This window comes from Anoplophora glabripennis, unplaced genomic scaffold (genome assembly GCF_000390285.2).
Source record: "Anoplophora glabripennis isolate ALB-LARVAE unplaced genomic scaffold, Agla_2.0 scaffold504, whole genome shotgun sequence".
Lineage (NCBI taxonomy): Eukaryota > Metazoa > Arthropoda > Insecta > Coleoptera > Cerambycidae > Anoplophora > Anoplophora glabripennis.
Window position 1 is genome coordinate 33117 of NW_019416583.1, and position 115585 is coordinate 148701.

Consider the following 115585-nt stretch of genomic DNA (forward strand, 5'->3'; position numbering starts at 1 on the left):
ACTGTTCGTTTTGCAAAGAGATCCTTTCAATTTTTGTTTCAAATTGCTAGTATATTGCTTTAGATCACGAAAAATTTATTTAATATTAATTATTACTACATATATTTTCGACTGGAATAATTTTATAATCTATAATTGAGCTATTCAAATATAACGCATCAGTCGAAGCATTAAATACAGCGTACAATGTTGCCATATTTCCTTTCATTGGATCAGATGTTTGTTCAAATTTGTCAAAACGTTATCTATTCATTATCTCAATAATTACATTGTAAGTGCATATGTTTAGTAATATTTAATTCTTTAATTACAATTTTATTTTCTCGATCCTAACCATTTTTAAGAGCAATATTCACGTTTGATTAAAGTTTTTTCCCAACTCCCATAAGAGCCTGTGTAAAAGAGCATAATTTTTAAATTCATTTTTCAAAAAAACTACGTTGTCAATCGATCTGATATTTTTACACAAGTCAGTTTGCATATTTATTAACAGATTTCAATTGCTTTGAAAACATTCTTACCATTTTTCTTTTGGTATCGAACCTCCTTAACCGAGACTCAAAGTACTGGGCCTAAACATTTTCAATTCAATTAAAATATACTCAGAAACTTTTTATTTTATCACAACTTTGCGAGAGCAGTTGCTTGTTTTAAAATTGATCAGCGACGTCAAAAATGTCAAGAAATTTCCAACCTAAACCTAAACCTGAAAATTGTATCTATAGTTGAGTATTTCTGTCCGGGGTCTAGTTATAGCGATTGTGATACGTGGAGCTTTTTTTCGCATCGGGACGTTCCCTTGCCACTTTGCAAATTCAGCAGGACGTCGCCGACGCGACGTCTCAATTTCGAAACTTCGACGCCGCCGACGCCGGCTGACAGGCGAGGACGGCCGTGAGGGACCCCCGACATTATCGCCCCCGCGACCCGGCAGTCGCGCGGGCGGACGTTGACGAAGGTGGACCCAGTTCCACGGGAAGAGGACGACCGACAAGCGCGGCACCGGGGGGGCCATTGTGACGCCAGGACTTGTTATGCGGATCACGGATTTCGTTGGGATGCATCACGGCGACATCTGCGTAATTTATCGGCCGAGTTCGCATTGTAATTTCTGGCGGGTCAAAGTCCGGCGCGGGAGGGGGACGCTCGGGGCAGGTACGGCACGTTCCGCGGTCCATTGTTGGCGCGGGGAAGTACGGCTCTTCCCATAAGAATATGCGGAGAAGAAACATGTTTATGAGGCTTTTAAAAAGCGTCAAAGATCAAAGTCGTTTTGGGGTAAAATAGAAGTTGGAAATCTTAAAATATAAAACAGAATTTTCAGTATACGTAAGTCACAAAAATTAAAGGACACAAAAGAAATCCTAAACTTTTAGGTGATTTTCAAAAGGCTGTAACTTGGTAAAAAATGGTCGTAGATCAATAAAAAAGAAAGCAAATTGAAGCTTGAAGTTCAGGATCTGAAAGTCAAAAATTTTTATCGTTGACCGAAATTATAGACATTCGCGGACTTCGGTATTTTTTTGATAAACCCTAACGGCTCTTTTAGTTTGATTCATCCTCTTTAATTTCGTAGTTAAAAGCAAAAATTGCCTTTATGGTTTGAATTTTGAATTATTTTTAATGTTTTGGCTGGAAATACCAGCCAAATCTAGTTTACTACCAAGTCAAACACATAATTTTTTGCCGATCAATTTTAATTTTATCATAATAGCAATTAAAGCTGCTTATTTTATATTATTAAAATTGAATATGATTGAATTGAATAATAATTTCATCAGGTCGTCTGTGACTGCCATGGGCGTAGCTAGGGAGGAGCAGGGGTGTTCCGTACCCCAGAGAACCCGATGACTGCGCGGGTTTTTTTTAGAAGCCATACAGCTTGCAGGCCTGGGCACCCCAAGCAAAAGTTGTAGCTGCGCCCATGGTGGTTGCTATGAGACGAGCGTTATTAAGTAAATGACTTAGGAACACAGTAATCGCCATATTGTTCCTATTTAAATCCATAAAAATAACTATTTATTATTTGAAATGGAACAATTCAGATTAACTTCGCCAGAAATTATTTGAAAAACTTTTTGTTTTTTTTTTCTTTTTTCGATATTAGACGAGTATTTAACCCAAAATTGTGATAAAAATAACGCAAAAATTTTTTTCAGCATTGATGTTTAAAGGATAATAAATCTGCTTCTTTAATTTTTTTATAAAACTGACAATTTAGGAAAGGAAAACGGTTTGACCGATCTATTTCAAAATTTACAGGCCTCATGGGCATGTGTTGAGCTAAAAGAAACCCTACAAACATTGGTACTTTTCCCAATACATATTTGCAAAGTAGTCGTTGATTTTCCAAAAAAGCAGAAAATATTTTTTGTATTTTTTTTCAAATTAAAAAAATTTTTTCTCAAACTTACCTAAATGTCCTTGAAGAGGATTGATTCAAGCTTCCAAAACCCACCTTTCGTTCGCTGTACGATCATTAGTTGATGAGATGTCGATGGTCAAAAGAAAAAGGTGACTTTTCACTCAACAGCCTATGTATCAATGAAAAATAATCGTACAGAAAATAAAGAAAAACAAATTGAAACTGAGGAATCAGGTTAAATGACCATGGTAATGATTAAGCCAGAAAAAAATTGTCTGAGCCCATTGAAAATTTTTTTTTTAATTTTTGCCTTGCATTATTTCTTTGTTGTTTCGAGTGATGCTCAGAAACATTTTTCATCTCAAGATTTCAAAACTAGAATCTTCAAGAAGCTTCTTTTTTTTCTCAATACGAAGTTACAGCTTTTCAAAAATCATTAAAAAAAATTTGGAAATTTTTCTGCTCCCTTAATTTTTTTGCCAAGTCTATAATTTCATATTATTCAGTGCGCATGTCAAACTGACGATTTGAGGATAGTCAGCCAATTGTCCTAGTCCCCCTAGTCAGCAAACCGTTTGAAATCGGTTTGAAATTCTGCAAGAACATCGAACTATCATCAGAGTTTGAGATTGCTCCCGACAGCCACAAACTACTGCAGAAACAAACCTATTGTATTCCGACATCGCACGGCGTACGAATAAATCGCGCTGTATTCACCTCACGCGCCAATACAGAGACCTGCCTGCAGTTCGTACCTACAAATCTCCATCCTCTGCAGACGACCTGCTCCGGCCGGACAACCCGCCTCAAGAAACTCACTTTCAACGGTGGTAAAAATAGAAATAGTTGCTGGCAGACGCTTATACATTCATAAGAGGCGGCCGTGCATCATCTGCCACTGACGGGGCTAACAAAAAACAAACGCGAAGCACCGGAGCGTTCTGATACCGCCCGGCACTTTGGCTCTCGTGGAGTGGCTGGCGGCCTTTGTTGTTTTTTGAGAGACGCGCCGCTCCTAAGAATTCGATTAGTCGTGTCGGTAATTGATGCCCCAGTGGCGTGCCCGAAAATTTCGTCCACACGAGAAGGGCTTGAATAGATACGTGATACCAGCAAGAAACCAATTGTCAATTTGACAAGACACAGAACTAGGAAAAGCAGTAAAATTTGCGAAGAGAGCAAGGCTTCTTCCAAACAGAAATATAATATATTTTTTTTGGGACCTACATCCTCTCAGTCCTAAGATAATAATACATTTCCACGTCAATGATTTTTTATACTTTTGATTTGATCTAGTTAACTTTGCTTAATTTGAATTTAAGAATACAGAGTGTAAGTTTAAGTAGAGGTCATTTTTTAAAGGATAATAGTTTCTAACAAAAAGTAGTTGTTACTATTTTTTAGCACTGTTTTAGTCTGAGAATCTCAGTGTCAATAACCTCTAACATTGACAAAGTGAACTACATAATATCAATACACCTGATTTGATATGACAACAGGGCGCTAGACGGACAAAAAACAAACGGCCACATTAATTCGCCGAAACGAAAATGGCCGAATAAGTCATGGCTTTCTGTGTGAAGTATCAGTTTTTACTGAGATCGAAAAACAATATGTATATTGCAATGTTATGTTTTATTAAGCTAAATTTTATAGTAAAATTTAAAACAGTGTCTTGTGTAGTGTAAGTGTATTATTTATAGTTATTTATTCAAGTGTTTAGTGACGGTAGTGTGTTTATGTGTCCTCACTGTAAAATTTCTGTGACATTATAAAAAAAACGTAGACACGAAAACAGGAACGAAGCAAGAGAGATTAATTTGACAGCAATACATGCTATAGCTCCCAAAATTATGCAAAGTTTAAAAAAAATCAATTTCCCTAGCAGAATTTGAGATATACTTAATAAAATGAAAGACGCATGTACTTATCCATTTTCCCAAATACTTCGGACCACCGTTTTTTAACAGCTGGCATTTCTCAGTAAGCTGCCGAGGGTTCCCTCACCACGATAATTCCTTGTATAACGCAAACAGTCGAGCCGTATAGTCTTTCCGATCTCAATTGAAGAATCAAGAGGTTGGCGGTATGCAGCAGGCTTGGCATTTTGGAGACCTTTTGAAACGGAACAAAACGAAATTGACCATCAATATAATAAAATTGTTTGAGGTCATAAATAATTATATGTTGTTGGTCAAATGAACATATAGTAGAAATTTTCTACACATTATATACAAATTATTATAATTTTTACCTTTAACAGAAAACTTTTTTAGGGTCGCCTATGACACTCATTAAATTTTATTGCTAGGCGTTTATATACATGTTCAGCTGACTTCGGAAAGACTATACCACAGCTGACCTCAGTCTGTTATTGTCGGCCGAACCAAAAGTCTGAAAGTCGGATCGGTGCGAATTCGCACTAGTGTGACTTTAGTGTGGGCAAAAGTGTGACTGAATTTCCATTCATTCATAATTCATTCATTCATTTCATAATTATTCTACCGTAAGGCGTAGTCGACGATAGCCGCTGCGGTTTTTTAGAAAAAGAGCCAAAAATCACAACTTCAAAAAATGCCTATATTCGAGAAACCGAAAAAAATCGATATCATTTTATCAAAATGGGGTATTTTATATATTTTATATTTCTTAAAAATACACTTTGAACTTCAAAAATCCTATTTTTACTTTGTCTCTAACCATTATCTATAAATACAAATACGAATTTAAAGACATTTTTCGAAAAATGTTTTTCTTTCAATCGAATTTTTTACTAACAAATTATTTCTTTTCAAAATAATAATTACATCATTCGATTTCTCGGAAAATTTTACCCCAGTTTTGATATAAATACGTTATGTTTTCGTTAACACATAAAGAAGACACAAAGTTGGCAAAATCCCAATTCGCACTAGTGTGACCTTTAAGGTCGTCCACCCCAAGTGAGACCTTTGAGGGTTAATCACATTGTCAGCAGTACCTACGCCTCTGGTTGACATATATGTAAACTAAATCAATACATTTTTACTTCTAATTAAACAAATTGTTTATCCAATTTTCATCTACCAAGGTCATTCATCAGAGATATTTAAATGAATGTGATATTTTTATCTTGCACTGTGCTGTATCTCAAAAATTTTGCAGTTTTGCAGTTAGGTTTGAAATGATTCTCTGCAGTTATAACACGGACTTAAAAATCGCCCTGTATATAACACATAGAAAAATAATATATGAAACACTACTTAAGGGTATTTTAACAACAAATATATGTAAAACATGTTAACGTTACCTTTCAGGAAATATTAAAATTCCATTCAGTATTTGAATTGCATTTCCATAAGTTGTATTTGAATTTTAGAATATTTCTAGTTGTATTATTATGGTAAACGCGATGGTGATTTCACAGGAAATGCATCAAAGAAGTTAATACATACTTGACCATTTAAAGAATACCATAATATAACACTATGTGTAAGTTAAAAACACACACAGTATCCATAATCAATAGATTTCATGACAAAATGTTACGTTCCAAAATAAAAAAAGAAGTTGTAATAAGCGTTCAATATCTCCGAAACTTGTAGGAACAAATATATTTTTTTTCTACTACTTAACTATTTTATCAACCATTCCAAAAGTTGATTTGGAAATCGATCAGAATTTACCATCCGCAAAATATTTATTTATCAAATTAATCAAATTTCAATGCGGTACAAACATTGTCTTTAGAAACGTACCAAGTTTCATTAAGAAATATATTTCCCATAGTCATTGTTTAGGCACTTCTAATTTTATAGTATTTTTTCTAAAACACCCCCATAAAAATGTAATGATTTAAATAATTTTTTAGTTTGTTTTAAATATAAAAGTATTTAAATACAATTGTAACAAGAAAAAAGTTTCTGACAAGGCGGTATTTACATGAAACTCCCCCAACAATGGAAAACTTTTTTTTTCTTTTTTGGTAGGTAAACAAGTGTCGCATATGGTATAGTCTTTCCGAAGTCAGTTGAACATGTAAAAAACACCTGGCAATAAAATTGAATGACTTTCATAGGCGTCGCTAAAAAAGTTTTCTGCTAAAGGTAAAAAATTATAATAATTTGTTTATAATGTGCAGAAAATTTCTATTATATGTTCATTTGGCCAACAACATATTTTAATTATGTATGTTCTCAAACAATTTTATTAATTGTAATAATATTATTTCTCCCTTTCCCAATTGTAATATCAATGCTTATAAATTAAAATTACCTGAATCACACCAAATTCCGCATTGCTGCACTGCACTGCTGGGCAATTTATCAACCACTTGTCAACAGCTTTATTGCCCAGTGGCCCAATGCAGCTGTGTTTGTATTTCATTTGCCCGAGCTCGCATTCTTCAACTGGGCGTATACATTTCTACCACGTTCGACCAGACCTGTATATGGGTATGGCTAAATAAATATAGGAACAATTTTTTCAAATATTTCAATGCCGAGTTGCTGCGTCAGCGACTGAACCTGGTACATACCGTCAACCTCTTGTTGGTTGGTTCTTCAATCGTGTCATATAGCATATAGCCTACTTTATGGCTGTCTTTTTAGGTTTTTATTCGATTTTCGGGAATTTTATTGTCATTGCGAAATAAGTGTAAATTAATGATATAATTGACGGTAGACAGCTGTATTAACAGTTGATTTAAAATGCGAAATTTTTCTGTTGTAGTGAAATATTTATGCGATGCTCTTCTATGGTACGGTAAATTCAATTCATTGGAGGATATACTAACAAAATAGGGGGAAAATATTCACTTTCAAACACTTTCAAGATAAAAAAATCGATACTAAAATTCGTATGTCGGCCGTTTTCTTTCTTTCCGAGTTTTTATTGATTTTATTATCCTCCAACTGCGAACATATTTAAGAAAAAATTTTTGATTTTTCATTTAAAATGAAATTTAAGGCTTCTACAGCTTACACAAAGTGGACCTTTTTTTTTAAGGTGATGATGGCATATGACATATAACCACCACGATTTTATCAACATTTTTTTTAACTACTTAATAAATACGTAGCAAAAAATTCCCAGTATTGTGTTTGTAAATTCTGTAAATTATCTTATTTTTTTATTAACTAGATGTAGATACCCCCTTAATGCTGCCATAAGTTATTTAGGATGAACTTTTTATTGTCCACAGCTGTACCACCATTTACGATTACCACTTGGATACATTCTAAAAGAAGTAATAATAGAATAAGCACCATTTGATATCACAAACAAAAGCAAACAAATTTAAACTGTCGACAATAATTAAAATTGAAAAACAACCTTTTAAAGCGCGTGACATACAGCGATGAATATTTTTTGTATTTGTCTGCTTTTTTCGGTGCGAGATTTTTTGTTAGACGAATCTATTTTCATAAAAATAACACCTGATTTTTTTTCACAGGTGGCAAGAACCCAATAGATAAAGAAAAAACGAAAACTATGGCACAAATGAACAACTTCGGACAATATCTGTTAATTGTAGTAGAAAACATAGTCATTTTACATTAGTTCCTATTTGGCAAATCGTAGTGTATTTTCTTTGTTCTGTGTCTCCCTCATCTGTGTGTTTTTCTTTGTTCTGTGTCTCATCTATATAAATAAAAATTAAAAGCTGTTTCGTTTTTAGGGAAAGAAAAATTGCAAAAGTTGCCCGGAAAATTGGCAATTTCGGGAAAAACTGAAAGTGCTTATCACTAACAAATTTATTTAAATTTGAACAGGAAACGTCTGTTGGGTCAGCTAGTCTTGTAATGAATATTAATATGTATTGAATGTTGTAAAATAAAATAAGTTAATAAAAATATTTTGTACTAGAGTTTCCCGGTCCTTAATCCTGTCGTTGATCCAACAAGTTCAAAAAGTTAATTCCGAAAGTAAAATTGAGGTACCCAACGGGCCTATTATAACACCCTGTATAAGTAAGTAAAAAACAATTTTTTCCAACAAACCTCCACAGGCCTCCTTGAAGTCCGGACAGCAGTCCCCTAGCTTAAGACAAGCGTGATCGCAGTAGCAGGGCTTGTCGCTGAGGTCCTCGATGATGGCGTTGATCGGCGCCTTCTGGACAACACAGGACGAATCCCTGCCGGTGCAGCAGAGCTTCGCCTCCCTGCAACTGCCACTGAGAACAACCCCAACACACCAGAGCGCGAAGGACACGAGTAGAACCAGGGTACGCGAACCGCACGGGGTCATTTTTCAGCCGGTAGCCGTGTCCGGTCGACAATGGGGACAATTGCGGAGAACACGTGAGGAGGTTGGTAGCCGGGAAACGGACGACGGAGCTCTCCAAGCCGAAGCGGGCGATGGAATGAGTCGGTTTCGACGGGAACGGAGCGTCGCGGCCTGCTAGACGGGACGCGAAGAACCGGCGAGTCGACAACTGACGCTGCCGTGGTGGAGGAGGTCGGGTGGGGGCGACGACAGTGCCTTTGTTGGCGGACGGGGTCCGCGGGCATCGGCGCCATGGGCGCGTGCCGTGTCCGTGCGGGGATCCCGTTGGTCAAAAGCAGTGGTTGAAAGATTCCACATTCAGTAGGTAGTATTTAATTTATTAATTGGTTTTACGTTTTCCGTAAGTACTTAACTTCCTAAATAGGCTGTTGAATATAGGATTTTAAAAGGTAGTATGACGTTCAAGATATTTTATTATATGAATCGTTCAAATGGTCATTTTAGATGAAAAAACCGCAGAGTGCTATTACATAAGAGGGTGAAAATTGGAGATTTTCACCCCTTACAGTTTTTATGCAAAAAATCGTTAACAAAGAATTTGAAAAAAGCAAAAAATTCGATTTTCTAATTTTTTTTACTTTTTTGCCTCTAGTTTTTTTTTGAGCAAATATAGGTATAGGCATTGCTTCATAGAAAAAAAAGTAGATAAAATTTCCTTCAAAACAAGAGGTCGTAAAGTATTTTTGAATGAAAATTGACTGATATATGGCCGCTCAAATTTAGCCAATTTTTCGATTTTCGTCGCGTTTACCCTTATACGTTTTAGGTTTTAATTCTCTTTTTTCTGCAAAAAAGGAAGGCAATAAGACGTTCAAGAATTTTCATAACATGACTTGTTCGAAGGGTCATTAAAATTGAAAAAACCACGGGGTGCTATATAATTAGAGGGTTGAAATTGAAGACAGGGGTGAAAAAGCACTTTTGCTGTTTTTTAAATATAGCACGAAAACGAAGCAAAATTTCGGTATAGTTCATAGGAAAAATTTTGTAGAGAATCGAATTTCTCATCGAAATGGCTTATTTAAAAAATGTAAAAGGAAAATTTTATGCAAAAAAAATCAACAATAAACAATTTTAAAGAAAGCAAAAAATAAGATTTTTTAAATTTCTTTTACTTTTTTAATAAAATAATTTAGTAAAAACTTGAGAATTTAAGTACAATAAAGATTAATTCATAATGTATATACAGTGTGTCCACGGATGGAGGATGGAGTTGACAAGAGGAGAAACTTTTTTGTTTTTTGACTTTATCGAAAAATGTCACTCCTTATAAAAAGTTCTGCCCCTCGAAAAAATTAGACTGTCATACAAACATCTTAGATTAGATATACAGAGTGCTCATAAATTAAAAAAACACGAAAATACTCAAGAGAGAACTACCATTGTTTGTTATTTTACACAACATTTTTACAAAACAAATCTGTTTATAACCTCAAACAATGTCTAATACAAATTTTAAAAATAAAATTTTAAATTTTTGAGGTACGAAGTAGCTATACATATAAAGTATTAGGACATTATTTGAGGTTATAAACAGATTTGTTTTATAAAATGTTGTGTAAAATAATAAATAATGGTACTTCTCTCTTGAGTATTTTCGTGTTTTTTTAATTTATGATATAAGATGTTTGTATGACAGTCTCATTTTTTCGAGGGGCAGGACTTTTTATAAAGAGTGACATTTTTCGATGAAGTCAAAAACAAGAAAGTTTCAACTCTTTCAACTCAACTCAACTCTCAAGAGTCTCAACTCAAGAGTTGCCAACTCCATCCTCCATCCGTGGACACACTGTATATACATTTTTAATTAAACTTTATTGTACTTAAATTCTCAAGTTTTTACTAAATTATTTTATTAAAAAAGTAAAATAAATCAAAAAAATTTATTTTTTGCTTTAAAATTGTTTATTAACGATTTTTTGCATAAAATTTTCGTTTTACATTTTTTAAATGAGCCACTCGATGAGAAATTCAATTCTCTACAAAATTTTTCCTATGAACTATGTATACCGAAATTTTGCTTCGTTTTCGTGCCATATTTAAAAAACTGTAAAAATGCTTTTTCACCCCTATCTTCAATTTCAACCCTCTAATTTAATAGCACCCCGTGGTTTTTTCATTTTTAATGACCCTTCGAACAAGTCATGTGATGAAAACCTTTGAACGTCTTATTGCCTTCCTTATTTGCAGAAAATGAGAATGAAAACGTATAAGGGGTAAACACGACGAAAATCGAAAAATTGGTTAAGTTTGAGAGGCCATATATCAGTCAATTTTCATTCAAAAATACTTTACAACTTGTTGTTTTGAAGGAAATTTTATCTACTTTTTTTTCTATGAAGCATTGCCTATACCTATCTTCACTCAAAAAAAAAACTAGAGGCAAAAAAGAAAAAAAAAACAGAAAACCGAATTTTTTGCTTTTTTTCAAATTGTTAACGATTTGTTTGCATAAAATTTTCCTTTTAAATTTTTTAAATAAGCTACTTCGATGGAAAATTCAATTCTCTAAATAATTTTCCCTATGAACTATAGCGAAATTTTGCTTCATTTTCGAGCTACAATTGAAAAACTGAAAGGGGTGCATTTTCACCCCTATCTCCAATTTCCACCCTCTAATTTAATAGCACTACGCGGTTTTTTCATCTAAAATGACCCTTTGAACGATTCATGCAATAACATTGCTTGAACGCCATAGTTCCTTTTAACACCGTTTTTTTGGATATAATCAATAGCCTATAAACATGTGGTGAAAAAATCAGGACGATACCTTCAATATGAACCGTGATAAATAATTTCTAACTTGTGCGATATTTGAAAGGGTCCAGGCTATTAGCAAAACATTTGTGACGTCACACCGTTCGATTGTGTCGACCCGACACATTACAGACAGCGCCATTAGCTGCTGTCTCAAGTTACTTATTTGTAGTACAATTTCAATTTTTCCTTTTATTTGTTATATAGTTTGTTTTATCCATGTTTATTGATATTTTTCCCATCTGTGAAATAAAATAATGTGCCAAAAGAATCAGTTACGGTTTATTTTTATGAACTATTTTTGAAAATAATCCATGAAAATAGCATCATTCTATCATACACTTCATTTGAGAATTCTGGTGGAAGAAATGTACAAATTTTTTTGAAATATGATATGCAGATATAGGTTTAACAATGTACTAATCGGGTGCAAATATGGAATCTGTAGAGTAATCAGAATCTGAAGTATAAGCAGTGACAGATCTTCACTTCCATACCAGGTAGGGCGGAAAAATTTAGGTACAAAATATTGAAAAAAGATCGAATATAATCGGTAAGTAGTTTTATTTTAAGTACCTACTATTGAAATATATGATAAATGTGCTCAACATTATTTTTTATAGTGAAAGTCCATTCTTTTGCTTCTACTACTAAAAGATCCAATATCGTCTTTCTGATAGTGCGGTAAATCGCTGATAGTGTTTATTTAGAATCAAACCAAAAAGTGTTTCGGTTTTGAAATTTTATATCGGTAAGTCCGATAAGTCGGTGATTGCGTGACCTTTTTTTAAAATCAAACGAAAGTGTTTAGGTTTTGAATCGGTAAGTCACTGATTGTGTGAAGTGACCATTTTTTTTAAAGGCCTCCATACAGCTTGCAGTCCCAGGCCCCACCTTAGGCTAATACGGCCCTGAGCCCATCCCAAACCTACCTACGCCCATGTTTCTCACATTGATTTTATAATAGATAACAATCTTAAAAACACACGAAACAATACGTAAGTAAAAATGACACTTTTATAGAGCAGCCATATTCAACCCTTTTGTGGGTTTGGGGAATACACAGCATTCATGGGTTTTATGAACTACTTGGTTTATTATTTTCTTTTTAGTGCATTTTAATAAAAGCTTAGTCTTTCCGATCTCAATTGAAGACCAAAGAGCTAGGCAGTACGTATCAGGTTCGGTCACAAAGTAGCAACTCGGCATTGAAATATTTGAAAAACTTGTTCACATAATATGAAATGATAGAAATGTATAGAGCAGTTGAAGAATTCGCGCGTGGGCAAACACCGCACAAACACAGTCGCACTGGGCGACTGGGCCATAAATTTCAGTTGTTGGCAAATTGCCTAGCAGTGCAGTACAGCAATGAGGAATTACTTTATTGTTGATTATTTTTATTTAATAACTAACCTAAACTGACAACCTTTCCTCATCCTTTCTTGGCAAGGATATGTACCTTCCCGTTGGTTCTTGGCGAGCATATTTTTTGATACGTCATAACCAAAATTTACCTCAATATAATAAAATTGTTTGAGGGCATAAATAATTAAAATATGTTGTTGGCCAAATGAACATATAACAGAAATTTTCTACACATTATATACAAATTAATATTATTTTGTACCTTTAGCAGAAAACTTTTTTTAGGGACGCCTATGAAACTCATTAAATTTTATTGCTAGGCGTTTTTATACATGTTCAACTGACTTCAGAAAGACTATACTGTGAAGATATGTTGTTTCTAACTTGCTTAGATTTTCTAAAACCGTCGTCAAAATACTGTTATAAATTCACTGAAAGTCACGCATCATAAAAACGCCCTCAAGGTATAAATTCGCTTTTGTTTCGATTTTAAAAATCAAAGAACTGGCGTTAATGGCTAAAAAATACTATCGTTATTTTCAACGTAATGAAAGGTATACTTTTTTTATTTCATACGGTATTGATTTTTTTTTTAATCCAATGATATGTGATAAACAGACTCCAACAAAATTGTCAAGTGTACTATGATAACTATTTTCATTAAAAAAAAATTAAATCAACACATGTCACGCGCATGTTCAAATTGACGGAACAGTTTAAAGCAGTAATAGCAGTCCATATTCTAACAGAGGTCACTAAAAATCCCTTCCTGTAACGACGCCAATATTCTATACTATTTTAATATGTATTATTTTGAGGAATTACAATGAAACACGATAAACAAAATGCAATACATTTTTAAGAGAATGAATATATGTAAGTCATTTTAAAAATATTTCTTTTACTTATTTTTAAAGCGTAATTTTAACATTTTTTACAGAAAAGGTCAAGGTCTTAAATGATACTGATAAAGCATAAGTAGAGATGCTCCAAACACGCTGTTGTAGAAAATGTACAAGCTGTAACAAAAATGTTATATATTTTGGGAGAGTTACAATTTGTTAAAATACAAATAAAAGTTGACTAAGCTTAGTCGTCTCTTTAAGAGATATCCTTTATAACTTTGGAAATTTTTATTCAACTCGGACAAAATTTGGATGTTACATTATTTGCGATATGCTGAAAATTTAATTTTTTTTAGACAAAACAGTAGCACCGATGCATATAGAAATATCTCGATAAATTAATATTTTCCTCAAAGGTCATTTTTTCCGGCCACCCTGTATGCGGGAAAAAGATTTTAAGCAGGATTCCCTCTGATATTCTTGTTTCCTTTTAAAATAAATTACGTCGTCCTCCAATTACTTCTCAAAATATTTATTTGTATAAAAAAATGCGAAAAAAGGAGATGAAATGTCGGTATTGTATTGCAGAGAACTGTTTGTAGGTCGAAGTTGAGTGATATATGTGATATTCACAAAGAACAGATTTAAAATAAAGAAATAAAGTGTTTCAAAGTACATTTGTTTGTAAATCAATATTTCTGACAACTTCTGTTGAAAAAGACATAATTAATATTCTAAAATTAACTTTATTTATAAGTTACATAAAATGGGCAGTCGGGTCAACAGGCATACAGGGTGTCCAGAAGCGAATAAGCCATACTTCAAGTTGCCTTTTACTTTGAAAAGTTACGAGCTTTCAAGGAAAATTTGCTTAATTTTATTATAATAGTCATATTTCAATGAAAGATGATAACGTGGGGTTTCATAAAACCCGTTTTCTGAAAATCCCTACCAATAAAAAAATGTGGCAAAAAAACAAAACACTGTTTAAGGTGTTCCTAGCGACCTCTATGTTTTGGGTTAAAAATAAGCTGATCCATATCAAATTTCATTGAAATAATGCAGTTATGCTAAAGAAAATAAATACCTTTCTTTTTTTTAAAGCTGATAACTTTTTACTGAAGCAAAATTGTATTGAGGTAACGTTAAATCGATTTATTTTTACCCAAAGAAACTGCTACTGAGACATACCCATTCGGTCCAGACACCCTGTATTGTATACATTTAGAGGAAATTTTAACTGTCAACAAGGAGCCTATGCACGTGCTATTCTTTAATCACCCCAGGAATGCATCCAAAAGAGACGGCAATATCTTACACCAAAATCTTTTCCAAATAAAAAGACTGCAAACAAAAGGCGTAGTGGGTAGTACCCTCCCTTTACAAGTGGTCTATTGTTCCATCTTTGAGGTGTAAAAGGCACTTGTTTGCAACCTCCGTGGGGGGTATTTGGATGGGTTGCAGTCTGCCCTTACCTGCCTGTTTGATGTCAAGTGCTTTTTTACACAAGGGCAGGTCGATAAGGGATAAAAGTAAACACAGGCTGGGGAAATCTCTTTAAAATTAGACAGAGATTTGTGTTTAAAATGGTTTGGCGCTGGTACTTGAAAAGAAACAATAAAAAGGTAATTTTCTATACATGCTGCATATTTTCTGTAATGTTGGCATTAGAAATGGCAGTGTGAAGCGGGCGGAAATACCTACTACAAACTTGAAATTAGTTCTGTTGTCCACACGTTGTTGTAATTATGATTTTTATTAAAAGGATAAAAAACCGTCTTGGCAAAAACGATTTAATCTCTCTAAACTTCTAGCTGCAAAACACAGGAAGGGATAATTAAAGTAAATAACGACTTTTCTTTAGTTTGATGGAAAACCCTAACGAACCTCTGTTCATAATTAAAATTTAACTGCGCCGTGCTCTGGCCAAGCACGGATTATAAATGGTACGACGGCTGTAATTTTTCAGAACGGCGTTTCCCGAAAAGTCTGTGGAGTTAATGTACCGACTTTTCTTCTGTTTGACATTCCCATTAATAAAATAATTTACAAATAAGTACAAGATATGTCTTTACGAAAATTTCTCAATGTGCTCCTTCTACAATTTTCGTGCTTGTTTCGTAGTAAGCGTCATTGTTTTTCACTGCCGAAACACTTTCAATCTGCAACTAAATAAACTTTGAATAAAACTAATGAAAATATAAACTTAAATTATCTTTAACTTACCAAGTATTTGTGCAGCGTCTTCTATTATACAAGTGAGAACACAGAAAAATAAACAATTTTCTAACAATTCAGGATTTTATAAGTTGTTTTTGTTTTCAAGCAGCTCCTGTCACCTATCGCACGATAGCGTTACTAGTCAGAAGCTTGAGCGAGTTGTCAATTTCTACTGCGTTGGCTGCGTTCCCTATGACACATTTTGCTGTTGATTGCGTTACAGGGAAAATTGATTTGAAATAAAATACGTGTCTATTAAAATAACATTAAGAGGAATAGAATACCTCTGCACTGTACAGAAAGTTTTGTGATTTGGGCAATTGTTGCGTGGAGAAATTTTGTAAAAGCTTAACTTGCTATATATTCGACATTATTCGCGAATGCAGCTAAGAGCTCGCTCTCTGGCGGTGACAAGTGATACTAGCGAAGCAAGGTAAACATTTCTTCTGTGTGTGACATTTCGTTTTGTATTTTATTTAAAACTGTATTTAGTGTTCGTTTTTTGAACACTGTTATTTAAAAAAAATAGTGTGAGGAAAATTTCAGCAATTATGGATAGAAAGAAGAAACTGTCAAACTATTATTGTTCAGTTCAAGGTTGCTCTTCATGGTCCAAGAAAAATCCAGAATTAAGTTTTCATCAAACCATTGAAGAAATTTTCAAAATAATATTCCCTAATAGCACAAACATATCCATTGGACGTCCTACGGACATATAGATATTGGTACCCTGTACGTCCATAGGATATCCGTTTATGGAACAAGGATGTCCACTGGACATTCATTGGATCATACAGTGGCTACATTTTTGGACAACCATAAGTTGTCCAGCTACCAGTGTCCATAGTACTTCCATGATGGACATCCATTAGCTGTCCAAAATATTAACAATAATGGATGTTTTAAACATTTAAATCCAGTTATCCAAGAAATGGTTGCTCAAACATTTACCAGGTATACTTTCTTTGTATAAAAAACGTCAGAGAATAAGAATTTTGGATTAAAAATTCAAAACACCATGGCACAAAAAGTTATAACAATTTCAATGCATGTAAAGTATTCTAGGTGGTGCCCTCTATAATTTACAGCAAATTCGAGTCCATATTTCAGTTTCTCATGCCAGAAAACTCCCCCATATCAACTTTTACGTATTTACTACAATTAATAAAAAAGTTATTGAAGAAAAAAATAAAATTGTAACTTCAGTACCCCGTATCTCGGAAACTATCAAATTTTGAACTAAGGTAAGTTGGGTTAGATAATAATTTGGCCCCAAGAATATGTGGTAGGACGTTGTTCAGACCTTTTAGAGACACCCTGTAGATAAGACTTCATCAAGTTGTATGTAATTCATACGAGTGGTCGTCTGTCTAAAACTTGCTTTTACCATTACAAATCAGCATAAACTTTATAGCTCCTATATTAAACATCGACTTAATTTTGAATACCTTATATAAATTGTACTGTCATTCTGTCGATAAAACAAAGCAAAAATAGAGCACACAATACAGTTCTGTATGAAGCTAATTTTCTTTTTACCTTAATCATTTTATATACAATCTTTAATAAAAAATTAGGGTACAATTATATTAAAAATAAAACAAAATCAGTTTTGCATGAATGTTTAATAGTTCATTACTAAGTGGTATATTTTTTATTTTCGAAAACGGCCCTTTCCTTGGCCCGTCGCAAATATTTTTTTACAGCTTCTTCCACCAACTTCCGGTCTCCAATATCGCATTTTCCTGCAGCTTCTAAAAAGATAACCATTATTAGTTTCATATGTCTTTGACTGTCTTTTCAAAAATACATAAGTTTGTTTTTGTCTAAAACAATAGATACCAATTGATTTATTCGCCCTTCCGTTATAAATTATAAAAAAATATATTGAGACCCAAATTTTTTGTTTTTTTTTAAATGGTTATCTAGTTCAACTTACCAATAATAACTTCAGATATTTTTAGCTTCTGAAATGCTTTTTTTTCCTTTGTTCCGAACCATGTAAAATTTTGGGCCAAATTATTTGTTATAATGACAGATAAAACTCTTCTTATGAAGTCGTATGTGTTGCTTCCTCCAATTTTTGAAAATTCATATACCTAAAAATAAACGTAAAACTAAAAATCTTAAGAATATTATTTCAACCCATTGATATGTTTTATCTAAATGACAGGAGGAAACATATTCGTACTTCACACGGAAACTGCAAACATGATCTCACTGATTTAACCCAAAAATGTGACAGTTTAAATTCGGTTCCATACAGTCCGAATCGCTGCAATGTCAGAACATGTCTCTTATTTTTCAAAGTATCTTTCAACTTACAGATTTTTTAAAATTATCCTCCACTTCTAAAAATTCTTCAAGTTTATAGAAGTCTTCAATAGATGTAATGGGTACATTAAACTTATTCAAGACTGATTCTGTTTCATCGTCCTTACTAGTGTTATTTAAATGTTTTTTCACGTTCTTCAATTCGTCTAGGGTGTCAGTAGTAATATTTAATAATAAATTAAATTTTCTAACCAAGGAATTCATATTTTCTAGCATAGATACGATATCCTTCTGTCCCAAAATATCTAAAAAGGAATATACAAATTTAAACAAAACGATAGTAAAAAATACACTTCTATTTATCATATAGAAATTGACTGACTTAAAAATAGGAATATGTCTCCATATTATTTACACATACCTTTTTTGTGCAAAGGACAACAAATGCAGCTAATCTGATTATTGGTATTACTCCGTATGTGATTATCGGTGTTACTCTGCATGTGGTTATCAGTATTACTCCGCATGCGATTATCGATATTACTCCGCACATCTGTAAAAATAATAAAAATTTTATATTTATATACCTAGGTACTTTAAACTAATAAGGCATATGCAACATGAATTCCTCTCATAAGAAACTTGTATATTGTTAACAGAGTTAAATTAATTTACTATTTAGGTTTAATCATTTGGACTTCAACACATAAAATAAACTGAACCGTACTACCTAATTGTGTTTTTGATCGCCTACCCGGAGGTTCTGGGATGGTTTGTATTTCGTCTTCTGAACTTGTCTCGGATGATGACTGTCCTTTCCTACATCTAATTTTTCGGCTAGATATTTCTTCGTTTAAATCGCTGGAATATTCAGCAATTTTGGTTTTTTGTCGTGCTTCTGTGTAATTATCTAAAAATAATGTACACAACATTTATACCTTCTACAGAAATTATATAATTTTTACTTCATAATCTAAGATTAGTAATACTAATTTAATAAACACAGAAGGCAAAACGATTTTGATGTTAACATTAACAAAAGCAGTAAAAATTCTTACCAAAAACAGCATTTTTTAATAGACTAATTTTGTGTTGGGGCCAGCACGTACTCGGGATATCATGTCTCCGAATAGCAGACGTTATCCTTTCTTGGTTTGTGGTAGGTGGCCAATAACATGAGTTACCTACAATCCATGTACTGGGAACAGCTTCAACACTATCTTCCTGGTCAAATTTTACTATTGTCCAACTAGTCTTGTCCATTGTTATAAAGACGCACGTAACCACAAATTACTATTTATGCAACACCCTGTATAAATATAGCTATAAATTTTATTTAGTATGCAACATTGGAATTATAACATGTCTGTTTTCAAATTCTAATTTGAAGCATTTACAGGAAATTGTTTTTATATTCCAAGACTGTAAAGGGCCACTATTGCTAACAATATATATTCCTAATTCAGATGACCTGCATGGTTTCAAATATAAATCTTCAAGTGTAAGATAACTTTGTCCTATAAGTATAACTTCACTGTTAAGAGAAACAATATTTTTGATACTAATAACACTTGCATCGTTAACAATACAACAATTATCTGGTTCAGACGTAGTTAACAAAAAATTCTTAAATTCTATTTTTTTGTATTGTTTACTGAATTGCAAATTTAGTGATGGTCCTTCAAAATGCTCATTTAGCAGTTTAGGAAATATCTCTTCTTGCACTTCAATTGTACTGAACATATCATATTCATTTACTCTATTTACAATTTGTTGAAGAGGCTGGTTACCTTTTCTAACGTATTTTTTAAAAAACATCATGTGATTTTCAAATGGAAAAGCACTGAAATTTTCCAAACTACCAAAATCTTCAACATCATTACAAAGATGAAGTAAATTGTGAACATTGTGTGACACATTTTCAGCACCATATAAAATAATAAATGTTTCAACGAAGTATTTTAATAAGGAGCGTGCATAATCAATATCTTCACGGCTTTTACATTTTGATAATAGAATCATTGCTACGTGTAAACACAAAAAATTTAAATATCTATCAGCATCTAATATCAATTTTAAAATTAAAGGACCAGTATAGAATAAAAATAACCTAAATTCTGTCGCTTTCCATCTTCTAGCTTCTTTTAAAGATCTTGGTTTACGTGAAAATTCTTTAGGAATATTTTTTACATATTTTAATTGCAAATTTGAAATATCTGTAACTTGTTGATAAGATAATTTTGAAGGTGGCTTTCCAGACAGCCATAAATTTACTATTAATTTTTTCATTACACCTAGACACACAAGATGCATGTAATCTAATGGAAAATGATTAATCATGTCAACATCTGGAAGCATCTCCAATAATGAAGTACCAGTATGATGATTGTCCTGTTCTTTAGATCTGAACTGCAAATCATTTCTTAAAATTAAATTATTAATATTCGGAAAACATATTCGATGATCTTTAAAAGTACCCTCAATCTGACATTTAGAACAAGACATATAACCGCTATGTCCTCTTGTATATTTGATAAAACACTTTGCTGGGACATCACATATGAAAGCTTTAATGTGTACTTCATATTTATAACCGTTAAAAGTAAAACCATTAGTTAGGATATCTACTGCTTCTGTCACAAATTCTTGTAGAAATTCATTAGCATTTTCAGGTTTTTCATTTCCCTGATAAATTGCAATTACATTAACAATATTTTTATTATTGAATAAATTGCACATTATAGGCCACAGTTGGCTACCAGAACTGTGGGATAACGGTAAACCATCAATGTTTATACAAATATTTAATGATTTGGAATTAAGCAAAACACTTTTGGAACACATAATAAGCTTCTCGAGACATTTTTTAAGGCCAAAATGATAATATACACCAGGTTCAACTATTCTTAAAGATTTTCCAATATTTCTAGGAGTATGTAATAAAGTACGTGAATCCTTGGGAAGTTTAGCATCTACATTAGTTACTAAATTCTTGGACAAGATACGAAGCAACTCGTTTACTGCTGTATGGGGAATATTATAATTGACGGCCCAAGCACCTATTTCTACTGATAAAGCAGTACTACTCGTAGTTTCATTTTTAATTTCATTTAAATCTGTTAAAATTTCGTGGGAAAGAATGGTGTAATCATCACTCTGAAGATGGTCAGCTTCTTTCGTTACGCTACTATTGCTTGAGCTTGAGTTAGCTGAAAAAAGGTTTTCTTCAACTGCTAAATTCATAAAGTTGTCGCCCCCTTCGCAGTCAGAATCAGAACTAGAAAATTCATCTGTCCCTTTATTAATATTCAATGTATTTCTAGGTCTATTAACAAATTCTTTCCTAGTTCTTTTATAATACTTATTTAAAAGTTTCCTTTTATTATTTTGTCCATTCATGGTGAAATAAATAAATACTTATCTGAACGATCCACTAAACTAGCACTTTGTAAACGTTACTTTTGTTTTATTTTTGGAAGGAAATACTTTAATTATTATTAATCCACAAATATTTATTAACAACGGCCACTTACAATCGACAAGAGTAAAAACGAGGGAAAACGGAAAGGAAAAACATTGCGAATTATTTGACATTTGACAATAATTCGATGTGGTCATTACTGCCAACTGCGCCAAACTTAAGATAGATTATACTACCAACTCAGAAATATACAAAACTTTAGTAATAATTTCATTGTATGAATATATCGAATATACATCTTTTACTATTTGAGTATATTTTATCTATATATGTTCATTTTACATTCAAGTGAGATTCATATGGACCTAGTGTCCAGAAGTAGACATAAAATGGACAGCTAATGTACACACATTAATGGATATCCATTGTATGATTTTTTGTGTAAATTCCATGGACATCCATTTTAAGTCCATGGACGACCGGATTAAAAATGGACATAAAATGGACGTACAATGGATATTGTGTGTTATCTGGGTTGCCGATAGATAATACTCCCTGAATTTCATGAGGGTTGTTAGTAAGTAAGGGCACTAGTTTTCAGACATAATATAAATTTCTAAATTTAAATAACTTTGCCCAATTTTCCCATATAGTACCACATGATCAGTCTTAAAAACCGCCTCTCCTTGTGATATACAACGAGAGTTTTCGTTGGCATATATGTAAATAGGAAATGTATTCCACAACGGATAAGTTCATAGTTATAACTTAATAAAATGTACATTAAATTGTAATGCTAGAGACAAATAAAGTAGACATAAATACTTGCCTTAAAATTTATTTATGAAATATTTGAAACCTATAAAATAACACAAAAGTNGTGGTCTATTGTTCCATCTTTGAGGTGTAAAAGGCACTTGTTTGCAACCTCCGTGGGGGGTATTTGGATGGGTTGCAGTCTGCCCTTACCTGCCTGTTTGATGTCAAGTGCTTTTTTACACAAGGGCAGGTCGATAAGGGATAAAAGTAAACACAGGCTGGGGAAATCTCTTTAAAATTAGACAGAGATTTGTGTTTAAAATGGTTTGGCGCTGGTACTTGAAAAGAAACAATAAAAAGGTAATTTTCTATAGGTGCTGCATATTTTCTGTGATGTTGGCATTAGAAATGGCAGTGTGAAGCGGGCGGAAATACCTACTACAAACTTGAAATTAGTTCTGTTGTCCACACGTTGTTGCAATTATGATTTTTATCAAAAGGGTAAAAAACCGTCTTGGCAAAAACGATTTAATCTCTCTAAACTTCTAGCTGCAAAACACAGGAAGGGATAATTAAAGTAAATAACGACTTTTCTTTAGTTTGATGGAAAACCCTAACGAACCTCTGTTCATAATTAAAATTTAACTGCGCCGTGCTCTGGCCAAGCACGGATTATAAATGGTACGACGGCTGTAATTTTTCAGAACGGCGTTTCCCGAAAAGTCTGTGGAGTTAATGTACCGACTTTTCTTCTGTTTGACATTCCCATTAATAAAATAATTTACAAATAAGTACAAGATATGTCTTTACGAAAATTTCTCAATGTGCTCCTTCTACAATTTTCGTGCTTGTTTCGTAGTAAGCGTCATTGTTTTTCACTGCCGAAACACTTTCAATCTGCAACTAAATAAACTTTGAATAAAACTAATGAAAATATAAACTTAAATTATCTTTAACTTACCAAGTATTTGTGCAGCGTCTGCTATTAGACAAGTGAGAACAAAACACGGGAAAATAAACAATTTTCTAACAATTCAGGATTTTATAGGTTGTTTTTGTTTTCAAGCAGCTTCCGTCACCTATCGCACGATAGCGTTACTAGTCAGAAGCTTGAGCGAGTTGTCAATTTCTACTGCGTTGGCTGCGTTCCCTATGACACATTTTGCTGTTGATTGCGTTACAGGGAAAATTGATTCGAAATAAAATGCGTGGCTATTAAAATAACATTAAGAGGAATAGAATACCTCAGCACTGTACAGAAAGTTTTGTGATTTGGGCAATTGTTGCGTGGAGAAATTTTGTAAAAGCTTAACTTGCTATATTCGACATTATATAGGTAAATATGTTAACAGACATTTTTTTAACGAAGTATTAGATAATTGCAGTTTTCAACTAAAAATTTGTAACATTAATAACGATTTGAAGTGTTATTAAAATTGAATTCTAATCGAAGTTTTCGTTTTTGAAAGATATATAGACATTTTTGGACAATTTTCAACAATAAAGCGCAAATGATTATATCCTCGTCAATTATTATCATCCATTAGAATAGCGGCCAAACTTACCTGATTTAGCACACCCCCTTATTAGAGTGCACATTAAAAAATACTGAAACGTCTCATTTATTTTAAAAAATGTAATTAAAATGTCAAGCAACAAGTTATTTCTTATATTACCTATCTATCCTATGTCTTCACCTTATTTAGGGAATTAAAGATATTTATGTTATTTTTACATTGTCCTTCGGTAATATTTTTTTTACGCAACTGCTAATACAATCTGATTCATGTTAGACATTTAAAAACTACCAGTAAACTTAACGGTAGGTATATACGGACATTTGCACGTTCGGGATAACTTAATTGAAAAGTCATGTAACTACGTCCAGAAATTATTCTTTAATAAAAGTCAATATGACTCAAATCTGGACCTTCAGTCGGCGCCAATCTTAAAAATTCTCGTCCTGGTAATTCGGAAGAAGTTCTCCACTGTGAAGAAGGTAATTCCAAGCTATCCTCGTTGAAGTCTTCAAAGTTAAAGTCCATGTTGCTTGTCATATCAGCAGTCGAACACACTGGACAGATTCACAAAAAGGCTGTACTTTTTTTCTTTAGACAATTATAGTTTCCAACTAAAGTAAAACTGGAAAGTGAAGTTTTATAGAAACTGAAATCAATGTAACTTAAATTTGGAATCGGGCAAATTAAACAGTTTTAAAAAAATATATGAATTTTGGGTCTATATTTGTTTTTTTAGGTAACTTTTGACGACCTTTAAAGCATTTTCGACCAAACGTATGTCCAGGAACCATTCTTAAATAAGTCGATATGAATCAAATCTGGACCTGCAATCGGCGCCAAACTTAGTAACCCTCATTCAGGTAATTCAGATGTTTTCCACGGAAGAGAAAATATTGTCTAACTCCAGGCTATCCCCGTTGAAGTCCTCAACGCTACACTCCATGTGGTATAAGTTAGATCATCATTCGAACAGTCTGGACAGATTCACAAAAAAGCTGTACTTTTTTTCTTTAGAGACAATTAGTTTCCAACTAAAAAAGTATAAAATAACTGGGAAGGAAAATGTTATTGAAACTGAAACCATTGTGAATTGAATTTGGAACTGAACAGGCTAATCCAAGTCCATCTTTCAGAAAACGAGGCTTTTAAGAGAAATGAAGATTTTAAGCCAATATTTGTTTTTTTTTTGACGACCTTCAAAGTGTTTTCAACCAATTTAAAGTGGACATCCATTACAGTAGCCACCAAACTTACCTGATTTAGCACCCATTCATAGCAGCGAATAAAAAAAATAATATTGATATGCCTCATTTATTTAGAAAAATGTAATAAAAAAGTAAAGCAACAAAAACTATTTCTTAACTTAACCTATAAGTCTTCACATTATGTTTAAGGAACTAAAGATATTTACATCATTTTTACAATGTCCTTAACGCTATTTTTTTACACAACTGCTAATACAATCACAGATCCGCGTTAGACTTTTAAAAACTAACAGTAAACTTAACATATTTACACAAGTTTAGAGAAAACTCGTTCGGAATAACTCAAAAATCAAAAAGTCATGTGATCACTTATCCAGGAACGCTTTTTAAACAAAAGTCAATATGACTCAAACCTGGACCTACAGTCGGCGACCAACCTTAAAAATCCTCGCTCTGGTAATTCTCGAACGTCTTTAGGAGGTTCTCCACCGAGGAGAAGATATTGTCTAACTCTAGGCTGTCCTCGTTGAAGTCCTCGAAGTTGAACTCCATGTGGCTTAAGTCAGGTCAAGAGTCAAACACGCTGGACAGGTTCACCGAGAGGTTGCAGTCCTCTAGGGCCACAACAACGTTCAGATCGAAGATCTTGGCCAGCCTCTCTGCCGACATGTTAAGGTGCATGCCGTTCACCTCCACCGAGGTCATGATCTTGCTCAGATCCACCTCCTCGGGCTGGTTACCGTAGAAAGTGTACTCCTGCGCGCCGCTCGACGTTTGCGGTGTCGACGTGGATTTCTTCGCCGTATTCTTTACCTCCGGCTCCCTGGCAACCTCGACGGCGGACGCGATTATGCCAGCCATGGTGGAGTTATAGTTATCCACCAGCTGCATGTCCTGCTCTACCCTCGGGTCCTGCACTTCGGGGTGCTCCTTAGAGAAGTGCAACAGGACGTCCGCCCTGGTCTTGTACTTGGTGGTGTAACAGATCCCGCACATGAAGGCTTTGAAATGCTGCTTGACGTGCTGCCGGATGTTGTTCACTGCGTTGGGCTTGAAATTCCTCACGTACGGGCAGATGGGGCACTTGTACGTCTTCATTCCCCCGGCGGCCTTCCCGCCGGTGTTGCAGCCGTATATGGACGTGTACTGCATCGGGGCCCCCTGGTGCACCCTGTTGAAGTGCACCTTCAGCCCCATGAACTTCAGGAATTTCTTCCGTTGGGGACACAACGCGCACTGGTACCTGTAGAGGTACAGGGGCAGTCTATCGTGCTTCTCCATATGATGCAGGCGGATCTTCACCTCGGAACCGACCTCCGAGCACAAGGAACACCCCACGTGCTCTTTGGGGTCCTCACACCTCGCCCTGTTCAGCTTCTTGAAATTGATGTGCATGTGCTCGTGCAAGCCGCTGATGTGGCTTATGACCTGCACCTCGGAGTTGGTCATGAAGGCGCAGTACTCGCAGCAGTAGACGTCGCCCTCCGTCGGCACGTCGGCGCTGTCGGTTTTCGTGACGATGATCAGGTCGCTGTCGCTCAGCGCCGCGTCCTCTTCTTTATTTCCTAACTCTTCGTCGCAAATCAAAGACACCGGGACGTCCAGAGGGTCTTTGACTGGATCGTCCACGGGAATGTCGGCCAAGGGGTCCTGGACGTTCTTGGTAATGGGCACCAGCACTGGAACGTCGGTCACCTTCGGAAGCAGCCTGGCCTGGGCCTCCTGCTCGTGTTGCTCGTCGGAAATCTTCAACAACCTCTCCACGGTGGGTCCCCCGGTGACCATCATTTCGCTCTCCTTTGTTTTCGAAGCGTCTTTCTCGTGGCTCGACCTGAAGTGTTTCAGGACGTCTTGCTGTAGGTATGAACTGTACGAGCACGAGGAGCAGTTGTAGGGCTTCGCGGTCCAATGGCTCACGCAGTGCTCGTTCTTCTCCTGCTCGTTCCGGAATCTGAAACGAAAATTAGGTCATATAAACCATAGCCTCGCAACAGGCACATCATCGCCAGGTGACGTCAGTATTAGTGGTTAAGTCGCATAATACAAAGAAGTTATGAAATTCCGGTGAGCTAAAACCGTTTCGGTCGGCGCATGTCGTTACGTGGAGAATGATTTAAGTGATTTATTAATAAAGTTTAAGCTAACTGTTCACGTTTACATACCTAATAAATAAAAACTGGTTTCAATATCACGTAAATTAATTAAGTACATGCCATTCAGTATTATCAACATTATCCGGTAATTCTTCTGCAACTTTTTAGAATTTATAGCTCATATTTTTTAATTTAGTAACATATAGAGAGAGGAAAGCTTATTATTAATAGCACTGTCCGTCAGTCCTATAGGGACAATATTCACAAATCGGTTTGGTCGCCATGTGACGTCATAATATGGCCGCGGATGTGCGCAATTTCATACCTACCGGCTTCACAGAACTAAAACTGTCGCCGCCGCCGGCGATACTCCCCTTCACTTGTATTTTCAAGTGTCGACAGGAACCAAAACAAACATAACATGTCAATAGTGTCAATTTTGTTATTTAGAAGAAATTCATGAAATTCAGGAATACATTGGATATGGCGGCGAAAGTTGCATAATAAAAACAATAATGTAGTAAGTTAAATTGATTTTTTTATTTGAGGTAATCATATACATTTCTAGAAATCATAGTATTTGGGTGTGACGTTTATTTAGTCAAGAATTAAGATGACACTTAGATGCTGGTAATAAAATAAATAAAAACAAAAAAAATAAAAATGGTCAGATCTTTCCATATACAACAAAAGTAATAAAACATAACCTTATAAATTAGGAAATTTGAACTTCACAAGATAGCAGCCAGCGACAGTAAAGAGGGAGATACGAAGAGGAGTACAAGTAGTTGATTGGTGAAAATTGCTGTAGCTAGCGACAATCGTAGTTCTATAAAGCCGACTTTAGTCTTTGTATTATGGTGTAGTCGTGGTCGTAACTGATAGGCGTCGGCAAGCGCATTGCTGCCAGTTTAATTTAATAATTTCGGCAACTATTACCTTTTAACTTAAAAAATTAAGCTAATTTAAATCAAATCAAATTTTCATTAAAGTATTAAAGTTAAATAGAAGTAGGTACAAGAGCTATTATTAAAAAGGTATAATTAAAAAAAATATATAAAAAGACTATTACCACTGTTAACGGCGATACGTGTTTATTGCGAATACTTCCGTTGTGTGAATAAAAAAGCAGTGTTTCTTTCTCCGGGTATTTACATAATAATAATTAATAACCATTTATAAATATGAAATTTTTGGAGTGAAAAAATTAAATTTCATCACGATTATTGATTTATTGATTTTTTTTATAATTTGCGGACATTAAATCGTCGGACACTTACATCACTATTTTGTACAGTAAATTTAAAAGTGGAAAAAATGAAAATTAGATATGTGGTAATCGGTTTATCATACCCCGTGAAAATTCCGATTTCCAGCTGTCGGACTGAAAAAAAGGCGGCTTGAAATTTGTCGGACAACAATACTTTTTGAGTGAATTAATTATTTACAATTAATTTTACTAAAAATTACCCATGTGGTAATTGATTTTCAATACCCGGACAAATTTAAATCGGTATTTGCAACAAAATTTCCAGTAACTTAAGCTAAAAAAAAGATATGGTCTTGCCTTTTCAAGACCGCGGGAAATTGGCATGTCTTTGGACATTTCCGAGTGGAAAAGCGGAGGAATCGAGAAAAGTCGCAGAGGAAAAGTGTGGTAGACTCGTCAAAACGAAGCTTCACACGAGTTATAAAGTATGTGGTAATCAACTTTCCAGGGGGCCTGTGCTGTGGACTATTCTTATCTCCAAAAATTTTAAATTGTACATAATGAATATCAAATGTGCACAAATATTTTAACTGCGAGTATAATTCGCGATGTAAACAAGTCCAGTGAGTCATTTTTCAAAATTACGAACATTTAGGGGGATACCAACGAGTTTTCCAAGTCATACAGATAAGAAAAATGAGATTCAACAATTTAAAAAGTAAAAATCAGTTTTCACGGCGGCATTTGAGAAAACAAATTATGCATTTCTGATGGTCACAGGTAGCCTCCGTAGAAATTCAAAGTTACACGGTGAATAGTTGTTTTTTTTTTTTGTTCATAGTTAAACCTATAACGTGTAATTTATTCGATTTCACAGAAATTTTAATAACAAACAGTCGAAGTTTCATTTCGTGGTTTCAAATCAAGGCATCCCGTCACCACTGCAGTGACGTCACGTCTAGATGGTAATTTACACACCCACCCCGATTTTTTTTTCATTACTTACTTTGAGCTGCAGAAGTCGCACTGAACGGGGTCCTGGTCTCCGGCGGCCGCGGGCTGTGGGGACTTCGGGTAGTTCTGCGTGATGATGACGCTCTGCTCCCTGATGACCATCTGCAGCCAGGCCAGCAACTTCTCGTTAGGCGGCAAAAAAACTATCTCATCCTTGCTGATCCTTTCCTGGTGGTGGTCACTGACGTGTTTGTGCATGTAGCGGTAAGTTATGCTCTCGTCGGTGCACACCTTGCACTTGAACCTGAGAACCAAATAACAAATTTAGAAAAAAACGGACTCATAATATCGGACCAACCCCTACCTGAACACCTTCATCTCCTTGAAGAGGTGGAAGACAAAGTCGGATATCCTCTTGGACTTGAACATGTTGCACATGGGACATTTGAACTGCTTCCAGAGCGGCATTCCGAATCCGCCGAAGCGCAACTTCAGATTCCTTTCGCTGAATTCGTCCTGTTCCGAGTCGCTGCCGCTGCTCTCCAGGTCAATGATCTCGTCGCTGATCTTGGCGATTTTGCTGACGCCCGCCACATCCGCGCCCTTCCTCTTCGTCGCCCTGTTCTTCGCCACGGGCGCGTCCTTGTTATCCTTGTTCTTCGCGATTGGCTCGTCCTCGTCTTCGATTACGATCACCATGCTGTCTCTCGCCTTGGCTATGTCCTCGTTCGATTCCCTCATTATCTTGTTGACGGTGTGAAAGAAGTCATCGGAGATGCTGGAATCCTTCAAGATTTCCGCGGTGCCGTTGACCACCGACTCGATGGATATGTCCAGGTTGCTTGTCGCCTCGGGAGGTGTTGAGCTATTCGCGGCGCTGGATCCAGGGGTGGGCGTTGGAGCTTTCACTCCGCTAGGTCCCGGAGAAGGCGCCACAGCTCTCGCCCCGCTCGGTCCAGGCATCGGCGTTGCGGATTTCGACTTCTTCGGAGATTTAACGGGCGCGGGAGAGGCTTCGTCGAAGAGTATGCCGCGAATATGTCGCACCCTCGGCCTATCCCTCTGCCACAGCGGCGTGGTGTCGAATGTCTCCGATTCCTTCTCCTTATCCTCTTCCATCTTCCGATAAGCGTATATGATATCTATGCCCTGATTGTCGTGGGTGTCCTTGAAGTGATCGGTGAAGGTCTCTTTATCGTTCGTCTTGTACGTGCAGAGGGCGCACTTGAATTGAGAATCGACCTCGTGCTTCTCCAGGACGTGGTTCTGTATGCCCTCCTGGGTGCCGCTCTTGTACTTGCACATGCAACACCTCCAGGGTTTGTAGAGCTTGGTAGCGGCCGGCGGGACAGGAGTACTTTGCGCGCTCGACGTCGACGGCTCCTGGGCGTTGTCCTTGGGTTCGGCCTCCATGAACCTCACCGTGATGATTTTGATTGGGAGATCAAGGTGGCCGTCGGAGATGTGTTTCTCGATCTTGTGCTTCAGGTTGTGCACGAAGGAGCAGTACTGACACTTATACAGCTGCAGGCCGTGGAATTTGAAGTGCTTGATGAGGCTGTCGGCGTCGGTGGGGGTCAGATCGGCTTTGCAGTGGACGCACGTGAAGGAGGTCTCGCTGTCGTGCAGAGCTATGAGGTGGTGGCGGAGGTTCCCCTCCTCCGGGCAGATATAACTGCAGCCGTGTGCGCAGCACACGTAGCGGCAGTGAGACGGGACGAATTCCGGATAGTTCTCGGTTTCTTTTTCTAAAAAGAAGAAGTAATTCTAAAAACTTCAAAATTAAAAAATGACCCATGCTAAATTGCCCCAAAGACAACTGTATTTATATGGGGAGAAAAATATATTTTCGTGTCAAATGGAACATTAAGTTCTCCAAATGACCCCACTCAAGAATTGTAAAGTAAAATGTTAGTAAATGCCTTAAAACTATTTATTGTTTTTTCTTTAAGTTGTAAGTTGTACCGTGTTGACATCTAATTTTGAAAATTTGATTGGTTAAAGAAATTCAATAAACAATTACATATAATTTATCCACATTCATTTAATAAAGCTTAAGTATGCGGTTATTAACCTAGGTACCATTTTTTGAATCATAAATCGGCGAAAAATTCTAAAATTGGAAATATTTCCTTTCTGGTGTTCATTTCTTCCAAAAATATTCCCAAATTTTATCAAATGATCAAATTTTTCGTGTGCCCAGCCTTAAGTCTGAACACATTCAATATAATTTATCTTGGACTTCGCCATGTACATTTCTATACCATCTGATACCTACAGTATCAACTGTAACTGTTCAGGACAAAATAAATTTTTCCGTCTCGCATAAAACATCTAGACAGTCATATTTTCTATTGTAAGACGCTTAGAATGAACGCTTTACTTAAAGTGCCTATAACGCACGCACTTCGTTTTATTAGTACGAGGTTTGATCAAAAAGTAACGCGAATTTTCAAACTGCGTGTGTTGTATTTTGTCTATCGAGTTGATTTGAGGAAATTTGTGTGTGGTAATGGATTTTGCACCATGCCATTCACAGGCGCATACCGTTTTGCTTATCCAACAGTTATTGGCGAAAGACTACACCGCTGTGACACTACAACCGCCCTATTCTCCGGACATGACCCCTGTAACTTTTCCCTATCTCCCAAACTCAAAAGGATACTCAAAGAATAACGTTTTTCAATAAGAGATAAAGGCAAAATCGCAAACCGTGTTCAAGACGATACCTAAAGAGGCGTTCCCCCAGTGTTTCTCAAACTGGAAACTACGTCGTCAGAAGTATATAATATCACAAGGATGCTACTTTGAAAAGGATGGAATAAAAATTCAAGATTAAATAAGTACTTTGAGAAAATTAACAATTCCCATTACTTTTTGAAAAAACCTCGTATATGTAATCAGTGTGGTGCACATAATTTCTAGAACCGATATTTCTCGTATAAAATGCTATTAATTTATTTTTTTTTAATTTCATTAATTTAATGCATAACATGTAATAAAACAATAACATTTTTACAATGAAGGAACCTTCACTGAACCTCGAAGATCCATTGTTTATCCTTGTCTTGTACGTATGTGTAGATTTATAGCTAAGTGATTATACGCGCGCTCTTAACGGCAGAAATTTAGCTGTCAATTGCTTTATGATCACTGCATTAATTTATATGAAATACCAGTGGTCCTGTGGTCGTTAAATATGATTTTGTGCAAGTGAAAATTTTGTATTATATGAATAACATTGTCAATTATTTTATGATAATGTTAATCTATATTTAATTCGTGAAAGTTCATTAAGTTATTATAAAGCTTTTGCTTTAAAAATGAGCAATGGAACTTTTAAAACGGGCCAAGAACATTGAAAAAAAAAATTATATGGTATGGTTTACAGATAAAGTTTTATTACTAACAAATATGATATAATACTGTAAACTATTACAGTCAGAGATCATTCAAGTAGAGACCGACCGAATGTGATTTTTTTGGTCGAAGCCGAAGCCGAACTTCGGTTTATGGGTCACCTTCGGCCGAAGCCGATGATATTTTATTAACTTGAAAATTTTAATAAATAACAAAAATATGATAAGATAACATAAATGTAAGTAGTTTACAACAAACTGAAACTTAAAATAAATTAAAATTTTTTTTTTAGTTAAAATGTTTTATAATTTAACTGTTTCATGTGATACGTAAAAAATTAAAATTATAGTCTTAAATACAAATACTGTTGGTAGCTAAATATCTTCAGCTCATTCAATGGTAAGGTCCTCTTCCAATTTAATATTTTGTTAATGTCCTTGTGCAGCTTTGTGAGCTAAAAAAAGCAACTTAATTTTTCTCGAAAATGGTACATGTTACCGAATTTCGACAAGTATACCTTTTTTTTGTAGTATCCTTTAGAGTTTACAGAACCGTTTAGAAATGTAATAAATTTTGACTTTTAACATACTTTTTCTTTGATTGTACCGCTTTAATTACCTGTATCGGCGACACAGTTTTTCAGAAAGAAACCGTTTGCACATTACTCTTAACGCATAGTTGATGTTTACTCGTGTACAAATTTTGTCATCTTTATCTTTAGCCGATTTAAAAATAATTATGGAAAACCATTTGGAAAGTAACAACTTCAACACACTGTATCTCGAAAATAGAGCGTCTAAGAAAAAAACTTTACATGAAGTACCCCAATTATTTTCCCATAAGGAACTAGCACACAAGTTTTTTTTGAAACATGAACGGGACACCCTGTATATAGGGTGTTAATTAAGTATGTACAATAAATTCAACAAACGATTATTTGAATGATTTTAATACAAAAAGTTCATATAAACATTGGTCCGCAGATGCTTCGTTTTCAAAACACAGGGTGTTAATCTTTTGTAAAAAAAATGCTACTTGGTAAATATCTTAAACATCTTTTACCCAATTTTGTTGTAATTTGGCAGTCATTTGTAGTGTTAAGGGGCTAATTTAATCCTAATTTGATTAAATTTGTTAAGTCAGCGGCGTCCCGAACGGTACCTTCGGCTTCGGCGAAAAGTTCGGTTTAATTTTGGCCGAAGCCGATTCTTGGCCGAAGGCTTAAATAATGGCCGAATGTGGCCGAAGCCGATGCCGATTAATCGGTCGGTCTCTACATTCAATCTTTAAGCATTTTTATATGGACTTTGGATGAATAAACACGTCTAAGCGCGTTATTTGTATAACTGTAAACATATAAAGTAAAGTGTATAACTATACAAAAACCAACAAATTATTATTAATTCTTATTATTCCTATTATCATTATCCTTATAATTTTGTAGTAAATGGGCATTTCCAACAATGTCACTTGCATTTGTTTAATTGTATTATAGTACAATTTATTTAAAAAATTGAGTTGTATTTATTTTTACCTGTTTCCTATAATTATATTTTCGTCTTGTTGGAAATATACACGTTAATTATTATTTCTTAGTTCCAGTTTCTCCAGGTTTAAGATCATACAGCGTGTATTAGCGAAGTTGTAAGAATCATGCTTTTTGGATGTTTCAGTGTGGATGTTTATTTGAATATACAGGTTCAGTCATAATGTCATTAATTTTAACCACGTATTCGAAAGGTATAGTAAAGACAGAAAATCAAAATGAAATTGTATTAAACTTTTAAAAAATAGGCAAATTACCCCTTAACTCTCGTTAATTTGGCGCCCTACATCGCAACACATTTTCTGACAGGGAACGCGCCGGCGGACTACAGAGCGTTCGAACGTTGAAAAGAAACAGCCGATTTCCTCAGTCGTGTTGAATTTTGTAATTGGTTCAAAGCGCAGCAGATCCCAACTTTATTAACGAAGTACTATGGACAAATGAGTTTTTTAGTCGTATTAGCATTTTAAATAGGTAGGCGCCATACTACTCTTTGAAAAGCAATAAGTCACTAGGTATACGTACTACAAACTCAATTAATTAATTAACAATTATTATCATTATACATTTGTTTTTATAATACTTGTTAATATTTAAAATGTAAAAAAATGTATTTTTCATTCAAGTGTCTAAGTAAAATGATTTGTTTTTTCCTTATCGTTTACTACGGATTTAAAATGCAGTAAAACCTAAGTTAGTGACCAAACAATACGGTAGGTCAAGAATCACTTGATAAACCTTCGTGAGTCAGCGATCAGAAGCGGTCCGAAAAGGGATTCAAATAATGATTTGAAAATTTTTTTTTTTTTTCGGCGCAAATATGCATTTATATTTTTAAGCGCGTATTCGTGTTATACTCATATTTCCCTATCTTCCTTTAAAATTAATTACATTATGACTGAATCACCTTGTATACTCTTTTGAGATCATTGGGAAAGTTTTTTAGTCCGACATTAATACCGTAAACGCCAACTGAGAGTATCATTACAATTTCTTGTTCCAGAGCTCTTTAAATTGTATGGCTAGTGGTGTACATTCTATTTTTTTATGACCTTTTTGTTTGTCATTCAGTACTACCTTTTTTTTCTTTCTTATTATTGTTATTACTATATTATTATCATAATTATTATTATTAATATGTATTCATTTCGTTCATTAAAAAAATCTAGGAAACAAAAAAAATTATAATTATTATTACAACAATCATGATTTTTTTTTTAAATCCTGGTATTCTGCTCCCAGCGCAGAATAAACCTTACCTTTAGCGTCCGGCTTGGCGCCGCCCATCCTGCTGTTCGCGTGAGAACTAGAAGCCAGGTTGATCATCTTGTCGAACATTTTCTCGTTCTTCTCCAGACAGGGCACCGGGTTCACGGGGGCGGTGTCGGGAACCACCTTCTCCTCGGAATGGAACTGCAGGTGTCGCACCATGTTGGTCCTGACCTTGGTGGTGTAGGAGCAGAGGCCGCACTTGACGCTCGAGCTGAGTATGTGCCTCATGGGTATCTGTTCGATCGTTTCCGGTGTGTAGACGTTCTCCGACGCTGAACTGGATGCGGACAGCTCGGCTGGGGAGGCGTCCCTCGCCGCTCCCATTTGAAGCATAAGCTTCGGCCTCACCACGAACTCATCAATGTCGATGCTTTGCTTGGCTGGGTTCAGGGGCGTCATTGAGGTGTGGGTGATGTTGTGACGGTTCTTTATGTGGTTTCTATAAAAAATATATAATTATATGCATACGGAAAGAGGAATGGGCATTATTCTGTTGATGTTGTATGATATACTATAGAAGAAAGAACATGGAAGATGGATTGGCAGGCACCATTAATAGTTTCGATACACGAGAAAGGTAACAAAAACTGTAATAATTACAGATAAATTACTTTTAATGAAAATCCTCGAGAGACAAATAAGACTAACAATAGTGTACGCAATACAAAACATACAGTGCGGGAAATATACAAAATCACATGTTTACGACAGAGCAAATCATGAAAAATTACGTAGACGAGGTATTATTGATAATAAAATAAATATTATGCAGATAATACAGAAGTTGAAATTATTAACAGCATAGAAACAATTATGACGTTGCATTACACGATGAATAGTAAAGTTATAAATAAGAAAGAAATATCGAGGAATACTAAAATAAACGTATTCAAATCGACTTTACAACCAATGAATATGTTTTCACGAAATTTGGTACAAACCGCATTAAGAATGTGCAGAATCCAGCAATAGTCCGACTTTAAATTTAAAAAAATCTCTAGGTTTGTTAATTTGACACATAAAATAAAAAATAAAACGTAGACTGATAATTAAAAATAAATTCAAATGTTGTGATGTAAACTTTTTTTAAACAAGAAAAAAAATCGATTTTTTCTCACCTCGTCTGGGCTATGGTGGCGAACTTGCTCCCGCACAAGGAGCAAGTGAACCTCAGCACGCCGTGGCACTGCACGTGCTCCACCAACACGTGTGGGTTCTTCAGCTGCTTCTCGCAATGTACGCAAACAAAGGGTTTCACCACCTGAGATTCTATACGGCAATTCAAGGAGAACGTCGCGTGCCTCTTGAAGTCTACGGAGTTGGAAAAGGATATGTCGCAAAATGCGCATCTGTACAGCTGGTAACTCATCAGGCCGCTCTTCGCTTCTTTCTTGGACTTGTCCAGTTTGTCGCTCTCGTCGCCCGAGCTGTCAGCCGCCGACTTGGATATGTCGGTGATGTCCGCATCGGCCTCCAAACTGAGCGGATCCACTTCGCACGTATCGGCTTCCTCGTTGCTCTGGCTGTTATCCTCGCTGAGAGTGATATGTTCGAGGGGTTCGATGGTCAGATCGAGCTCTCGACCTTTCTTTTCCATATCGCCCTCGTTATCCTTCTGGGGAGGACTTACGGAGATTTCTTGCAATGGCGGAGTTGTCGCTGCGGGGCTAAGTACGGATGGTACGACTTTAAGCGTCTTACCGATAGCGGCCACCGACGTAACTTGTTTGTTAGTCTGTGGCGACAATACTATGCCGCTCAAGGTGTTACAGGTGGTAACATTGGGCATGAGCAAGATATTACCGGTGTTAGTAGGAGATTTGGAAGTAACCAGAGTTATCGCGCGATTTATAACTGATTTACTACCGGGAATAATAACGCTCTTTGTAATATTCTGCGACAAAGACGTGACCACTTGCAAGGTAGCTTTAGTCGGTACTCCGTAAGGTACCGTGTTACTGGGTAGAATAACAGGTACTGTTGCAGGTTCTACCTCAAACGTTTCTGCTTTGTTCTCGCCTGAAATATTGCTAGGTATGGTGATGATCTTCCTCAAGACGCTGAAAGCTTCTGGCGAGTATCCTAGGTGGACACCATCCTGTAAACATAACAACGTAAAAACTGCCACAAAAAAAGTAGAAATATTTACTTACCTGGAGTTGAGCATGCTTTCTGATCAATATATCGGGCACCAGTCCTTGATGAAATAGCGCGAAATGTTTGTACAATCTTTTAATATCGCTCCCGTTCATTTTGCAATGGCCACATTGATACATCGAAATACTATGACTCAGGGACCAGTGACAGGACATCTTGTTGGCTTGGACCCTGTGCGTGCAATTCTTGTAGCCGCATTGAATGAAATTGGATTTGTGCACGTCCATAAGATGCTTCCTGAACTCATTTTCAAAGAGGAACTCCACGCCGCACACTATAATTACAAACAGCATTAAAATATACTGAAGGAGGAATTTATATAGCAATTAAGCAACTATACTTACTGGGAGTGCACCTGTAAGGTTCACACAAGGTCTTGGGATCGACTTTGATGTCTGCGATGGCCCACTTCTTGGAATGTTTTGGCTGCGGCAGGGCTATAACGGAGTAGTCGTTTTCTGGGTGCATCTGGTCCTGGTGTAGGAACACGTACTCCTTCAGCACCGCCCTATACAAGCAATACGAACAGGCAAATCTGCAATGAGCGTGGCGGATGTCTATGTGCATAGGGACGTGTTCCCAGGGCGTCTTCATGTCGCAATACACGCAGGGGATCATCATGTCGTGTTCCACTTTATGAGCTTTCAAATGCTTTTCTAAAAAGTCCCTGAAATTGGTGGAGAAGAGGCAGTAGTAATGCGGACACTTATACAAGTCACTGACGCTCGCAATAAACTTTGCCATCGCCTTGGGCGTTTTCCTCGGCCTGCTGACTTCGGTTTGGTTGAGCTTAGCTTCCTTCACTACCAACTGTGATGTAGCCTGCATTTGCAAAGCGGGTTTAGTTATGGGCGTCAAGGGGGGTACAGGCTCTGCCAAAGACATCACCCCAGCAATTTTGAATGGGAAAGGATTCTCGTCACTCACTTCCAGTTCAGCAATGCTTGCTGTAGGTTCGTCCACACTTTCACCATCATCGACGGCTGCTTCAGCCACTGGGGCGACATCTTCGTCCTCTTTATTATTCTCTGCAGGTTCTTTACTCGTTTTGTCGATTTCTTCCTCCCAGTCCTTCTTAATAACAGACAAGGCGTCTCCGCTCAACTTCCTTAACCTCAACTGTCTATTTGGATGTTTAATGGAGCTCGTCTTTTCCTCAGGCTTCGATTCGATACTCATAAAGTCCGCATGCTCTTCGAGGGCGTGCTTAAATATGTTTTCCAAGAAGGGGCTGCCTTCTGCGGACCCCAGTTCCATGCCACACATATCGCATAGAGTCAGTTTCTCTTCTAGTGGCAGCTTGTGCGCTTCCGAGCAGTGTTTCTGGAAAGCTTCTCTGTTTTCCGTTGAGAAGAGACAAGGAGGTACCAGGCAAGAAAACATTAAGTGACTAGGGTACTTGATCACTTTCACCAGGCCTCCTATTAACATTGTCTTTGTAGACACATCGGCCGGTTTAACGTTTGGTAGTTTGTTAACATGTGTCAGTGGTGGTGGGCCCTCGTTGTCATAGTCCACGTCTTCCAATGTCATGGAGTTCTCGGATTTGTCGTCGGAGATGTTGGCCACTTTGCCTTTAAGTTTTTGTATCATGTCTGTGATAATTTTGTTGTTTTTCAGGGTGACGTCAAAACTAGGGTTTGATACTTGCATGTCTTCAGTTTGCAACACTGGTTTTTTGGGAGGGGGCGTTGGAGTGGTTGGAGCCTTCGCCGGAGCCGATTCATTCGGTGTAGGTAGATTTTTCTCCAATACTGGCATAGTGAGAGGCACGTCTGTGGTATTTGTTGGAAATAGACTGTCGGTAAGGTCGTCTCTCGGCTCCTGCTTTACTATGATGTCATTGTTGCTCAATCTGTTGCAAAGTTTGTCCACGAAGTTTAGAGATGTTCTATTACCGACCGACTTATTAAGTTCGTCCATTAGCTGCAAACGCTCTTGCTCTATTTTTTTATTCTCTTCTTGAATGTCAGTTTTGCAAGTGAATACGTTCAATTCTATTTCCTTTTTAATTTTCAGTTTTTCTTCCTTCTTCTCTGGTAACGACTTTTGCTCTACTTTAGCTGCCTGTTCTTTTTTGTCCTCGGTCTGATCGTCATTCGTTTTAGTCTCCGCAACTTGCTTTGATTTGTTCTTATCTTCGTCCCCTGTCTCAGAATACGATTTTTTCCTGCCTCCATTTTCTGTTAGTTCCATCAGAGTCTTCAGTTTTTCTGTGGCTTTATCTTTAGCAGCACGTCTACTTCTGCCACTTACGACAACCTCTTCTTCTGAAGTCGTCGATACTTCCCTAGTTAACCGCCTTTTAGAAACAGTTACCGGTTTTACAGGTTCAGGTGTACCGGTCTTTTCCGGTTCCAAACTACAGCTAGATTCACTCTCTGCGATACTGCTAGTGTCGGAGACTTCTGCTTCTTTCTCAGCTAATGCTTTTTTAGCTTTTAACCTGTCTTTCACTGATTTAGGAGCTGCCTTAGGACGTTTCTTAAGTTGAGGGGGAAGCATCGGTTTGTCAGCTTTGTCCACTTTATTTTTCTTTTCTTTAACAAGTGATTCCTCACTTTTTTCTTCGACAGAGGCAGTTGCTGGTGAGGCAGTATCTCTTTTCTCTTTTTCAGCCAGATTTGCCACCTCAGGGTCAAAAGTAGTCGACATGTTGACTTTGTAAATCGTAGGCTTTTGTAAATGGAATATATTAATGTGCTCCTCGACATTTTTTTCTGTCAATTGGACGTAGTTGCATTCTCCGCACATGTAACCAAAGACAATCGTTTCTCTGTAAGACTTGCGAGCCACTCTCCTTTCAATGTTGTTGTGGACGTTGGACATATGTGATTTCAATGTCTTCCCGCTAGAGGCAGAAAAGTCGCACATGGGACAGACATGTCTATACTCGCCAGTGTGAGTGGTAATGTGATCGTAAAATATCGTAGGTGGTACACTGGTGTTAAAAGCGCAGAACCTGCAAGTAAAGTGGAACTTTCCACTACCGCACACCATCATGTTCTCGTATTTGACCAGATTTTTATTTGAATCTTCAATTGCCTCTTGTGCCACTGCAGGAGAGAAACGGGAGGTTAATATTTCCGACTCTGGATGTTGAGATTTGTAGTGAGTTGTGATGAATCTGCCATGATAATCGCATAGTCTACATTCGTGAGACTTGTTCGTGACAAAATCAATATAGTAATTCTTATCTGGTACAACAAAGGATTTGTCTGTATCGGGCTGAGCAGCAGATGTGCTTTTATCATCAACTTTTTCTGTCGATTCCTCAACAGATGATAGCTTCTTCTTTTTCTTCTTATTGGAAGGGATATTTCCAGATGCCCAGCCTTTGCCTCGCTTTCTTTTTGTCATTTTAGCTTTAGTAGTGTTATCTGATGCTTGCGATATCTTATCTTTTTCTGTGTCCGTGGATTCTGCGTCAGAATCCTCTTTAAATGATCCTTCCTCCATTATTGATTCTTCTTCAGTTGGTGCTTTATCGTCTTCATCGCTTTCTGCGTATACAGCCTTAGTGGAACTCCTAAGACTTCTCCTAGGACTCGCATTTTTTTGTTCTAAGCTGCTGTCAGGAATTTTAGGGAGTAATATGCGAATATTTTTTACAGTTTTCATATCAGATTGGTTTAATTTTGGTTTGGGCTTCGGACCAGGTTTTTTACGTAATTTTGGAGGATCGGTTGATGGAGTTGTTTGAGGAGTCGTTAATGCATTAGGATCGCTTTTTAACAGCCTGCACATACGTTTACCACTAGCTGTGAGCACGCCGTCTCGTATGAACATATCTTGTATATCCTCGTGTAACATATCAAGCTCCGTTTTACATTTTTTCTTTGGTTTTGGTGGAGTTATTGAGGCACGTTTTCTGCTTTTTATTCTCTCACCTACAGAGACTACAACGCTTTCTTCTTCGGTGTTAAATACTTCCGGTGGTTCGGGAGTTTTAGCAATTTCTTCCTCCTTGACCTTTTCATCTTTTATAGAAGCCGTCGAAGAAATTCTTCGAATTCTTCTTCTAGTCTTACGTTTTGGCATTTTCACGGGAGTGTCTTCAGAATGGGTTTCTTCCGGTTCCGCTTCCTTTTCTAGTTCTTTAGTCGTCTCAGAATCAGGTTTCGGTTCAGATTTTTTTACTTCCTCTTCTTCTGAACTCTCGGCGTCCTCATCAGCTTTAATAATTTTCGTTATTTTCGTTAATTCCTTTTCACTGAAACTGTCTGAAAAGGTGCTTATTAAAGAGTACAATGCCGTTTTCTTCTCTTTTTTGTTCTGACTACCGAGTAGATTGGCAAAGAACTGGGCAAGAATCGTCTGATCGGCAGGTTTCGCCTGTTCTTGATCAACAAGTTGTGTTGGAATCGTGGGTTTAGGAATCTCAACGATTTTTGCTTCTTCTGTTTCATTCTGTAGTTTTGGTGGTTCTTGGTTCGTTTTCTCAACTTCTGTGTCTTTTTCAGTTGTTTCGTTTTCATGGTCATTTACTCCACTTTCTTTAGTAGTCTCTTCTTTAGTAGTATCTTTTTTAGTAGCATCTTCTTTAGTAGCATCTCTAGTAGCATCTTCTTTAGTAGCATCTATTACTAACTTATTTTCATCAACTTCGGTTTCAATATCATTTCCAGTAACTTCATTATTGGTACTATCGCTACTGTCGTCATTAACAGATTGTACATCACAAACTTCTTCGTTAGTGCTGGATACTTTCGTCGACTGTTCTTTTTCTTCGTCCTCTTTTTTAATTTTGGGTATTCGAAAGTTTTGGACGCCATAACCTTTACCAGTCTTGTGTTCTTCTTTACCGGAATACAGACTATCAAGAGGGGAAGTGAAGGTTTCCTTGGAATACCTAGATCTAGATCGGGACCTGGAACGATCTCTATTAGTTCTAGAGTACATCCTATCAAACTTAGAATCGTATCTACTAGGTCTATCGTCTCTGCTCTGAGATCGACCATCTCGAAACCTCGACCTATCCCTTTCGAAATCCCTAGATTCTCTATCTTTATTCAATCTAGGATCTCTGTCTCTTGAGTCTCTATTTTCCCGTAAATCTCTATTAACTCTTGGATCTCTTACTGTTCTCGTGTCTCTTTGGTCTCTGTTATCCCTAGGATCGCGGTTCATTACCCTAGGGTCTCTAGATTCTCTCATTTCTCTATACTCCCTATAAGTTCTCGGATCTCTATTTAATCTATGATCCTGATCTCTTCGCTCCCATGGAAAGCGAGTGTCTTCTTGCCTCCACCGCATGTCCTCGTTGTGCCCAAACGGATCGTGATTTGGTATCATGCCGAAATTGGTAGGTTTTTGTTCATTATGAAAATGCGGAACCTCAGGAGATAAGAGTGGTGGGCCACTGTTGTACTGGTTTGAAGGAATTGGCGCATTTGGTGGATAGTAATCTAGAGGCTGTATGTCAGATTGCGCATTTTGGTTTGTCTGGAAATTATTATAACTTTGGGGAAAGCCTTGTGGCATGGGAGTAAACGGTCTATTCTGCGAAAAATTATCGTTAAACGCTTCTCCCATTAGAGGAGACATGAATCGTTGGTTCTGGGGGCCTATTTGATTGAATTGGTTATTCAAAAGAGGAACTGGAGGTTCAAAGTTGAGCCTTTCGCGCCTGACCTGTTGAGGTGGAAGTGGGGGTGGAGGTTGAGGTTGATGAGGTGTAAAATTATTAAAATCGGATATATGGATGTTACTGGGAGTGAAGTCGTCACGAGTGAAATCCTCTCTGGTATACTCAGATACAAAGTTCTCGTCTCTAGCGTAATCCGAGACGAAATTATCTACAGATGGCGTACGCGGGATGATTCTGTTCTCGGTCTCCGCATTATTCTGCCTTAATTGACTCACCACAGTATTGATCAATTCTGTGGTACTTGGATTTAAAATATTTTGTAGAACGGCTGGTAGTGGAGCGGGGACGGGTTCCGGCTTTTCAGGTTCCATCTGGGAACATAATAACAAGCTGGCAGGCGGCGGAATCGGTGCTGGTATCTGGTTAATTACAGGTGGCTTTGGTGGCGACGTCTTCATATTTTCCTCGATGATGTCACATACCTCTTTATCCACTTCTTGTTCAACTGTAGGTTTTTTAGGCTTTGGGTTGTATTTGTCAGCTAAACGTTTAAACGTAGTTTGTTTAGTAGGCTCTTCTTCCTTATTGACGACGGCATTAGCTTTTACTAAAGTCAGATCTTTTTTAACAGATATTTTCCCTATCGTGTTTTTGGACTTATCTTCCTCAGATTCCACGACTAATGTCGTACTATTTTTAGATTCCAACTCTTTCTTCAATCGTTCTTCCTCCGCCTCAAAAGACGTTTTACCGGTAAGTGATATAAAAGTGTTCTTAGTTGTATCCTTACTGGACTGTTGATTTTTATCATTTTTGTTTTCCTCTTTATTATCGCTCTCTTTCTTTTCGATTTTCGATTTACTCTTTTCTCCGCTTTGATGATGTTCTTTTTTCTTCGTATCCAACTCCTTAATCCCTTTAGATTTCTTTTCTTCTTTGGTTGTGTTCTTCTCCTCCGTTGAGCTACTACTTCTGTCTTTCTTTTTCAAATCTTTGTCTTTCTTCGCATCATTAGTATCGTCTTTCGATGTTCTTCTGTCTTTCTTTTTGGCATCTTTATCACAAGGTTTCTTCTCGTCTTTACCAGTGACGGAACTCCTTCGTTCTTCTTTCTTTTTTTTGCCTTCCAGTATTTGATCGTCAATGTTAGACAAAATACTTCCGAAAATGCTGGCCGGTTCTTTTAAAATCTTTGGTGATTTGTTGATCGTCGGTGTAAGATTTTTGATCTCCTTTTTGGGCGACGACATACTGAAATTATGTTCCAACGGCTTGTTAGGAACAAACTTAGTAATATCTTTACTTTTAGACTTTTCAGGAGGCTGTATCACCTTTTTCGTTAAATTGAGGTTATTCCTCACTGTTGTATTTATACATTCCAACTCATCCTTCTTATGTTTTTGAGGAGACCTCGATAAAACCTCCTCCATCTGGATTTGCTCGGTAAGTTTCTCTCTAAGAGAGTTAAGTTCATGTAGTGACGCTTTATTTAATGAAACTTCATTAATTTTTTCCTGAACGTCTTCTTCCAAGGTCTTTAAATCATCGAGACTAATAGGGGGTTTGGACATATCAGGTACCTTAGTTCCTAAAGTTAAACTCTGTTGCGCTCTTTGTCTACTGAGGCTCTCTCCAGCGCTACTATATATGTCAATTCTTGGGATTCGGTTTTCATCCAGCCTAAAATAAAATTAAAATAAACAAAAGCATTTTTAACATATCACCCTTGTTACCTTTCCGTGGGAATTGTGAGGGGTGCTGGAGCAATTATTTCTCTAGGTGGACTAGGACTGGCAGGTGTGGATAAAAAATCGTCAGCAATTTTTCTTGGGCCGATAGGTTTGTTGTGCTACAACAAAATATTTAAATATTAATCAGATGTGGAGTAATGTGAACTTTTACAATTCAATATTAAAAATTTGTAATGTTTATAAATAAGAGAAATATTAACTGAAAACTAAAAATAATAAAACCTTAATTACTTACCACTTTTTCGTAAAGTTTTGATATAACATCCTCACATTTGATCAGAGTTTCTAGTTTTAATCTGTAATAAATATTTTGAATTAGTTATCAGTAGATCATTGTTTTGAAGTAAGATATAATACATTTTTTTTTAAATCCACAATCGCCATATTTGTTACTGTAACTCTAGGGCTACACTGTGGCAAGGATCGATAGTCTGAAAATAGAATGACGCCAGCGAGCAGAATATTTTTTATTTTACAATCAACGGTAAAGAAAATATTTAAAATGCATTTTTAAAAAATTTCATGATTTACTATTAAATGGCAGATTTTGTTTGAAAACAGAGACAACATGTCCCAGGGTTACAGAATTGCTGCTACTATTTTATAATTATAAAAATTATCAATATTTATCAAGATGATATTTCTAGATAATCTATAAAACAAGTGAAGATACGTCGCAATAACAACTAGATATAAATTTAATATTACAAAAAATTCTATAACATATCACCACTTTTGTACTAATATCCAATATAAGCATCTATAAATATAAAAAAAAAAAAACAAAAAAAATAAGCTGAATATGCTTTAATAAAATGTAAAATATACAAACACTGTCCACATTTGAAATACGTACACCAACAGAATTAATACATTATTTCCTTTAAAGCAAGAATAAAAAAAATCTTGAGAAAATATAAATCACATTTTATAAGCACCCTGTACATTTAAGTAACTTTTGCGCGTTAACGGATAACAATAAGAATTAAAATATCTGTCATTAAAATGTCAGTTAAAGTATAAAAAGTTAAATCACGTTAAAGTCGTTTAAAATCTCGATACAAATTCTCGCTTAGTCAGTTTCTGAGGTCAGATAACAAAGAAAATAAAATGCAAATCGGTTTAAACCATATTTTATTTGTGGCAACATACCAGGAAAATAAAAATACACTGTAAGAAACATTTAATTAGCATTTTAAACATGCCTCGGTAAAAGTAACGTACTTAAAATGATTTGTTCGATACAAATATTTAAGAACTCCTGAAACCGTAAATACGGGGGCAAGTCGAAAAGTACAACCATATTAGTAACGTTTCAGTTTTCAATGAACGAAATTTAAAAAACAAATAAGTATGTCATCCAGTCTAGTTGGAATTTGCTCACGTAAAATTCAATATTACCAAAAAAAGGGGGCGTTTATATGCGCAATTTTTTGTCCAGCATTTTAGAAACTCTAAACAAGTTATAAACAATATCATCTCTTCACTGTAGCAGTTATATAAGTTTTCTTCAGGGTATAAGATAACTGACAATACATTCAAGATAAGGAAATCTTACGTATATTACGTTTCCAGAATTTTTGCACGCCTGTTAGACATACGGTCCTATAAACGTAGTCACTCCGCAGAATGCTTTTAGGAAACTATTAACACATGCATTAATCACAATTATTGAGTATCTTTATAAATTGCTGGACAAAACAGGAAAGGTATATTTTCTAATATTTACAAGTTCTCCCTGATCTTTCAATGCAAAAAATGAAAGAAAGATGCACTAGTTTAGCGTTACGCTTCGCCAATTCCTGGATGGCTTTACTTGTTCTATCACTGTCTTAACTAAAATTGCGAATTCTTCTCTATAAAACGTCAGCCTCAAGCGTAAACCACCTAAGCTGTGTGGAAACTATGACGTTATGACCATGCAAACTCGTCAGACATTAAACTTGTTTTGCATTTAACAATATCTGACAAATTAAAATAGATCAAGAAATTGGCCAAAAAAATTAGACAATAGAACTGGTTTTAATTCAACGAAAAATGTTTGTTACTTCTAAAGGTCAATTGTTCAAATTTTAGTTAAATTCTGCAGTTTCAATACTTGTTTTTATTTTAAATATTCAAATATTAAATTACAAATGTATACGTTATACGTATTAAACATATATTTTATCAACTTTTTACTTAATATATCCATAAAGACGTTTTAGTCAAAAAAAAGTAGTAGGTATTCATTTATTGGATAATTTTGGTAATTGTAATTAATACAAGTACATTCAACAGTATATTTTATACACCATTTAAATATAATAGTCTACATAAAGGGCGATTCACAACTTATCCAAAAAAAAATTGGGAATAGATGTGGCATGAGAAATGGAGTCAATATAGTAAAAAAAAATTTGTAAAATCCTTATAGTTTCCGAGAAAAACATTATTGAAGTTGTAGTACATTCAACCGTTACATAGCTGGACAACTGTAGTCTCTAGCGTCATTCGCAATAAGTGTGGAGAGCCACGTAGCCTCAGCGACTCCACTGAAATCCGATTTTACAATCGTCGTTGCTATGTTTACAATAGTTTTTTAGTAGATAGTGTCAAAAATGGCTTGCGTGTATAGCAACTCGGAGTTGACGGATATCGTTTTAATTTATGGTGAAGCAAGACAATATTTTTATTATTGCGAAGCATTTGTGTTATGGTGAAGCAAGACAACATTTGTGTTAGTTCGTAGAAACTGAGTAAGACGGACCTTAAATGTGTTTACAAGTCGGTGGATAAAATGTTGAACAGTTGTAACATCAGGTATGTCAAATTATTTTATTATTTAAAACCACAAATTAATTTTATTAATTAATAACAACAATAGCGGCAAAAGCAGTTGAAATTGCTGATATAAAATTTCTTTATTTCTATTCTATTCAATTTATTTTATTTTTATCAAGTTTTTGTCCGTTTTTATCACACTTTGTCGCCATGCCGGTCGCATTGTGCGAGGTCAGGTTTTACAATGGACCAGTTTCCAGTGCTGTGCAGAAGTGTATTTTTAAATAATTTTCGAATTGCCTTTTTGATTTTTATTTACAAAATTGTATTTGTAAGAGTACATCAATTTTTTTTTTGTAAGTTCTGAATCACCCTGTATAGTATATACTAATAATATTTCTTTTCTCTTGAATAATTAAAAAATTATCCCTTATTAAAAACTATCCCTTACTAAAAAACTATTCTTAATACACCTTAAAATATCGAAAAAGCTGGTAAGTTCTGAATCACCCTGTATAGTATACTAATAATATTTCTTTTCTCTTGAATAATTAAAAAATTATTTCTTACTAAAAACTATCCCTTAACAAAAAACAATTCTTAATACACCTTAAAATATCGAAAATGCTGGTATCCGTATACCTTTCAGTGAGTGATAATAGTATTTAGAATGGACGTAACTGAAAAAAATCTGTTGCATCTCTACATATTTTTTGTTCATTGGGTACATCTTGTTGAGTAACCATGTCCAAAATACAGAAAAAAACAGAATGGATGTATACTTTTATTATTAAATTGAAGAAATAGTCAAGGTGACAGAAATGATTTTCAAATTTAAAATCGAATACTGATTACTGTAATTGTTTCGTAAGGTTGTCTTGACTCCTAACAATTTTGTGTACATTCTTACCCCTTTCGTCCCTGATCATAACTCACCAACCCAACTATATTGCATTTAAATCACAACGTTTTTGGTTAAGGTAATTTACAAATGATTAATTGTGGTTGTATTGAATCATAACAACTAATACGTAAGTGTTTTTTTCACGAATGCCAAAACTATAGGGCTTAGGTTTCTACAGCCGTTTTCGCAGTAACTGTCCAAGTAGAATCGAACAAATAGGGTATCATTGGAAAGAAAATTTTGTGCCCTTTGAAATGATGTATCATTCGACCAAATTTTCCATTTGAAATTTTAGGGGTGCGATTGTTCCCAGCTAAAAGAATGAAGGGGCGGATTGAAAAATGTGCGTAAAATACATTCCCCTTAAAACCAAAATCGACGTGTCCGAGCATTTTTGCTTCCAATTTCACAAAAAGACGTAACGCCCGGTATATACTTTTCGGTGGACCACTCTGTGAGTGTAATGAACGCATAAATTACGGAACAAATTAAATAAAACTGTAATATTTTTTTTTTATAAAAACGCCGAGACACCCTGTATGTTTCTATAGATTTGTATAGAACGTTGTCTCACGAATACAGTAATGTAGATATTGATGGGTCTATCATTAATAATAACATAGAATAACCAAGAGTGCTCAATAAACAGAAGGCAAGGAAAAATTTTAATACATTAAGTACAAACGAATAACAGTTGTAAATTAAATTAAATAATCAACAAAGTTAAAATACTATTCATTTAAACCAAATGTTGGAAATGCCATCATCCATCAACCTCTTGGCGATAAGGAAACCTATCAACAAATTTTTCTTGTACATTGCAAATGACCTCTGGACCTCTGGACTAATTCTACTAATTTCTTCACTTATTCGATTTCTTAACTCTAAATTTGATGGTATGGTTACGTAGACTTTTGATCTCAAATAACCCCACAAGGAAAAATCGAGGGGTGTAAGATCTGGACCTGGAGGTGGCCACTCTATGGGTACTCGTCTACCAATCCACCTCCCAAGAAAAGAGTCGTCTCGTGAACAGGACATGCAAAGTGCGTAGGTACGCCATCTTGTTGAAACCAGATATTATCATTCAGTGCTCGAGGATTATTTACATTTGGAAAATTTTCTGTAAGGACAGGCGTAAGTTAATTTCTTAGAAAATCCAATTATCGTTGCCCTGTCACAATTTCATCGAAGAACGGTCCAATGATTCTGTCTTCAACCATCCCTGTCCACATGTTTTGGAGATGTTGAGTATGTGCCTCAATCATCCAGTGAAGATTTTCTCTACTCCAATACCTATAATTTTGTCAATTCACTGTGCCATGTAGGTAAAACGTGACTTCATCCGAAAAAAAGAATGTGTTGAAGAAAGCGTGGATACCGGTTACATAAATCCTGCATAATTTCACAAAACTGCATCTTCATTTACTTCCTGCACTAGCTGGACTTTGTAAGGATAGTAATTTTCTTTATGAAGCACACGTAATACTCCACACTCTTCCATACTTAACAAAACATTAAGTTTTACATTTTCGTTAATCTTAGGTCGTCCAGCATTTGTTATGTGTTAAACATGACTAGTGTCTCTAAATTTCTCCTCGATTTTACTAACTGCAGATCAGCTGATATGTGCCTGATATGCCTTTGCGTTAAACACAAAACATACCTCTTGCCGAATTCTCGTTTTATTTCTGCATCCAACAAGAATTAAAGTCTATGCGTTGGGTTTCACTCAAATGAGCCATAATCGACTAGTCATAATCAAAGAGTATCTTTACTTAGAATAAGTCGTATCTCGATCAGGACAAAATGTAGCTAACTGACAGTTTTTAAAGTCTGAATGACATCCCTACAAAAACAGCAAAAAATTTTCGTTTTTCCTCGCATTCTGTTTATTCACTCTTATTATTAAAGATAAATCCATCAATATCTACATTACTGTATTCGTGAGACAACGTTCTATCCAAATCTGTAGAAATATTGTTCCGTTTAAAAAATTTTTCTTTACAGCTTTTTAGAATCACTCTATAGAAAATCAGATGCACGTAAAAAATTACAAAAAACAAAATAAAATAGTCCTGTCGGTGGTTTTTATAAAAAAATAGTTTTATTTAATTTATTCCATAATTTAGCCGCTCACTGTAATGCTATATTTCAATGTATCATAAGACGATAAGATTTATATAGACTTGTATAGTCCTTCCGAAGTCAGTTGAATATGCAAAAAAACGTCTGGTAATAAAATTTAATGTTTCACAGGCGTCCCTAAAAAAATTTTCTGCTAAAGGTAAAAAATTATAATTTGTATATAATGTGTAGAAAATTTCTATTATATCGTCCATATTATCACGTAGAGGCGTATGTGTAAATCCATTTTCTGGATTATATGCCCCTACGTGATAAGAGGGACGATATGTTCATTTGGCCAACAACATATTTTAATTATTTATGTCCTCAAACAATTTTATTATATTGGTGGTAAATTTCGTTTTGTTCCGTTTCAAAAGGTCTCCAAAATGCCATGTTGTGATAATATTAGTAAACAAAATATCCTTATTTCTCCCTTTCGCAATTGTAATAAGAATGATTGATAGAAGGTGCCTATAATAAATTAAAATTGCCTGATTCACACCAAATTCCGCACTACTGCACTGCACTGCAGGGCAATTTATGAACCACTTGTCACTTGCTGTGATTTATTGCCCAGAAGCCCAATACAACTGTGCTCGTTTTCCTTCGGCCGCGCTCGCATTCTTCAACTGAGCGTACACATTTCTATCATCTCCACGTTTAATTCAACCAGACCTGTTTATGGGTATGGCTAATTAAATATGGGAACAAGCCTGGTACATACCTTGAAATTATTGGTTCTTCAATTGACTTCGGAAAAACTATAACTAATAACATATTCGGTAGTTTGCCAAATACCGAATATTCGGATGCTTTATCTGCCGAATAGCCGAATAATATTAGGTTGATTTGATGCGTGTGTATAAGGCAAAGAGGTATCAAAGACCAAAATTAATCTGCGCAAAGGCTCTCGTTTTCCGTGACTGACTGACTGACTTGAGGGAGAATTATTATTTTAAGAAAGACCAAACATGTAGTATAACTGAAGTGCACAACTGAACTATTCAACTACAAAATAGTGTAGTAGGTGGCTCTATCTTCTAAAATCTATGTATAATAGTATATTTAGAGGTTAACGAAAATTCACTTTGGATGCTCAGATTATTAGCTTTATCATCTTTATCATTTTAGCATGTCTTATCTTTATCTTCAAATCTATGACTGAAAGTAAAACAGTATCATTAAGGGTTTACGAACATTCACTGTGAGCGCTCAAATTATTAGCTTTATCATTATTATTCTTACGGTTTTTGAGAATGTTTACTGCTGCGGAAAAAATAAACTTTAAAAGTTTACGAGTGGTTAATTTAATGTCAGTAATAAAAAGAGATCTCGTACATGGACATATTTTGCTGAGGATGATGAAAATCACGATTGGTGGTTCAGAAAAAGGAAGGACAAATTTATTAATCTTCATATAACGGTTTTGAAATATAATTAATTAAACAATTTACAAATGGTTTTATTTTAATCTAAAATTAATTGCCTTAAAATCTATTTGTTTTTTTCAACTAATCTAACTATTCGGTATTCGACCGAATACCAAGAAATTGGCTTAATGGACAGAATACCGAATAGTCGCAGAATATTCGCTAGAAACTTACACTTATGGCCGATTTCATAATGGAAAAAGTTCTTTAAACTGAAAGCAGCTTTAAAACATTGTAACAACAATATGTTACTATAGTAATTAGCAACTTTACTTAAAGTCGACTTTAATGTGATTATATAACACTAGCAAATATATATTCTGTATATAATGTATATTGTAATATCTTACCTGCTAGTTATAAAAATGGAAGTGGGAGTAATATATATTTATCCCATCATTAAATTAGAGAAATTTGCCAGTAAATACAATGAAATACAGGTATCCATATTGTTCTACTCAACGGGAGTACTCGTATTAATAAATATATTAAATATAGGCCTACGGTAATAGACATATTCAAAGTTTATTCATGAAAGGTATTTATAAGTATAGATTCTTTCTGTTAGAAATCTCTAAAAATTGATGTTAAAACTTTATGTAAAAACTTTGTATCAATACAGTTTATTTAGTCATCATGACCGCTAGGTTTCATGCAACAAGGCTTCTAATGCATTTTTAACAAATTTTCCATTCACTGTAAACGATCCATCTTCCTTTAATAATTCACTACCACGGTTAACATAACTATTTTCGTAAAAAAAAACAAAATTTTTACTTACTTCTTCCTCTTGTCAGTTATCATGGCGTGAAGTGACTGCATCTTATTAAGTTGTTGTTCCCTGTTCTTTTTACTGGGATCCTTCAATTGCGCTATCATATTATCTAAAAACGGAATGTATTGTTGGAGACTCTCCAGTTTCCTGTTGTACATTTCGTCCCCCATTTTGGATATTTCTACGGAATTAAATATTAGAGGAACATTAAACATTAAACAACCGAGTGGTACACGTTGACGTTGGTGATTTAAAAGTGAATGACAATTTAATATGTATCGCTCTGGAGTGTCACGTGTTTAAATATCATACGACCCCCGTAGCATATACTACTGAGAATTTGTCATAGCTTTCAAATACGTAATACGTACGTTCCAAGGTGGCATGTCTTCAAATATCATACGACCCCTGTAGCATCTAATACAGAAAATTTGTCACAACTTTAAAATCCCTAAGATATGACAATTTAATATGCGTAATTCTGGAGGGTCAAATACTTAAATATCACACGACCCCTGTAGCATCTGATATTGAAAATTAGACATAACTTAAAAATGCGTAGGAAGGTTCAATTGCGTCATAAAAACTTTAACTGTCTTTTATAAATTACAGTTTCGATATTGGATAATGTGTGATGATAACAATAATTTATACATCCTTTCAACATAAATTTTCTAAATGTTTAAATTGAAACGAGTTGAAGCATTTGCAATTAACATTATGGTGTTAAAGAAATTCTTAGAACAAAAATAATTTGTATACGAAGTTCTTAATATAGTGAGCTAATTGCAGAAAAAATAACGTTTTCTTATAACACCACTACAAATATAAAACCACTGCCACACCCAAATTACAAGAGTAAAGGTGGCGCTGTTGTCGACGAACATAACCTTGAACGCTTTACAACTTAAGTGAAATATATATTCTGTATATAATATCCAGCCTGTAGCAGGACGTAGGTACATGCAACGATCTATTAACGTCGCAAGCGCAGTTATAAAGCAATCTCGAACCGAATGACGCACTAAAACAATTGAACATCTATAGCGGTACTAAAATCAGTACTACCTTGGAATGTGTGGCTCCCTTTGCTCCATACACTTACAAATAAAGAATAACATCAACACACCAGCAACACCAGCAACACCAAACGAACACCAAAAACTAACTTCGAGGATCAAGTGTTGGATAACGACCAGGCTGTTAGAATGCACTGCCATTAGAACAGAGGCCATTTTGCCTAAGCCGTGTATGCAAGCCGTTCAAACGCCAACGTACACCACTCGTATTCGACGGTCTCCCTGTACCTTACTTTACACCTGCAGGATTCTACAAGTCTGTTAAAAACAGACAGAATTCGCACAAGAACCAAATATCAGTTCGGATTTGTCGGATGCAACGCACATTTTTTTCTCATTTTTACATTTAGACAGCACCTAGTTCTCGACTAAAGGGACCTCGATTTCCTCCTCGCATTGGAAACAAACGGCTAGTGCGCAGACCGAAACCCGACGATGGTCTACGAACGGTATCGTACGGGCACGACGGGAGAAACAGCCCGCGTTATTGCTGCTACCTCATAGTAGGGTCCGACGACCAGCCAGCATGGAGAAATGAGTGAAACACAGAGCAGGGCATCAGCAGTCCAGCACCCGTATCGCCGTTACGGTTAGTTGGTATTTCGTGAGTGCCTCAACACGGTAGTTGTACGCGTATATTTTGATCAGTGCGACACTTACTATTTCTGCTTTGATTTCGAGTGAGTCCACACAGGTATATCTATATGTAATTAATAAATCAATAACATATTTACAAGTACCACGCCTCATGCTGATTTCGACATAGAGATTATCTTTGTGACGCACGTCTTTCTTTGTTTGCAAAGGACAGGTATAGACGTTTGAATTTATAAGGGTCGACGGCTGTGGCGAGATTCAAGACGAGGAACCGGGAATGCGTTTGTCCAAATAAAGGACAGTAGTTAATCGATAGCAGAGAGGCGTATCACTTTTTATTTAGGTACCTAACACCTGCATAAAATAGATACTGAAAATTAAAACCTGGTTGAAATTTTTTTAAGGTATTTTCAAGTAAAACGCGTAGGCAGTATTTTCAGGAATTAGTTGACAACACAATGGCCATTGCCAATAATAATTGTCTGCAGTATAATTTATTAATGTGAGAAGTAAAATAAAACAGTTGAGATCTTTTTATTAAAACATTTAATTAGGTACTTGAAAGATTCTGTAAATATTTACCTTAGGTATTACTAAATATCAAACATTCAAGAACCTGCCTAGTGTGCAAACTTAAAAAATAACAAATTTTAATTGCATTAGGTATTTTAAGTACATAAATGTGAAAAGATTACACTTGTAGAAAGGTATTTGAATATAGGAATATATATAAATATTAAATAACTGACTTATCTTTTCAGTCTTATCTAAATGTAAACGTCAAAAAATGTAAACTACCCAAATAACACGTCGATGGAAGTAAAAGTTTATAAATCATTTACCCTTTCGTCTTCGAATATTTTACACAATAATATTTTGGATATCAAATCCCTTTCCATGTTTTTCAAAATAAATGGTGCAAATTATATAACTAGATACGTATTTGCATAAATCAAATATAGATAGATATAACGTTCAATTATAAAAAAAAAAACGAATTTAATGCAACAAAATCTATTGGGAAACGCACTTTTGTCCTGACATCTAATTTTTACACTTAATAATCTTGTATCGATGTAGGTAAGTTTTATGTAGACAAAAGCGTAACCAAAGGTGATATTAAGTAATACTATACTACACTAAATAATTTGTATTTTTACTATTTGAATTTTTAGAAGGTGTTAGTTTAGATAAATATTAGATGTATCTTTGTTTTATAGGGGTATATTTTGATTTTAGACAGATTTGGATGTCTAGTAAACGTAATTTAGATGGTTTTTTATTTGAATTTTTTTATAGACAGTTCTGGATGTCCAGTAAACGTAATTTGGATTCTGTGTTTCTTGGGTAGTTTTAATATTATTATTTTAAATCCTTAATTTAACTGTGGTTTCTTGCCTTAATTTAATTTTGCTGTAATCTGGTAAGTATTTACACATATGTAGTTCTAAGCAGAATAAACCTATTAAGAGTCAACTTGGGAAACGTGAAAGTACAAATAAAAAAATAATGAGAAAAAGATTTTGAATAGATTTGTCAAAAAGAAAATGTGAAATATTGAGAATGAAAAAACAAATATATTTTAATAATATTACTTACCTCATTTTTATTTTGTATTTATGAATACATTTTCATTATGTATGTATTTAAATATTTTTTTTATTCACCTGAAAACTTTTCAATACTAGTCTTTCATTAAACATCATCACTAATTACAAAAGTAATCGATGGGTTAATAACTCAAACGTATAAAAGATGGCACGATTATAGCTTTGTTTTGTTTTTTTGTCTTCCTTAATTATTAATGCCTATGGCCCAAAAATTTCTGACAAAGATTTAAAATTCTTCCCACATTCAAAAGTTTTGTCCCCACTTCATCCATGTTGTACCATATACCGTTATAATATTTGCAAAAAGATGAACTTATTCAATCCCTGGTGACAACAAACATCATTGTCTAGAATTGTGTGACATTTTAAGCATTGGGGCGGCAGATATTAACCATTATATTAACTAACAGCAACAAAAATAATTATTCTGCTCACTTACTATTAATTCTATCCACTTTCTAAATCTTGCCCTCGAATATCATCGATAAATTGATCGTAACATTCACAAACGGGAAAGCTTCATCTCACAAACGAGAAAGCTTCATCGCACAAACTTTATTTTGCGTTACTCGTTACTGTTTTTCGTTGCCAAGGTAACGTTTCAATTGAACGGCCCTCCTATTTAATATAATTAAACAAAGTAGCCGACTGTCAAAAATACTGTCGAAAAATTGTTGCAATGATGAAGAGAATGTAAAGAGATCAACTTAAAACTTTTAAAGTGCAATTAGAAAATTATTCAATTATTCAAATAGAAAAAAACTGTGGGGAAGTAAGTATTTTAATTAATACAGAATAATAGATGTTTATGTTTATGTAGTAAGACTAAACTCAGTATTTAGGTACCTACATAACCATATCTAAGTAGGTAAACTTACAACTTAGCTTTGTGTAGCATAAATAGAAATATATGCTTTAATAGGTTATTTTCCACTACTGTTTGACGTCCAAATGGGAATGTTATTGAAAATTATAAATATTGTGCCAAGGTCAACCACATCTATTTATACAATCAGTAACTAGTTTAATTTCTTGACTTTCATTTTAATAGAAAAAACAGAAAATAATTTTCTATTCTGAAAAAAGATTTCACTTGGCATTTATTATTCCAAAAATTTGTAAGAAAAACTAAATAAAAAATTATAAAAACATGCAACTGATTGATATATGTTTAATTGGTAGGAATGGTAGGGTAAGCTTAGCCATACGTATTTTAGAAAAACTGATAGGTACTGTGGCAAGCAAACTGACTGTATAAGACGACACAGATGTAGTTTTCAATTTTTTTTTTGAATTGCTGGGGATTGCTCGGGCTACATTGATTTTTAAGTAGGTATTAATTAATTAATACTATAGGTATTTTTACCTGTATCCTTATTAGGTATATACTGTTATCCTCACTAAACTCTATAATAAAGGTCTTTTATTAAAGTCATTGACCCATTACCCAGATATGTAGATTACTGGTTGCTGATGTTTATTATTATCATTATGTAGGTAAGTTTTTGTATTACCTGAATAAATATGTTATCTTAAAGCTCATTTTTGTTTAATCCAATCCTGTAGTGTTCCTTTTCCGAACTAAATCACCTGACAAATATGTTTATCACGTGATAGGTATGTAGCCTTGATTGTAATAATCATTATTGAATTAACAAGACATTGTTTTCTAATTAAGTAAGTAAATATTTATCTTACAATAATAATTAATATTTGTAATATTCGCTGCATTAGTTAAATCAAAGAACGAGGAGAAATAAAAAGATTTACATTTTAATTTGTTAAGATGCCTTTATTTTTAGCAGTTTTGACAGTCGTACATTTCTGACAGTTCGCTACAAATGAAGGTATTCAAGAACTATAAAACATTCAAATTTCAAACATTTGCGTGTACGTAAAGTTTATAAAATAAACACAAAAATATGAAGCAAATTCAGTATACAACTGTGTCTTATATTAATGTAAGTAAAAGTAACAATTGCACAATATAACACAATGATACTGTAAAAAATAAGTACACTTCCACTGGAAAGTAGGTACAAGGGAAACTAAAACACACTTTTCTGATTGCTAATATCACATCTAGAACTTTCGTGAAGGAAGGAAGGAAAGATAAATAATTAGTCGTATGCCCCAACCACACTGACGTATCGCCGCCGCTCGCTGGTTTCTATTTTCCGATGCATAAACTCGACGCGTGGTGGAATACCAAATGGTTTATTAATAGCGCAATCGATGAAACGTGAAAAGTACGTTTCAGACATTGCACGCCATCTGTTACACAAAACCTCAACTTTTGCGCTCCGTTTATAACGTGCGAGAACACTGTAATGCATTCCCGCCAAATAAAATTTTTCGATAAGAAATAACAATGCTGACAGAACTGAAAATATATTTCCCATGATAGTCTGATAAATATTTCGAGACAATGTAAGACTTATGCGTGCATCAAAATATTAAACACCATTGTTTTTTTATTCGTTATGGTGTTATAATGCAGAGACCAGATCGAATATAATTATATTATATAATTAAAAATCGTACTTACCTATTCGAAAAAGCATTTTATTGTTTTATCGTTTTCTTATTGCTAATATGAAATAAATGTTATCGGGGATGGAATAAAATAAAACTGCCACTATTTTTTGCTCTTTAATTAATCTTCAAACAAAAGTATGTCATTATGATTGACATTCCCTTTATTTACAAAATAATGTTTACAGTAGAGGCTGATGGAATAGTTGTAACAATAATTTCTTTCGAATTCATTCCTCAACAATTTCTCGAGTCTGTTCGATTTTTTATTTTTTTTTTGAAAAACTAGTTCTGACTAGGTCCAATAAAGAATCTCAACAGATTTACAGTTTTACATTTTCATCACTTTCGAATGACCATTTTCCGAAACAAGAACAGATATCTTACACTTGAAGCTCTTTTTTTTTGCGAGCGATACAGTATAATCATAATAGGAATGTGTTGCGATGGCAAACGATTAATACAAATTTTTTTATAACGGAAGCACTCCATATCAAGAAATTACATGCCGCTTCCATTATAAAAGAATAAAAATAATTCCTCAAAAAAAAAAGAAACAAATATATATAAGGAAACGACTTTAAAATCAGTTCTGTAGTTTACAATATTGATACATTTCATGTTTCTTTACATTGTACGTTATATATACGATTACGGAAATGGTTACGGCCGCTTCGGTTACTTTAACACCAAAATCAAACAAAAAATTCCTCAACATCAAACCGAAAAATCAAATGGTACACTCTAAACAACTTAATTTCCTCCTAGGCATAACTTCCCTACAGTTTGAAAGGACGCGGACGTTTTTTTAACCACACAGACAATTTAGTTTCTACGGCGAGCGTCGTAACCATTTTCGAGAGGGTGCCCGAACTGGCACAAAGGAAATTGTCCCGACACCCTCCCCAATTGAAAAATCTTGCAATAAATTCATCGCTCCCAGTGCTATCACAACGCTGTTCCATAATCTCTTTACTCCATTATGTACAAACTTTTGGGGCTAACTGTGTTTAAATTCATTGGAACGAGTTTTCAATTTTTTTTTTTTTAGAGAAAAATTGACGAGTCATCTAAGACGAATAAATATTCTTGAGACATTTAAAATATTTTTTTTTTGTTTACTAAAATACACCAAGTCGTTGACTGACATTACCTGAAAGAGAAAAATTCTTTACTTTCTCACATATTAAACTTTTGTTACAACACGAAAACAACAATGCACGCACAAACACTCACTTAACCTTAACAACAAACGGCTGAAACGATTCCTTTCTTTAAAAAATATCACAACGTTCTAAACACGAACTTAAAAATGGGAAAAGTTTCAGCCAAGATCCAGTCACTCTCAAAAATAAAACAAAGAGCCACAACCACTTGGAACTTATACTTTTATTATTTACTATACAACATAGGACAAACACATCCAAGGGGACAGCCAAGCCTCAAGGAACATCGCAAGAACAAAAAAACAAAAGGAAAAATGAGGCGCCAGCCCGACACTTACCATAAGGTGTTATATAGTAAGATCGATTTGAGAGAGTCCAGGTACATAGTTTTTGAGATTAGTTGTGGACGGGCGGCGCTGTCTGCCGCTCGATCTCCTCCAGACTGAGCGCGTGTTGGGCCAGGCCTGCGGTGCTAGGCAGCTCCCCGCCACGTGCACGCTCCAAGAGATCAGGGGAGAACCAGCGGGCCAGCTGGTTGGTAGTCGGAGAGAGATCGCCATCATTCATGCCGCCCCTGCCCGCCAGGTTGCTGCTTCTGTTGGCTGCACGTCACAGAAAACTACTTACAACCAAATTTCGCAAATGATCAAAAAGCTAAATTTACAGTCGCCAACTACAAATTTACAGCCGCTAATGGCAAATTTACACTTGGCAACTAAAAATTTTGTTACTAACAGCTGATTTGCAGTTAACAATTTCACATCACAAAAATTTATATTCGCTGACTCCAAATTTAAAGTCTGTAACTACAAATTCACTGTTGCTAAAGTAAATTTACAGTTGGCGACTTCAAATTTACAATCGTCAATTGCAATTTTACAGATATATGTACAAAATTTATGATCATGTGCAAAATTTACAGATGCATTTAAATATTCAGACTGTTTTCGAGCAGTTCAAACAGTACATGCAAAAATTCCTATCTTGAGTGGAGTTAAAAGAACTGCTGCCATTACAGTTGACAACTACAAACTTATTGTCTAAATGTAAATTTACAGTTGTCAACCTCAAATTTACAATCCCTAACAGTATATTTACAGTTGAAAACTAACGATGTACAATCGCTAACACCAAATTTACAGATAGTAACTATAAATTTACTGCCTCTAATGGCAAATTTACACTTGACAACTACAAACTTACTGTCTCAAGTCAACAGCTGTCAACTTCAAATTTACAGTCCCTAACAGTAAATTTACAGTTGAAAATTAACAACGTACCAAATTTACAGATAGTAACTACAAATTTACTATTAAATAAATTTACTGTTGGTGACTTCAAATTTACAATCGTCAATTACAAATTTACTGATATGTGCAAAATTTACAGATGCTATTACAGAAGAACCTCGAGAAATGTGCTATTTCATTTGACAATTACAAATTTACTGTCGCTTAAATAAATTTATGGCTGGTAACTACAAATGTGCAGTCGGTAACTTCAAATTTACAGTTAAAAACTAAAAATTGACAGTAGTTAATACCAGATTTATTTGATAAGTTCATGTTTAATGTTACTAAAGTAAATTTACAATTTGTCGCTAATTCCAAATTTACAGATGCAATCATATATTCAAACTTTTTTCGAGCAGTTCAAGCAGTTTATGTAAAAATTCCTATCTTGAGTGGAGTTAAAGAACTGCTACCATTACAGTTGGCAACTACAAATTTACAGTCCCTGACAGTAAATTTACAGTTGAAAACTAACGAAGTACAATCGCTAACACGAAATTTACAGATAATGACTACAAATTTGCTGCCGCTAAAATAAATTTAGTTGGCGACTTCAAATTTACAATTGTCAGTTACAAATTTACCGATACGTGCAAAATTTACAGATGCTATTACAAGAGAACTTCGAAAAACGTGCCATTACATTTGACAATTATAAATTTACTGTCGCTAAAATAAATTTACGGTCGGTAACTGCAAATGTACTGTCGATAACTCCAAATGTACAGTTAGAAACTAAAAATTGACAGTAACTAATACCAGATTTACTCGATAAATACAAGTTTAATGTCACTAAAGTAAATTTACAATTTGTCGCCAATTACAAATTTACAGATGCAATTGTGCTTTTCAAACAGCAGTTCAAATGTTTTGTGTGCAAATCCTTACCTTGTGTGGAATTAAAGAACTGCTGCCAGGACACCCCCATCTGCTGGCTGCCCTGGTGCTGGGGTGGGAACCCCGGCTGCTGCTGTTGTCCCTGTTGCTGTTGGGGATTGGCAGGCCTGTGCTGGTGTTGGGCGCGCAGCTGTTGCTGGGTCAGCTGTTGGGCGAACGGTTGATTAGACGGATATTGTTGGGAATTGTACTGTGCCTGGGGGCCACCTGGTCCGTTGAGGGCCTGACTGCCGCCAAACTGGGCGGCACCTGAAGGCTTGGGCGGCTGCTGGGGCTGTTGCGGGGCAGTACCGGCCGGAGCCTGGGCGAACATGCGCTGCTGGCGCTGGTGCTGGCTGAAGAACTGCTCGGCGGTCTGGGTCGGGTAGTTGGTGTTGGCCTTCACGATCGGGCGACCTGCTGAATTGGAAGATTAAAGTGTATTCGTTATAGTTCCGCGCTCGCATCTCCTTTACCTTGCTTGATGGAGTTGAACTGTGGGTTCCACTGCTGTCCTTGCGGTTGCGGTGGTTGGGGCCTCATGCCCGTCAATGGACGACCTGGCGGCACTTTAGAATCGGCTGAGGTTTTATTTTCTTTTCCTAACCGTAACGATTAAAAAATAATAATGAAGAAAGTACATAAGATAAAAAACTTACCCTCATCCTTTTCGGCAGTCATCTTCCTTAGCACGGATGTGGGGGTAAAGGCCAGGGGTGTAGGTGACGAGATGCTCTTGGCTACAGCCTGACCGCTGCTGGAGGTGCTGGGACTCTGGCCCCTCTGCATCTCCTGTTTCTTACGGTAGTTCTCCTGTTGTTCCTCCAGCTTCTTCTTGATCAGTGCACGCTGCAAGATATTCTGGGTGTGGACCTGAAGTTCACGGGGAGACGGTATGCGCTGGTGCATAGCTGCGGAAGCCATATAAGATCAATGAGAAACCCTTAAAAGCGTTATCTACCGGCAAAGTGGCTTTACATGAAAACAGGAAGTGACTTTGAACGAGGAGGGGTCATATATTACATGAAAGCTACCTTTGACATTTAGAATTTCATAATTTTTATATTCTAGAGAAGCTATCAGATTTGCAAGTATTTTATGTACATTTTATAAAATAGTAAAAATCCATATATAAAAAAAGCTGTAGGTTACTCTCGCTCCCACACTCGGCCCCGAAAAGAGGCGTACGGTATTATCAAAGGCTTTCCTCATGAGCCGTGCAACGGTGACCCAAGGACCCGTCGGTCCTTTCTTTATCCGAACGTCGTATTTTGAAGGCGATCTGTTTGCACTTTCTATGTGAAATTTCCACTTTAAAGAGTCCTCGCTGAAAATTAACTTTTTTCGGTGGGAGACAGATACCCAAAGTATATCCGATACTTAAACACAGATGGAGACAAACGTTAGTGCACACGTCAAAATAAATTTTGTCATTTGACGCGTTTTCCCGGACTATCGGGCTATGGTGAGTCGTTACATTGCCGTTAGGCATCGGTTCCGATCTTTTAGAGATGCAACTTTGGCGACAAAACTTGATTTGAACATTTTCAATTTTCTGTTTACATTCGCGGAGAACCAACATTTCAAATAGCCCGTGTAGGCTCCACCCAGCGTTAGATCGCCGTAGCTCATTTTTTAAACTCACGACTGCGAAGCTGAAGGTCTGGGGATCGCGGGCGAGTCGCATTTTTTCTTTTCTTTTTTTTTTTGGAAAATGATATATATTATTTTATTCACCAACCCACAAAGAACGGTGTTCGAGTTGCACGCAGCGCGGCCCGAGAGAAAGGTCAAGTAGTCCACGCAAGTGGACTTGCCTACCTTTCTAGTAATTATTTAAATCACAAATTAGTTTTACTTACAATTAATATTGTTTGGCTATCCACATACAAATATTAGTTAATATTATTTATTAAACCACGCAGAAAATATAATTTTTTTTTAAAACTATTGAATTTTTATTTTAATGCTTAGCAACTCATCCGCATTGATATAAAAAGAAATGACTAAAATAACACTGAACAAAGTCTTTGTAGCTTCACTCTTTGCCTCACCCTTAGTCTGATACAGTTAGTTTAAACAACGGGCAACATTAATAAATATGCACATACAACTGTGTTCGGGAACTGCCCATTGACGGTGTAGACAAGAGTGCAGTTTTAAAAACGAATTATAACTCAACTATTCAAAAAACAAAAATATTTCAGATTGGTATAGTAATTCTGGGGAGCACATACTTTTATCTCTAAAAAAACTGACCCCCACTTAAAGTTACACTCTGTATAAAATATATTATCATGAAAATCGTGTACAGAAAGTCAACATTTTCATTCATTTTTTACTAAATTGTATTTGCCGCTTATAACAAAAAAAATATATACAATTGGAATGTGCATACTGTTTGGGACTCACCAGGTACCGTGAGGGTATTTGGGCTTGTGGCCAAAATCGGAGATACACAATAAGCTGCATGTAATTGAAAAAGTCTCGTTTATAATTATACACCAAAAGGAACTACAACGATTAAAAGGAAGAAAACAACGAAAGCATCAAACTAAACAAAGCACAACAAATTTGCGGCACAAATTTACAAATAGATCCTAGAAGCATGCCTTGCGGAATACAAAACTTTAAGATTATATGCGCTAAAAATGGATAAGTTAAAAAAGCACATGCACTATCTAAACACTATGCAAAAACGAAGAGTTTTATTCAAAAGCGAACAAAATACGAAAGCGTCAAGAACTAAACGACAAAAATAATGCAGAATTAACTTGAAAACAGCACTACAAAAAAAATCAAATAGAGACGGAAAGGAGAAAAACGTGTTTCCAAATTCAAAGCGGCATCGGCAATTCCACACTCACCGTTCGGCGGCAAAGGAGAGACACGCAGCTGCTGTTGCTGCTGCTGCTGAAACATATGGTGAGGGGGCACGGGGCTCAGCACGCGGGGGCTAGGCCCGTACCCGGCACCGCCGCCTTGCATTTTAAGAATAGTGACAAGCATCTCGCGATGGCGGGGCTGCAACGCGGGATTGGCCAGCTGCTGGTACAGGTGCTGGGTGGTTATCTCACCCCTTTTCAGGCCTTGATGGGGAAAAAAATCAAATATAATACGTTTTAGTTCAATAATCTACCAGAATATTTAACCCTATTCTTAAAATTGCTGGAGAACGATTAGAAAAATTACAACCAGAGAAAACCTATTTAAGACTTTTCTAAAATAAATTTGGGAGTTTAGGAAAAATTAGATTAATTCATAACTGAAATAAATTTAAATTTAAGAGAAAAACTAAACTTCTTACATTAAAATACGAATAGTCAAATAGTCAGAATTAAAAAAATATTGATTTATTAGGGCAACTCTGTATCGTGCATTAAATTTTGAAATAACATTAAAATTTTTGACTTTAACAGACCTTCTAAGTACTTACATACTAATTAGGAATTTAAATTTAAGGCAAAACAGTAGGTATGCCATGAAACAAATTGTAAAAATTTTTTAAAAACCTGCTAAAATATAAATTATTCTTGATATAAATCAGTTATATGTATCGATTAATTTGATAGTTAAAAAACGTATTTCTACTGTGGAAAATAGGAATTTTAATTTTAAATATTACAAACCTGCAAACTAAAACTGAGACGTTTGAACTACTTTATCAAATTTTTACCCTCCTAAAATAAATATACATTATTCTTGATATAAATGTGATTTACAAAAAATAAAATATATATGTAACCCTTAAAATCAGAGAATATACAAAATCATTGCCCGCTTATCAATTAATTTGAATTATGAGAGATATTTCCATATAATATAAAAATTTTAATATTTGTTAATTCATATTACCAAAATCTGCAACTAAAAGACATTTGAACTACTCCATTTTATTTTTAACTTGCCAAAATTACCTTGGCATTAGCAATCGTGTTAAATTTAAATTCATAATTTATATTTAAAAAGTTTGTTAAAGGTAAAAAATTTAACATGTAAAAATTTAACGGTGAGAAACAGAATTGCTAACTCTGAAAAAACAATATGTAAAACTTGTAGGAATCCCACGATTCTCTTCATCCGCACCAATACAACTTGGAATACACATTTGAAAACTTCGAAAAGTTGCTCCAGAATCACTCGTTCTCAACCTAAACATCCAGCACGCACAACCCCACCTACCTTGCAAGATAGCCTGCGCCTCAGGCCTGTTGAGCAGCTCCCTGCTCTGCTGCATGCCCATGTCCTGCAGGGGAGACGTCCTCATCTGCTGGGGGTGCACCGTAGCATTGATCAGCTTGTTCAGCATCTCCATCTGCTGCTTCTGCTGCAACTGTGCCTGCAGCTTGATGGTGAGGTCGGCGGCGTGGTGGTGCAGGCCTGTAATGCTCGGGTTGCTGGCACCAAGAAGGTGCGAGTTGCCCGACATCCGAGCCGCCTCGTCCTGCTGCTGCGAGTGGTTCAGCATCTGAAAGAGGGTTTTCGTCTTTTTTTTTTTGAAGACAGACACGTCAAGTATACGTAGTGTTTTGTTAGAAATGGGACGTGGATCAATGGGAGATAGCCAAGGTCGAAATAGGGCGAAGAAGTAAAACATGGCCTAATCGGATGCTGCCGTTTTTCAATTTACAGTAACGTTAATGAATCATCTGTATTTATAAAACCACTGTGTCTATCAAATATTTCAGCAAATGATTAAAAAAATTTTTGTTTTTCAGATTGACAAAAAAAACCCATCAATTTTTTTATTTTCCTGTATGTCAAACTGCAACAAGATGTGAAATAAGAAGCAAGTTAAATTAGGAATAAGACCAATTTGAAATTTTTTTATCCAATCAAGAGATAAAATTCTAGACAAATTGTTGAAATATTGGTAGACACTTATCTGGGCATTTTTGACTTTCATATATATTTTTTCATTTTGGTGGATCATCTCAATTACAATAAAATTATTGAAAAGAAACTACAATTTTTTTTAATATCCTTCATTTAACGTGCAAAGATAAAAAAAAAATTTATATTGAAAATAATTCCGTTTTTCATCTTTCAGCTAATGTAACCAATTTTATTCAAATTTAGTGTTGTGAGGCAGTGAAGTTTTTTTTTAAGGTTTCAAATACTAATTTAGAAGTTTTTAAAACACAGTAATTATATTTTTTTACAGTGAAAATACATTTAACGAAATTAAATAATTAATTTAGCTATATTAAAATATTTAAATTATTTCAGATATTTATGAAAAATTCAAGTTTTTTTGAAATATATTAAATTTATTTCACAGAAAATTAAAAATTTCTTATTTCTTTTTTATTTTTATTTAATGAAATTTAACAGCCCTACTAGTCGGTTTTCACTCTTTTATCCAGATTGTAGAAAAATGAAGGACAACCAAGTTTAGATCATAATTATTTACTCCATCGGTAAGGGGAAACTAAAGATTTTTACTGATATGAGGGTTCCCTATTATAATTTGGGAGTGGGCAATCCTGGTGCTGCCATATGACAACCGACATCCCTATCGTAAAGTTCGACTTTTTGTCATTATACTGACTTAGAACGTTTTGACATATAGACGCTATTTGTGTAGTTTACAGCAACAAAAAAAAATGGAATTAAGTAGTGAACATTTCCGTAAGATTGATTTTTTAATAATTTTAAATATATATCAAGCGTTTCCTGCCAAAAGGACGTATCCACAAAAGTGCCATTCTGGGTTTATGAACTAACTTTGACACTCAATACCATAAGTTTGTCGCGACAAAAAGTCGTATCTACCTACCACACCAATAATAACAGCGCCACGCAATCCTTTTCTTGGTCGTATGAACAATTATTACCTCGAATAACCTGGCAGAAAATTGTATGTATACGTCCCTTTATAGCGAAACTGTACATATATTTTCTAGCTCGTATAAACATATGGCTTTCTGGCATGACAAAATTTCATGGCATTCACAAGTATGCGTCGAGTTGGTTGGCGTTCATAACCTCAATTTTTCTGTGTGTTTACATACGGTTACTCTTCAGTTACAAGTTAAAATACCTAGTCAAGTTTGTACCTGTTGTTCTCAAATAATTCACTAAGCAGTTAATAATATGCGATAAATATACTAATCAACAGTTACGTAAGGTAATAAACAAACTCTTAAATTTTACTACTGATTTTTGAAACATTTTTAGTAGATCCTGAAAAATAATGTTTTGGTTGATACGCCCTTCTGGCGGGAAACCCTCGATATTATCTCAACAACAGTGCATGTATGAACTTAGTCTGACTTTTGGAGGTCAAGCACCATTATAAACCACCGAATATCGGTGATATACAGAATTCAATCATGGCTATGATTCACTCACTGATGCATTTCGTGAAGGTCATTCAAAATCGATTGTTGTTCCACAAAACATTGACGATATGCATGAACTGAAATTGCAAGAAAGTCATATAACTTATCGTGAGACTGAGGCATCCTTGAGCATTAGTGGGGCCGGTAGACATTCAAAATCGCATAAACATTTTGCCCGCAAAAAAATTTGTTCCGCTTTAGATTCCAATAATATGACAAACGCTCAAAAAAGGCTTGTGTCGATTGGTCAAACGAAATGCTCAAAAAATATGATCGCGGTGCTTCAAAACACGTCTACAACATCGTAACAAGTGACAAATCATGGATCTATGCGTATGAGCCCAAAAGTAAATAGCAGTCGACTGTATCGGACTTTCAAGATGAGCCAAATCCAATAAAAGTTGTTCGTGCATTAAGCTCTTCTAAGCAAATGGTCGCCTATCAGACATTTAGTAACTGTACCATATGTGCAACATTGGACGGTCAATTCTGAATGATAAACAACCATTTGTTTGCCAGAATTCTTCGGAAAAATGAGAGAAACCGACCACCAAATGCACATCATTCTCCACCAGAACAATGCAAGCTCTCATCTTAAACAAGACTTTTTCAGAACTGATCGAATTGATGAGTCATCCTCCGTACAGCCCTGATCTGGCACCCAACTTTTTTTTATTCCCGCACATCCAAAATAAATTACGAGGTAATGTTTTTCGACGCTTGAAGAAGTTGATGTATTCAAAATGTATGTTTTGGAGGTACCTCAATCGGAATGAGAAAAGTGCTTCGAAAATTGGTTCAAGCGTATCATGGAGAATATTTTGAAAAACTAGTCATGTATGATTTTTTTTTCTTCTCTAGTCACGAAATATAAAACGCAACCCTCGTAAATGCGAAATTAATATTATTTTAAAAAATATAACCCTAAAAAAAAATTACTCTATTTGGGTATTTTGCCATCCGTGAAAAAAATTTAAATTAACAAAATAAACCCTTGCACCAAGGGGATCTATTTCATTAATTTTGTAAAAAAATAATTAAATTTTCTTTTTCACAGTTGGCAAATAAACAGAAAAGAACTAAAACTTATCTCTCGAAAATTTCCGTTTGGTTTTCAAAATAGGGACAAAATTTGAATATTTTTTTAACCTTGCCACCTTGTGACAAGGATCTGATAGAAGTATTTTACTCCAATAACGTATTCTGCACTAAGAAATCTCCCATTAATCCAAATCTCATTCTTACTGAAACACCCCGTAAGCAATTATTATATTAGTCTATAGTTGCATTTTAAGAAAGGTGAACCAATAAACTGAAAAGATTTAACTTTTTAGCGAGTAGGATAACAATAAACAAGATTTCAACACCATAAAATAGTGCAGACAAAGAAGGGCAAAAGTACACAATCTACAGGGCGTGGTGAAAGAAAGTAGCAAAAATAGTACCAGAGAATGTAGAGACAAAAACAAACAATAGAACCAAAAAAAACCTAGATCAAAGTTGCATCCAGCAAAAAACATAAAAAAGCAAAAAAGGGGAGTGAAAAACACAAGTAAACCTTCCAAGTAAACAAAAAGAATAAAAGAAAAACGAAAAGCCAAACGAGCAAACTACAAAAAAAGAGACAACAAAGCAATATTTTAACGAAAAATAGAGAAGTGAAACAGTAAACACCAAAGAAACATTGTAAGAGAAACCATAAAAAAAAAACAAAAAAACGATAGAAAAACAAAAAAAAGCAAAACAGACTGAATACACAAACCAACACCTTGGAACCTCTGGATAAAAACCATAAAGACATAATAAAAAAAAGAGAAGACAAATAATAAACAAAAAAGAAAATGGCAAAAAAGTAAAAAAAGAAAAGAAGAAAATGCAAAAACAAATAAATTATGAGTTATCAGATAAATATGAGAACAAAGAAACAACGTCTAAAAGAATAAAGGCCCACGACTTCAGGATAGGACAGCTCGACCAAAAAGTAGAAAAAAAACCTGGAACAACCGACAACCTAAAAAAAAAAAAATACGAGATAAAACATGTAGAAAGTAAAAAAACAAGTAAATATCATGAAAATATCGAAAAAACCATATAAACAACAGAAAACAACGCCAGTAAGCATTTACTAATCAAAATAAGCGATAATCTGTGAGAGAAAAAAGAAAGCCAAACACACAAAGTATAAAGAGACCCAAGAAGAACCGAAAGGAACACCCCCCAACACCTACAAAACCGAAAAAAGGACCGGCCTGAAAAGACCATAGCAACCGAAAAACAAGGCCAAACAAAAAAAAAAATAATGCTCAAAAGCGCAAAAACCAACCACAGACAAGAAAAAACAACAACCAGAAAAAAAAAAATACTCAAAATATTAAAATAGGCCGAGAAAACCAAAAAAATAACAATTGCCGATACCAAATAAAATATAAATAGTAAAACAAAAGCCACATAAAAAAAAAACAACAATAAAAGAGTACCAACCAAAAAAAAACTGGGATGAGAAAAGTAAAAAAAAATGACACAAAAAATCAAATGTGCGAAATGAATAACCTTTACGAAATAGAGAACGGTAATTCAGAAGAAGCAAAGCAGTTGAACCAAGAAAGACATAGAAATCACCAAGAACCACAACAAAACCTGTACCAACCAATTCACCAACGACAATGGGAAAATAGAAATGTGAAAAAGAACACTGCAGATAATAAGAACAAAAAAAAAACAAAAAAAGAAAAAGAAAAAGAGGCTGGCAGTATTCTTACCAGTTTCTTAAACGCGGCAGTCATCTCCTCGTCCGGCTTCTGCTGCTGGTGCTTCTGTGGCATCGACGCCGATAGGTCGGCATTCTGCCGCATCTTGGCCTCCAGTTCGTCCAAGCTCAGTATTTTTCCGGGGAATTCTGAAAATAATTACAACATCTTCCGTCGATCCTGCAAAGCCTCGCACAAGAACTACTCACGTGGCGGCTGCTTAACGGCGGCGTTATCCCCCTGGTGCTTGCCCCTCTGCAGCATCTCCATGATGTTGATAGGCTGCGACTGGGCACCGCTGGACCGCTTCCCTCCGATCACACCACCGGTATTGCCTGCGGGCGATATGGGGGCAAAGTAAGCCTCGGAATCGCCCGGTATGGACACGTTGGTCTCGCCGATATCCTTCAGCAGGTCCTTGATGATGTGGTGGTCTTCTTGCATGGAGGAACGTCGGCTCTCCGCCTTCTCGGGGCTCTCCTGTTTAAACCAACGACTGAAGCGGGACTTCATGTTGTCGCCGTCGCCACCCACACCATTCTGTAAAAAAAGGTACCATAAAAAAAATGCTCAGTAATATATACTGCAACTTACCGTAAGCAAACCCGGAAAAGTATCGCACTTCAAAATATCGTCGAAGTTGAACGACTGGTCGTGTGCTGCTCCTGACTCGCCCGGTTTAATTTCAGCCTCACTGGTCGTTGCTATTGGCTCCGTTGGCTTAGTTTGCGGTTTCTGGGACTGTTCGGTTTCCGTACCGGTTTGCGGAGTAGGCGTGGACCGCCCCACGGCTCCTTTGGGCTCCTCTTTCTCTTCCGCTGTGCCCGGCTGTGGTCCGTTTTTCTTCTTGGACCATTCCTTCGCACGCTTTACTCTGGATGGAGACAGTTTCTTTTTGGCGCCCGGTTTGTCAGACTCGTCGAAGCCGCGCAGCTCAATGGTATCGTTCTGGGACATCGGCCCACCAGAGAACCTGAAAATTTAACACACTTTCAATTCTGGGCACAAGGATCAGAAGCGGGGTTTTTCTAGATGAATTTTTATATACCATTCGGGCTCCTCCTGTTCTCTATTCTCGGAGATGCGGCGACGCTCAAAGCGTCCATTGCGCCTTCCCCCCTCCTTTCCACCATTCTCCCTCTCCCTGGTAATCTCAAAGTCCCTGCCGAAGCTGCGCCTCTCATATTTCTCGTCACGCTGCTGGCCTCTGAAGCTAAAGTCGCCATCGGCTTGCTCTGACTTCTCGTTGAAGTCCCAAGATTCACGCAGGATGCGGCCGCTACCTATACGCCTGGTACTGGTCTGTATCTCGCGGACACCTACAGTTTGTATTTGTATTTATGTAAAAAAAAAAATATGGAAAACAAACAAAATATAAAAGAAACGTTGTTCCTTCCACTCACCGACATGTGAAGGTTCATTCTTGCCGTTGAGAGGGCTGTGAGACCTATTAGAGCGCCCCGTCTCCCTTACTGGCACAAAACAACCGGAATTGAAGCTACGCCGCTGAGGGCTCAAGACGATGCCGTCGTTCTCCTTCCTCAGACGTTCCCTCGGATCCCCGGGTCGTCGCCTATGCTCCGGGCCGTCTCCGGTTCTAGACCCGTTCTCAGTCGGAGTGTCGGATTTCTTCTTTTCGATGTTCCAACGTTCGGGGTCCAATATCGATGGAGGACTGGAGAGGAGAAAAATTGTTTTCAAAAACATTAAAATTCTAACTGGATTTTACTTACACTTCAGATATATCGAAAGAGTCCGGTTTCCTCTTTGACAGCGGGGATTCCCTTAACACCACCAGTTCCTCTTTTGTGTACCGGATTTTGACGGTTTCTCGAACTACCAGTATAGCTGGGTCTGTAAACTCGGGCATGTCAGACACACTCATTCCCTCGATTCGTTCATCTCCTGGAAAAACATCAGAAGTGGGGTAAGAAATTGATGGCTTCAGCAGATTAAAAGCTTTATTAAATATTATCTTTATAGAGATAGAGTAGCACAAGTTAAAAAATTTGTAAAATAACAGAGATTAACAAAAAGAAACTGTAGAAAAAAATAAATACATACTGAAGGAAACTTTTACATGTTTATGAATAATAGTCTAAAATGGACACTTATTTTCTTCATTTCCACAATATCAGTGATTAATAAGTACCTTATCTGACTTTCATAAATTTGATATTGAAAATATTTATCTCTGCACCAGATTGCAAATAAATAATTTTTTACTTTATAAATTAAATCAACATTTTTGGTATTTTAAATTTTATAAGTATGTATATCTTGTTGAAATACGGATTTTAACACAGGAATAGATCAATCCATTTGTACAATTTATACTTTTGAAAGAACAAAACGGAGAAAAATAGAAAGAATAAACGTCTTTAAAGAATACTCAACAAAGTGTACCGGGTGACCCAAGACACAGTGTAATAAGAGTAAAACAGCAACAAAGGGACAAAATTCACAAACAAATTATTTTTTTACCCAATCAGGTTTAACCAACGTTGGTCCAATTTATTACGTAAAAAGTTAAAGCAATTTTTTTGCATATTTTTTTCATCCATCTAGCGTCTAGAAAGTAACCAAATCACTAATTTTAATTAATATGTCTCGCAACTACTTTTTGTCTATTGTTGAATGTTCATAACTAGACAATCACGCATTTTCCGAATAGTTGAATAGGCAGGGAAAGTGATATGAATTGGCCATTGCCTTCCCCCAATCTTAATCTTCTTGATTTCTGTTTCTGTGGACACATTAAATCAAATTTGATTAATTTTCAACACAATTACTTATCATTCAATGCTTGTACAAAAATATTAAAATATTTAAAGAAGTAGAAAGTTTAAAGCAGGTCACAGCACTTTAAATTGTTCATTATGATTCTGCTGAAGTATAAATAGGATTCCAATAAAGCACTGACCTAATTATTGCTCTAGAAACGAAAATCAAGAGGACTCAAGTTAGGGCAACGTGGTGGCTAATGTATATCACATCCTCCACCTATCCAAGGATTTGGAAAATATGTGTCTTACAAAGAATCAGGCTGTATACCAAATTTTGACCAGAAAAAAATTCCTCAATATTTCCAGGTTTTCCTAGCAGATTTGCAAATTTTTTAGGTTGTGAAAATGTAAGCTCTGTATCAGTTTCCATTTTTCAATAACCACCTCCTCTCATTTTTGTCAGCATCTTCCACATAAATATTTAACAAATATAAAATAAAATTAGTAGCAAATTGGAAACAGTTCTAGTTATGATTTAGAAAAAAATTTTGCTTTTCTATATTTAACAGAGTTGGAAAATTTTTGGTTTTTGAGAAACTGGATACACTTTAACAAATCAAGATTTAAAAATTACCAAAATTTTTCGAAAAATATGTGAAATTTTTAATTGGGAAAAGCATTAATTCAACTTATAATATGTGCATATCATAAAAAATACAAAATGCAACACAATTTATGTAATTGAAAATAGGTACATAATTTAAAAGTGCCATTTTCTCAATTCTTTTTAGTATCAACTTTATGTTGATTTTCTGTTTTTTTTTTTTGGTTTTATAATACATGAATAGTATATTTATTTGGTTACGAAAAAATATATATTTTGCCATTTTTTATTTCTACAATTATAATTAAAAAAATCATAACATCTAGTGTGACAGCACCTCATAAATAAAAATTGCTTATAAACAAAATTTCAAAAAATTATATGAAATTGGAAAAATTCCCAGATATTCCCAAATGTATAAAAATCCCTGAATAATAAGAGAAAAAGTTGTTTCAAGTTACATCAATACAAAATAATCGCAAACCTTCCACAACTTGGCTCAAACTGAACGATTTTATTTAATAAATCTTTTAGTTCATAATTTACTTGTCTAAATTGCATAATATAAAAAGATAAAAATTAGTTTGTGCATTAAATTTCTGAAATTTAAATATCTGGAAAGCGGTTAAAGATACAACAAGAACAAATTCACAAGGTGTCATTTTTCAGTATACCTATAGGTTTAAACTGCCATTTTTACATTTATAGCAATTTTTTTACAACAAAGGTACTACGTACGACGCATTTTACTAGATAACCTTAAATATATATATTTAAATTTGGCATCCCCAAAAACCCTCCGATACCAAATCTGATAACGATATCTCAGCAACTGTAGAAGTTATTAGAAATTTTCGCAAAAAGATATATTTTTTAATCAAATGTGTCTTTAAAGGAAATATCAATTTTTAGACTAACAATAAGGCAAGTTTAGCTAAACTGTAATATGTCTAGAATTAGAATCTACTCCCTACATTACTTAAGAAGCATATTGTACAAAAGACATTTTACGAACGAGAAACGACTTACTCCAAGATACCCTCTTCACGCGCGGTTTCTGCTGCCTCTTCCGGTTCTGCACGAAATTTGCGTGCCAGTACGTCGGAGTAGGCGTCGACCGTCCCTTTGGCTTCTTACTATTGCCCTTGGTTTTGGCCATCTTCACCCCAATTCAAACGACCTTACGCGTAATTATAGAAACAAATTCTAAAAACACTTTTAAAACTTTTACTCGCCCCTGAAAAATTTCCGAAACAACAAAAAAAAAGAACAGACTAAAACACGAAATGTTAACGACGAAAAAATTCACCACCACGTGGACAAATTCGGATTCTCCGGCAGCACGTCACGAAAAGGGAAAAACGTTGATACAAAAACGGTTTCTATCAAAACGAATTATACAACAAAACGGAATCGATTACAAAATCGCGTTGATTATTTGTCCGTATTAATTTTGTCAAGTATTCTCTATGCACGTGTCCAGCACGACATTCGAGCGAAACAGTCGAGATCGTTGCGAACAAATGAAGAAGATGGCCACCTTTGCAAAAAAAGCAGACCAAAAAAAAGGGATAATGTCGGTGTTTTCTATCGCGTTCTAACTACAAATCCTTTATTACTAATTCCTTTAGTATTGTCATACATACTCATATAGGGCAATTTCCGGAATTTATGAATATCTTATACAGGGTGATTCGCACAAAAATAATTAAAAGAAATAGGTACATTAATTAGAAACGAATTTAAAGTAACCATAACAATTAAATTTATTATTTCAAATGCTCTACGGTTTATTCAAAGCCGCAAGCGGCATTCAAAATTATGAAAATTAGAAATAGGATAGCGTTCCATGGCAGTGGTAAATAGGAAATACCACTTGAAGTTCTTATAAACTTACATGATACGGTAGGTAATATAAAATATTTAAATAAATTCTTTCATGAATGATATTTATTTACTAAGGTTATATTCCTAACTATTTTCTTTTGTATGTAAAACTTTTAACATCTAAAATGAAGATTCAAAAATAATATACTGTATCTTATTCTAAAATAAACAAAAATGAGCTTAATAATATGACAACAGTATTTTCTTAGTTAATAGACATTTTAGACACAATTAATAATCGACTCTCGGTTCTTTTGGAGGATTTGTTTTAAATATGATAAATCCTGTTTTAGAAACATTTACAATGAACATTATTATTAAACCAATTCCCTCGCCAATTCCTAGTTATTCAAGATACTTTAACCTTGCATCAGCGAAAAATGATGTCAAATTTTCTGGATTAACAAGATTGTCGTTTATAAAAATAATGAACAGCAAGGGTCCAAGGACTGAACCTTGAGGTAACCCGTATTCTAAACTTAATTTATCAGACTTACAATTATTTATTTCTACAATTTGACTTCTACCTGAAAGATATGAAATTAAAATTCATGAACCTTGCCCTTTACCGCATGAAGACAGTTTGTGGAGAAATAAATGATGGTTTACAAGATCAAATGCTTTACTAAAATCTAGAATGGCACAAATAATTTTATATTTTGTCAATATTAATACATTTAACATTTTGAAGTAAAATGTATTTAAGTATACTAATTATTATTAGAGATTTACAATCATTTATTTGAGAATCAGCAAACGACGCATCATATTATAACTTTCTATAATTATAATATAACATGTTGCCACTAACAATAGCGAATAAACTACCTAAGGCGATTAAAAAAAGATCGCGAAGTAGTAATAAAACTATAATCAATTTTTCAAATAAATTTAGTATTTTTAAATCATATATTTACCAAAATTAGGTATTATCTATTTTAATACGCTCTCATACAAAAAAATTCTTATTACGACCCTGATCCGCGCTTCCCTATCCAAGGACACCGAAAATGGCCGAATGAGATCAAAGTGCCGTCAACGGAGTAGATCTGCTGGTTTCCATATATTTACCTATGTTTACCTTTGGCCTGGATCCACATGCAAGCGTGATCACGGATCCGTTGTAACCACGTGACAATCAACATCCAATCCGTTTTGACCTTGACGGAATGTCAAGTCGCTGATACTGATGCACAATTGGATGTTGATGGTTACGTGGCTACAACGGATCCGTGATCACGCGTACATGTGGATCCAGGCTTAGTGTTATATCATAACCGCGCCAAATTTGAAATAATTTGGAAGAAAAAAATTATGAACAAAAATTATTATGTCCGCCCCTGGAACTACATCCTATAGTACACATAAACGTTCGTAAACAATCAAAAATTAAAGCTACATGCCAAATTTGAATGAAAGTTGTGATGTAGAATCCGCCATTAAACTTTGGCAAGAATTTTAGTTACATCCTGTATAAGAAAATATTCTTAAATTTTCACGGTATTGTCGATTCGCTCTATATACCTACAGTATGTCTAAAATTCGAACTGCTTATTGGTATCTCAGTGAGATACCATATCTCAGTTAATATTAGAGTTACGATGTTAAATAAAGATTTGGAAAATTTGACATTTTATATCTACCTAGAGGTGTTTAATTAATTTTTAGGCTTAAATTTAAAAAAAAATCACATGTATATGAACAAAGTTAATAGCCCCGATGAAGTAAAAGTAAATAAATTTAAATCTAACCAATTTTCCCGACAGATTTTTAACGACCAAATGAAACACGACTAGAATGCCTGCTGCAACTGTATCGGTTATATTTTATTGGCCATTTCATGTCGTTTTTTATATATTTTCCCATTCCTGTACGCCCGCCCTTGCCCTAAAATCCGTTGCCAACGGCCAACCATCAGATCGGGATTCGGGAACAGTCTAATGTGACCCTTTACATAAGAACACTATCGCAGAAAATATGTCTAGAACGACGCCCCACAAACTCATGCAGTGAAATAAATATCACCACCAGTGTGGAATGGTGCCAATTACTCATGCGTTCCCCCCGCAGTCCTGACCTAGGTCCAGCGATTCATCCTCGAATTCGCCCAAAAAAAATTACATAAGCTAGACGGCTTACTTTCAAAATGGTGACTGTACCAAAATTTAGGTTAGAACTAAGGGAAGAATTTAATCAATTATATGTTTTGAACAGTCTAAACAATCACAATGGAAGTTTTTGTTACATATCAAGTAGCTGATAACCAAATCGATGCAGTACCTAATGGGCATCATTCTGTACCGAAGCATTGTGCGTATTATTGAACAAAAATTGCAAATTTTATGTTAAACGTCTAAAGAAATTAGCATATTTCTTCTACTACTGAAATGCGAGGTCTTGGCGGTACGCATACGAATTGTTTGGTTATGAGTAAATACTACTTTATAAACATTTGGGAACTTATTGTTTACCTTGTTACTATCAGCTTACAGTTAAGATAAACATTCTAAATCATATGATAGTTATACTATACACAACACGAACTTCCAAGGGTAGCAGTAGGCGTAGAAAACGAGAAGTTTTTGTTTTTTTTTTGACATTGAAAGCAACAATTGCAAGCAGGGGGACGTTTCTGGTTTCTGGGCGAAATTTAGAAGGAGGGAAATCAGGTCGGCTAAAACGGATCCGAATATTTACGCGTACAAAAAGAGATCGATTATTGTGAATGGGGTTGATAAAATGAGGCGAAATAATACAGCGAAGGCTATTGTAAATGGGTGCAATTGACAGAATAGGGATGAAACTTACCATTTTTAGACTGCTTGTCACTCAAGTTAATCTTCACCTGCATATTCTCTGTGTCTGACGCTTGTGTCAGCGACATAGCACAATTTTCTTTGGTCACACTTTTAGTTAATTAATCAACTAACTATACACCTAATCCTAATTGTACAATAAATAATCGAAATTGTATAAAGGAAAACCTATATAATATACAACTAAGCTTAATATCACAGTTCGTTATTTCGTCAACAAAAACTTAACATACGCACACGGACATGTAGAAGTTACGGTAATATCCCAATCGAAAATGCTTGTATAACGCAGCAAAATATAAAGAACGATCACTTTCAAACTTGTATACGCACAACACGCATAATATACTATTAAAATCTCTTTGAATTAGCAAAAATAGAAACGTACGCCATATGCCTTTCTTTCACCTTTCAAACCGTGCGCCATCTTACCGACTCACCGCCAACTATTTCGCTCCTCTGTGCGCAAACGCCACATCAATTTCAAATTGACAGGACAATATAATAATTACAATCACAAATAAAACAAATCATTTACCTTATCTGGACGTGTAGATTAAATTTTACTTGTTACGACACACTGCGACTTGTATGGAAGTACAGGTTTGATCCTATTTCTTGTTTAAACGAGACAATCTCCAAATTAAATAGAATAGACGAATTAAAATCTGAAAAAGTGACTGGGTCATTTTGATTAGGTACTTATCTGTTTACGCAGCGTACTTACGTATAAATTGTTTATTTGATTAAAATTGGCTGTAAAATAAAATGAATACCTTATTAAAATAATAGAGCTCAACAGCTCATACCTGTTTAAAAAATAATTAATAACAGTGACAAATGAAGTTAAGGATGAGCAATTAAATTTTTCAATAAACATAGTAGCCATAGGCGTAGACGCAAGGTAATAAAAAGGCTTCATGATTTCATAAAAAAAATATTTTTTTATACTATTATTGTTTGTAACACTTAAACAGGTATTTAAATGGATAGAATGGCACAGCTTTAGTTTTTAAAAATTTTTTGTCACACTAATTTTAACCTTCAGCATGCCCTTTAATAAAAGAAAACTCTTATAAGAAACAAAAAATATCAGTTATAATCTCAAATCCGTAAAAGTAAGCCTTAGAAATTTTCAGAAATCAGTTTTCTTTTAAAAGAATAGAACAGAAAACTTTATTTCCTTAAGACAATAGAAAATAATTGTAGAGGATTGAGTCACAATTAATCAGAAATAAGCTACTCAAATACTCAAACATAAAAATAATTTTATTCTTGATATCACAAATAGTTTTCATATAACTTAAATATAAAATTACGACAAACAATTAAAGGTAATTCAATTAAAAATTTTATTCCGAGTAATCAGAATCATTGGAATTATCCTTTTCGTTGAAATCGGGGTCGTCATTTTCTTCTTCTTCCTCAAAACTCTTGACAGGTTTGACCTCCTGTCGAGCCGATTTCTGGTGGAAAACAAACGAAATATATTTCGACATGTCCCAGATCTGCTTCAAAACCTACAAAAAAAAACACGTATTCCAACCACAACCCAATTGCAAACGTTATCGTCCACATTACCATATCCGCTAGCCCCTTCTTGTCCCAACAGTGGTACCACCGGGCCAGATCGTCTGTACAATCCGCGTCGTCGGGTGGATTCTTTATCTGAATCCGATTTAGGCATCGCTTACACTTCAACTTCTTGTGCGTATCCGACTCCGTGTCTTCTAACCTGAACAAATCCCGCAATTCCGCGACACTGAAATGTCTCGCCGTTTCCTCGTTCATGTCCACCACCGTCGAACTCAGCGCTTTCTTGTGCGCCTGTCTCTGGAATATCTTTTCCTCTATGGACCCGGCCTGTAAGGGAATTATAAAGAAAAAACCACAATAAAAAAAAGAAACATAAATGCCACGTAATAGAGTACTGGACTGCTACCCGATAAGGCCAAACTGGCACAGAGTGACCTGCTATTTTGTAGGTACTTAGAAAAAAAAACTTGTGTCAACACAATATCATTAGTTAATACCTACGAAATAGCAGGTCACCCTCTGTCAGTTTTGCCACGTTATATCACATTTCCTACAATATCTTCAGTTAAAAAACAAACACCGTTCAATACATACCGCCAAAAATCGGTATATATAACAAGGTTTCTGTTGTCCATCACGCCACACCCTGGCCATTGCTTGGTCGTCGTTCGCGGGGTTCCAGTCTGGGTCGAACATTATCAGTCTGTTTGCGCCTATAAGATTCAACCCGCAACCGCCGGCTTTCGAGCTCAGCATGAAAATGAACTCTTTAGACTCAGGATTGTTGAAATTTTCAACAACTTTTGCTCTCTTTTTAATCGACATCGTACCGTCCAGCCGTACATACAAGTATCCCCTAAAAGATATAATTTTAACCAGAAACGAACTGCAATACAAGAAAACTACCTTCTTTTACACAGCCGTTCGAACAAGTCCAAAGTTTGAGTGTAATTCGACACTAAAACGATCTTATCGGTGTAGTTCACCTTCAAATTCGCCAGGAAACAATCGAGCAGCATCAGTTTCCCCGATAACTCGGGCCTGACCTCGTTCTCACCGTTCCGGGGCGGCATCAGTCCCCGGGACTTCTCGAACCCTTCCGCTCCCTCCAGTATTTTGTCCAGAACTAAGTCGGGGTGATTGCACAACTTTTTCAGGGTGGTTATGCTGGCCAACGAGCTGAACGTTGGTTTAACGCTCTCTTCGGTCACTGAACGCTTTATAGACTCAGAATTTATGTAGTTTAGGTACAGCTGTTTTTGTATAGGGGTCAGTTGGCAAATGACGATCATTTCGAATTTTACAGGCAAGTATTTAGTGAGGAGGGAGGAGGTTCGGCGGATCAGGCATTTATTCACGATCATGGTGAGTTCTTGCAGTCTCTCCGACGCGTGTCGACATTCCAGCTCCGTCGCCATCGAGTCTTGACCTAAAATGATTACAAATTAAATAATACGGATGAGATATAACCTATAAAGTAAGTCGCATCTTAAATGTTACTCTTACACAATGCCTACTAGCACAAAGCATTGTTACGTATGTACTGACAGAAAGTGACCTACTAATTGAGATGGGCAAAATGGTTCAATTCTGTGGACCGATTCAGAAACAAATTGATGACAAACTATATTGTTTTTCAGGCTTCGGAATTCCAAACCCCGTGCCGGCCTTTTTTGATTCTCGATTGTTAAGTTAATAAAAAAACATATAAATTTGAAATAACGAGGGACTTAGTCATAATTCAGAACCGCAAACACAACTTCAAGTATAAATATCCACACAAAAGGCTACTACAGTGACATATATTTTGTATTAAAAACAAAAAAAATTTTGTATGCATAAAAGAATAAAATGCTTAGGTACTGAATAGCAATAAGTTCGAAACCTGTCTGTGTATGATGATTTTCTTGAGCTATTTTCTAGATATTAGGTGTAATTCAATGCTGACAGGAGCCTGTAGCCCGCAGAGTAGTTGTTTCGTACAATATCAATAATTAAAAAGTCCGATATATTTCAAAATATTACTAAATAGTTTACCTTTTAAGATGTAATTTTCAAACTTCCTCTTAAATTCCGAAGCGCTGCCCAATAAACCTTCATTGACGAAATGAATGAGGCTAAAGTATTCCAATAAATCGTTCTGAATGGGCGTACCGCTCAATAGAACCCTCCGTCTTGCCTTTAACCCCATCAGAGCTCTGTACGTTTGGTTCTCACAGTTTTTCAGCCTAAAAAAACGTCCTTACGAAACTACTCAACGAGTCAAAACAAAATTCATTACCTGTGCCCTTCGTCGCAGAGAACAAGCCCTATTTCACCTGCATGCAAAATATCAGCGTGCATTCTGAACGTTTCATAGGAAATTATAAGAACCGGTATGGCCGTCGGGCCCTGTCCTTGCATGAACTGTGTCAACCTTTTCTTTATATCTGTGCCTCCGTCCATTATCATGCTTTGTAAGCGACCCCCTAACCACTAAAAAAAACAACCTAGAAGAATGCACGTAAATTGTGTGACGTTTTTCAAACCTTGTGGATTTCGTTGCTCCAATTTTTAACTAGAGAACTGGGACATACGATTATGGCCTTGGTTATAGTAGGCTTCGCTTCTGGTCCTTGCCGTACCAGAGTCCAGAGAAGTGTTATACACTGCAATGTCTTTCCTAAACCCATCTCGTCAGCCATGATGCAACCAAAGGAACCTGGTATTTGTACACCCGTCACACAGTCGTACATGAATTTAACACCCTGAAAATAGCAAATAAAGTAAAACTGCTTAAGGAGGCTTACTGACTTACCTCTCTTTGGTGAGGTCTCAGTATATTGCCCAAAAGAGGGTCCACCACCACATGTACCAATTTTATACTGAAACACATTTTACGTAATTTTGATAACAAGGCTACCCATTATTTACCTGTCGCTTTTCAGCTTCTCATGTTCAGAGATTTCGGGAGGGGCGTAAAGTACCAACGCATTAGGCATATTAGGATCGTACAGAGCCCTTTTTGCCTGTGTTCGCCTAATTCCGAGATTCCTTGTCGAGTTTGACCCTTCATAGTTTGGAATGGGGCATTTAAAAGGTTTAGATAGCTTCTTGATTAATTCTTCCTAACATTTTGTTAACTAAACACATCGCAAACACGTCAATTTAATAAGTACTTACATGATCCGAGATAAAAACAATCTGAGTATTAATTTGCAATAAAGGTTTCCGTAATTTATTACTTTTGTCATCTTTAGAATGTTCTCTGGTGCGTTTAGTTCTTGCAGGTACAGTAAAACCATTCTTTTCGATGGAGGTATCATTTTTGAATTTCTGGCTGGGAGCCAAACTACGTCTCTGAAAATATGTATTGATAATAAAATAGACAAGATTGTAAATAAAATTTTTACGTACCATTTTGTAAATTCATACGAAACTATAATAGCCTATAATATTTTATTCAACAGCTTTTATAGGTTAAGTTAAACATAAACAGCGGGAAATTTTAACAAAAAACTTCAATAATAATAATTCCTGCCAACAGAACAAAAATTTTTATCACTAGATATTTGACAAATAAAAACATCCACAATAGAGATGGGCAATACGGATCTTTTTAATGATCCGTATGATGCGAAACGTATCAACACAAAGATCCGCATCAAAAGATCCGCATCAAGGAATCACATTCCGTGCTGCGTGCAATAGCTGGCAAGCCGGCATTGTAGTTGCGGATGCGTGCGCTTAGGTACTCTTTAAACTCTTTGTCTATACCTCGTGCCTCGTAATCTCGTTCTCTGTCCCGTCCCGTCTCATTGCCTGTTTCAAATTCAACCCTTTCTTTTATAAAATTGCAGCAGCAGTCAGCAATTAATGAACATAGTAATGATATAAAATAACTTTTGGTGACAATTTTTCATTAACCTAATTTAAGGCAGATACTTGTTAATAAATCACGGTAAGATTTGCACATTTTTTTAAAATAATGTTTATAAATTTATTTATTAACAGAACACTATGAGCTCTAATAGAACACGAAGCAATATTTGGGCTCACTTCGAGAAAGCTAGAAATAACTTACAAGCCAAATGTAATTATTGTATAACTTTATTTTCAATCAAAGGGGGTTCAACACAGAATTTATATCGTCATATGCGAAAAAAACATCCCATGACAACAATTGGTGAAGTAAAAAGAATTGTGGACAGTGATATGCATACAAATGACTTGCAAACTTCCGGTAATATTAACTATAATACGAATAATGCTACTGCTAGTACTTCTGCGGCAACTAATATTTCAAATCCATCTAAAAAAATAAAATATAGTCAGCAGATTCTCACAGACAATGCTTTTATCCATAGACCCTTATCGCAAAATAAAAGCACAAAGTTAGATTTTCAGTTAGTGAAAATGATAGCTTCCGAGTATCAACCTCTTAATATTGTCGAAAATAGAGAATTCCAAATATTTATACAAATGTTAAATTCGAATTATACACTGCCCTCGCGGAAAACAATTTCAAACACCCTATTACCACAATTGTACCACAAAGTATCAGACGAAGTTAGAAAACAAATACAATCAGCCTCATCCGTTTCAATAACTACGGATGGTTGGACGTCTTTAAACAATGATAGTTATATATCTATTACCGTTCATTTCATAGACGACAGTGGTATTAACTGCGAAATAAAATCATTTCTATTAGATTGCTTTCAATACACCGAAAGACACACAGCAGAAAACCTAGCAAATGAAACTAAAAAAGTTTTAAATGAATGGGGCTTAGATAATAAAATTTCCGCCGTAATAACAGATAATGCGGCGAATGTAACAGCAGCGGTAAGAATATGCGGATGGAAACATTTGCCGTGCTATGCGCACACCCTAAATCTGGTGGTACAAACGTCGTTGAAAGAAATTGCACAAGTTCAATCAAAAGTAAAAACTATTGTTACACATTTTAAAAAGAGCCCTGTGGCAGCTGCAAAACTTAGGGAAGTCCAACAACAAATGGGATACGAATTATTAAATTTAAAACAGGATTGTCCGACCCGTTGGAATTCCACATATGAAATGTTTCAACGAATTATGAAAGTGAAAGAACCTCTAGTATCAACGTTAGCTTTAATAAACTTCGAATCCGAAGTATTAACACAAAACGATTGGAAGGTTCTTGATCTTGCATGTAAAAGTCTTAAATGTTTTCTTGAAGTAACAGAAGAAGTAAGTGCAGAAAAGAATGTAACCATATCCAAATTAATTATTTTAAGTAATGCCCTGATAAGACATTGCAACAATATGCAAAATGAGAATAACTTGCCACCCGAGATTGACTTATTTTTAATGGTTATGAATCAACAATTAAAAAAACGTTTTCAAAATATATCGGACAATTTATTACTAGCCGAGACAACATTCCTAGATCCCCGATTTAAAAAAGAGGGTTTCGGCGCGAATGTTAACGCTTACGAAAAAGCCAAACAATCGGTGACATTGCTCTGCAATGGAATAAAACTGAATACAACTGAAAAAGATATGGAATACGAAGTGGAAATAGAGCCTGTAAATAAAGAGCCTCAATTAGCGAAAGAATCTGTATGGGATGAATATGATAAAAACACTGCATCCCTAACGGAAATAGAAAATCCTACTGCTGCAAGTATCGTAGAAATTAACAGATATATACAGGAGCCCCTTCTTAAAAGAACTGAAAATCCATTAACCTGGTGGAACAGTCGCAGATTGTTGTATCCTAGACTTTTTCAAGTAATGAAAAAAAGATTGTCGATAGTTGCAACATCTGTTCCATCTGAGAGGGTATTCTCAAAGGGTGGACAGACAATAACTGAAAGACGTAATAGATTAAGTGCAACCAAAGTGTCGCAATTATTATTTTTAAACTTTAATTGTAAAAATGTGATGGTCTGACCGATACCCGTTTATTTTGCATGCAATTTTAAAGAACGTTACTTTTTTTACCAGAGATGCTATTTTTTATATAGTTTTTATTTTTTGTTATCTATTTAAAAGTATATACAACAGAATATTTCCTATTAAGTGTTTATGTTTAAAAATAAAGTTTATAAAGTAAATAACTTTTTTTACCAAAGATGCTATTTTTTATATAGTTTTTACTTTTTGTTATCTATTTAAAAGTATATAAAACAGAATATTTTCTATTAAGTGTTTATATTTTACTCTTTCTTAAATATAGAATAGAATACCTGCCTATTATAAGTAAGTATTGGTTCAGGTTCCATTACTCCATATTATTCCAAAGTTTCATATTCGCATCTCAATGTTTCGTTCCCCATGCAACTATACTGTACTAATGTATTAGAGTCCTTACATCGTATCTCACCGACTTGTATTCGATACGAATAAAGGAATCAGTTGAAACCGATTCAGTTCATTCTTCATTCCCAATTCGCATCGATGCGGTGTGATGCGAACATACGAAATTATTTTAGTACCGGTATCCGCATAAACAATTCCCCGTATGCGTGCGCTTACCCATTCCCAGTTTGAATCTCGTGTTTCGTATCACGCTCCGTTGGCGTATATATTCTAAATCTAAATACAAAACAGATAGAACTATCGGAGTAGGGGGTGATTAAATTAATTTAAGGCGAGATACGATGTACCTATTATACTTACCAGGTCAATATTGGCACATTTTTTGTAAATAACGTACACAAATATTACTTTATTAGCAGAACTATGAGTTCTAGCAGGAGAACACGGAGTAATACATTTAAACTCATTTTGTGAAGACGTGTAATAATTTGCAAGTGTAATATAATAATGTTCAAAATTATTTTCGAAATTATCTATTACATTATAAGTATTGTTGTTTCCGTCTCCAACGTTCCGCAGTTTCGTATTCGCATTTTAATATTCAATTCCCTTTGCAGTAAAGTGTGTCTAATGCATCGTATCTCATCGACCTGTATCGGATACGAGAGAATCAGTTGAGTCGTTGAGACCCATAGAATACAATGCAAGTCATTCTCAATTCATACTGATGCGGTGATGCGAAGATACGAAATTATTTTTGTATCGAGATCCGCATGAATTGATTCCCACTAGAGATCCGTATGATTTATACGTATGATGCGGATCTTGCCCACCACTAATCCACAAGTCCACAAGTAAAGTAAGGTTATATCTTATATACCAAATAAATCTTTAATTTAAAAAAAATAAGGAAATATGAATATAAAATTATAAAGCCTACCTATTTCTTTTTTTATTTGACAGTGTTAAATGGATGGGAATATAACATGTGAGAAATTTATTTCTTATCTGTTATGAATCATGTATTTATCTAACATTATATACCTACAGTAATATTTGTTGGGCATTGCCACATGAAATAATTAATCTGTGATTGAGATTGCTACCGGCATTCAGTTAACAAATAGCTAATAGCTTTTAATTAACTAATAAAAAAACTAAATTTAGGCTGGTTAGGATGTCGTATCACATAAACATAATGTAAGTATGTTATTTAACATAGTTTAAATTTATCGTTGTTTGATAACGTGTGTTCTATAACCTCTTCAGCTAGGCATAAACTCAAATTCTATTTGTTTTTTAGGACATTCCTCGTAGTCGTAAAATTATTAATAGTGATATCCTTTTTTATGATAGTAGCACTAGCGATTCTCTTTCCTGTAATTTATCTTTACCTCAGACGAAAATTCAAAAAAGAGAAAGCGAAAAGTGTTGCAAAAGAACTTGTTCTTGGTATATTTCACCCGTATTGTAATGCGGGAGGTGGCGGAGAAAAAGTTCTATGGGTGGCTTTACAAGCCATACAAGAAAAGTGAGTTAATGCACTTTTAAGTCATGCATGCTTTATGGATATGATCTTTAATATATTTATTTTTAGGTACCCTAAAGTTAAAATCAATGTCTACACCGGAGATGTAGAGGTAACCCCTGGAGAAATCTTAGAAAAAGTTAAGAAAAATTTGAACGTAAACATAAAAAATATAAACTTTATCTATTTAACTAAGCGTAAGTGGATAGAGGGCCATAGGTATCCCGCATTCACTTTGTTAGGCCAGGCGCTAGGTTCTATGTATTTGGCTTACGAAGCCTTAACCAAATTAGTTCCAGGTAAGAAAAAACGTTGTTAAATCATAATTTTATTAATAGAACTACGTTTTAGATGTGTTCATCGATACAACTGGCTTTTCTTTTTCTTTACCGGTGTTCAAATACCTGGGCGGTTGTAAAACGGGTTCCTACATACACTACCCCACCATCACCAAAGATATGCTCCGCAGAGTATCAAGCAGACAAGCCATTTACAACAACAGAGAAGTTATTGCTAGAAGCCAGACATTGACTTTGGGAAAACTCATATATTATCACATTTTTGCCTGGGTATGTAATAAAATTTTATAATTTTTTATATTTTTGTAAAAATTTTAATTAATTAAAAGACTAAAATTTTGATAGTTACATTGAACATTACAAAATACATATTCATATTAAACAGAAACTAATTTTAATTAGAGGAATAAATAATAACTACAATTTGAATTTTCTGATATTACTACCACAAGTTTTAAACTGCACAGAGTAGAATCTATTGTACCGAGTTTGTTTAAAAGTTTCAGTGCTCTTGACAGGAGGACCGCAATTTATTTTTGTATGAAGCTTTCATATTAAAATTTATTTTTTTTAGAGTGTTGCTTATATTAATTAACATTGTCAATGAGATAAAAATGTTGTATAAACAGTAAATTATTAAATAATAAATAAGGTTTTAATAAATGCTATGACTTTTCCAAATGTACAAGAAACAATTAAGTACGTTCTTGTAATACGTTACTACCACAAAAATTGATACAATAACGGTACAATAATAGAAATATTCAATTCGAGATGCAAATATTGGTACAAATTTTGATAAATCATTCCGATTCCCAACCAACGATTTCTTTAACATTGAAAACGTTGTCTATAAACTTGGTCTTTTAATAGTTTTAGCAAAACCCAAAATACAGGCGGATATGTGCCATATTCAAGGTCATATGTTTTCCTTTCCTTACCCCCCCCCCCTTTCATTAAAGGCGGTTAGTCCTTTTTCTGACTTCTAAAATTTCGCATTGAATATCTATTTTAAGGGCAAAAATATTTTTTTATTTAACAATAATTGTACCTTTCGGTGAATAAAACTTGAAACCTATTTCCATGAAAATACAGTAATTTCTAATATGCATCTAAATTTTCATCCATACTATTAATTGTGATAAGAATTAACAAAAATTATTACTTTATTCTCCATTTTTGAAATAAAGAGCTTGATGGTATTATAAAATGTACAATATTCGACTATTAGTTATCCATGGTATCTATAGACAATGTGTATTGCTTTTCATGGGGCCACCTTTATATCTCGATTTTGATCATATGTGTTCAGTTCTAAAATTTAAAAAGAGGTGAAACATTCTTACAAATACATAAAAGTGAAATTTTTTATGTAAAAGATAAATACTATTTTTTAAATCAGAGTATCCAGAAACCTCTCTCTATCAATTTTGAATTAAAAATCTTTCAAGGTGTGGGCACCTGTTTTTTTTTACTTTTGTGGAACCATCGACGTAAAAATTAGATCAGATTTTCGTTTTACCTATTTGTTTTTTTTTTAAATTTACTTAATTTTCAGATATTTTATTTATCTAGCTGATAATAATAGTTTAGGATAAGAATCTGTCTGCCTCTAAGATTTTTATGTTGAAAAGATATAAAACAAAAATCATGTGGCGAAAGAACAAACAAAATAATACAACTTTAATTACAATTGACCACCTTCCTTTTTCTATGCATTTTTCAACACTTTTATTGCTTGTACCTCTTTCTTATTTCTTACGTAGTAATTTCGCCACATGTCTACCTAAATTTTTTTGATTTCTAAAACGATTGTGTAGTTATTTACTATTTTTATTTCATTACTTACTGTGGATATTTTAAATATATGTGAAAATATTAGGAACAGATAGAGATTCCTATTGTAATTATGGACAAAAGTAAAAGGAAAAGCTTATCTAAATTTGATAGTGATGTCTTTGATATGAAGAGTCAAGCAACTCTGATCGTAGTTAGTATATGGGTGACTGTCCAGGGAAGGCTTGCAAAGCTCGCTCACCTTTTAGTGGCCTGTACTTCAGTGTATTCACAGAAGCTGTACAAATTTGAGTGACATTTTTATAGAAAGATGTGACATCTCCCGGAAAAGTATGTAAAATCTTTGGTTGTGTTGTCTAAGCAACATAAAGGGCACCACAGACTTCGTTTCATTCGTACGAACATTACCCTACGAACCAAATCACACGAACCAAGAAAGGCAACGTATCTAACTGAAACAGATTTGCATGCTAATAAAACCGTACCGCTTTTTCCTCCACACACTGCATGCCTGGCACGTTCATGCAGATTCGTGCGGCCCAATTTGTGCGAATTGAACAATGTATGTAGAACCCTTTAGGCAAGTAAAGATCCCTACTCTACAACAAACTTCCAGGTCGAGGACTGCTCATTTCTTGGTGTCAGTGTTTAGCCCTATTAGCATTAATAAACAGACGTAAAATGTCCAAATAAGAAAGAAAAGAAGTTTTTTAAATAACTATCACATCAGAGTAAAAAAATTAAATGTTTGGTTATCCATTTCTTACAGGCCCCATACACGATCAAACAATTTGCGCAAACTTTTGTCATACATCATAATATTGTACAACTTGGTGATTATATACACGATACCACAGTTTGTGCAAATTTATTGAAAATAGGCAATTTTTTATATTTTTAAGCAGTTTGTTCGTGCTTGTCTGGTATCGTTAATTTTGTTCTGAAATTAATTTTGTTATTAAAAATGTCTGCAGAAGCCTGCACTTTTTGAATTTCGATTTTTATAATGTTCACTTTTAACTTTCCATAGTTCGGGTAAATCGTGATACATCTGTATAAATTCTAAATTTTACTTATTTTTTAAAACCGCTTCAACAACTGTAATTGTATGACTATTTGTTTGTTACGTTCTACAACATCTTCAAAGATCCACATACACGTTCAAACCTGTTTGAGTAAGTCACGTGTTGCACAAATAATTTCAAGCAAGCTCGAATTTACTCAAACTGTTGCGCAACAGCTCCAATCAAGACATACATGATCAAAATGTTTGCACAAAGTCCTCTGTTGTGCAAATTGTTTGATCGTGTATGGCGGCCTATTAAGCATTTTTAATGATATTTTATTCCAATTTGGTACAGAGAGGTTCTTAGGGACGCTAAAGTAGAATATATTACTAATTTTTAGATTAAAAAATTGCTAATACATGCATTCTTAAAAAGTCCACCCCTTTTTTAATTTTAAAACCAGATAAATGCACTCCATGAAAAGTGGATATCAATCTTATACTAATATCTTCCAGGTATATTCACTCACTGGCCAGTGTTCCGACATAACCCTAGTAAATTCTACGTTCACTTTAGAGCACCTCACCATACTCTGGAACAAACCGCTGCACTTAGTTTACCCCCCTTGCGAAATTGACCACTTAAAAAGGTTGCCGAGGAGTTTGGAAAAGCCTAAAAAAATCCGCATCATGTCCCTAGCTCAGTTCCGACCCGAGAAAGACCACCCCTTGCAGTTGCAAGCGATGTACGAGCTCCGAGAGATGGTACCGGAAGAACTCTTCAGCAACATAACCCTAGTCCTGTGCGGCGGCTGCCGTAATGCCGACGACGAGAAGCTCGTTAAAGACCTGATGGATTTCAGTAAACACCTAAGCCTCGAAAACAACGTCGAATTCAAACTTAACATCCCCTACGACGATTTGTTGAAGGAGTTCCAAAATGCTTATGTCGGGATCCATACCATGGTGGACGAGCACTTTGGTATCAGCGTTGTGGAGCAGATGGCGGCAGGGTTGATAATGGTGGCGCACAGGTCAGGGGGGCCTCTTTTGGATATCATCGAGACTTCTGAGAGTTCTAGGCTGGGATTTCTGGCACAGATGCCGCAGGAGTTTGCGTACATCATCAAGTTTATCCTGGAACTGAGCGACGAGGAAGTGAACGAGATTAGGGAACGGGCTAAGGCTTCGGTGGAGAGGTTCAACACTAAGAAGTTTAGGGAGGAGTTTTTGAGGGCGACCGAGCCGCTTTTTAAGTAGTTGTTGGAGGAAGGGACTTGAATTTGTATATAACTTTTACTTTTTGTGTACATAAAAAAATAAAAATGCACATTTATTCATTGTTTGAATTATTGAAAATCCTTCAAATTGTTTAAAAAACGCATTTAGATATACCACAATGGTTTGCCAACGTCATTTTGATTCAAACACTTCGAAGTTTTTGCAGTTATCTCTTGGGTTTCGAGTTTCAAATAAAATTAGTTGAGTTCACTAAACATTCAGGAAAAAAATTTAGTACAATTTGCATTTGCGATTCACGAAAACCAAGAGAATCAAACTTAAAGGTTATAAATATAGAAAATAGAACTGATGCATACCACAGAATGTCTCTGAGGACCACCATTGTCGAGAAGCAGTTCTGTCCATAGTAATTTTAGTATCCTAAGGCTTTTGATACTGGTCTGCCACCACAGTGCCTAAACCAAGAACAACAAGAGCAGGTCATAGATTCCTAACTAAGACCAAGGAAGTTAATGTAATTCTGTAACTGGCAGGTATACAAAAAATCATGTTCTTTAAATATATGTATGTTTTAATGTATTTATCTCCTTAACTAATTTTTGTAGAAATTTGAAGTAATATTTCTTATAAAATTCAGTTACTTTCCAGTACCTGTAACTACTCGTTACTTTTTCATACAGTAATCATTACTTGGGATCAATTATTCGACTACTCGAAGATCAAAAGGTGCTGTATGGGTAGTACGAGTACTGCAGCAGTCGGATTATAACGGTTCGAGATCTGAAGTTACTTGTCTTGTATGCAGGTTAGGTAATCGGTACCTACTACCTACAAATTATGTTACGCAGCTTTAAAGTGTTTAAATTATCAAAAGTAAATAATTTAATTTTCAGCTTGTATTTCGATGATATACAGGAAATTTTCAGACTCACTGTAGTGTAGGATTCTACAATATTTGAATTTCACGTTTATACATATTGTAGTAATCTGTACAATTTTTAAATTCAAGATCTCGCTAATGATGGAGCAGAGTTCATTTTTGTTTCAGTGGTCAGTTTCGTTTTTACCAGTGGATTTGGCGATAGCGGTTCGGTATTCGGATCTACACCTACTCCTACCACATCTCTTGCAAAAATCGAGAACTCGAGTAGTGAATTAACGATAACGTAATTTTTTTAGTAATCGTTACTTCGGATCGTGTTGAGTAACGAGTACTCGAATTACGAATAGTAACGATTTCTTACAGCTCTATAAACTCCAGAATTAATTTGTATCTTCATGTGACTAATAGTATGCAACTCTTAATACTTATTACTGTATTTTAAGTTGCATAAGCACCAAATGATGAAAACCTTAGTAGAGTTTTTGTCAATGGCGGCCCCTAAGGGGTATACAGCCCCTTGAAGGGGCAACTTAGGAAACAGTTTTTATTTCATAACTTCAAAACAGTTTAATATTAAATCACAGAATTTTGGGGTTGTATTACTATTTATATGATTAATAATCGGTAAAATATACAAATCAAAATTTGCTACAGGGGCCTAAGAAAATGCGGGATCATGGGTCAAATTTTACAATTTTTCTTTGTACGCAATTTCTTCTACTTTCTGAACCGAAAATATGAAAAATTATCATATTTTGCATAAAAAAGTACTCTTTTTAATAGCATGAGCCGTTTTCTAGTAAAATCCATTTAAATAATTCATTACTTACTCAAAAATTCCTACTGCAAAATAAATGTATCAAATTGTGTGTGCCATGAGAAAATTACTATTTTTATTTAATTTTCCTTTTGTACTATCATTGTCGTCATTGTAGTTGTTATGTAACTGTTTCTAAATCAGACTTTAATGTCACAGTTAAGGAGGTTTATCTGATTTGGAATTGACGAACAAATATTCATAAAAAAATTAATATAAGCTTATTAATATGAAGAAAGTCCTCAAAAAAAAAAATATGTGACTAGTTTGGATACCTAAGAGACGAGATATTAATAAAATATTTTTTACCGATATCTAAGGAACCGTATGACATCTTGTAGAAATCGATTAGGTACTTGTAAGATACATAGTTTATAATAATTCTCCTTCAAACTGCTACCGTTGACTAACTTATCCTCCATCTGCGTGATAGCGGCAACGCCGCGGTCTCGACGTAGCGTATTATTTGAAATTCGTAGGTGTCCAAAAAAACGGAATGATTGAACGGGAGCGAGCGAACGCCGAGCCGAGCGCGCCAGCCAAATGCAATGTTGCCAAATCTAAAGGCTTACTACTTTAGTCACTAGCGAATCTACAGAAACTTTCGTTTCGTTAGACTTTAGACGTACAGTTGGCGCCATCCAAATGTGAATGGATTTTGGTTGTTATGGAAATTTAATCTGGATTTTATCGTAGTAGATCAGACTTTTTTAGTGGCGTAACACAGAGAGGGTGTTGACAGAATTTTATTTTCAGTGTCTCTTATAGTACTTAATAATTAAAATGACAGAAATAATACAAAGGAGATTAACCAAATAAATGTTACTTACTTACATATTAGTGGAAGAAAGTTAATAATAATAATTTTATCAATTTTGGATTGATGTTAGTGAAATAAGACAACCAAATTAAGTTTATCAACTTTAGTAGATATATTTTAAAGTATAAGAATTATTAAAAAAAACAGTAAATAAAAAGTAAAAAACCTTATTTCAAAATTAACAACAAATCTATGGCTATAGAAGAAAATTATATTTGAGCACAGTGACGACTGCAGATCAACAGAGAAACGTTTAACTCTCGCAAAAACTGCTATTGCAAAATTGGCATTAGAATGAAATATTAATATTTTATTGCAGAGCCATTCATTGCCACAACACTTTGCAATCTTGTTGGCATAGCCAAAATCAACGCTCTCATATCATATGAATCCACGAGCTCTTCCCAAGCATCTTGAATAGCTTGCCAGAGTTGATTGCGGTTTGCCGGCCTAAAGTCTCTTTGATACATTCGACCAAAGCCTTATCTTCCGCGTCATTGGAAACCTTTCCGTCACCTTGCCTGATAGGTCCTTGTAATCTTTAATCTTTGTTCTTCTTGCCAACGTTTTTTAATATAAAATATACAGCTCTTACTGACATTTAAATCAGCAGCCACTTCACTCAAAGACCAATTATCTTTTAATTTAGCTATAGCCCTTGCTCTTTGCATATTTCACGTGTTTAGGTTTCACTACATTTGCTCTAAGTGTCTAAGTAATATATTTGACAATTATTGAATTTTACGACGACTATGATTTAAAGTTTAAATTACACGATACAATATTGCCGTTCACATTTGGGTGGCGCCGATAAACCTCCTTAAGTAGATAATTTTATAGTAAACAGCAACATAAATAATTTTGAATAATAAAATGTTAATAATTATTTGAAAATCAAAAAATACCAAAAAAATGTAGTTTCACCGTTGAAAATATTATGGGCAAATTCAGACACGGCGGAAACCGCGCGCGGATGTAACCGCACGGGCGGAGCTTATGTATGTTACCGTTTTCGAATTCGTTCACACCTGCCCGCCGCGGATAGATGATCCGCGCGGATTCCTCTGTATCTAAACTAGTAGCTCTATAATAATTTATTATTGAAATGGATTTTACTAGACAACGGCTTATGCTATTAAAATCTAACAAGAGTACCATTTTTATGCAAAATATGATAAATTTTCATAATTTCGGTTCACGAAGTACAAAAAATTGCGTACAAAACAAAATTGTAAAATTCTCCCTGTGGTCTCGCATTTTCTTACGCCTCAACATCAAATTTTGATTTGTATATTTTACCGACTATTAATCATATAACCCCAAAATTTCGTGATTTAATATCACACCGTTTTGAAGTTATGAAATAAAAACTGTTTCCTGAGTTACCCCTTCAAGGGGCTGTATATCTCTTAAGGGCCGCCACTAATAAAAACTCTACTAAGGTTTTCATCATTTGGTGCTTATGCAACTTAAAATACAGTAACAAGTATTAAGAGTTGCATACTATTAGTCACATAAAGATACAAATTGATTCTGAACCGAAGAAATATTCAAATTTCTACAAAAAAAGAAGTTAAGGAGATAGATACATTAAAACATACATACAGGGTGATTCAGAACTTATTAAAAAAAAAAATTCTGGATGTACAGGGGACTGGTCCACTGTAAAACCTGACCTGGCACAATGCGACCGTCACGACGGCAGTGATAAAAACGGGCAAAAACTTGAAAGAATTATCGCAAGGAAAAGAATAAATAGAATTTTATAGCACCTATTTTATACCTATTTTACAAACTCAACTGAATTTGTCGCTATTGCTATTATTAATTAATAAAATTCATTTGTGGTTTTAAATAATAAAATAATTTGACATACCTGATGTTACAACAACTGTTCAAAATTTTGTCCACCGACGTGTAAATACATTTGGGTCCGTCTTACTCAGTTTCTACGAACTAACACAAATGCTGTCTTGTTTCACCATAACACAAATGCTTCACCATAATACAAATGTTTTCTTACTTCACAATAAACTAAAACGAAATCCATGGGCTCTCCAGGCGTATTACGAATGACGCTAGAGACTACAGTTGTCCAGCTATGTAATGGTTGAAAGCACTACAACTTCAATAATTTTTTTCTCGGAAACTATAAGGATTTTACAACATTTTTTTTTACAATATTGACTCCATTTCTCATGCCGCATCTATTCCCAAATTTTTAGGATAAGTTGTGAATCATCTTGTATATTTCTGCCAGTTACAGAATTACCTACATTAACTTCCTTGACCTTACTTAGGAATCTATGACCTGCCCTTGTTGTTCTTGTATATTATACCGATTATTAAGCATATAAATAGTAATAGGTATATCCCCAAAATTTCGCGATTTAATATTAGACCGTTTTGAAGTTATGCAATAAAAACTGTTTCCTGAGTTACCCCTTCAAGGAGCTGTGTATCCCGTAGGAGCCGCCACTGACAAAAACTCTAATAAAGTTTTCATCATATTTGGACATGTTTTACATAGTCTCCAATTTTGAGTACTTATTTCGTTAACACCTTGTGTACCCAGAAAATAAAACAATACCGCTTCTGATATTCTTTTAAAATTTACAACACACTATGGAGTAGTGTTTTATAATCTCTATTGATTCGATATTGTTTAAATACCTTATGGAAATTGTATGGCACGTGTTTCTTTAAATTTTGATTTAGCGATGAAACTCGTAAACGTAAAGGGAAAATTCGAGAAGATAGGTGACAATGCATAATAACAACTTATTATTAATAAAAAAATGGCATCCCCGGTTTGTCATAAGCAGCATAATAAGTAAAAAACAAATCGTTGTTGATCATACCAAGGAGTAATCACCAAAAGCGCTATTTGAGGAGTGGCAGATCTTGAGTTTCATACCAGGGAGGGTGGAAAAATTTAGGTACAAAGTATTGAAAAAAAATCAAATATAATTGTGTAGCTTTATTTTAAGTATTGAAATATAGGATAAATGCGCTCAACATTATTTTTTATAGTTAAAATCCATTCTTCTGCTTTTGTCCGAAATAGACTTTTCAATTGCCTTTTCATTAAAGTTAGGTATTTCTCGCAAAACTGATTCAACAGATAGCGTTGCAAGTGCTGTTAGTCTGTCTTTATAATCTAATTTAAACTTTTACAACAATATTTTAAAAGCCACACCAGAAACAATACTTAAGTAACAAAATTTAATTTTATACCACACGTAAGCAAAATACATTTGAAAAGAAAAAAGCAATGAATAACTATTATTTGGTTAAGGGCGGACTAAAGACAGTCTAAACTGCGTAGTAAATATGCGTTACTTCCACTATGTCATTCACTGCTGCGTGACGGTAACCATGACCACCACTGTAAATACTTTATAGATACAATGGGCAAGCTGCGAGGAGCCCACATATTCAGTATTTTTTCGTTTTAATGTGTTTCATAAAGCAAATCTATTTAATTATCTAGATAACATTATAAACTAAATTTTAAATTAAACTATTTTATTATGAAAATGTCTAGGGGGCGGTGCCCTAGAGCCCCTCGCACGAGCCGCCACTGTATTTGAGTAGATTCTCGGGAAAAACAGTATAAAGAAAAATCATTACAAGATGACTTGTTTGTGGTATGTATACTGGATATGGATACCTACTAATAATAATGCCTGCTATAAATGAGCACTGTTCCTGTTAGGTTTTCATGTGCCAATTTTGTAAAAATCATTTTATATATTTTTATTATTATTAACTAATTAACGCGGCGTTATTAAAAAGGACCTAATTATCTAATTAAGTATTTTAAAATTATATACACAAAAAACAGTTCCTGGTATATTTTTATCTGTTTATGTATTTATGTCGACAAAAGAAAAAATAGGATCGTTTTTAGAACCTATTTTTAATAAAATAATATTTGTACTTAATTTACTTTTACCCATAGAAATCTGTAAATCACTTTTATTTCGCCTGTTGAAGANAAAAAAACACACGTTCTAGCTCAATTCTGACAGTGGATTTGAATTCAGCAGAGTCTTTTACATAAAAATGTACTATTTGATGTGGAAATAAATTTTTTTCCAAATTTTCCCAGTAAATTTTCATCAATTTTTACTATTTTTCACAAGTTTTTTGAGGTTAGGAAAAAATTGTGACGTGATGCGCCAATTCTGATCCCAGATTCGTGTTCAGGAGGCCAAATTTCTACGAAAACTATATGTCGCATAAAAAGTATACCCAACTTTTTTTTTGTGTGGCTGTGAATTTATTATTGAAATGGATTTTACTAGACAACGGCTATGAAAATCTAACAAGAGGACCTTTTTTATGCAAAATATGGTAAATATTCATAATTTCGGTTTACGAATTGTAAAATTCTCCCCGTGGTCTCGCATTTTCTTACGCCTCTGCATCAAATTTTGATTTGTATATTTTACCGATTATTAATCATATAAATAGTAATACAACCCCAAAATTTCGTGGTTTAATATTAAACCGTTTTAAAGCTATGAAATAAAAACTGTTTCCTGGGTTACCCCTTCAAGGGGCTGTATACCCCTTAGGGGCCGCTACTGACAAAAACTCTACTATTTTCATCATTTGGTGCTAATGCAACTTAAAATACAGTAACGAGTATTAAGAGTTGCATACTATTAGCCACATAAAGATACAAATTGATTCTGGATCGAAGAAATATTCAAATTTCTACAAAAAGAAATGTTAAGGAGTTAAATACATTAAAACATACATATATTTAAAGAACAATGCTTTTTTGTGTACCTGCCAGTTACAGAATTACGCACATTAACTTCCTTGGCCTTAGTTAGGAATCTATGACCTGCCCTTGTTGTTCTTGTATATTATGCCGATTATTAAGCATATAAATAGTAATACATCCCCAAAATTTCGCAATTTAATTTTAGACAGTTTTGAAATTATGCAATAAAAACTGTTTCCTGAGTTACCCCTTCAAGGGGCTGTAGCAATGAAAGCAATGAATAACTATTATTTGGTAAAGGGATGACTAAAGAGAGTCTAAACTGCGTAGTAAATATGCGATTAAAATAATAGCAGTATGTAATGAAATATTTCTTCGAATCGTCAATTGTTTACAAATTACAGCTTCTCAAAGTTCAATTCTTTTTATTTTGTTTAAATATTTAAATAACTTACTTAATTCAAGTTCTATTAGTCTCTCATTTGGCACACCCACTAAGTAGATGAAGCTCTATTGGACCAGTCAGAGAAAAGTTCCATTATGTACCACTAGAGGGCATTTTACCTAGAACTCAAAATTTGTTTTTTTCATAACTTTTTTCTCTTGCTAGACATCACAGAAATTTAAACATTATTGAAAAGAGAATCCGTAGAATCACCTCCCGGGGTTTCCTGACGGACTTTTAGAACACCCTGTATATTTTTATTAACTAACACTAATTACACAACGTTATTAAAAAGGACCTATAAATTAAGTAAATATTTTTAAATTGTATATACACAAATTTAAACAGTTCCCGGTATATTTTTATCTGTTTGCGTATTTATGTCGACAAAGGATAAAATAGGATCCTTTTTAGAACCTATTTTTAATAAAATAATTTATGAACTTAATTTACTTTTACCCATAGAAATCTGTAAATCACTTTTATTTCGCCTGTTGAAGAATAAAACGTCAAAAATTTAAGATCACCGTACTCTTCGGAATTCGGCCAATTATTTTCGTGAAACGGATACGACAGATAAAATCTATGCTACTAGGCAGGTCAGGGATACGGCATTCACTAAATCCGAAAAAAAGAGTAAAAAAACTTAAATTCTTGTCGAGTCCCAACGGCTTGAATGCAAGAAAAAACATAAATTGCTTACTATTCATATCACTGCAAAAAAGTGTTAATTCATTTTAATACAATATATTATGTTTACTGAAGTGTCGAAAATGATTCATTTTTTTTAAATAACAACGAAAATTATGAAAAAAATATAATGCATGTAAGAATATGCGATAAATAGCCCTTTTATGCCGTGTTTGGACTTTGTCACGTTAAGAGCAATATTTTTGAAGCAAAAACAAATAATTTTATTGTTTACATATGTATTTGTTCCAACCATAGATGTAAGAAAAGATAGATTTGACATATACTACTACTGTCGTGGTTTTAAATAGGTTTCTTGTTCATCTGGCAACATGGCCTTAGGATGGGCGCCATATCATGATTTTAAAAAGCTCTCTTGTTTTACCTGAAAATATGGCCCCACGTCTGGCGCCATGTCGCGTATTGAAGTATGTTGGTTGTCTGTTTATGACCCTACGTTGTTCGCTATAACATGGATTTTACTCGGTTTGGTTAGCTTTCGGTGCAGTTGACCTACTTTGATCTCCCCTCAGAATCATGAGAGGGTCATAGATCCTCATAATGGGTTTGGAAGGAGCGTAATGACCTAGCACCGAAGACAAAAACGGAACCAGCTCCACCAAGAGCTAATCAAACCGAGCACAGTAAACGTCATGGCGCCCAACGTGGGGCCATGACAGAAGAGCGACAACATAATACAATCCGTGACATGGCGCCCGACGTGGGGCCATGTTGCCAGATGAACGAGAGACCTATTTAAAACCATGACACTACCATAACTATGTTACTTTGTTGTTGGGCAGCCCAGATGTGTAGTTAAGTTATATTATAAGTTTAATCTGTTTTAAAATAATAATTCCTGCCTTTACGCAGATGAATTAGTCTCTCTCGATACTTTTCCACCTCTTTGGTTCAAACATATTCAAATCTGAATAAAATTTGACATTCGTCTAATTAAGAAAAATAAATAAAAACAATAAAATAACTTTTTTTAAAAATTACACCTGATCTAGCTGTGATAAATATCCTTTTGGAAGTCCTTAAATTTATTGCAGGCATAAATTTAATTTTTACACAAAACCAATCTAATTAGCACACGGCCGCCTTTCATAAATAAACAATTAGAGACAATTAATTATTGTTAGAACTCAGCTATAATAAAACTATTGTGTGGTAACCTCTTGACATTTTTGCCTTGGAGTTCGCTACTCTCATGAAACCGACTTGAAAACTTAAAAAAAAAATGAAAATCAGTAACCATAAACATCCAAATCGTGACAGCCATGTTATTTTCGATTGTTTCATAGAATTCTTTCCCTTCTCGCTTCCAGAGAACGTTTTGGTCTGGTGGACATTTTATAAACATCTTGAAGAATTCTGACAATTTTCTAGGTTTATGTGTACCTAACGACTATCCACGGAATTTTTTTGACCATGGCCATCTTGATCCAAGTATAAATCAAATTTTGGAATCACGAACGTAATTTGTCAAAGAAAATGACGGTGGAAGAAGATAAAATCAATAAAAAAATTGGATAGACCAACAGTGAATCAAGAATAAGAATGTTACTCAACATATTTAAACACCCTGTATATAATTAATGAAAGTTTGATGGAAATATGTACAATGTGATCTACAAAATATCTGAATGCGAAAAACTAAGCAGTGGGACGTTCATTTTTAATTTAACTACCGGTTTCGCACAGAATTAGTTTCATCCTTGGCTATTTTTAATTAACCTTGCATATTTTAATTGCAAGAGGTATTATATTCAATTATAAATCCAATGGTAGATAATGTATCATAATATTGAATTTTGCGAGTGAGAAAAATAACAAATTAAAAATTATCATGGTTAATTCCACACATAAAAGTCGAAGTTGAAGAGTTCGCCTTGAAAAACAATTGTCTGTGGAACTATCGACATAGTGGGCTGCTGTCATGTAGAAACATTAAATATGTAGAGCAAAGATGGCTGTGCTTTTAAAAATTGCAATAATTGTTTCTATTTGTTCAAAAACGTGAAAGTATGAAACAGTTTCCTAGAAGATATACAGGGGGTTTCTTATCAAAATTTGATTGTTTTTTTTTCAATTCAAATATGTTTTGGAACGATCTCCAGAAGTAGCAGTCATATTCGAATTGATTTTATGCTGTGGTGTCCTTGCACAGACAATAATACTTAGTGTACCTAATACAGGTTTACTAAAAGTACACGCCCTGATAGCAAAATCTTGCACAAGACGCTTACACAAGACTGCTGTGTACCTACTGCTGAAATCAGCATCAGGTTTATTGTGCATTCATCGTGCAATTGTCTTGATCAAAGCTTTCAATGGATTTAATTCAGGGCACTTGAGCACAAAGGGGTAAATTAAAGCAAGTAACTATGTTGCAGGCTTACATTAGAATTAAGTAAGACATATTGTACTTGACTTATACTAATTCACCCCTTTGGACTCAAGTACTTTTGGTAGTGGCGGCTCGTGAAGGAGGACTCTGGGACTCCGCCCCCCCCCCAGATATTTTCAAACTATAAACTTAAAATAATGTATTTATTTAAATCAATAAGAAATCTAAATAGCATGCATTCAATATCTCTTGGATGTTAGGTTGGTTGCATAAAGTGCATGTACTCCGTGAACGTAGCTCAGATTAATGCCATCTGCCATCTATGATCGTACCAAAGAGTTATGTTTAACCGCGCGCGCAATCCCCACTCCATCGCGGACCGTGAAATCTGAGTCCATCGTGCAAGCATATTTTTACATATGATTGGACAAATTGGCACGTGGAGGGGATAGGCGACGATACGCTCGCGCGCTTTGTTTTGGGACTCCATGAGGCAGTAACCCGTATCACTGAAGTGTGGTTATATGTGTTTTGTTTTTGCTTTGGCGCTTTTTAAGACATTATATTTTATAAGTTTAAGTTTAAAATGAGGGTTTGTGAAATAAAAAAACTTGTTATTAGTAATTTAAGTTTAGAGGAAAAAGTCGAATTGAAAAATAACGGACGTCCAACGCCAGTGTTGAATTTAGTTGAGGTGCAGAAAGAGTGCAAAAAGTGGGCCGGCTTTCGCAAATTTGATAAAAACATTTATGATAAGACCCTGTGGTTGTGTGGTTGTGACCAAACAAATAGATTTTTTTGTTTTGTATGTTTATTGTTTGGAGGAGGCGAAGAAAACTGGACGAAAACTGGAGTTTCTGACTTGAAACATTTAGAAATTAAAATTAAGAAACATGAAAATTCTCCTAAACACAAAAATAAGTTGGTGAGTTTTTTACTTTTAGGAAGAGTAAATATTGCTTCTTGTTTAAATAGTGCTTATGCAGAACAAATAAATAGTAAATAGTCATAACGAAACAGTTAAGAAAAATCGATTGCTTCTTTCAAAAATTTTAAATATCTTAAAACTATGTGGTACATGTAACCTTTCTCTTCGTGGACATAATAAAAAAAGTGACTCGGTAAACAAAGGGGTATTTTTAGAACTGATAGACTATAGTGCAAAAATTGATCCCGTTTTAGATAAACATCTTAGTGATGCCCATGTTTTTAAAGGAACTTCAAAAACTATACAGAATGAACTATTACAGTAATCTACATAATTACATCCTAACTGGGTTGGTTGATCGATTATCCACTTCAGCCCCCACACGTTGGAATTTTATTTCTCGCATTGTATCTAAGTAGCTACTTTACACACTGACAGTATTCATTTTGGGGTACTTGCAAAACACAATGACCTTCAAATTCCTTACAATTCCCCCCCACACCCACACCCCCGCAGCTCTTATGATGTACGTCCTCTTTTCAAAATGTGCTCCTCCTCTATTCAAAGTCTTTTGGTTAAATCTGGTGCAAGTATTGTAAAAGTATCTTGCATAAGAAACGATATAAATTTCAGCAATAGACATACGAGTAAAACAATCTGACATAATTTGGCTATTTCAAGTAAATTTGAAACAACTTGTATTAGAATTGCACACCATTGTGCTACCAGGGCGATTATGTTTGATTATAAAAAAAAACAGTCACTATCTTGTTAAAAAAGTTTTTCTAAGATAGAGCTATTACAGAGCACCCTGTTTGACTCATATTACTTTTAGGCTGATGAAATACATGAAAGTTCATACTAAAGCAACCCATATACAGGGTGTCCCGGTACTTGATACAAGAAAGTCGAGTACAGATAGGTGAGGTCAAAATAATATCAGTTCCTCATATAAATTATTTTCATACAGACCTTCGTTAACAGGTTACGGGCCCTCAAAGTTGAAAATTAAAATCTTATTTTTATTTACAGTCTCTAAACTATTAACTTCAGCATGATGCAAATTTGGTGATCGATAACACATGCGTACAGCTTGTTTTTGATGTTGTAAGTGAAACTTCATTATGCCCAATTGTTAACAACCTAGAATTATTGCATAGATGACGATCATAATCTATCTGTATCAAAAATAAGTTCCCTGAAGAATTTGCCAACGACAATACTCTTTTGGCTCAATTCGGTATAATTAACAGTTTAGGAAATATTTGTGATTTTTTTTCACAGTGCACATCAATCGGCGCCTCCACCATTTTTTTTAATTTTTAATTGCACTTATTACTGTTTTGGAATCATACATATTTTTAAAATAAGAACCGAGAAAATCTTACTGCCTGCTAATGTCATTTTCATTAACAAAATTTGATAAACACACTTTACACATAACACAAAATAGAAAAACAATACAAGAATAAGTTAGAGTTAAAAAATTATTTAAAAGAAAGAAAGCTATACATTTTCAATATGGACACCTTCCACCTCCACACACATCCAAGGCTACGAACGTTATTTGTTTGTACACGAAAAGGGGTAATAATAATTTAATAGGTCCGTACGTTTTTGAACAACGTCTGAATGGACATCGATATTTGGAGTTTTTGCAAAATAAAGTAACTATTAGACGATGTTCGATTAGACACCCGAAGAAACGTTTGGTTCATGCACGATAGGGCTCCTCCCCATTTCAATATTGATGTACGAAATTATTGTTTTAATAATAAATGGATTGGGAGAGGAGGCCCAATTTCATGGCCACCACGTTCTCCTGACTTTATCCCGATGGACTTCTTCCGTCATGTAGTTTAATGTACGCAACCCTAGTACAGATGAATTGCTACAAAAAATTAATTGCCATTGTGATAATATTAGACATACTCGAGAAATGTTTTTTCCTGTACAAACAAATAATATTCGTAAACTTAGGAAGTGTGTGGATGTGGAAAGTGCCCATATTGAAAATTTATTTTGATAGTTTTCTTTCTTTTAAATTATTTTTTTAACTTACTTTAACTTATTCTTGTTTTGTTTTTCTATTTGTTATGTGTAAAGTGTATTTGTCAAATTTTGTTAGTGAAAATTACATTAGCAGACAGTAAGATTTTCTAGGCTCTTATTTTAAAAATATGTACTGTTCTAACATAGTAATTATTATACCGATCGAAATAACTCATTTATAGGAGAAAAAAAAAATTATAACCTGGACTTTTATAAGTGGAAATGGTAAAGGGGCTTATAATAAACGTAAAAAAATAAATGCGTGAGCAGGGGCGGCGGAGGGTTGATTTGGGGGGTTGAAAAGGGGTGAAAAATGGCATCATTGAGATTTCTGGCGAAAGTTGATGTCAAACAAAAAAAGATCCAATACAAAAGTTATAGATCATGAAAAAATCTACAACTCTTGTAGAGGGCACTTTTGAAGATNATTATGTCCAATTAAAAATTAAAAACAAAAAATGGTGGAGGTGCCACTCGATGTGCACTGTGACATAAAATCACAAATATTTCTTAAACTGTTAATTTTACCGAGTTGAATCAAGAGATTATGGTTGGAAAAACCTTCTGGGAACTTATTTTTGATACAGGCATATTGCGATCGTCATATATGCAAAAATTCTAAGCTGTTAACCATTGGGCATAGTCCGTCCCTGACGTTTCGGGCATAATGAAGTTTCACTTATAACATCAAATATAAGCTGTACGCATGTGTTATCGATCACCAAATTTACATAATGCTAAAATCAATGGTATAAAGACCGTAAATGAAAATAACTTTTTAATTTTTACCTTTGAGCTTTGAGCCCGTAACTTGTTAATGAAAGCCCGTATGAAAAAAATTTATATGAAGTATTATTGTTGATATTATTTTGACCTCATCTATTTGTACCTGACTTTTTTGTATGAGGGGAATTGTGAAAAGTGACATCTCAAAGATACGAAAACATTTTTCGATTTACATAATGTGTTACAACAAAATGTTGTTTAGAAGATCTAGAATTTACATATTAAAAAAACATGTAAACCACAATTCTCTACTCAAACAGAAATGTGTAGGTAGGAGGTAGCACTGAACTCGAAAGAATTTGTTGTTTTATACGGTTTTTTGAAGCAGTATATTGAAACATGACACCCTGTTAGTGTATAGTGTTCAAAATAAAATATTCGCCTCCCTTTTTTTATAAGAAAAAGCAGAACTGTTATGTAAATCAGAAATTGACTTTAGAATTAGCATACGGGGTGTAATTAAAATAGCTTCTAAGTACCCATATCTTTTTTTAGGAATTTAAAAATAGCCAGGATTATGTTTAAATTTTTTCAAAACTGATGACGATTAGTTACAATGGAATGCATTTCTTGAAAATAAACTCTTGAAAATAAAGATTTTGAAGTCGATTATGAGGTAAGGTCAGGTTATCTTTTCTCTAAAGCTATTACCCCTACATAAAAACATATTCATGCTTCAATCTCGGGATAAATATCCGTTGCTATAACGAACTATTTAGATTTTTTGAGACTTACATTTTAAGTAAAAATTAAGTGAAGTTCAAAAAATCTTTAAAAACCAAACATTTGTGTATTTCAGTCTAAAACTTTAATAAATTATTCAACACTTAATGTATACTTTAATATAAATATTTTTTTAAATGAACTTGAATGAAAACGGAAAAATTAATTTGATATAACACTGTTAGAAACTAAATTTATGAACACTGAACTTTTCACTCAAGATATAATAGGTCAAATAAATTTTACCAAAATGGAAATTGAAGATTTTTTAATCTACTTTCTGAAAAAATTGTATTTTTTAATAATCAGATGAGGAAAAATAGTGGCATTTGAAAAAATCGAAAAAAATTGAAAAAACCGAGGTTCCCTGAGAGCAGCAAATCGAGCGCATTTTCGATAATTTTCCCTAAAAGGTAATCCTTTTACCTTTAAAATACCGCTTGCTAAACCTTTTTATCTTTTTTCTATCCAGAGTTCTCTGATTTTGACACTAAAGCAGTTCCAATCGTTCATACTGCGGCGGAAGGCTACATTGAAGACTCACTTTTGAATGACTGAAGAAAATATTACTCCAAGAATTGAGGGTAGTGGTTTCGGTGGTTCATTTAATTTTAGTACTTGTTCAAATTGTGTATTTAATATCAATGTGGATAAAAAAATTATTGTAAATATTGTTGAATAAACCTTTATAAATTAAAACTTGATTAACACTTTCAATCCTTTATCAATTTAGCTCCTAAGATTAAAAGTGAATACATTTATTGCTATGATACCAATTTTTTTTGCTCAGTAAGGAAAATGTCAATAGAGACTTTTGACCATAGATCTAATATAGTATACTATTAAATCTATGTTTTTGACAGTCAAAAAATGACATAGTTTTGTGACTGTTGGAGAAAAAAACATTATGAAGCACAGTGTACATCTTACACTTGGACTGCTTAAATTTTCTGTAAAAGTAATGTAAATAGTCACATTTGACACTTCATTTGACATTTTTCGTCTTTCAGTCGTTTTACGACGTTTGTTATACGTCATATTATATTTTTGGAACGAGCTATGCCATCAAATAATATATCCACAAGCGTCAATGATCGAGAAAATTAATTAGAAAATAAGAAAAACCGCTGCAAGCACTGGGTACTTTTATTAATAAAGAGAAAGTTACGGGGTCTAGCCTTTGCATGTATATTACGTGTCTAAAGATGTAATATTTACAATTTCACTTCGATATCCGCTTGAGACAGACATACCGAGTTGCTGTTGAGAGATCGCCTTTATGTACGTAGATACGAAAATACAACCAGACAAAACGTGTAGAGTCGCAATGTGTTTAATTTTACCATGCCGCCATATTGTTGGCGTCAAAAAAACAAGAAAGAGGCCGAACTGAGGTGAAAAAGATGTTGTAAAGATGCAATATTTTTGACCCGCAAAAAAAACTGTAATAAATATAGCAGTTTATGTAAAAAGACATTGATGTGACGCTAACTGTTGAAATGTGTCCAAAGCTGTCATCAGTCCAACGGTACCATTTTTGTCTGTGTATATAAACCGAATAATATTCGTTGTATATAACACCCAAAGACACACCTAAACTTAGATCCGTCAACAAAACAACACATTCAAAGTAGCCGGAAGTCCTTTTCTTCCTTGATCTGAAATCATATGAAAAAATTGGCACTTTGGAATGTAGATTATGAATAATAGAATACGTTTGTTTTAGTAACACCTCTCAGGAAGTTCCTGCTCGAAAACCTTCTACTAATTTGCACAAAGGTCAATGTCAGTGTCAACAGGAAACAGACCGGCTATCTACAAATTAAAATTGTGAGGGAGATAACATGTATATTATTATATATGTGAAGTCTAAGACCTAAACACTTGTTTATGTAATATATTAAACACCTAGTTAACTTACGCATGAAAATGCTAGATGTTTAACTATGTAGGTATATTATACAGGGTGATTCACAAATGGTGATCAAAAATGAAACCTCGTATTATTTTTCAGTATTTTGCAAGTTTTTTGTTAATAAACATCTTATCGACATCCGGGCAAACTTCTACCCAAAAAATTCGTGTTCTGCAGCTCAAAATACATAAAAAAACACTTGGGTAACTCCATCTAAATGAAGAAGGCAATTGGGATCCCCCTGGCTACAAGACTATTATAATGTGGCTTCGACCTACTCAAGATTTAAAAGAATAAGCGAGATATGGCGCAAAGGCTGCACGCCAAAGATACTTTACTAGCGTTGGGTTAGGTTATATTAAGTATGATACGTAAATATTCATATTTTCATAAAATTTTTCACTCTAAACTGGATCTGAATCGTCAGCTCATTAGAAATTATATTGTCCGCGCCTGAGGGTCGAAGTTGAGGTCTATTCTATTTGAAAATAAAAAACTCGCGTGCGTGTAAACCCTATCAGTATGATCACTAATCGCTCGGAAAGTAAACCAGTTTATGTTAAAAGGTGTTTGAAAAAAAGATTGAGAATAATATTTTAACGCTAAAGATATGTTTCGATTGCACGTACTGTGACATTAAAAAAATATAAATGTGTTGAATTTTAAATTTTTTGGGAAAGTATACTTTAAAAAATGGAAAACAACCCTATGTACGTTGTTTGTTGTTTAGCTCAAGTCAGTATTGAGATTCCCAAAGTAGGCAGTTCCTAGATCTGAAAACAGAAAAACATTGTTATACACTGGACTGGCTTATGAATTTAAATAAAATTAACATGCAGATGTCTTGCATAAGAAAAGAAATCACATCCGTCTCAACCCATCCTTCGCGATCGTGCTTCCCGCGGCATTTTGAATGATATTGCCGCTCATTCCTCGACCATTATCTCATAACGTAACCGAATAAGGCACAAAAAACTACGACGGGGCACCAAGATCCGTATCTATCCGACACATCCATCACAGCGGGTTTTCCAAAGCGGTCGAATTGTCGAAGATTTATGGATTTATTGTCGCATGGCCCACATTGGCGCCTTTTAGCTAGACCATGGTCAGTGTCAAGGCCATGTGGAATGGCATGCGAAGCGCCCACCTCAAACGCGAAATTTGAGGGCGATTAAGTAATAAATAGCTCTTTTATTGCCAGGCGAGTTTATTTATCGATGCTCGTTTGGTTTATGTGTTTGCGTCGCCGCCGGTAGGGATTCCCGAGGATGCCGCAACAAACCGGTAGAGATTTTAAAAAATGTCGTTGGCCAGCAGAATGTCGATTTTTTCACGAATTTGACGTCCGTGACCGCCTGAAATTGACTTATCAGGATGACTGTGATAATGCAAATCGAGTTCTAAGTATTGATGTGACACAAGGTGGTCTTGGTCGTTAATTAGAAAATACAATAACGTACTGTCGTATTTCGTCCCGAATTTCACTCCACTTTTGAATCTGACTTACGAAAAAAATAGGGTCCAATTAAATATGGGCCCAGTATTCCACTTCAAACATTAACGGACCACCTATTCTGATTTCTTTGACTCTGTATTGATGCGGATTCGAATCTGAATAGGTAGTAGTGAAAGTTGTGTCTATTCACGAGACTAAAAGTTTACATTTCCTGTCACTTTATCTAACACCCACATGAAATCTGTGTTTTTTAAGAATTCTTGAAATACCTACTTGCTTGACTAAGGTTATTATTTTTGGATATCTGATTTTGATTAATACTGGAATTTTCAATAACTGAAGCAAGTACCGTAAAAATATTTTCTTCGCCTTCTTGGCAACTAGATACATCGGAATTTTTATGTAAAATACACGAAATGATGCAAAGAACGATTATTTGGTGTATTATGTAAAAACGCGAAGACTTAGCTATGAACACCCTAATACCATTCGATAGGTAGTTAAAAAATATGGCTATTTAAATTAATCAAGTTATAGTCACTTTTATTTGATTAATTTTAATTTTTGGACACCCTGTATAAGATGGCAAGTTTATTATTGGTATATAAAATATGATCTATTGTTACACTTCAATGTAAATTTCGCTTACATATCTGATATACTTCTTAAGTATTTATTTGAAACAAGAAAATCAGGTTACATTTTGAAAATTCAAATTATTTGAAAAACCTTAAGATTTAGATATTATAAACCTTATTAAAACAGACACTTATTTTGATCGGAGAATCTAAAAATGCAATAGTATTGTGGCGGCATGTTACAATTACATTTTTCGTTCCATCCAAATTTATAAAAATATACAGGGTGTTCCATTTAAATTAACAAAGTTAACATCCGCGGCCATTTTGTTTGGACTTCATTCGTTTTTCTACTATCATTTTCGAAAAATTCATAAAAACTCGTGTAACTTTTATATTTCACATTTTTTTATAANATTAACGGACCACCTATTCTGATTTCTTTGACTCTGTATTGATGCGGATTCGAATCTGAATAGGTAGTAGTGAAAGTTGTGTCTATTCACGAGACCAAAAGTACATTCAACACTAAATAACACTTTATCAAAAAAGTTTACATTTCCTGTCACTTTATCTAACACCCACATGCAAAATTCAGTTCGGTTGTCAAAATCATTTATATAAAGTTCGTGACAAAGCTGGATGAAATCTGTGTTTTTTAAGAATTCTTGAAATACTTGCTTGACTAAGGTTATTATTTTTGGATATCTGATTTTGATTAATACTGGGATTTTCAATAACTGAAGCAAGTACCGTAAAAATATTGCCTTCTTGGCAACTAGATACATCGGAATTTTTATGTAAAATACACGAAATGATGCAAAGAACGATTATTTGGTGTATTCTGTAAAAACGCGAAGACTTAGCTATGAACAACCTAATACCATTCGATAGGTAGTTAAAAAATATGGCTATTTAAATTAATCAAGTTTGATTAATTTTAATTTTTGAACACCCTGTATAAGATGGCAAGTTTATTATTGGTATATAAAATATGATCTATTGTTACACTTCAATGTAAATTTCGCTTACATACCTGATATACATCTTAAGTATTTATTTGAAACAAGAAATCAGGTTACATTTTGAAAATTCAAATTATTTAAAAAACCTTAAGATTTAGATATTATAAACCTTATTAAAACAGACACTTATTTTGATCGGAGAATCCAAAAATGCAATAGTATTGTGGCGGCATGTTACAATTACATTTTTCGTTCCATCCAAATTTATAAAAATATACAGGGTGTTCCATTTAAATTAACAAAGTTAACATCCGCGGCCATTTTGTTTGGACTTCATTCGTTTTTCTACTATCATTTTCGAAAAATTCATAAAAACTCGTGTAACTTTTATATTTCACATTTTTTTATAACTCTCAAAACAAAAAAGTTAAAACTGGGGTCAAAATATAGTGAATCGCCCTGTACACAGACGAGATCATTTCTTCGTTTATGGTGGCAACAGCTTCCTGAATTTTTTGCTTGAGTAAATCAATGTTATCGTCAAAATCGTTTGAATACCCTTTTTGCTTTAGATATCCCTACAAGAAATAATCTAATGGGGACATGTCGGGTACCCGTGCAGGCCAAGGTATTGGTCCATAGCGTCCGATCCACTTGTTCGGGAAGAGAACGTCAAGCCAGTTTCTCACTAGAAGTGTGGAATGTGCAGGGGATCCGTATTCTTGAAGGAAGTCCGTCTTTCTTATGAACTCCAAAATTTCCGTATCTAGTTCTGTCAAAACAAAATTATTGATAATTTCCAAATACGAATTTTGATTGAGATTTTCTTCCAAAAAGTAAGGACCCATTATTTTTATGATACGTTATGCCACATCAGACATTTACTTTTTTTAATTAGTTATCAATCGAAAAATTTGGATTATCTTTAGCCCGGTAGGTAGGTATCTACAATTTTGAGACGAAGCTACGTCATTAGTTGTGAATGTTGATATTGTTGATTCGTTAGTAAATAAAATATTGTGATGAAAGAATCGCAATCATGTCAGAATCAGAATCATGTTTTCAATCAGTTTCTCGCCCACTGTTAAACAATAGTGCTAATGACGACCATCATCTCAATCAAGCAATTTTAACAAAGTTTTTAACGAAATTGAAGGTACTTAGGGACAATTTCACATTTTGAAATTTTTTGGACGCCCTGTATGTTTTATTATCTATTTGACTTGGCTTCCCAAGATAAGCAACATTTTTATCAAGAATAACTCTCGCGAAAAATCAACAATAAAAAAGTATTTCCGATATCAATTGAAGAACCAACAGATTGATAGTATGTACCAAGTTCGGTCGCTGACGCAGCAACTCGGTATTGAAATATTTGAAAAACTTGTTCCCATATTTATTTAACCATACCCATATGCAGGTCTGGTCGAACTAAACGTGGAGGTGATAGAAATGTATACGCTCAGTTGAAGAATGCGAGCGCAGGCAAAGAAAAACGATCACAGTTGCATTGGGCTACTGGGCAATAAATCACAGCAAATGACAAGTGGTTGATAAATTGCCCAGCAGTGCAGTGTAGCAATGCGGAATTTGGCGTGAATCGGGCAATTTTAATATATTATAGGCACCTTCTATCAATCATTCATATTACAATAATTGCGAAAGGGAGAAATGAGAGGGATATTTTGTTTACTAATATTATCACAACATGGCATTTTGGAGGCCTTTTGAAACGGAACAAAACGAAATTTACCGATACGATATTTTTAAATTTACGAAATATGATAAAATTGTTTGAGGACATAAATAATTAAAATATGTTGTTGGTCAAATAAACATATAATAGAAATTTTCTACACATTATATACAAATTATTATAATTTTTTACCTTTAGCAGAAAACTTTTTAGGGACGCCTATGAACCTCATTAAATTTTATTATATATACTGAATATATGTTTTTTTATATGTTACCATACACTTAACAGTATCAATGTTGATTTTTCAAATCAACTGTGTTTACAGTTGATAGTCATTTTCCGCCTAGAATTTTTTTTTACGAACGTTTTAATATTTACTGTTTATTGCAAAGACAAAACATTAATCCTGTAATCTTTTTTTCTAAATTGTTGAACATCCTAAACAGTATAATCAAATGCGAGAACTCAGAAATTATAGATTTTCACATTCATCAAATGAATACATGACATCGGGATCCTTTTCAAATAAAAATGTATGCTCCTTACTACAGTGAAATAGAATTACGATTGATATACTCTGCTGAACCATAACAGAAAGAAACAATTCTTCGATTTCGATTTTATCCTGTTTGTTGAGAAAACATTAATCGATTTACCCAAATTTACACTAAAAACAATTTCAGTTTCTAAATGTTTTTAGTCAGTGGAAGAATTTTTAAATGAACATGTTTTCTTGCTCTTTTTTGTGCATAACGTTTACGATTTTTTTAATAATTTTATATTCTTTTAATTGGTCGGTCACATCTGTTATTTGTTAATAAGTGAA

The 115585-nt window shown here is 34.7% G+C and overlaps 8 protein-coding genes across 10 annotated transcripts in view; 1 reads left to right on the plus strand and 7 right to left on the minus strand.

Annotated features, from left to right (window-relative positions):
• Positions 1 to 7892: 7892 nt before the first annotated feature.
• LOC108911816 (uncharacterized peptidase C1-like protein F26E4.3) lies at positions 7893 to 8757 on the minus strand. Its single transcript, XM_023455014.1, has 2 exons — positions 8347 to 8757; positions 7893 to 7987 (listed from the first exon to the last, which is right to left on the minus strand). The coding sequence occupies exons 1-2, from the start codon at positions 8591 to 8593 to the stop codon at positions 7893 to 7895; spliced, it is 342 nt and encodes a 113-aa protein (XP_023310782.1). The 5' UTR covers positions 8594 to 8757.
• Positions 8758 to 17458: 8701 nt separating this feature from the next.
• Positions 17459 to 19928, minus strand: LOC108911826. 2 transcript variants are annotated; one of them, XM_018716862.2, is made up of 6 exons: positions 19155 to 19928; positions 18851 to 19006; positions 18518 to 18649; positions 18148 to 18401; positions 17762 to 17921; positions 17459 to 17576 (listed from the first exon to the last, which is right to left on the minus strand). In XM_018716862.2, exons 1-6 carry the CDS (start codon positions 19357 to 19359, stop codon positions 17461 to 17463), a joined length of 1023 nt encoding a protein of 340 aa, XP_018572378.1. In that variant the 5' UTR covers positions 19360 to 19928; the 3' UTR covers positions 17459 to 17460. The 2 variants fall into 2 exon arrangements, with proteins under 2 accessions (XP_018572378.1, XP_018572377.1); XM_018716861.2 differs by having other exon boundaries at positions 18827 to 19006; positions 19155 to 19924.
• A 5172-nt stretch (positions 19929 to 25100) lies between these two features.
• LOC108911829 lies at positions 25101 to 44065 on the minus strand. Its single transcript, XM_023455013.1, has 7 exons — positions 37938 to 44065; positions 37590 to 37867; positions 36555 to 37534; positions 35424 to 35875; positions 29623 to 31006; positions 29311 to 29562; positions 25101 to 26952 (listed from the first exon to the last, which is right to left on the minus strand). The coding sequence occupies exons 1-7, from the start codon at positions 43639 to 43641 to the stop codon at positions 25569 to 25571; spliced, it is 10434 nt and encodes a 3477-aa protein (XP_023310781.1). The 5' UTR covers positions 43642 to 44065; the 3' UTR covers positions 25101 to 25568.
• Positions 43670 to 54383, minus strand: LOC111691749 (cylicin-1-like). Its single transcript, XM_023455015.1, has 6 exons — positions 54244 to 54383; positions 52943 to 53117; positions 45170 to 45230; positions 44917 to 45032; positions 43739 to 44863; positions 43670 to 43676 (listed from the first exon to the last, which is right to left on the minus strand). Exons 2-6 carry the CDS (start codon positions 53104 to 53106, stop codon positions 43670 to 43672), a joined length of 1473 nt encoding a protein of 490 aa, XP_023310783.1. The 5' UTR covers positions 53107 to 53117; positions 54244 to 54383.
• A 4478-nt stretch (positions 54384 to 58861) lies between these two features.
• Positions 58862 to 79622, minus strand: LOC108911817 (eukaryotic translation initiation factor 4E transporter). Its single transcript, XM_023455016.1, is given in 13 exon segments — positions 58862 to 59910; positions 60262 to 60525; positions 62104 to 62511; positions 62568 to 63002; positions 64959 to 65180; positions 66274 to 66691; positions 71195 to 71331; positions 71392 to 71722; positions 71777 to 72155; positions 72231 to 72501; positions 72586 to 72857; positions 72916 to 73087; positions 79208 to 79622. Coding segments are annotated over 12 exon segments (3327 nt in total). The 5' UTR covers positions 79284 to 79622; the 3' UTR covers positions 58862 to 59910; positions 60262 to 60319.
• Positions 79623 to 80505: 883 nt separating this feature from the next.
• On the minus strand, positions 80506 to 84232 carry LOC108911824 (DNA repair and recombination protein RAD54-like). The gene is made up of 11 exons (XM_018716860.1): positions 84148 to 84232; positions 83914 to 84090; positions 83665 to 83858; positions 83549 to 83615; positions 83280 to 83498; positions 83033 to 83226; positions 82789 to 82979; positions 81658 to 82180; positions 81346 to 81607; positions 80797 to 81078; positions 80506 to 80735 (listed from the first exon to the last, which is right to left on the minus strand). Exons 1-11 carry the CDS (start codon positions 84148 to 84150, stop codon positions 80568 to 80570), a joined length of 2280 nt encoding a protein of 759 aa, XP_018572376.1. The 5' UTR covers positions 84151 to 84232; the 3' UTR covers positions 80506 to 80567.
• A 3629-nt stretch (positions 84233 to 87861) lies between these two features.
• LOC108911819 (GDP-Man:Man(3)GlcNAc(2)-PP-Dol alpha-1,2-mannosyltransferase) lies at positions 87862 to 93006 on the plus strand. 2 transcript variants are annotated; one of them, XM_018716853.1, is made up of 6 exons: positions 87880 to 87895; positions 88000 to 88024; positions 88340 to 88567; positions 88634 to 88863; positions 88916 to 89133; positions 92183 to 93006. In XM_018716853.1, coding segments are annotated over exons 1-6 (1446 nt in total). In that variant the 5' UTR covers positions 87880 to 87894; the 3' UTR covers positions 92927 to 93006. The 2 variants fall into 2 exon arrangements, with proteins under 2 accessions (XP_018572370.1, XP_018572369.1); XM_018716854.1 differs by having other exon boundaries at positions 87862 to 88236.
• Positions 93007 to 113638: 20632 nt separating this feature from the next.
• The window catches only part of LOC108911818, a 32317-nt gene continuing 30370 nt past the window's right edge, over positions 113639 to 115585 (minus strand). The window contains exon 3 of the mRNA XM_018716851.2: positions 113639 to 113832. Coding sequence (XP_018572367.1) covers positions 113639 to 113832 — 194 coding nt within the window. The remainder of the gene's footprint in view (positions 113833 to 115585) is intronic.

What these genes read in the sequence shown, in the direction of transcription:
- LOC108911816 (XM_023455014.1), bottom strand. Translation starts at nt 8,593, where the DNA reads ATGACCCCGTGCGGTTCGCGTACCCTGGTTCTACTCGTGTCCTTCGCG. An exon ending in CTTCAAGGAGGCCTGTGGAG is followed by an intron (nt 7,988 to 8,346) that starts GTTTGTTGGAAA and finishes TTATTTATATAG; the next exon opens with ATGAGACACAGAACAAAGAA.
- LOC108911826 (XM_018716861.2), bottom strand. Translation starts at nt 19,359, where the DNA reads ATGGACAAGACTAGTTGGACAATAGTAAAATTTGACCAGGAAGATAGT. An exon ending in ATTAAAAAATGCTGTTTTTG is followed by an intron (nt 19,007 to 19,154) that starts GTAAGAATTTTT and finishes CATTATTTTTAG; the next exon opens with ATAATTACACAGAAGCACGA. An exon ending in AGGATAATTTTAAAAAATCT is followed by an intron (nt 17,922 to 18,147) that starts GTAAGTTGAAAG and finishes GTTTATTTTTAG; the next exon opens with GTATATGAATTTTCAAAAAT.
- LOC108911829 (XM_023455013.1), bottom strand. Translation starts at nt 43,641, where the DNA reads ATGAAGACGTCGCCACCAAAGCCACCTGTAATTAACCAGATACCAGCA. An exon ending in ACCTTACAGGTGCACTCCCA is followed by an intron (nt 37,868 to 37,937) that starts GTAAGTATAGTT and finishes TTGTAATTATAG; the next exon opens with TGTGCGGCGTGGAGTTCCTC. An exon ending in GAAAGCATGCTCAACTCCAG is followed by an intron (nt 37,535 to 37,589) that starts GTAAGTAAATAT and finishes TTATGTTTACAG; the next exon opens with GATGGTGTCCACCTAGGATA.
- LOC111691749 (XM_023455015.1), bottom strand. Translation starts at nt 53,106, where the DNA reads ATGGGGGACGAAATGTACAACAGGAAACTGGAGAGTCTCCAACAATAC. An exon ending in CAAAACTTTACGAAAAAGTG is followed by an intron (nt 45,033 to 45,169) that starts GTAAGTAATTAA and finishes ATTTTGTTGTAG; the next exon opens with CACAACAAACCTATCGGCCC. An exon ending in CTCACAATTCCCACGGAAAG is followed by an intron (nt 44,864 to 44,916) that starts GTAACAAGGGTG and finishes ATTTTATTTTAG; the next exon opens with GCTGGATGAAAACCGAATCC.
- LOC108911824 (XM_018716860.1), bottom strand. An exon ending in GAGAAGCTGAAAAGCGACAG is followed by an intron (nt 83,616 to 83,664) that starts GTAAATAATGGG and finishes AATGTGTTTCAG; the next exon opens with TATAAAATTGGTACATGTGG. An exon ending in CTCTGCGACGAAGGGCACAG is followed by an intron (nt 82,980 to 83,032) that starts GTAATGAATTTT and finishes ACGTTTTTTTAG; the next exon opens with GCTGAAAAACTGTGAGAACC.
- LOC108911819 (XM_018716853.1), top strand. An exon ending in TTACAAGCCATACAAGAAAA is followed by an intron (nt 88,568 to 88,633) that starts GTGAGTTAATGC and finishes ATTTATTTTTAG; the next exon opens with GTACCCTAAAGTTAAAATCA. An exon ending in ATTATCACATTTTTGCCTGG is followed by an intron (nt 89,134 to 92,182) that starts GTATGTAATAAA and finishes AATATCTTCCAG; the next exon opens with GTATATTCACTCACTGGCCA.